Below are 144179 nucleotides of genomic sequence, written 5' to 3' on the forward strand. Positions count from 1 at the left end.
ATTTCTCAGTGTATCGTACACGTCGCCTTGGAAGAAAACTTCATTACCAGCAATATTTTCCTCTGATACTATACCAAAATAAACGTTTGGTGATTCTTTGGTGGACTGTGTATATGTGACGACTATTCTACTATTGACAAATGCCTCAATAGGTTGTATTTTCAAAAACTCATATACTTCTTTTATATCCGTTGCATTGCTACCCATTTGTCGCGCGAGTTGAATACCTCTTTCCCTTGCTCTGTATGTATTTGGCCACCAACAGTTAGCAGTACCACTTTGTGTTATTGCTCGTTTAAAAAGACCTTTTGTCATCGGTGAGATCAGGTGGTATGAAACACTTGCACCACCGGCACTTTCTCCAAATATAGTGATGTTGTCCGGATCTCCCCCGAATTTTCTGATATTTTTCTTAACCCAACGCATAGCTAAAACCTGGTCTTTCATTCCTGCGTTTCCAGGGGCGTCTTCTGTTCCAAGGCTTAGAAAGCCTAAAACTTCTAGTCGGTAATTAAAAGTGACTAAAATCACTCCCTTTCTTATTAAAAAATCGGGCTTATATTCATCACCGCTACCACTGATAAACCCTCCTCCATGTATCCAAACCATAACTGGATATAGTTCTTGTGATGTAACATTTGGCGAGTGAACATTAATAAAGAGACAATCTTCACTGCCTACAGGTGGAGGATATGGTACGATGAACAAATTGTAGTGAAAGCAAACAGATCCATATTCCTTAGCTTGTCTCACACCAGTCCATGGTTTGAAAGGTTGAGGGGCCTAAAAATTTAAAAGTCGACTTTATCATCATATTAATGAAAGACTGAAGAAAGCAATTGATATCGTAAATGCGATTGATCGGTATAAATTGTTCACAAGGATCACTCATTTAAATTTATTTACACTTCGTTGCAGTAATATAGAAATACAGTACAATTTAAAAAAAAGGAGGTCAACTGGCGGTTCTATCGCCTTCAAGTAATCTCTTCCACATTGACAGACAAAAAAAATGATGTGCAAAACTACATAAAATCACACTAAACTAATGTAACAAATCAAAGCAAGTAAAACATATGTAATAAGCAGTGACAGGGACAGTAACAAAAAAGGAAATCACAAATCACGATGATTTTATTCATAATAATTTAAGATCAGTAATAAGTTAGGCATACGATGTGGGCAGGAAGAGTAGAGTGGAGGATTAAAGAAAGATAACGAAGGAGCTAAGCGGATTATTTTTATAAAATACCTTGAATCGTAAGTCTGCTAGAGGGGGTTCAGCGTAAGGTATCCCTCTGAAGCTGTGATATGGACTTCCATAATCATTGTTAACCTCAACACCTTCTACAATACCTTCTTCAATTGTCACTTGAACTGAATTAACACAGCCGATAAATAAAGCTATAGAAATCACTGACGTTATCATTTTGAAACAGAAGCACACTGAAATAAAGGCCAATCTTTAAATATATTTAAAGGTGAATTATCATGGTATCTTCAGAATAAATCTAGATAGATGATAAAAACGTCGATTGTATCTTTATTCCTATTATACAATGATACTATAATAATAGATACCAAAGTTTTAACACACATTTTGTTGTAAAAAATGTACTTGTAAAAACATGAGAACGGCAAACCGAGTAAAAACTCTATCAATTGTAGTGCCGGATCTTGTTAAATAAATACCACAATCACAACTAAGTATTACAAAACGAGGTATAATAATTTACATTTTTTAGAAACTCACGGGAATTAGGTACAATTATTTTATATAACAAGTACAATTATATACACGTCACTATAATTATTAACAACTTAATAAGTGTAATTGTACTGTTTTAACTAAAGTGCTCTCGAAGTCTGTCACAACATTAACACAATGTGTCAAAAAGAGAAATTCACACTGTTTTTTATGAATATGGGTATATGTTAATAATACCTGTCTCTATAATAATGGATCTTATAAAAATTGTGAAAATTCTAAATCTAAATACCTATTTAGATTTAGAATTTTCACAATTTATGAAGTCATGAATTACATTTTTCTTCTAAAAAAATACAAGTTATTTGTATACCTTAGACATTTAGGATAAGTTTTGTGAACTTGTGTTATGAGAAGATAAGAAGACAATAATTCTGTCTCATATCATATTCTTAAGGTTTATCCAATTCCACATTTCGAAGTGACTAGCATGGCTATTGTTCATCAACTTTGAATGTTGAATAGTGGCAGGTCCCTTAATAATAATATCTTTCATTGCCGATGTTGAAGGTGCTTGAGATGTTGGTAATCCTTCATTTTTATTTATAACGTGTACAGAATACAACTTACCGAATGAACAAGTATGTATGGCTTATTTGAGTCCTTTAAAAAGTGTAAGTAATCATAGGCATACCATTTTGTTACGTATCTATCATTTGGGTCTTGAGAACGGGCTAGTTCAAAAGCCAAGTTCAAGTTAAAAAAAGCCAAAGCCTCTCAACCTAATTCTCTGTTATATTGAGTCCTCAAATGCTGTATTTTATTTGTTATGCCGAAAACTTACATTCTAAATACATTTGCAATCGAACGAAGATCTTGTTTGCGTTTTTGTTTATCGCGCCCAGTTTCACAATTGCAAGGATTCCAAAGCGTTGCATTTACTTAAAGTAATCCTACTAATTTCAAGGTTTTCTTGCGAGAGGTTTTCTTCATACCATTTCAAAACTTTAAATAAATTTAAAAAAGTGTAGTTGGTGTGAAATAATTTTAGTTCATACACAACACAGTTTGACAACTTGATTCTGCGTCCTGCTATTTCTCATCCAGTTTAAACTTTGTTGATAAGTTGCAAGATTTGCTGTTTGTGATGTTTAACGCGTAACCGAAAACTGTGTTGGTAATTTTTTTTCTAACGCCGACAAAGAAGTTTTACTTCAAAAATGGTTTTGATACCATAAGTGTTTTGTAAAAATTATTTCAATACAGTTTAATTCACATTTAAGGCGATGCTACTTATCTCTGTATATAAAATTCTCCTGTCACAATATTCGTCCCCGTACTCAGCCAAAACGGCTCGACAGGTTTTTATGAAATTTTTATATTCAGTAAGTCTAAGACCTCAAACATTTGTTTTTTTTTATTTTAAGACAATTTTTTGTTTTTATCATTTATAATACAGAAATACATAGAACCCTTAATTTTCACCCCTCTACGATCAAACGCTTTTTTTATTATATTATTTATATTGAACTAAAAAAATGTATCCTAAAAATAATATTGATGGCGAAACGACGTTTGTCAGGTCAGCTAGTTTAGTATATAGAACACACATGAAGTGTATTTCCTTAACTGATTGGACTTGCAGCATTGCCCTACTAAACCTTGCAACACGCCAATAGCATAGTATGAAAGTTGTATAAGCCTCGAGGTACTCTAGTCAACTGTAAGTTTTAACAAAAGGATTAAAATTTAATTACAGCCAAGCTATCTGCGCTGCATATTCATAGAACTTTGATTACAAATTGAAACTATCTAATTAATTATTCAAAAACCAGACAGGATCGCTTAGTGGGTTGTTTTCGTAATTTAAAATATAAATAGGTTAGATTATCCTTCAAAGAGACGTTCTAATATTGTTATTAAAAATGTTAGCATGTATATTTAAACATAATTTTGTTACAAAATCCATCGAATTTGTTTATTGCCAGTTCTTCTGTTCCGTTCATAAGTGTACACCATTATGTCACCTATATGAATAAGTGATATAAATATATAATGATTTATATAATAAATAATTTACAATAAATAATAAATGGTTTTTTATTTGATTTGATATTCGTTCTAAATATATTGAAATTTTGTTTTTGTTTTAGGTGAACCAAGGGCGGAACAAATAAGAGTGACAATTGGGTAAGTTGATATAGTTTTTATTACATTTTAGATTCCATTTCACATATTTTAAACGTGTTAAAGTTTGAAGCCCAACCAACAAAACCCAATATTTTCCTGACCATTTAGGAATGGTCTCTTAAAATTCCATGCAATCAAGATTATAAAAATAATAGAATCATTTATGGTGTCAAACGAGGAAGATATTCACTAAATATTCTTTCCCAAAACGTTATCTCTTCCTTGTCAACATCCAATTTCAGCTGAAGTCTTTCACCAATATCCATATAACACTGTTTCTCAATTGTGAATGGCTCCCATATTGCCTTTAAGTTATTGTCAGGCGTCGGGTTTCTGAAAAGCAAACGTTGAGTTAATTATAATAAAAAATAAACAACGTATAGAGGGTATTCCAAACCTTCTTAAAATTCAAATAAGGGATAACTAACTTATACACTTACCCATACTTTGCAAAGTTAGACCACAATTTTGCTACTGTGTCTATCATTTTATAAGTTTTGGAGTTTAGTCCTACTTTTGGCAGCAAAGATTTACAAGGGAATATGTAAGCCAGATCATCGCAGTGTGACACTGAGGTTTTGGGTAAATATTCTCCAACCTTAAATTTATTTGAAAATATATTCCTTTGGGAATGACACGTGAACTTGTAATAGTATATTTTATTTTTGTTATTCTTTGCACATATCTTTTGCCATAAGGATGCATAATATTTAAAATAATCCATCCCTACAAATCTTACGACATTTTGCATAACCTCTTCCAGCGTTTTTGCGTCCTTTAAGTAAAGTTCTTTTACTTTCTTGCCTATTTCCAAGTGTTGCAATGTTGAACAATGATATGATAGTGGTTGAGGAATTAATAGTTCGTTAAATTTGCGGGCCTGTTCATATACGGTCTCAGCTTTAAGTCCTGAAACGAACACAACTGTTCCCTCGTCTGCTGTGCATCCATTTATAACATCAACACCTTCGTGAATTCCTTGACGTAGTACCTCGATGACGTCACCGGTAAAAAAGGCTTCGATGTTAGGAAATTCTTTTTCCGAAACAATAGGATACATAATGTTCACCCAATCTTTAGCGTTTTGAGCGTAAGTTAAAGGAAATTGTTTCATTATTAGATTTTCGATTGGTTGAGTTTTAAAGAAGTCATGAATTACTTTGTCGTCATTACTTTCACATCCCATTTGTTTGGCAAGTAGGAAGGCTATTTCTCGTGCGCTGACAGAACTGTTCGCCCAAGGAGACAATAATGTCCCACTTTGCATAATTGCTCTTTGGAATAGGCCCTTACTCATTGGTGAAACTAAATGATAAGATACGCTTGCAGCTCCAGCACTTTCACCAAAAATGGTTATATTATTAGGATCACCACCAAAACTTTTAATGTTATTCTTCACCCATCGTAATGCAGCTACCTGATCTTTCATTCCAGCGTTTCCTGGTATTTCTTCAGTATCAAAGCAGAGAAAGCCGATTACTTCGAGCCTATAGTTTATTGTTACGAGAATTACATCATTTTTTACTAAGAATTCTGGTCCATAAATATCATCATTTCCACTGCCGCTCATGAGACCACCTCCATGAATAAAAACCATAACTGGAAGTGGTTTCGACGGTGCAATTTCAGGGCTATAAACATTAAGATATAAGCAATCTTCGCTTCCAAACGGTTCCATGTTAAATTCGGGTTGAAAAAATAAATCTATTTGGTAACAGCAAGGTCCATGCTCCTTGGCTAGCCGCACACCTGTCCATGGCTGTTTTGGTATTGGAGCCTAAAAAGCTTTCTTAATTAAATCTATTTCTCTGATGATATTTTTGTTTTGTTATTATTAAAGTTAAACATATTATATTTAAAATAATTAGTTTTGCTTTTACTAGTTTGAATTACTAAATATATTTACTTAACAGGACACATTATATATATGTAATAACAAAGCAAGTGTTTCTATGCGTTACCTTGAATCTTAGCTCCCTCAAAGGAGGCTCTGCGTAGGGTATTCCCTTAAAACTATAAAATGATCCCCCGTAATCATTATGTAACTTTTCTCCTTCCAGAATTCCTTCAGCGACCCTCACTCGTGCCATTTCTCAATAAAACCTGGCAAAAAACATAATTTTCAGAAGATCGTGGAAACAATTTGAAATAATTATACTGTATGTGATACATGAAAAATTCATTGCATTCTATATGTATTAGCTACTTTGTGTAAACCTATATAATAAGAATTCTATCTTGAATACACGTAGTATTATTGGAACACTCTTTGGTTTTTACTTTTAATAAATCGGTCCGACACGAAACCTCATATGTTCCAAACCTCACATTTTCGATTTAGATTTACGCGTGAAAATAATAGTTTTGAGAGAGCCTCATCGTGCAAAACGCGGCTATATGTTACTGGATGTTATTCTGCTCGTAATCCTGATCGGTCTTTCTTATTTTGTCTACAAACTGTACAGGAAGTGCCCCATAAAATGTATATGGTTTTATTGAAAAGGTAGAGGGTAAACACCAGGAGGCTCATCTGATGTTAAGTGATAATTTTGAGGAAGCACATGATAAAGGTTCAGACATACTACTGCAGATGAACTGTCAAGTATTACCATAGATGAAAATGTTTATCTTGAATAAACGAAATATTTACTATTTTATCTGAAAAAAAATAAAAATGTATGTATAAAAATCAAAGATGTTATAACCGTAGTCTTAAAGAATGAGGAAGAAGAAAAAAGAAAAAAGAAAGAGAAGAATCTTACAGCATCCACTCAATTTCCCAATTGTTAAGATATATTAAACAAATCTATTTTGAGTGCTGTTTTGACAACTAGCGTTTTTTAAAAAAATTGTATTGCCGCATTTAAGATAATTGTGTACTTCATAATTATTTTTTGTACCTAATAATATTGTTATATTAATAGAACGATTAATTAAATCTACTATTTATTTAATAACTGCCTACCGAAAAAATTATAAACATATGAATTTGGCATTCTGTTTGGGAGGAATAAAAATAAATTAAAAATATAGAATATATTTTATTAATTAAAGTAAGTACCAATGCTACCTTATAAGTAGTTGATCGAGCCTTCTACTATTAAAATTATTCAGATGGGAATAAATAAAAATTTTGAAGGCGGTATAAACTGCCTGATCATATTTGACTTTTTTAAGACTCTAACATACGCCGATGACTTTGAGGATTTGACCTCTACTACAAACAATAATTTCCTAACGCCATCTAGTCTAACAAAATAGTAAATAGTCTAACAAAACTACGTGAATACGAAACCAATTATTAGCTAAATATAAAAATTTATAAATAAATATTGGGCTAGAAAAAATGGTGGCTGCCAATTGTTTAACTAGTACATACATGATTTTTTTTACATGTTTAATTCGTTCTGAGGTTAAAACTTTTTAATGTCAGTATTGCTAAAATACCGAAACCGAGTCATCATCATCAGCTGACGATGGACTCCGAAGGTGGGTACTGGGGTCTCGAGGATGGTAAGCAGTAGACATACCGTCATTGAGCTCGTTGTAATCAGCTCAGCTAAATGACGGTATGTCTACTGCTTACCATCCTCGAGATCCAGTACTCACTTTCGAAGTCCATCATCAGGTTCATATAGTCACATTTCTAGTATCGTTTCGCTGAGCTGATTACAACGAGCTCAATGACGGTATGTCTACTGCTTACCATCCTCGAGACCCCAGTACCCACCTTCGGAGTCCATCATCAGGTTCATATAGTCACATTTCTTGTATCGTCTCGCTGAGCTGATTACAACGAGCTCAATGACGGTATGTCTACTGCTTACCATCCTCGAGATCCAGTACTCACCTTCGGAGTCCATCATCAGGTTCATATAGTCACATTTCACGTATCGTCTCGCTGAGCTGATTACAACGAGCTCAATGACGGTATGTCTACTGCTAACCATGCTCGAGATCCAGTACCCACCTTTGGAGTCCATCATCAGGTTCATATAGTCAGTTTTCTAGTATCGTCTCGCTGAGCTAATTACAACGAGCTCAATGACGGTATGTCTACTGCTAACCATCCTCGAGATCCAGTACTCACTTTCGAAGTCCATCATCAGGTTCATATAGTCACATTTCTAGTATCGTTTCGCTGAGCTGATTACAACGAGCTCAATGACGGTATGTCTACTGCTTACCATCCTCGAGATCCGGTCCCCACCTTCGGAGTTCATCATCAGGTTCATATAGTCACGTTTCTAGTATCGTCTCGCTGAGCTGATTACAACGAGCTCAATGACGGTATGTCTACTGCTAACCATCCTCGAGATCCAGTACCCACCTTCGGAGTCCATCATCAGGTTCATATAGTCACATTTCTAGTATCGCCTCGCTGAGCTGATTACAACGAGCTCAATGACGGTATGTTTACTGCTTGCCATCCTCGAGACCCAGTACCCACCTTCGGAGTCCATCATCAGGTTTATTTAGTCACATTTCTAGTATCGTCTCGCTGAGCTGATTACAACGAGCTCAATGACGGCATGTCTACTGCTTACCATCCTCGAGATCCGGTCCCCACCTTTGGAGTCCATTATCAGGTTCATATAGTCACATTTCTAGTATCGTCTCGCTGAGCTGATTACAACGAGCTCAATGACGGTATGTTTACTGCTTGCCATCCTCGAGACCCAGTACCCACCTTCGGAGTCCATCATCAGGTTCATATAGTCACATTTCTAGTATCGCCTCGCTGAGCTGATTACAACGAGCTCAATGACGGTATGTCTACTGCTTACCATCCTCGAGAACCAGTACCCACTTTCAGATTCCATCAGGTATCAGGTTCAGCAACTTATTTTACTTTGTTGTACAAGTTGCACTTGAAACTTGACAACTCTAAATTTGAGTTATGTTTGGTTAGGTACTTATATACATATACTTATAACATACAATAATTTCCGAAGTTCATGTCCTAGCCTCACTTGATATTTCTTTTTATATTTTGGCATTTCTAAAAAAATCCGCGGGTAAAAACTAAAATACGCAAATATTTAATTATTATTGGCTCCGAAACACAAGCGTAGTCCTCCCGTCGCAAAGCGTTGAGGTGGACTGAAGACAGGCCGCATGCAGGGCTCGCGGGTGTGAAATTTCGGGGGGAAGCCCATTGCGCTTGAGTTTATTTACCTTTTATTACTTTCCCAGGAAACGAATTAATACAATTTTTTTTATTAAAATAATAATATATGCTATATCTTATTATTTTGATAAAAAAAATTGTAATACGTGTAAGATTAAAATAAATCGCATTAACCGTTTTGGAGCGAATTTGTAATTTATGTCTAATCTACGGTTCAATGGTAATTTTTTTTTTTGGGAAATTGTTATAGCTTTTATCTTTTTTGGTTTTATCAATCGATACAGTAGGCTTCAACCCACAATATATATTTTTTTCAAATGCATATGAGCGACAGTTCTTCCAACAATTTAATTTAAACTAGGGCTAGTTGACCGATTTGAACACTGTTCAAGCCTTAACTTGAATGTTTGGTCTAGCGTTATCGTGAAGTTCAGTTCAGTCGGTTGTTTTGCAGCTAGCTATTCCACCATGGTTTGCAGTTTACAAGTAAATTTTTCGGACTAAATTTTCGCTTGGGCCACGGTTTGGCTGGTTCGGCTGAGCCATGGCTGAATCATTTTCATCGCCGGTAATGATTCAATTGAAAATCCCCTCATTATTGTGCCTATTGAGTAATCCAGTCGATGCGCGTTTGTCGATTTGCTTCACACAAATCGCGAGGTACCCACCTTCCTAATTGGCTTTAAGTGGATGAATACTGTTTTATCACTAACACCACAACTCAGACGTAGTTTGCGGTGGATCCGCTTCCACAACAGCCTTCAATTCTTCGTTATTAACTTTGGTCACAGGCAGTTCACAGGGCTTGTTCTGCAGCTCAAAATATTCAGAACAAAATGTTGGAACCAAAAATGCACTGTGTTTTCGTTTGCGAAACCGCTGCCATTCACATAATTAAAACGGGAAAATGAAATCAAGCATGGTTTTCGAAAAAATAAATGCACGAGTAATAGCTGTAAAAATGAAATTTGGTATTCCTGACGATAAAAGAGAGATGTCAAAGCGGCCAGAACCACAGAACGCCAATTTCATATACCTAGTAGATGGCCTAGGTACTATATGTACTGTATGTATGGAACTGATGCAGAAATATTTATGTCCCATGATTAATACCATTTACTTCGTATACAGTAGATTTTATGAACAACACTATATACATATTTAGTTTAAACTGTGGCATAAATGCACAATAATTATCGCAATTATTTTAAATTACTTCTATTTATTTAATTCATAGATATAATTAATAGTGATCGTTAAATAATAAAAAATATTAACATTAATGTTCTTAGCTTTTCCTCGCAATATATTATGTATGTATAAGAAAATAGCGATAAGTTGACTAGAATAGAACAAACGCATGCTGCGATTTCCGCGTACTAGACTATCTAAAGATAGTATTACTTTTTTGTGAAGTGTTTTTTTGTTCTTCTTATGTTAATAGGTTAATTAAACATTCCTAACAGAATTGATATCCTTCCTAAGATAGAACCTTATAGGACCTTCCTACAGGAAAAAATACCTATTAAAAATCAGAAAAGTATCTAATTCATCAGATGGTAGTATTCAAGAAAATTTAATCGTTAACATGTCATTTACAACCATGCTGTAGTTTCCTGTTATTGTGAGTACAATCAGTTTTATTGTGTGTTCCTAGATGTAAGCTTTTTGTTATGCCCGTTGGCAAGCTTTTTTTAAATATGTTTAAGATATTTATTTCACATTATAATTATTACAACATTCACTTAATGAGAAAATATATTATATATATAAAATATATTAATTAATTAATTATATATTACGATATTAACATAATTGGAATGATACAAAAATGATAAAAAATACTAAGAATAAAAATAGAAGTTTATTTATTATTGTATAATACACTAGCGGATCCGACAGACGTTGTCCTGTCTACACGTCTTTAATTTCAAAATTTCAATTTTTAATAAGCCATTTTGATGAAAATTATTATTCAAATGTTATGACAATATCTAACGATCCAGCACATGGTCACACACGATATAACACAATGATAACAAAACTTTTTTTAAATTTCGGGACAGACTAAAATTAAAATTCGAATATTATTTAAAATTTGACACTGCGATGGTAGCGCCGTCTGTCGGATCCAATGTAAAACATTCCAAAATCAACAACAACTAATAAATTGAAAATTAATTAAAAAAACATTGTCCAGCAGACAAAATTGTGAATCTAAACCATTCCCAGATCCCCTTGAACACACACAAAAAATTTCGTCTAAATCGGTCCAGTCGTTTAGGAGGAGTTCAGTCACATACTACACACGCACACAAGAAATATATATATTAAGATATGTTGTTTTATCAATTAACAACTAACACACAAATCTATAATCTTTGTCAGTCATAAAGCTCACCTCACTTCTCTTAAAGGCGCCGTGCTTAAATTAATTATATCTTGATAAAACAAGACATATTATTCTATTTATATCAATAAGGTCCCGTGAACTGACAATGGGACATGGGACACAATTATGAGTATTGGAATTTTCTTTCACACATTCAATGATATAAAATTTGCCAGTTACGGACAGATTTTGATTCCGTAAAATAAATGAAATTAATTCAAATGCATGACATGAAAGGTTACGAGTTATTTTAAAACCCTGTCATTGAAATGTGTTTGGAAATAATACTAAAATTCTCATTTAGAAATAGATTAGTTATTGAAATTCAAATTTTTTTATTGATAAAAAACTTCATCTCAAATCAACTCAAACATTTCAATTTCAAAAAAAGAAAATAGCTAAATAAAGTATTAATAAACATGTTAAGTTAAAATATTATAAAACTAAAGAATTTAAACTTTTTCAAAATCAGATCGGTAAGCTAATTGATATTAACGGATAATGGGTCACAAGCAAAACAGATATGATTTAAGAAAATATGAAAAGTACCTTATAGTATCACTTGCACACGTCTGTTTCTAAGAAATTATTATAATCGACTAATATTTACTATTGTATGTGGAATGATTCTGCAATAATAAAGACAAGGTAATCGAGGTCGTAATTCTCTTATATTATAAGTTAATTTATATATATTAAGTATATTGTACCTAAAAAAATGAATTATGGAGTTGTTTAAATGGTAAACCGGCCTTACTTTTATGCTTCGCTAAATCCCTCGTTAACTAATCGGGTCATTAAGTTTATTAGCAATGCAGTGGTCTTTAGATTTATTTATTGATAATTAGACATAATTTAATAATACATGTACAGACCACTGTGTTTATTCTCATTAAAATTAATTGACTTATGCAAAATTTTGGTTCGTCGAATTCTATACACAGTCTTGCCATAAATACTGAAACAAAGAAAAAAAAAATGTTTCTATGTCCAATAACATTTTTTACTTTGAAGGAGTGTTAATAAATAAATACATTAATATAAAATAATTTAAAATGAAAAATCTTATTTAAGGTGGTCTCCAATGGCTGAAAGACAGTCCTTTAAACGTTGAGGCCAGTTATCAATAGAAGCACGCAATTTTTCCATGGGAAAAGTCTTCACTGCCAATCGTACGGGTTGTATTACCCCTATCATGCCGTTTAGAGCAAGCCGTATTCTCTTAACTCTCAGAAATAGCTCAGTCACTCCTTCATAGCTAATACCCCACCAAGCATCACTAAAGTCGGATACCTAGTGCCCATGTTGCACTCTGTCGACTAGTTTGAAAGCTTCCTTAGGGCTGTGGGCATAAATATGTTCATTTTGTTTGTAAAATGTTGCTCAGTTGTAAGGAAATTATCACCTGTAAAAAAAAATTCATCTAATGAAATGAGAAAGAAACCCGATGAACTATATAAAAATGACAGATTCCAAATTCAAATAAAATATTTTGTTCATTTTTAATTGTAACAGTATTAATGACCACACTAAGTACAATAGTTAAAAATAAATGATACAATGCGCTTTAACCTTGTATCTGTTCCGTGGTTATTTTAGTAGGCAATTAAGTTATATCTTCTGTGACTTTTTGTGTCTAAGGCCGGTTTCCTAACGATGTTTTCCTGCATCGTACGAGCGAGTGTTAAATGCGCACATAGACGGAAAGTCGAATGGTGCAGGATCGCAGCGATGAGAGTCGCACATTAAAACCACTAGGCCAACACTGCTTTAATCTGTTATTTACCTATATCATGGTATCATATTTACATGTCACATCCAGAAGTGCGTGGTGTGAAGGATTTCCTTCTGAACGATGATCTGGGAAACCCGGGCTACAGTAGATAGGTATATAATAATTTATATATAAATTGAGATGTAAGCTATCAATCATATCTTTTAAGTTAGATCAAACTGCACACGGTGTGCAAATTTGATTAATATCGGTTCGGTAGTTTAAGAGTCCATCGCGGACAAACATCGTGACAGGAGATTTATATAATATATTAAGATAACTAAGGTTGTTATATAAACTGATTCTAACGCATTCCGTTGGCAGAGATTTATTTTATATTAGTCATTATTATTATTCTACATAAAATATTGCAGATATCTCTCGGATATGTTCTGCTTAATTAATTAGAAATCTATTGGATTATTATGCTGATAATTGTGATTTAAATTTATTATTTTATTATAATACATCTGGGTAAAATACCTGTTTTATGTATATTATTTATTTATTTCCCTTTGCTTTGAATGTTTTAGAGAGATATTAATTAGATTATAAATTTTTATCGTATTTTTTAATGTACCAGGGGCAAACCAAGTTGGCTCGCAAGTGCGTTGCCGGCGTTTCATAAATTAGCACGCTTTTTTCTAAAGTCAAAATCAAATCATTTATTCCAATTAAACCACCTAAAATGGCTCTTTTGAACGTTAAATAAAATATAAAAATGATTCTACATACATTAGATAAATAATTATATGTGAAGTCAATGTACTGCCACAATAAAACTATTATACAGGTCTATTATTGTATTGTTAGTATACATGTTACTCACATATTTACAAACATCGAAAGCGTAGAATATCTTCTTGCACCCTAAGTCGAATTGGTTCGGAAATTATGCAGTGGGCAGTTTATTGCCAGTTTTTCTCTTTCGTTCTACGCCCTTGATTTGAGAACTAAAATTAAAATGTAAAATTAGAAGTAAATGTAAAATTAGAACCATTGATTGTATGTTTCTTTTTTTGACGGTCATAAGTGAAAATGAATAAATAATTATTGACCTCGACTTTAACATTTATTTTAAGATGAAGAAATGCAGTTTGCAGTGTATTTGCTTTAGTGCATTTTTGTACGTGACAATTATGGGGAACTTGGAAACTGATTGAACTGATTATTGTTTTCTTGGTAGGTGATAGTAAGATAAACATTAAAATGAGACCTCCTGGAGCAATGCATTAAGCAAGACTAGAGCTATTCACTCTTTGAAAATATGTTGCAATCTCAATTAAATATTGCCGCCAAACATAACCAACATACGAGCACCTTAAGACGTTTATTCATAGCAGTTATATACAGTGGCTAACAGTGTTGGCTTTGTGGCTCTAGCGTGCGACTTTCATCCCTGAGGTCGTAGGATCGATCTCCGGGTGTGCACCAATATACTTCCTTTATATGTGCGCATTTAAAATTCGCCCGAACGGTGAAGGAAAACATCGTGGGGAAACCCGCTTGCCTTAGAGCCAAAAAGTTGAAGGCGCGCGTCAGGCACAGAAGGCTGATCCCCTACTTGCCTATTAGATTAAAAAATGATCATGAAACAGATACAGGCATCTGAAGCTACCACAAGCTACAACCTTAAAAGGTTGTTGCGCCATTGATTTTATTTTATTTTTTATATCGTTTTATATACAGTGGTGGTCGTATCGTTGAACCACTACCAACGGTCCTTGACGTTATGTAAGATACTTCATCGCAAACGTTTTTATTTGTGAAATTAAATACGACAATAATATGCTCTATGCATTTATCATTTATTAGAAAAATAATATAAATCTTATGACACAAGTGCAGTTTCAATATTACATTATTTATAATTAGAAACAACAAAAAAGTAATTATTAAAAACAATATTTTTTAAGTATTAGTAATTAGTATTGTTACGAAATAACAATTATCCACAGCCTACCACTATAGTAAATACATATTTAGTAGCATATCCCTTTTTTCAATATCAGAACTTCAACGACGTTGCTTTGATTCAAGAGACTTTGTTTGTATATTTGAGACTTTCTTTTTAATAACGTATCAGAGATTTTTCATTGGGTTTAAATCCTGACTATTTGCTAAAGAAATATTATTCTGTAATTTAAAAAAAGGATGAGCTATGGATCTTTTTTTTCAGGTTTCGTGACTGCTTGGAAGCAGGCGTCCAAGTCAGTAACAGAAAATAAATTGCACCTGTAAGGACTCATTTTGTAATTAAAAGTAATTAATGAAGTTTATTTATTTTAGTGTTATTGCATAATTATTAATTATTGAATATGTATATTTTTACGAACAAATGTACATTAAAGTTATACTTTATTCATAAAAAGTTTTTCTAATAATATCACCCCACTGCGAAATCATGGCTCGGATGTAGTCTGGTTGTGAAGGCATTATATTAAGAGTTGTGTTTCTTTAAAGTATAAGGAATTTAAAACTATTAACAACGAGATCTCTAAGGCAGCCCTAACATAGTTAAGTCGAGATCTTACTTGTCAGAAGAAAATACTATTTTATCACTGTTTGATGAAGAAACCACTCTTGGTTTACGGTGAACATAAAATTTACTTCTAAAACAATAAATAAAAACATTTAAGAACCCGGCAATGCTTTATTTTAAAGAAGTCGATATAATCCTTTGTTTTTCTATGTTATTAATAACGAATACAATATTTTATTTGCCCACTTAATTCTTAATTGACATTTTACAGGAATATCCTTTATGATATAGTTTTAAAACTAACTTTAATATTTCTTTGTTAAAATATGCCGTAAGTATAAATTTAGCATATGGATAACAACAAAAAAAATATTATAATATACAAGACTGATTACACTAATTAAATAAATGCTAATGATTTACAGGTGCACTTAAAGTTTTTGTCCTGTCAAAAATAAAATAGGTTTATAAACTAAGTAGTATTATAATTATAATGATCTGATATCACTTATCAGTTTTAAACATTATGTAGTTTCATTCCGTGTTTGTTGTGAGGCAATTTATATCTGGAAACGAATCAACCTTATTTTACATGATTGTATCTAAATTTCATTAGTTTGTGATTAAATCACACGTTTGTGATTAAAGCATTCTAATATTACATTTTAATTTTTTTAAGTTATACGTCATTTGGGCGTTTGGGAAACAAAAGCCGACACCCTAAAGTAAGATATATTCAGCATTTTATTTTTAAAGTGAAAACTTCTTTAGCGGCGTTGTACACTTTTTTGGAAGGGGTAAAAATATTAAACTTGTATCAGGACACGTGACCTGATGGAAAATTCGTAAGACGGATGGAGAGTAGATAGTCATGTTTGTGTACGATAGCGCAATAAATAAATATTGTATTCTACCACACAAAATATTTTAATATTTTCACTTCTGCCGGCACCAGTCGTTTTTATGTTTCTATTGTCAGTGTAGTTTTTTTTACAGACGTAGAATAAGGCGAAAGATAAAAAAAACATGTTACGCCAAATGAGTATTAATTCTAACGCACGTCTAATAAGGAACGCCAGCAAAGTTATATATTTCTTGCCAAAATTGTATGACATCTTCGTGGAGAGCTGTTCCACTTGTCAGTTTCTCATCGATATCCAAATAACCCTTATTTTTCGTGTCATATTCGGGCCATTTAACACCCATTGAGCCGTCAGGAGTGGGATTTCTGAAATTTGAAAGAATAACTCTAAATTTCAATTACTTATTATGTTATTACAAAATGTAATAAATTTATATTATTTATAGAAAAGGTAGGAAACTGGCAGGAGGATACCACCGCCGTCCGCGGAGACTATATACTTATATATATAGTCTTAGACTATATATAGATACTAACACTGTAAGAAGCTTCGCAAGCTTGCAAAGTTATATAGCATATACACAGTAAATATACCTAATAACGCCCAGAACTTCCTACACGTTTAGCATTTACCAAATCAAACATTTTTATTAGATAGGCGGCAAAATATCTCTGTATATATATATATATATATATATTTATAATATTAAAATTTATTATTATTATAATAAAATTGTTGTTTTTCTTTTTTTATGCTACAGCATACAAAGATTCATAGAAGCCTTAATTTGCATCTACCCTATTAAAAATAATGGTGTTGATCGTAGGATCTCGTAGGACACCATTTTTTTATTTGTTAGTTAAGAACAAGTTATAACGTGAACTTTGAGGTTTATATAGAAAATCACAGAAAACCTCAACTGTTTTCATTCCAGAAAAGCGAATAGTTTCTGGGAAAGGATAACAAAATGTTCCATGTTGGTATGTACAAAAAAGGTAGGCGAGGCATTGAGGAGAAACGATGTTCGCGGAGCAGCTAGTTTCAAAATATAGCTTCCGAACAAAATGATAACATTTTTTCAAGCAAAGAACGTGTAACAGGCGAAAATTTTAAAATATTTTTCAATTTGAATTTTTTTTACTTAAAAATTAAATTATGCTCACCCATACTTAGCGAAGTTCGTAAATAAGGCACAGAACTGATGAGCCATTTTGTAGCTTTTAGTTCCTTTGATTAATGGATTGTAGTGTGTATTTGCGTTAAACAAGTACATCAGATCGTCAATATGAGCTGCACCAGTAATTCCAAATTTTTCTCCCAGTTTTCCAATAACGTTTCTCTCGGATTGCGACGAAAATTGATAAAAATATGTTTTAATTTTTCCTGAATTAGCGAGGAGTGTTAGTAATTTCTGAATATGATGTGTCATTATGAAATCCGACAAAAATTTAACAGTCCTCTGAACTAAAACGTTTCCTTCAGCGTTTGGTATACCGTAGTGTTTTTTAATTTTATCAGCGATCTGTAAGATTTTCGAAGGCGTAGAATTGTATATAATTTTTCGGGGTACATACAGTTCATCATACAATTGATATCTCGGTATAATATTTGAGTCTAATAAGGTAATAATCATCTCGTTGCTAGTGTATCCTATTATAACGTCTACATTATTGATTTTCCCACTTTTAACAATTTCTTCTGGGTCTTTAGAAATAAAAGCCGATTGGCCTAATTCCTTTTCCACAACTGCAGTAAAGGGATAGAATTTTGTATAATCGCTTTGTTGTTCAGATATTAAGATGCATGGCGTTGTGTTTTCCAATCTTTCAACTGGGATACTTTGAAGGAACTCTAACAGTTTATCTGGATCCTCGGTCTCCAAACCCAATTGTTTGCCGAGCACAAATGCTCTTTTTCTTGGTTCAAATGATAGGGCCCACTCACAAAAAGGGGAACCACTCATTACGATAGCTCTTTGAAAGAGACCTTTAGATAGTGGAGACAATACATGTAAAGAAGTGGAAAGTCCACCAGCACTCTCACCGAAGACTGTGATATTATTGGGATCTCCTCCAAATGTCCGAATATTCTGTTTAACCCATTTTAATGCTAAGACTTGATCTTTAAATCCAGCGTTTCCAGGAACCTCTTTTGTATCTAGGCAAAGAAAACCAAAGACATCCAATCTATAGTTTATGGTTACTAAGATAACACCGTGACTGACTAGAAAGTCGGGTCCATAGTGGTCGTCGTTTCCCGAACCACATTTTAATCCCCCTCCGTGTATAAATACCATCACGGGAAGAAGAGTCTTTGGTGAAATATCTGGAGAGTAAACGTTGAGATAGAGACAGTCTTCGCTCCCAGTTTTCTTCTCATTAGCGAAAACGTCAAATTGTGGACAGATCGGTCCGTGCTCTGTGGCTTTTCTGGTTCCAGTCCATGGTTTTACAGGTTGGGTTTCCTGAAAATTTACAAAAAATTTCTATAACTCGTTTTTTATCTATGAAACGATTTTTACTTTAACTTACAATTTCTGATATAAAGAAGATATATGCAGATTATAGATTTATTTTGATGTAATAGGAGGCAAACGGGTAGGTTTTCTGTTTTTGGTGTTATACCGCCGCCCATGGACACTCACATTGCCACAAGGATCGCAAGTGCTCTTTCCTTGAAGGACCATAAGTCGAATTCGTTCGGAAATACTTCAGTGGGCAGCTGGTTCCGCGTAGTGGTGGTACGAGGCAAAAACTGCCTTAGAAAACGCTCAGTCGTGGAAAGACGAACGTCGAGGCGATACAGATTGGTACAGGTATTTTGTACTTTGCCGCCACGTTGGATAATAAAACTCAGTATCATCAAATTCGTGTATTATTTCTAAGTCGTTACCAAAATATTTTGTCAAAGCTTGCCCATACCTTGCCACAAATTATTCAAATTTTAATCCAATTATTTCTTTGACTTTATTTTCCAACTAAGTTAGATTTTATAAAACTTACCAAAAACCTTAATTTTCCAATTGGAGGCTCTGCATATGGAACACCCTTAAAACTGTAATATTCGCAGTCATCTGTGACAGTTTTAACTTTGACTCCCTCCAATTTTCCCTGCTCTATTGTAACCTCGACCATTTTTCACGTCTAAATGACAAAATAATTTTAGTTATTGCTTATATAGCCATCAAAAACTAATTATTATTAAATCGCCTTAGTGTAATAAAATTAATGACCTTAAAACCAGTTTTAATTATAATACCTATTGAATAGATACTTTAAAATTCTTAACATAATATCATATTGCGTACGTCGTAAAAACTGGCATCACGGTCTTTAAGTTATTTTATTAATAATTAATTAACTCAAAGAATTATGTATGTTTAATTCGTCACTCTTTAAGTCCGATTAATATAAATTACAATTTGTTTTAGTTAAGGTTATATACTAATAGCCAATAATAAAGCCACTTAACTATGTATAATATAGTGATTATGTATTAAATATCTATTTATGTTCATAAGTAACATACAATTAGATATTGGACATAGACCGTTGCCAATTACACATTATTTTACCCGTGTAATGCTAGAATACATACATAATATTAAAAAAGTACATGAGGGTAAAATTTTGGGAAAAATGAAACGTTACAAAGATGTGCAGCGTTTTTGTTGAAAGCAGAGAGGGATTGAGGCGGTTTAAGAGAGAGAGAGAGAGAAAGGGCAATCGAGAAAAAATACACGCTATTGGTTGATGTATTTGTTTAATGGTTACATATTAGAACTCTAGTCTTGTGTAGTAAATGCAGATTTTTTATTAATTTATTTAGCACCTTTACATATATACATACAGTGTGTAAACAGTGTGAATATATATATAAAAAATACATGCAATAATCATGATCATCTATTGGAGCTTTTACCTCAGTAATAAATTATTTTTTTTACTATTAATTTTCTAAGAAATTTTACTTCTGACATGAGTACCTACTTTGTGCGCACGGACTTTTTTTTCATTTTGTCATTAAAAATGTAATGGTTGTATAGATTATCTGTTTTTATTTACATTTCTCTTAAAAGAGAAAATTCAATTTATCGTCCCGTTAAATAAATTCCCAAGTGCGGCGGCGTTGGAGGATATTGTACACAATCTTATTTCTTTTCGCTCATTTGTATTCGTGATACGTAAAATTCCAGCTGAGAATGACAGAAGTTCTTCCTACTAACATCCTTGACTTCTGAATAGAACTAAGACCTATCTTATGTTGTATTGGTTCCATAGATCAAGGCAAAACACAAGTTAAATTAAGTTCAATATTTACGAAGGAAAAAATAAATAACAAACATTGATTACATTTAACTAAGTAATAATTCGAATGTGTTTGTGTTGTCTTGAAAGTGAGGGTACCTGAGGTTGTATTCATGATGTGTTAATACGATTTTAATACACCTTTTAACCATATTCCTCGATAGCTTAAACAAGTCAAGGCTTAATTATTGGTCGTTGTATGGCTGTGCGATACAACACTGAATTTTGAATAATTGGTGTTTAGGTGAGGAATTAGATTATATATAAGAAAGGTCCCCCACATACTTAACATACAAATATGAAATTCAGCAGGGAAGTTGTGTATAGTAGACATTTGTGTATTGTTTTTGCCAAGGTTTAAAGTTCTCACAAATTAGTATTAACCTCAATATTTGCTAATAACTTAAAATTTACCAGAAAGGTTCAAATAACGGGTGTGAAGAAGTGTAGACCGAAAATGGGTAAAGTATAAAACTAAACTACGATCAACTAAACTATTTAAACAGTTAAAGATTTTTGATGCATTTTACCTAATTTATTGTCTCAGTAATAAACTATCGCAAATAATTATAAAAAAATATTTTCTTATTCGGATTGACTTGATTCCTAATATTACTGTTAGTTTCGTTTAATCTGAACTTTTTTTATAGTTATTATTAAAGTAGCTAAAATTCGTATTTTTTTTTCGTTTCTTTCACTTCATTATTTGAAACATAGCAATGTCATGTTAGTATATGTGACTTGCCAGCCAAATTTCACTGATGCATTCACCTGTCCTAATTAAAATTGGTTTTAACATAGTGGTGAGTATAACATAGTGTGTAACGCAGTCGTACCTAAATAAGCTTAAATAATACATAGGATATTGTATGCTTGTTGTGTGAAACTCACTAGGCAACACGACCTGCGCAGGCGCACGTTCACTCTTCACCAATAGTTTCACGCAACTGAGAATTGAGATAACTGTTGTACCAGACCGTATGACCTAAATTTTGACCAATAAACACTTCACCTTCCCTCGTCAATGAATGTATTGATAATTGGAACACGTCTTATCTAACGTTTTTATTGTCGTATATCACCAAATCCTTATTAAAAATTTTAAATCCGTAATTATGCACTTCACGAACTATATTAAATAATACATATAATACAAATATGTACATATAACGCGTACCTAATGATTGACAATTGGGTTTTTGCAAAAACAAATTGATTTTTTATGTATTTTAAAACTTTATTATTAATAATATCGATATTTAATGCAAAAAACAAAAAAAAAATTTTTTCAATTACTTATAAACAATTAAAAATTGATGAAATTTAAATAAAAATCACGTGACTATAAACGCACCATGATTGGTCAGCATAGTTGTGACGTCATAATGTTATAGCTATTTAATAACAGTACAAACCGTGTAATAGCGTTTACGGCTATTACACGGGACTAGACAATAATATATTTATTGCTAAAATACGAGTTGTTAGTTGGTTCCGATTAGCTATACTAGCCGATTATATATATTTCCATGTCATCTTTCAGTTGGAAAAGAAACAGAAATCATAAGAATGATTTAAATGTTATTATAACAACAGAAAAACCACCATAACATAAAATTAATACTATAGTCATAACCTCGAACGTTATAAAATTATAAATATGTATATCAAATTGAATCCCAAACATTAGATTAAGATACATAAATATATTATTTAAACACTTTTAATTATCAATAAAACAAATTGATGCTATTATTTTAAACGTTATGATTTGGAGTCCAGTTAAAAAAATATATATACTGAAGTTTACTTAAATATATGATAATTATTTGATTTGTATACTTAGATAAATAATAATAATTAATAACAATGGTATTAAGATATACTTACATCGAAATGATCTTCACAACAAAAAAAATCGATTTTGTTTGGGGATTATCACAGTGCACTGCTTGTAACCACATTTGACATCTTGGGGAACATTTAAAAACATAATGGTACCAAACAAGAACGTTAACTTTTGAGGTTCGACATATTAATATAAATTTAAATATTTAATAATGAAAACAAAGTTAAATAGATCAAAATACTGTATTTATTATTTTTCTATCAACTGCAATGAGTGAAAACTAACATTATGACGTCACACGCGCTCGGTGACGCGTTTGGCAGTTGTCGCCGTGTCTTCGGTCCTGGATTCAAAAATTAATTTTTATTTTGAAATTAACTTTTGAATTATTGCGAAAAAAACAAAACATAGTTTTGGTATAAAACTAATATATAAAAATAAAAAAAAGTAATTTATTTATAATAATAAATAACCGTAACTGTAACTGAAAGATAAAAAATAAAATGTTACGTCGAATGAGTATTAATTCTAACGAATGTCTTGTACACAAGGTTTTTTTATCTTACTGAGGCGTCTAATAAGGAACGCCAGCAAAGTTATATATTTCTTGCCAAAATTGTATAACATCTTCGTGGAGAGCTGTTCCACTTGTCAGTTTCTCATCGATATCTAAGTAACTCTTATATTTCGTGTCGTATTCGAGCCATTTAACACCCATTGAGCCGTCAGGAGTGGGATTTCTGAAATTTGAAAAAATAACTCTAAATTTCAATTATATATCTTATACTTATATCAATCACTAGCAGACTCGGCCAAGCGTTGCTGTGGCTAAGGTTTTTGTTATATTACATAGTAGTAAATTAATCAAGGGAAACCGTAGGAGAACTTATGTGAAACGTTGGTACCACGACACGGACCTAAACTAAACTACCTTTAACTCAGCGCCATCTGTTAGAATTGTATCAAATAATAAACAAATGTTAATGTTATCGTAATTTTAGTAAGGATGCCTATTTTATTTGAAAATGAAATATAGCCTATGTCACTCAGGAATGATGTAGCTTTCCAACAGTGAAAGAATTTTTCAAATCTGCCAAGTAGTTTCGGAGCCTATTCAATTCATACAAACAAACAAACAAACAAAAAATCAAACCTTTCCTCTTTATAATATTAACTAGCTGACCTGGCAAACGTCGTCTTGCCAAACTACTACCTTTAACTCAGCGCCATCTGTTAGAATTGTATCAAATAATAAACAAATGTTAATGTTATCGTAATTTTAGTAAGGATGCCTATTTTTTTGAAAATGAAATATAGCCTATGTCACTCAGGAATGATGTAGCTTTCCAACAGTGAAAGAATTTTTCAAATCTGCCAAGTAGTTTCGGAGCCTATTCAATTCATACAAACAAACAAACAAAAAATCAAACCTTTCCTCTTTATAATATTAGTATAGACAAATAAAACCCAATAGGTACATAAAATATTTCATGAACCCATATAAATCATATAAATGTATTTACCTAAAATATCTAAATAGAACAATAAACTAAAAATAAAATAGTCTTATTAAATATATATATATAATATAATATAGTATAGCATAATATAATACATATAATATAATGTATAAATATAAAAAGTAATTAATATAAAAATGTTATAGCAGGCTATGCCATCAATGCCACATCTAGTAATAAGTCCAATCCTAAACCTATGTTTTTGTTTCGAGTCTGTTGTGTCTACCTGCATTTTTGTTACTGTATTTGTTTTTGAATTTTTGTATAGGTACCTTCTGTGCGTTCTAGTAATAATTATTTAGTCTCTTGTAATATTTTTTTCTCAGTAAGCGAATTTTTTCTTAATTCCTATGAGAAATAAAGTTATTCTAACCGTAACCGTATATTAGTATAGATAGATATATCACATACGTGTAACTGGCAAAAAATTTAAAATATTTTTCAATTTGAAATACCCTACGTAAGATTAAACTCGGTGGAATATATTTTTACTTAAAAATTAAATTATGCTCACCCATACTTAGCGAAGTTCGTAAATAAAGTACAGAACTGATGAGCCATATTGTAGCTTTTAGTTCCTTTGATTAATGGAATTTTGTATTTATTTGCGTAGAATAAATACATCAGATCGTCAATATGAGATGTACCAGTAATTTCAAATTTCTCCCCCAGTTTTCCAATAACGTTTCTCTCGGATTCAGACGAAAATTGATAAAAATATGTTTTAATTTTCCCCGAATTAGCCAGCAGTGTTAATAATTTCTGTATGTCATATGTCATTATGAAATCCGACAAAAATTTAACAGTCCTCTGAACTAAAACATTTCCTTCAGCATTCGGTATACCGTAGTGCTTTTTAATTTTATCAGCGATCTGTAAGATTTTCGAAGTCGTGGAATTGTATAAAATTTTTCGGGGTACATACAGTTCATCATACAATTGATATCTCGGTATAATATTTGGGTCTAATAAGGTAAGTACCATCTCGTTGCTAGTGTATCCTATTATAACATCTACGTTATTGATTTTCCCACTTTTCACAATTTCTTCTGGGTCTTTAGAAATAAAAGCCGCTTGGCCTAATTCCTTTTCCACAACTGCAGTAAAAGGATAGAATTTTGTAAAATCGCCTTGTTGTTCAGATATTAAGATATATGGCTTTGTGTTTTCCAATCTTTCAACTGGAACACTTTGAAGGAACTCTAACAGTTTGTCTGGATCCTCGGTCTCTAAACCCAATTGTTTGCCGAGCACAAATGCTCTTTTTCTTGGTTCAAAAGATTGGGCCCAGAAACAAAATGGAGAACCACTCATTACGATAGCTCTTTGAAAGAGACCTTTAGATAGTGGAGACAATACATGAAAAGAAGTGGAAAGTCCACCAGCACTCTCACCGAAGACTGTGATATTATTGGGATCTCCTCCAAACGTCCGAATATTTTGTTGAACCCATTTTAATGCTAAGACTTGATCTTTAAATCCAGCGTTTCCAGGAACCTCTTTTGTATCTAGGCAAAGAAAACCAAAGACATCCAATCTATAGTTTATGGTTACTAAGATAACACCGTGACTTACTAGAAAGTCGGGTCCATAGTTGTCGTCGTTTCCCGAACCACATTTTAATCCCCCTCCGTGTATAAATACCATCACGGGAAGAAGAGTCTTTGGTGAAATATCTGGAGAGTAAACGTTGAGATAGAGACAGTCTTCGCTCCCAGTTTTCTTCTCATTAGCGAAAACGTCAAATTGTGGACAGATCGGTCCGTGCTCTGTGGCTTTTCTGATTCCAGTCCATGGTTTTACAGGTTGGGCTTCCTGAAAATTTTCAGAAAATTTCTTTAATTCGTTTGTTATCTATGAAACGATTTTTACTATCTCAAATTTTAAGATATATAAGTATATATGCAGATTAATAATAATTTATTTGCTGTAAATAGTTTTATTTTTTATTTTCTGTAACAGGAGGCAAACGGGCAGGACGCTCATCTGATGTTAAGTTATACCGCCGCCCATGGAGTGTCTATGCAACATGCACATTGCCAGAAGGCTCACAAGTGCGTTGCCGGCCTTTTAAGTAATGGTACGCTCTTTTCTTGAAGGACCCTAAGTCGAATTGGTTCGGAAAGAAAATATTTGGAATTTGAATTTTGTTGAAATGTATTCTTTGTTGAATGGTTTCGTGTCACTTGTTCAATTTAAGGCACATCTTTGCCAATCACCGGCCCGTTGTAAGATACATTTTGATTTCGAAAATAATTTCATTTTTTCAATGCAACAAAATATTTCTACGATAAATACCTAAAAAAGACAATTATCCGCAGCTTAGAAAATTCGCTAGAAGATTGATCTGTGCATTTGGTAGTACTTATAAATGCGAACAGTTATTTTCAATAATTATAAATCAACACACCGTAAAAGACTGACTGACGATAATTTAGAAAATTCTTTTGGTCTTTGTATCAGTGGAATGAATATAATTATTGATGGATTAGTTTCCCAAATTCAAGCATATTTCGTAGTTTGCAACAATTGCAAATTTAACGATATAATTATAATGTACCATATTTTTTAATTTAATTTTGATATTTTCGTAAATTGTACTATTATAACATTGTCATGATTATTTCACGTCTAATATCTATCGCAAAAAATATTTTTAAACGCGGTCCGCGAAAGTATTTGCACGCTAAAGTTTGGCCCTCAACATGTCAAAGGTTGCCCTGCCCATTCCTGATTTATGGCATAGTGCTTTCATCAAATTATTTCTTTGACTTTATTTTCCAACTAAGTTAGATTTTATAAAACTTACCAAAAACCTTAATTTTCCAATTGGAGGCTCTGCATATGGAATACCCTTAAAACTGTAATATTCGCAGTCGTCTGTGACAGTTTTAACTTTGACTCCCTCCAATTTTCCATCCTCTATTGTAATTTCGACCATTTTTCACGTCTAAATGACAAAATAATTTTAGTTATTGCTTATATAGCCATCAAAAACTAATTATTAAATAGCCTAAGTGAATGACCTTTGTAAGGACTGTATATAATATATTAATTAGAGTTTTTCCATACAGAATTGTCATCCTAGTCACTGCCTACCTACTAATAAAATAATTTTCTTCTTGATGCTACAACAAGCTAATTTGCAATAAAATCCTAGAATACACTGTGGCACTTAATTTTTAATAAGATCTTATAAATATTACATATTATATACTAATTCACTGAAAACAAGTTTGACATAATTTAATAAATAAATAGTGTTTATTAAAATTTTACAGTAAAAAATATAAATATAAAATTTGCTCACCTCTTCTTGGACAGTATTACTACTACGAGTAGATGTAGTAATATATTAAGTAATATATTATTATGTAACGCGATATTTATATGTATCTGCTTATCATTGATAAAATTAATTACTTGTCACTATTACTAAACTGTATAATTCCCTCTGTCTATGATGATACTATATATATTTATCATATCATCATTTATATCATTACATCATAATATATTAATTGCATAACGTATTTATTTATTTTTATTATTTTCGGAATGTGCTAATTATTTTCCTGTGTATAAAATCATAATCCATTTAGCGGGTAATTCAACAAAAAATATAGCCTTTATATTCCGAAAATTTGTGATTTTACATATATTTTCACTACAGTATATTTCGGAGTTAGGTGTACCTTTGCGTCTCTTCTAAGTTGCACCCTACTTTTAATTTGAGTTCGTACTCCCGTCTTTTGCGTTGTCGGCCTATTTTTCGTTTTCTGTCTTAGGGAACCTACTATTCCATCAATTTTTTTGTAGCATATGATCCGTCCAGTAAGATTAATTAGAAAACATAAAAACGTGAACTCTCAAAAACTAACCTAATTAAATGATTCTCCTAGGATTCATTTAATTAATTGAATTTCCTAAGATTGTATATTGCGAACGTCGTAAAAACTGGACTCCAGGTCTTTAAGTTAATATAAAAAATTAATTAAAACAGAAAATTATTTATGTTTAATTCGTAACTCTTTTAGCCCTATTAATATACGACTTAAACGTGTTGAATATCTATTTATGTTCATAAGTGAAGTGTAGTAAACGCAGATTTTTTATTTCGTCGCTGTCGTCGAGTTGCGTCGCTTTTACGCTCCGTTCGCGCCCCGTCCCGCCGTGCTTGACTCCTACCACCGTCGGGCGCGACGCTGGCGCGACGCGACCGTTGGCGTGACGGCTCTGTGTGAAATGTCCTATATCAATAATTAGTACATTAGTACTAATTAATATAGGAGTTGTAATCAACTGCTCAATCTGCCAGCGTCGCGTCACCGTCCCGCCCCGTCCCGCCCCGTCCGCTGTGTGGCCAAACCATTAAAGTTCAGTAATATTTCATTTATAAAGAAGTTTCACTTCTGTCATGTGTACTCTGTACGCACGCACTTTTTTTCATTTCGTCATCAAAAATGTAATGTTTGTATAGATTATCTGTTCTTATTTACATTTCTTTAAAAAAAATAAAATTCGATTGATCGTCCCGTTAAATAAATTCCCAAAGTGCAACGGTGTTTGTGGATATTGTACAGAATCTTATTTCTTTTTGAAATATAACAATGTTATATTAGCCTATAGCTAAACGCAAATTACGCTTGCCTGCCAAATTTCATTGATGGATTCAGCTGTCACACTTAAAATTTGTTTTAACATAGTAGTGATTATAACATAGTGTTTAACGCAGTTGTTCCTGATGAAGCTTAAATAATACATTGGATATTGTATGCTTGTTGTATGGAACTCACTAGGCAACACGACTTGCGCAGGATCATGTTCACTCTTCACCAATAGTTTTACGCAACTGAGAATTGAGATAACTGTTCTACCAGACAGTATGACCTAAATTGTTACCAATAAACACTTCATCTTCACTCGTCAATGAATGCATTGATAATAGGAACACGTTTTATTTAATGTTTTTATTGTCTTACACCAAATCCTTATAAAAAAATTTAAATCCATAATTACGCACTTTACTTACAACGCGTAATAATTGACAATTATTTATTTATAACAAAAATAACGGTACTTACGTATTGACGCCACCGCGGCAAAAATTTAATGGTTAGCAAGTGTAGACAACAGAAACCTAACCTAAACCTTTTTGGCTTCTAAAGTGTTTTGATTGAAAATCAAAACCCTTGTTTATGTATGAAGTTTTTGTGAGAAAAAATAAATAAGAATAATTAAATAATTTTCTTTCTAATCACATTTTTCAGAGATTTATAAACAGATTCAGACCTTTACAAGAATCGGTTTTTTGGAAAAAGTTGGAGGGAGCCTTTACCCGATCGAAGGTAGCTAAGATATAGAATAACAGGAAAAACATTGTAATTTTTCTTTTATCGTTTGTGTGTGTCATTTCATATCACTTTTTTCGTAGGTGTAAGACCCTATTTTCATTATTTTCGTATTTGTAATATTACAAGTATGAACACCTTGTTATCTTTGATTACACGTCGAAACGTCGAACGTTATATTTAAAGAAAGACAAAAAAAAACATTTTTGTTCGAGACAAAATTATTTTAGAGAGAAATTTGCTTTGTAGGTACTAATATTATATTGAAACTATAAAGAGCATCTCGTTCTATATGTCTCATAACGATAAGCAAGATATATTATCTAAGTTTAATTTGAGACGAACGCGAAATTGAAGCGCCGGGTGGTTTATTTGAGCAATGTAGTTATCATTTGGCTCAGGTAATAAATCTGGGCTTATTGAATTCCTAGGAACTTAATTGTTTTCTTTGACGGTGCTGTGCATTTGTTTTATTGCGGAATCGAGAGATTATAAGTGTTCAGTCAAAACTATATTTGGACAAATAGCAACAATTTTTTTTTAGAACAAACAGCTGTTATAATATACTTTCGTAATAGGTAGGAATACAATGAGTAGTTTTTGCGTGAATTAATAATGTATTTATAAAAAGTTATTATAACAATAGTTATTATAATAAATTTTTACTGTTATCACTTATAGGTAAGGATCAATTATATTATTAATAATATATTATATTAGACAAAATAAAGTGTCTACTAGCTGAATTTGGAGTGACCAGTTTTCTAGTTTTTAGTTTATCGATTCAAAAATGAAGCATGTAACTTATATTAATATTCATTAATTCATGTAACCAGGTTTTATTTAAGTATTATTTACACTCAATATATGTGTCGTATGATGAAAAAAACACACTTTGGAACATTATTCCGTACATTTGTAAAACAGATTTCAAGGTATTATAATCGTAAAGTTAATAGTTGGTTTTAATAATAGCAATTTAACTATACATGACCTACTGTCGCATAAAAGAAAAAAACATTAACTCATTATAAATCCAGGTAAACAGAACAAGAAGGTAACCAGAACTGTTAATACTTGACCCGACCAAGACTAATTTTGTACAATTTTCTTTTCAGATAAAGCTGCTTTTGTTCACGGTAAGTACATAGGCCTAATACAGAAAGTTTTTTAATTTCGTTGCCCCCAATTCACTGTATCGTTCTGGTGATTCGTGAATTTTTAATCAAAATGAAGCGCGTTCTGTCACTTTAATTTTCTGAATATTGCTCTCTCAATATTCAAACATCCGATGCGTATGATAACTTTTTGGTTGACTGCTTCAATATTAATAATACACAATATGACAACTGCTATTATTTATAACACCCAGTATATTTTAAAACACCCAGTGGACTTTTTTTCTTTATTTGGTATTGATTTATTTCAGTTTTAAGAATTGGTACACTCTTTTTTTGAAGGTCCCTAAAAATTGGTTAGTAATATTTTATTGGGCAGCTGGTTCCACATAGTGCGTGGCAAAAACTGCCGTAAAAAATAATTGTGAAACCTATGATGAAACTCTGGTGCAGGTATAAGACTGATATTATATTATATAAGTATATATTGCTGTTTCAACAACCCTAAAATACTGTTCAAATGAATTGCTAGCTGTTAGTTACTTCAAATATTTGTTTTTACTACTCAAAATCTAGTGAAATAAAACAATAGATTTACTCAACAATTATATGTATATTGGTATTTCTGTTAAATTAAGGGCCAAAGATGTAAAGCGGTGCACGTTCACGCAGTTCCAACTTTGCCGTGTATTTCATATTCTGAATGTCATTCTCTGTCAGAAATTCCACTCGCTGCAGTTGGCCGTTCGGAAGCAATACGTAGTACGTACCGATGCTTCTTTGTACTTCTACTGGTCCGTCCAATTTTTCAGTATTGGCTTCAGGAGGGCCATAAGTATTATCCGGTGGGCCGTACGTGTTGTCAGGTGTGGTCTGTTGAGGCAATGCGAAGGGTTCTCCTGACGGTTTCCACCCTGATGGTGGATAGGGTGCATCCGGGGTGCCGTAAGAGCTGTCAGGTGTGCTTGTAGTCTGCTCTTGAGGTAGTGTGAAAGCCTGTCCCGCTGGTTTCCATCCTGAAGGTGGATATGGAGCAGGAGGGCCGTATGTATCAGTGGGAGTGGCATCGGTCTGATCTGGAAGCGTGAAAGGTTCACCCGATGGTCTCCAACCAGACGGTGGGTAGGGTGCAGTCACGTCTGTAGTGGATTCTGTGGGTGTATCCGTTGTCGTCGGAGCTAATTCTTGGCGCTGGAACCTGAACCTCGCTGGCGTAAAACGAGGCAGCTCAGCTAAAGAGCTCCCAATCAAACACAACACGATCACGCACTTCATATTGATTGATATGATGCTGGTTATCGAATGTACTAACATTTATACTGGGATCGACCACTTTATTGATCTTTGTGTATCATAAATGGTATCGTGAGGTCGTCGGAAGGATGTATATGCGAAGCACGAAGCTATGACATTGAACCTATGACGTCAAGTAATAATGGTTATCCCATGGTGCGTTCAATATCTGGAGGTTGATATTAGTTTTATGATTATTGCATCAAGCATACGCGATTTAATTATTTTAAACCATCTGAATTAAATCCAATTAGACAACAGTGTTGTCCTAGTGGCTTCAGCGTGCGAATCTCATCCCCGGGGTCGTAGGTTCGATCCCGGTTGTGCGCCTGGACTTTCTTGGTATGCACGAATTTAAGTGAAGGAAAATATCGTAAGGAAAGCGGCTTGCTTTAGACCCAAAAAGTCGACGGCGTGAGTCAGGCACTGGAAACTGAGCACCTACTTGCGCCACTGATTTATTTATTTAAATACAATACACTGCTCTTTGTGTTTGAAGATTCATAATATTATTATATTAATACATTTGATTAATTTAATTTATTGAATTTTAGACAAGTGTTAATGAAAAATAGAATAATTTAACAGATACGCACGCCCGATATTTGGATATTTATAATTTCATACTAAGGCTATAATTTCACAACATTACACATTACACTACTCATTGTAATAACTAACATAACTTGACACAATACTCTAGTATATATTATTCACATTCCAGGTTATAGGATATCAATATCAATATAGATTCCAGTATCAGTAATAAATACAAATCTAAGTATTATTCGTAGACAAATAATACAAGATAATATGGAGCTCCATCAGTAAACACTCGGCTTCTGTTAATAACACGTCTTGATTTGCTAAGGGTTTGTTCATAGTTGACAGCGGATTAATATATATTTACAGAAATAATCATGCAGCTGTATATATATAATTCACAAATATTCTATTCTAAGTTCTATTTCAAATGTTGTTAGTAGTGTTTTTAAGTTTCTTTTTTCGGCATTTATCTTTAATCGATAGCTCATGTTGAGCGTCGTGGTCACCAATGAAGCTGTTTCCAGCAGTTTATATCCAGCGCTTCTCTTATGACAGTTTTGAGGATGATAAGTCCTTCCCCAGATCGGTCCATCTGGTAGGTGAACGGCCCCTTGATCTTTTACCTTCTGTGTTACAAAGCACAATCAGCTTCTCCAAGTTCTCATTGCCTCTGTGCATATGGAAGAACAGCGAGACCAGACCATACGCGGAGTTGGTTCAGGATCGATGTATGCCTGCTCCAACGATTTCCAGATGTCGCCATCTTTGCCAATAGTCTTAAGAGAAATAGATAGAAACGACCCTAACATAAACTAAAGTGAAATAAAACTTATCAGTCTGCCGAAAAATCGCTTTTCAAATCGAGTTCAATTGTCTCAAGATAAATCATATGAAACCATTCTTACCAATCTAGAAACTTCGTTTTTATTTGTCGTAGAAAAGCTGTTAACGTCAAGCAGTTTTTTTTATATAAACGATGCTATAGATAAAAATATAGTAAATAAGGGTACTAATATACCTGGGAATTGACATAAAGGAAACTAGTCTTAAAAACAAATTACTAGAAGCATAAACAACATCACCAATTTCTGTCAAAGTAGCTGAAACTCAATCGTTTTATAGTATATCATAACCACACATTTATGACAGGGATAAGTGAAACATCAACTTTTTTCTTATGAATATAGCCCAATCTAGATATGAATAATCCTTATAGGGATATTAATTTTAATTGCTATCAACGCTACACTGATACTTCCTGTTTACTCACAATGAAAATGGTTTATAATGAGAATGTAATCCTGAATACACAAGGGAAAACTGCTACATCATTATATACACAAAGGTTTTTAAGTATGCCATCAAAACATTTACTGGGATATATTTTTGTATTTTATTTATATTTTTGTATTTGATTTTAATTATAGCAAATCGCAAAGAGATAAGATTCTGCAAATGTAGTTTGAATTAAAGTTTATCATGTAAATAAAATATATTTTTGTAATGAGAAATAAAGAACATTAACAATATTTAATAATAAAACGTAATGCATTATCTATATCCGTTCGTCCAATACCAGCATAACGTTTCGTCTTTTGTTTCACATTACCATCGGAAAGTTGAAATCATTGTTTTTATTATTTTTTTTAACAATTGAGTCTTACAGGATTTAATCTAGACCTGAGGAATTTATTTTTTTAAAACACGAGCATGTCGCACGCTTATTTCTTTTTGTAATTTACCTGTAAAGAAAGATAAGATAAGATAAGAAATGTGTAACAAGCACGGCTAGTTATTAATTTGATATTGATTAAATCAAAACATCACAAAAATTTATGTAATGGCTCCATTGGTTTTGTGCATTCCAAATTGATTCGATTTATTTGTTGAGTATTTTTATGTTATCTAACTTTTATATTTCTTTGAACTATTTTGTATCTATTAATCCATTAAGTATAGGTGTCTTACGGTGATAATCTAGCCCAGCAAAATAGTTATCCTTCACGAGCCAGAAGTTCAGTATCCATTGCACAATTCCTCTGCAGCTGCCGAAAGCAAAAATTAGTGCTATCCAAGATGTATCATCTAAAGGAGATTGACCAAGCTCCTGCATCGTCTTCCATGGATATTTCTTCACAATCCATCTGAGGTTTTTACCGCCACCGTTCATAAACTCCAAAATGCCAACTGAAAATATAAAAAAGAGAGTTGTTGATAAAAAAATGACTTTTCAAGGTGTGGCTCTATTATAGAACTACAAGAAGAAACTTTAGAAGTGATACTTCTTTGGCGTCACAAAATAAAAATCTTTTAAACGCTCCAAATGACGTTTAACTTCAAAACTCAAATGTTGATTATAGCTAACTTAAGGGTGCCGGTTTTTTTGTGACGGTGTGCGCGCGTAACGTAAAAATTTACTCTCATCATTTTTCTGTAACGCGCCAAATAAAGTATAACTTCAAGAAAAATCATAAAGGCTTTCCATGAATTTATCGCTGTCTATGAAGGCATCTTAAAAAAGGTGATTATAAAATGAAGTAAAAATATCCCCTATACAGCCCTAATACGATTTTAATAAGCTTCCACCACATGTAATAATAGCTCCATTCTGTACCTGAAGCCTTTTACGTGAAGCCACGGAACGAGCGGTTAGCTACGATTATGAGACTGTCAAAAGCACAGAATGATGATAAATTATTTGAACGAACGCTTTAAAAACATTTATTATACGTCTTGGCTTTTATGATGGTACAAGTATTTAAGAAGTGTATCGAATTGGTCGATCTTGTCTTTTGACTTTTAAAAATAAAAATAAATCTGTGTGTGTGTGTGTAATAATAAACAATTTCATATTTGTTTCATGATCAATCTAATATGCAAGTGTCTTCACTGTTCGAGCGAATTTTAAATGCGCACATAGAAATAAATTCGCGGATGCACAGCCCGGGATAGAACCTTCGTCGTCAGGCCGCATGCTAAAGCCTCTAGGCCAACCCGGCTCTTTTAATGTTTAATATTCGGTTTAAATTCGTGAGTTCGAGTTCGCGATCGAAATTATTCTATTGATAAAATACATAAAAAACGGATTCCTTTGATTCAGAACGATATGCCATTCGCCTGTAAACGGATTCAATTTCCAGTGCTGCTAGCATTTGCAATGTCGATAAATAAATCTCAGGGGTAGTCTAATTGTTTGTGCATTAATCTTGAAAATGCATGTTTTTCACATGGCCAGGTGACATATCTGTTCCAGTTCCCGTCGGAATATCACCAGAGAATGTTGTATAACATAAAGTATAAGAGCAATAAACACTTTCTTTACCTTTTTTTAGTTTTAAACAGTTTTTTCGAGATGACATGAAAAAAACGAGTGGAGTTCGACGTACAGACTCGAGTGCTAACTTCGGCTCTGTACATCGAGATCTAACAACGTATATTGTAGTATTTTGCTAATAGCATAGCATAATGCTACAAAAATTCAAAATAAAAAAAAACTACTTTTATATGCGACAACCTGAACAATACTACTATGGTTACATTAATACAAACCTCAGCGGTTTTCTAATGTGACACGCTGTGATATAATATATTATTTTGTAAAATTAGGAAAAAAAATTTAATTATACCAATTCGAAATCAATATTCATAGGATAACGTCTGTCGGGTCTGCTAGTATTCAAATATTTAACGTCGTAATACTTACAACTATAGAGCGAATTTCGATGCATTAAAAAAATATATCATAAAAATATCACGCGTTTCATAGCCCGTTTGTTATTACCAACCCAGGTAGCCTATTAGAAGCATTTGATTGGAAGTGTGTTACACTCGCCAAGCTAATCCCAACTACATTGAAACTGTAATTTGTCCCAACGTGTATCAGAGTGTTAATGTGTTTGATCTCTCTTCAACTAATATTGAGTGCAGTGGCTCTTTGATAGTGATAGTTGGTTTACTTAGAGTATATTACAGTGGCCTATATGGTTCAGTTGGGTTATCGATTCGAAATTCTAGACTGGACATCTAAGAACATTTACACTGGTCACCGGTACACTAAGAGAACCCAATAGATTGCTGAATATTGTGAATATGTTTTGTAAAACATTTTGAATATAAATAAAAACTACAATTTTAATATTCGGCCGACGGGCTGTGATTCTGTCATCAATCTCTAACACATTGTTCTCAACTAATGTGTGAATACTACTTATTTGGCCAATACTTACGAGATGTTTGTCAGTATAAATTATAATATAATTTTGATAGTTTACGCCTAGTAGTAGTAAAGAAAAGTTTTTGTACTACGTAACGCTTAGTTAACATAAAAACGCGTGAATGTTTTTTAGTACCGTTAGAGCCATGGCACTACATTTACATTTCACTCAGGCTTTCTTAGTTTTATAAGCCTGACGATTTTGTAAATCATGGGAGTTACTATTATTAGTAGTAGTATTTTTTTTTATAGAACAGGGGGCAAACGGGCAGGAGGCTCACCTGATGTTAAGTGATACCGCCGCCCATGGACACTCAATGCCAGAGGGCTCGCGAGTGCGTTGCATTTACCTTGATTATTGAAATATTTATGGAATTTAAATAGAACGGGGCTGAGACTGTTTAAAGAAGACAGAGGGTGTATACCGAGAGAAAAAGCCGTCGTAAAAAACTCTTGGTACTCTTTAAAAATTAAAGCAAATAAATCACATAGCTGTTCCCAGAGGGGTACACCACAAACCGTGCAGTAGTTCCTTATATATTAATTCACGTGTGATTTATTGATGTACGATAAAAATCTTACTTTCGGTGTCGGTTTTTGCAATATCCTCTATGAACATGGCCATAAAGACCACGTCTGTCACCAACATAGCCAGGCCGGTTAATGTGAAGGGTACCACCACAGCGTAGAATCCACAAGGTCTTCTTGCGTGTGTGAGGTTCACAATACTTAAAGCAAGCCAGATGATGTGAAGCGACAACCAGATTCGCATTGCACTGAGTAAATTAAAAAATAAAAATTTGAATTACAATAAAAACAAATAACATAAATTATTAGGGCTGAACACTGAACTGAGGAAGCAGTGCACAAATAAAATATTGATGGCTGGAAATATGCCACAGGCCGTTTCACAGGGCATTTTCTTTTGCGGACTAGCGAACTGTGGAATCGACTACCGGTGGGGGTCTTCCCTGAGAGATACGACTTCCAACTATTCAAAATTCGACCGTACTCCTCCCTTAAAGGCCGGCAACGCACCCACTAAAAATGGGTGTCTATGGGCTGCGATGACCTTTTTGGGCGTCCCGCATGCTCGTTTGCTCCCCCTACTTTACTATTTTACTAGAGTTAAAACAAAACATAGTATATATAGAAAGGGAATCTACACCTTAGTTATGTGAAGAAATTACAAGAAAAATATTAACTATTCAGTTGGCAAAATCTTTAAACATATTTAAATTTGCATTACGTGGTAGTGACAATTTTTTTTTATAGAACAGGGGGCAAATGGGCAGACAGCTCACCTGATACCGCCGCTCGAGGGCACTCTCAATAACACAGGACTCGCGAGTGCGTTGCCGCCCTTTTAACAATTGGTAAAATTTCCATGTGTCATTTACCTTCTAAATCTAGATGCTATAGGATTTCTAACTGGCCACATGACAGTTGAAAAGATTGTATTTTCTTGTTTAGCCATTGTGAAGTTATAGAAGTGGATCCTTCCACAGGCTTCTGGATCGTAAAGGTATAAAAGCTTCATCAGAATTACCTCGTGCAGTTCACTGCTATCGGGAACAAAACGACAGCTTAGAGTTAACCAGGATATTAGCATGCAAATTGCACCTAGAAAATAAATTGGAGATAAGGTGATTATTATAATACTTCTTTTTATTAATAGACTATAGTGAGAACTCGGATAGGATAATTATTTTCCTAAATATTATCATCGGATAATGTCCAACATTGAAATATATAGTCATAGTATGAATCACTGCGAAACAATGTTAGAGGAAGGCGTGAATAAATTGTTTAAGAATTTCTAACACTTGTCTATTTGTTATACATTGCCTAGATTGGTCACGGTACTGCATAGGCAAGAGGTTTTTCAATTGATATTCAAGTGTATTCAAGAAGATATGCAACTGATAGATATTGAATGCTTATTCAATATCATCTATTTTCGCAAAACCTTTGAAATTATAGTTTGGTCGTGGACTTTTCAATAAACCTCTAAATTACTGCGTAAACACATTAAGGCTTCTAGCTATTTGCCTGTCCATTAAGCCACTCTTACAATAAATGTTATTCCAGTTCCTATCCATAGCTTTCGATGAACTTTCATAACTAAGCGAACTCACTTTGATAAATTATCATTACAATGCTCCAAATTCCCAGTGAGTTCATCTTGTTTACGCTTCACAATATTACTATTCAATTAAAAGTTAATTTAGGACATTTTAACTCAGTTATCAACGGGAGTTTAGGGACAAACGTTTTCAAGTAGGCCATGAACAAATTTAGCGGAATTGTTCGGACCGGATTTTGATTCAAATTCCAAAATTAATGGCTGTCCTTTGCCGTCGTGGTAATGAAAAATTTAATGCGTCCCCAGATTGAATTTCTTTTGGGTCGTTGAGGAATTTCGCATTTGCTAAACGATAATTTCAGTGTAAATTACTTTTATTGATTTCCCCGGATTTTAATGGATCCGACTGATCGGCCCAAATGCTGTCAGATTCGGTTACACAAACTATTTTATACAAATTCTGTCAGAACTATATTAGCTTTGGGTCTCTTAACTTCTAGTTCTTGCATTCTGGCTTTGCCGAGATCAATTTTTATTGAATTCAATTAATACGACTCGTACTGTAAAAGCATTGTAAAGCAATCTATCTGAGACTCAAAAATTAACGTTGTGTTTTAGGCAGGGGTTAAACTTAGGCCTCAAAGGTTTGTTACGTTACGTTGAATGAATGTGTTGTTATACCAGACACGTGTGTAATAAATTTTATTGTCGTTTAAGTGGTTTTTATTATATAAATACACTCTCCAAACCCATTTCAAATTCCCGGACAGCTAGACAAGTTAAGGAGATTCCTTCTTTAATCCAGTTTAAAAAGAATTTTATTTACTTACCTGCACCGAAATTAACATACACATATTCGCTTCGTACAGTTTGCTTTATATACTAGGAATATTATTATGTGTTTCAATTAAATAATGAAGATTTATATAGGACAATAGTGATTCATCTTGATTCCCCTCGCTCTCTGAGTTAATAAAACCCAGGTGTTACGATATCGGTCAAGAACTTACAATCAAGTTTTTTTTAACGCACCTCACACCAAACAATCATTTTAACATAGCAAGTTTAAGATTAGCATACTGTCAGGTTAAATTACTTATTGCTTTCAAAATAGATAACATCTACAATACTATTGACAGGTTTCTTTAGGTAAAAGATTTAGTATCGTTTAGAAGTAGTGTAATAAATTATAATATTTTCTTAGAAAAAGAAAGACCACTGGTTTTTCTTTTCGACTGGTCTAAATTCTCCATTTCTGTAATAAAGCACATTATCGTCCAACGGATCTTCAAAGACCGGTTCAGGTATCGGCATATTCTCTTCCAACATCAATTTTTTATTGACCTCTCTCTTCCTTATGCTGTTCTTAATCAGACTGATTTTTCTACAGATGTAAATGTTTAGGGCAAATATAATTACGCCTCTCAGCCAGCACGCGGATGCCGCCATTGGAAGCCAGCCACCGAAACTATTGTAATGATCGAGTTTCATCTCAATACTCCAGCCACTGTATCGTAGTATCATTCCAGTAGTGAGGCTTCTTTGGATGTGGGCGATATATACGATAGCCATTGACACGTCAAAACATATTATCAAAATACAGGAGAAATAACTCAAACTGAGGATAATCTTCAAAATATGAACCTTCGTAGCGAACCTGAAGACTCTTAAACAAATTGCGATGACCAACCAGAAACTGTGAATTATTACGCTGAATTTCACGTATCTGAAAAGAAATTATTTAAAATATTAAAATTAAATTTATCCTAAAAAACGATATTTGCTTGGATTGCTAGGCATAGTTTGGAGGTTTCTACTAATCAGTAGTAAGTTTCAGTCAAGAAATTTAAAAAATAATCAATTCCAAACAACATTACCTTCTGGTTTTTGCTGGTACCATTGAAGTGACTGTAACAACGGCTGGCATGTGTTTGATCGGTCGTATATTCAAACCATGAGTATCATTGCTCAGTTTTAGAGATATTATAGACTTCGAAGTACGTAGATTGTAGCCGCAAGCATGAGGATCGTATAAATACATAACACGCGCGAGTTTGTCGTAGTCATATTTGGCATGCTCTGGTGACCACACACAATAGATAATCGTCGATGCTCCTATGAAGACTAGAATACCTGAAATGTCAAGATAAAGTTATGTTTGTATTGTCATTTTAATATAAGACCTAACTCAAACAACAGATCAAGTGTATAACAAATCTACGCTTAATCATGAATTATCATTTGATTCATAAATCATCAATATATGTCGGATATTTAAAAATATCTGTATAGGTAATAATATTCATATATTATTACCTATACTGATATTTATATTTATTTATATTTATAGGTAATAATAATCAATATAGTCAATAGGCATGTGTCAGAACGCAGATAGTTGATCAAATCTCTTGCCTCTTAAATTTGTTAATGATAGCTGATGATAGTGACCCTTGGACAATCTCAATGCCAGAGGGCTCGCGAGTGCATTGCCCGCCTTTTAAGAATTAGTACGCTCTCTTCTCGAACAGTGGTGCGCGGTACAAACTGTGTTAAAAACGCTCAGTTGTGGAACGATGGACGTTGAGGTGATATGGGTAAAATTTCGTATTCTGCCTGACCGTCCGAAGATGAAACTAAGCTGCAAGTTTTTTTCGAACAACTCCTCTGAACACTGGATGGAAGATACAGAGTGAGCCCACATCTCTAGGCAACGCCAGAGGTTTAGTTGTCGACGATTCGAACAGCTCTTCGTTGAATACGGTCAAGTGGAAGGAGCCGGTGAGAACAATACTCCATGGGGGCCGAATTTGCGCTTTATAGAGTTGCAAGCGGTGGCCCGGGGTTGAAATACCGTCGCACCTAGCTGAAAAACTGGTGGCGCCACTGGTAGTATGTTTTTAAAGCCATTCTACTGCTATTTACTTTGTTTTGTCTTTAGTATGACTTACATTGAAAAATTATAACGTCTGAAATCCACAAACAAGACCTTTTATCGCTTGGAAGAAGGGACACAAGTTTCTTAGTCGGTTCGAATTCGTGCCTTAACATATTTTCCACACAATAATATTTCTTATATCGAAATAATTTACCAAGCTTGAACCGCCTTTGACGTTCAAGCTGTCAAACAGTCCTGACATATTGACATGTTATTAATTTTATTTATTACATGTCATGTTAACGTTGTCTGTGGTTTTATAAAGGTTTTATGGTAGTGTAATATGAAACATTCATTAAGCTAGTAATGGAAATCCTTGTTTAAGGTTTGTGGTGCTGGCTTACTAAACCAGGCTAGCTACAGCTAATCACGCCGACATCTATCAATGGCGCGCCTTAGAAAAGCCAATTTATTTATTTTATAGTATAGGAAGAGAAACGGTACGCCCAAAAAGGGTAATCATCGCCCATGGACACCCATTTTAGAGTAATGCCTTGTTGATCTTTGAGGAAGGTATACTATTTCCTTAAACAATTGGAGATCTTATCTACCAGGGAAGCCCACCACCGGGAGTCGATTCCACAGTTCCCTAGTTCGTTATAGAAAATTTTCTATTTGAAAGTTACACAGTATAAATATACCAAAGTATAAAGTATAAAGCAACCTGTATACAGTAGCAATAGTTCTAAACCTACCCACTTCAACCAACACACTAAAACTGTCATCAAAGCACGTCAACTTTATTTGCACGGATTCGGTCGGGCGTTCACAAAACGATTTGTTCCTTTGCCCTATTTCCTTTTCACTTTACGTTTCATTGCTTTTGGGGAACATACTGACTTTGTTCGTTTACGATTATCCAACGAAAAATAGTTACTGTTACATTGAGATATAACTGTTTTTTGTACTTTATTTAATTTATGGAACAATACAAATACAATATAATAATTAAAATTCAAATCGAACTGCTCTCATTTATACCTGAACACAAAAAATTTATTTTAACAATACAAATCAAAGTATTATATCAGTAAAATATTGGTAAAAAAGTACACAAGGCAAAAAATGCTTTGGTGTTTCCGTTTAACTTTAAAGAAACAGAGACATGCGCATTCTACAAACTTACCTAAGTTTCATGTCTCTCTATAGAGGGTGTTCTGAAGAGTTGTTTGGGTAGATTCTTACAGCCTCGTTTGATTCCCGTACGAGCCGTATTCAGTTTAGGTTTCATCCGCATCACTGGGATGGCTGAAAGTTTTCCAGTGCCCGCTTCATAAGACATTTTCTTTTACGAACTAGCGAACTATGGAAATCGACTCCCGGAGAGATACAACCAGGTTGATCAATTGAAAAAAAAAAGAGGAAACCCTTCCCACAGAGGCCAACAAGGCTGTAAGCTCGTTCGAAGGCAAATCCTATAAAAATACTGAATAAGATAAAAAAATATGTAAGAAATAAATAAATATTTTTGAAAATAAATTTTATTTGTGCATGATTTAAAAAATTACAACTGTGGTGGATCTTTTATAGCAGCCTCAGAATTTATCTAATCTTACTAAAACGTTTATATACTTTAAATTTAATAAAATACAATGTTATCGAAGCATATCTGCAGTCCTTTCTTTCTTCGGAATTCAATCCATAAAAAAAAATATGTTCATTAAAATTTACGATAATGCATCGTTAATGCATTGCCGGTACATTTTCATTAAATCAAACAATATTATGGACGTAGAAAATATTGATAGACAAACTGTTAATTAATGGCGGGCTAATTAATTGTTGTTTTCGTTGAGTTTGTTGTTAATGAAAATCGGGTAACGTTTATGTCATATTGATTGTTTGGTTTCATGCGTAATTTGACGCCTATAGTGTTTAAAATATCCTCCATATCGACTCGGTTGTGTTTGTATAACAAGGATTTGGTTCCCTTGCATAATTAAAACTTGCTCATACGGAAAAAATACATCGTAAGATAACCGTGTTTTTATACTTTATAATGACTTAGGGTCCTTCAAGAAAAGAACATACCCTTTAAAAGACCGGCAACGCACCTGCGAACCTTCTGACAACGTGTCCATGGATGGTATATTACTGCAGTTTATACTAATACTACAGTATCTGATTGTTTTTTTTATAAATGATACTGCATCCATCAATCATTACTGCTTACCAATAGACGTTTATTTTACTATGTTGGTCATAGTAAAATATACGTCTATTGGTTAAAAGAAATCTTTTATTTATATCTGAAAATGCATTGTATAAAATGTCACACGAAAATTCATTTTATTTCTGCCATGTCCAACCCCTTTGTTGTACGTAACATATTGCACGCTACAATGGAAGGGAAATAAATATCGCAGTTAATTTGCGTTTGGAATATTTAAAAAGTCTTATTAAAATGTCATTATAAATTAGCATTTCCACATTGGTTTCTGGTTACTACAACATAGATACGATATACCGAATTATAGTATAACTAACTATACATCAAATATTGTTATCAGTTCTCATGTACAAACTTATCTGTTCAGTTCATTCATTTACAATTAGAGGACGTCTACGTCTCTAGAAAAGAAATTAACGAAGCTTTTCGTCTTTAGTTACTAACACTTAACTAAAACATTAAAGAGAATAATCTTAGAATCTCGTTGGTTACTGAAAACAGATGAGAACGTTCTTTCTCACATCAAGTAAGATTTTAATTTAAATGTATAAATATTTCTTTATAATTAGAACAAATATTATGCAATCATTAGGTATTTACTTATAATTAATAACCCAACCAAACCTAACCAACTTGCTTTTGTACCTGTTTTAGTACTCAATAAAGCAATATTAGCACCTAGCTCACGTACTGGGATTAATTAGGCGCGCTTTTATGGCATCCCGACTGATCCTTGGAAGATTTTATAGTTCCACTGTTTCTTGTAACTGAGAACTTTAATAATTGGATTCAAAGGTCTTTAAACGAGTTATCTGTTAATTATAATTAACACAATTATATGTCTGTGTTGCTAGTAATCTCAAGGGAATTTCTAAGCATATTTTTACAAACATATAGGGCTCTTACTCTTACTCCTTTAGCTGTAAATCGGGTTTCAATAATTTAATGTGAATTTTTAGATCTGGACCTCAGGATTGTTTCATGATAATTTGTTAATCTTTTATGGGACCGGTTGAAGCCTGTTTCCTCACGATGTTTTCCCTCACCGTTCGAGCGAAAGTTCAATCCGCACAGCGCAAGTCCATTGGTGTAGAGCTGGGGATCGAACCTACGAACTTGAGAGAGGCACACTGAAACCACGAGGCCAGCAATGCTCTTGTTCACGAAAACTAGAATGTTAAATTCTAAATCGGTATTGATGTATCCTGTGCCTAGTTTGGTTTTACAAGACAGTAATTAAAAGTTTTTTGTAATATGACACTGCCTTTTCCCAATAATTAAAAAAAAATCTGAAAAAAATACTTCTACTAATATTTATCTATTGGTTTGTTTGGTATTATATCGATCTTTTTAAATAATGAATTTTAAATGTTTTCCGTAATAAATTTATTACAAGCCCTTTGCCGCTTTTATTTCTTCTTGCTGTCCTACAGAAGTTACGGTGTCACGTTACGTATCAAAAACAACCTTAGTTTAAAGTTCCAACCTGTTTACCTGGTAATCAATAGAAATTCCAAAATATTACATAATCCTAAGAAATTTTGTCATTCTTTGTTCATATTTCGTATGTAACTCAGTTGTCTAAAAATTGTTTGTTCTACGTTGAAACTAGTACTAAAAGTATTTTTATGCAAATTATTGCAAATTTGTGAACGTTGGCCTATTTTTGAAAATATATTGGTTCCATTTATCTTTCTTATAATACTTTTATTAATGACAGCAAATATAGATTATGGTCTCTAGATGGCAAATTTACTATGGCTTGCGGATTTGCTGATAGAACGGTAATTAGTAATTGCGTGAATTTTCTATTATAATGGGGTTGGCTCAAAAGTTTGTAGAATAGATAATATATAGATTATTGCCTTCGAGAGCGATACAACAATTATAGCGATATATAATATACTATTTTTATACTACGATATGTCTAAAGACAGGTAGGCCTAAGAATAGGTTTCAGTTTCGGTGATTACCTCTTCATTAGCGCAAAATTTCTATCAAGTGAGCGTTCTTGAGGTCTGAGATCAAGAAAAGGTCGCTGGAGGCCAAATCTGATGAACAATGTGGACCTGTTATATTCTGTAACTTAATCGGATATTTAAACTAAAAGTCTGTGATTATAGTATAGTACTGCCTACGATTAAAAACTTTAATTTGTACTCTTATTCTATTGCAAAGGTAATAAAAATACGAGATGGAGAGCGTTCGTATATTCGAAATAATTTAAATAAATAATTATTCGGTACAAATTGATGCAACTCGTACGACAATCCCATGAGATTTTAAATTTTAGGTTAATTTTATCCTTGTGCTATCCGATATTGCCATCGAAATGCAATCAAACGAACGACGGAGCATCGATTTGTAACAAAACGGAATCGCTAAAGGGAAATCATATTAACTGAACATATGCTGCTTTTTGATACTCCGGCACAGTGTACACGAAAATTGGGGCGCGGTCTTCATTCTTGTACTGAAGTCTCGCCGTATACGCCATGTTGCGGATGTCATTCTCTGTCTGGAACTGAACTCGCTGGAGCTGCGAACCCGGCAACAGTACATAATATGCTCCTTGATTGCTGATCACTTCAGCATCCCTTTTGGGCTCTTCCTCCAGCCTGGCACTTTCTTTTTCTACCTTTTCAGTGTCTTCTTCCTTTTCATCTTTAGACTCTTGTGGTGGGCCATATTCTTGAGGTGGTGCGTAAGTGTTGAATGGTGCGCCATAGCTATCCGCCGGAACTCCATATGACGTCGCAGGTGGTGTCTGCTGTCGAGTTGGTAAATTAAATTCCTTGGCTGGTCTCCAGCCGGCGGCAGGGTAGGGTGCTTCGGCTCCACTACCCTCCACTTCTTGCCTTTGTGATCTGAACCTTGCGTCTCTGTATCGAGGTGGTTCAGCGGTCACCGCCGCTGCGAGAAGAAGTACACAAGCGAAGTGTTTCATTGTTGTTTGTTCGACAGTTGGCTACCGAATGATGCACAAACAAATGCCATGTGAGCTTATATAGGTATGAAAAGAAGTGATTTTTAATAAGTTTCCGTAAACTCAGGATGTGTCATCTTGATCGATATTCGGGCCGAGTGGTCGGTGACATTGGCCCCCTAAGCGAAGATCATAGGTTGTGTAACGACGACCGATTAGGCGCTGGCATTGTTCATCAAGTACGTGCGGCAATTCCCATCGGTGATCTGCTTACAAAATGCCCAACGCGGACTTTAATATTCATGAGTCGTGAAATCTTTCCCTGGCACTAATTAGGTCTGTCTACTGCTATTGTTTTGGGTAGATTTTGTTGGCTTTTTGTTATTTGTTAATTTTTCTTAGAAAATATTTTTTTCAAGTCTTAACCTCATTCCATCGAAGGACCTACTGCAATTGACCTGCATTGTTTTAATATAACTGTTGTATTTCTAACTAATATTTTGTAAAAATTATACTTATAACATTGTATCAGAAATCTCTTTTAGTATTAAATAGTTATTTACTTAACTTTGTGTAAATTCCTTTGGTTGTAATGAAATCGCATATATTATAACAATTGTATATTTATTAGTCAAGTCGCCCATCTTAAAGGGATACGTAATTTTGTTTTATTTTTTTATAGTATACGTGGACAGATCCTACTAGACGCCCACCGTCACCGCGGCCCATAGATATCCATTTTAGTGGGTTTTTGCTGACCTTTGAAGGAAGAAGAATAAGTCTTTCTTTAAATGATTGGAGGTCGTATCTCCCACGCATGACTCCTCGTCAATATCATATGGGAATATTTCAATAATTGTGATATTTCTTACGTAGCTAACGTGTTAATAATCAATTAATGCTAGACGTGTTGTGGGTATTACCTTGCTCTTTGATTATGGCATGAATTGATTATGTGATAATACTCCTGACGTTATGTGCAATAGGCCTGCATTGTTTTGATGCAATTAATTTTATAACTGTCCGTCTTATATTTGAAAAGGCTTCTATACGATAATGTAAGACAAATAGTTATTAAGTGTAATTAAATCAAACAGTATTATTATGAGTCTTCAGAGAGAGAGAGAGAACAAATCATCGTAAATCTATCGCATGAAATATAATATATTTTCTTTGTATTAATAAAAATACATTAAACGCCAACCTCCCAAATTCCTAGAACACCTTAGTTTAAGACCCAAATCTAAATTTTCTAAACGTCAAACTAGATTTTATCCTGTTTTTTTTAGTTTAAATAAACCCCACATTAACTTTAATACATTATAACTTCTTTAAGGTCTTTAACAACTCATATGTTTTTTATTATAATAATACTCTACTGCCCTGTCATGGATCCCAGGAGTTTCTCTTTAAATTTTACTAAAAAGGCACAATATATTAATTATAATAAACTAGTTCTAGTAGTATTTTTGTAGGTCCTAGCTTATTTTTATTTTCAAGAGAGATTTATTTATTTATTTATTTCTTCCACTACAATCCAATTGAGATGCATTCTTAGCGCGATAATTCTCATACTTAATGTCGGCAACGCATTGGTTGTAGTCTTGAGCGGCAATACCATTACGTGTTTTATAAATAAAAGACAATTTACCAAAATATTTAAATGAAACAAATTGAAAATGGCATCACGTCCGAAGCACGCGTCACTTTCACGACTAGCACTTTTGTTGTCCCATTAGCGCACGTTTGGCGTTTAATTACGCGCCAAAGGTTTTTTAAATTTAAAGCAAATTTGACTTTATTTACTGTTTTAGTTTGTATTAAATCTCAAAACTATTTTTAATTAATTTTGCATATTTTTGGATATAAAATTAATTATATATTTTATAAATATGGTTTAGCCTTTAATTAATAATTAAATAAATAATCGTGCTATATTTTAATGAAAGGCTAAACCATATTTATAAAATTATTCGCCGTTCAAGAAAATATACTTAGCACCAATCAATTAGCGAGCAGTCAGGATTCGAACATACGATGTCAAGCTTCAAAATCGCATACAAGTGAAAGAGGAAACAAAATTACTGTTTGTAAAATAAATTCAATAGTATTTTATCGATAGCATAGTTTCTAGAAAGGTTATCAGGAAAACTTCGATTGATATCAGTTTGCACTCAAAGCACGAGCGCGGCTCCATCTAGAAGGTTGCAGTTTATACAAGAGCCTTCCTGTTGACTCGAGAGCTGGTATTAAGGTTAAAGATACTGCAATTTTAACCTTCCTATGTTGTTTAAGGTTATTTTTTTATCATACTAAATAGTATGGAACATTACAATCCAGCCTAACATAAGAGTAATTAGTAATTTTAGTCTAACTTAGTTCACTAATAAGGATTTTAACATAAGAAAGTGGCCAATAACACTACTTACAGTCTCTATTAAGACACTCTGTTCTTCCGTTTTATTTTTTTCAGGGTTATTAAATTTTTAAAATAACACAAAATCTGAGAACAGAGATTTTTAACAGAGGAAAATATATTCAGTCCAATTATTAGGATTGCGTAGAGACTGCATACTTTGCAGTAAAGAATGGTTGTCAATCTCATAAGTGTATTAGATATTCTTTGGATATTAAAATAAATTAAAATATTTGCCCACACCTATATACAAAAGATACACACAGATTATAATTAATATACATTATCTCAAAATTGTATTAATTTTACAACTTATCCTTGATTATCTTATTCATAGAATTTACAATTCCGCAAATATAATTAGTTGCATACAGTACAGTCGACATAATAACATCTCGGTTTCCGCGCAAAACTTAATTCCGTTCGCTTCCTCTTAATCCGATTTCGTTGCTAACTTTACCGGGGACAAACAAGGTTCGTTATCATAAGTGTTTATATTATACATATGTAACTTTAATTGGATTTACTTAAACAATTTTAATTTAGTTTTTGTGTAATATGAACGAATTTTTTCTGAAAGATATAATAACCATACATATCAAATATTTTGTTTATACGAGTCAAAGGTTTTGAACTAAAAGCATCTTTAGTTTTTGTATTGTTTAAAAATTTTCGCTAAATTATCAAGTCTGAAACAAAAAATAACAAAAATAGCCGCGAGGAGTTTTAAGTAATTTATCAATCGCTAGAAAATCCTAGTAATCTACTTATCCTATCCGAAAATTAAAAGAAAAACATTATTTAGGACAAGATCCGACAAGACCAGTGCTTATTTACGGTTCAAGAACCTAGGCCCTAAGCAAGAAGGACGAGGATGCTCTCTCTATTATCAAGCGGAAGATTCTTTGAATTTTTTTGTTGCTTTTTGTTCACGACGATGGCATTTGGCGTAATCGCTTTAATGAAGAACTTTTTGAAGACATCGTTGAGCAAAATGCAACTCAAGTTATTTGGACGTGCCATGTGCACCGGATGGTGGACTAATATGGGATATATTCCCAAGGTCTTATTGAACTTATAACCTGGTGGCAAGAGAAAACCTAGAAACTTAAACTTGCGAAAGATACTCGCATATGCCAGGCCCACAAGAGACTGTATTTCCGATCATGATGTTTCAATGTTATCAGTGGTTCGATTCCTGGTAAAAAAAGTGAATCAGTAAATTTACAAGAGCACCAGAGAAGTATACTCTAGGCCCTAGAGTATAGCAACCTTCTCGTCCACACGAATATTAATCATTATCATTGTTAATAAATCAGGTGGATAAATAACAAATACAGTAGAAAAAATCAATTACGGAGCGGAACGTAAATTCCAGAATTTTCCACACGAATAGACATTTTCCATTCGTTTTAAAGGTTTAGCGTTTGACTCGTGCGAGGAAATGAGATCATAAATTCTAGGACGTTTGTGGTGAAAAGGTTAATTTTATTGTTAACTGAAGCGTTTTTAAACATGTTTTTCAATCTATAATCAATACGTCGGTGACGATTCTTTGGTTATTAGAGCGAATATCGATTCAAATTAAATAAATATTTGTCGAATGGATTTTTTGATTAGCTTTTTAGTTTACAAATAAACTAATACAAAACTTTATCACACTGTGACCAAATTAACATAAGTTGATCAATTTAATGATGATGAAATGAATGAATTTTAATTGATTTGATATAAATTGAATATTATAATGTTAGACTAATATCTTTTATCTTTATTTTATTTCTTCCTTTCCTACAGCCCGCCACCACCAGAAAACGATCCATATTATCTTCCATTTTATCATTTGAGTATTATGCGTAGAGAATATTCTCAAAATTATTTTATTCAAGAATTCCGTGTTCGGTAATTCATTTAAAAGTCAGAAGGGTGAAATATTCTCGCAGGCCAATATGTGTGCAAATGGGTTAAAATGTTTGGGCTCGATGCGAGAATTGTTCGGTTAATATCAGTTTTCCGTTCATATTTATAGAGAAGAAGTTATTAGAAAAGTGATAGATGTGATACTTTTAAATTACGATATAGTAACGTGTTATTTGATAAGATTTAAAAAAAAATCTGATCTGGTTTATTTCTGACTGATACAAATTGTTATGTTCAATATTATACATAATATATACAAGTATGCTATGTCATAGTCGATTCGACTAATCTGTAACTGTTCTGTGATTGACGTATAAAATCACTGTTTTTAAGTATATATGTATAGAATTATTTTTTTTTATTTTAAAAATATTATACTCTTAATATTTATTTATTACTGTGAATAGAATTTTAAGAAACGTAAATAAAAAGATGCATGATGAAGCAGTGTTGGTTTAGTGGTTTCAACGTGCGACTCTCATCCTGGGATCGTAGGTTCGATCCCCGGATGCCCCAATGGACTAATTGTCTATACGTTTTGAAGGGAAACCAGAGTGACTAACTGTCTATATGCGCATTTAATAACCGCTTGTACGGTGAAGCAAAACATCGTTAGGAAACTGGCATACCTTAACTATTAGAAATGATCACGGAACATATACAGAAATCTGAGGCCCAGACCTAAGCTGCATGAACGAATAGGAATGTTATAATAATTTATAATAAATAATTTAAATTGTTGCAGTCTCGAGGATGTTATATGTACTGTCATAAAGTATATCATTCTGTTGTTGTGTGACCTCACCATAACGTATATTAATAATACGCTGTCTGTCGTTTATTTCTTTGAGAGGATTAAATATTTATCCAAAATTCAGGAAGAATAGCCCTCTCATACTGAAAAGGCTCGCTTTTCACGCAAATTGTGATTCGGTTGTGAATAGTATTTGTAAGGATTTGATTTCAAAGGATGGTGTATTTAAGGCGTATTCGATGGAAATTGTCGTAATCCGTTTTAATTCAACTGAAGTGTACCAGGATTCGCTTAAGGAAGATTTTCATTAATTGGTTTGTTGGCATCGCCTCAAAAGCGTACGCCTTTAGTGTTTATTATACTGTACTGTGATTCTCGTATTGGCTAGAAATTTTTCTAACAGTACATCCTACGATCTTTTATCGAATCTGTTTGATGTCGCATATTCTATGAGTAAACACTTTAAAAAAAGTGCATGCGTACAAAATACACGTGTCAGAAGTGAAACTTCTTCGTAAATTAATTATTACTAATTTAAAAGCCTCAATAGAATATTATGTATCTATTTGTATATCTATCTATATTCCCACTGTTTATACACTGTATACGTGCTAATTATAATATAATAAATAAAAAAATCTGCTTGTATTTTTTCTCGATCTTCCTTTCTCACTCTTTCTTAATCGGTCTCTATCGCTCTCTCCCTTTTCTTCGACAAAATCGCTGCACATCTTCGTGACGTTTCATCTGTAAAAAAAGTTACCCTCAATGGCCTAAAAAAGTTTCACTTCAAAAAGTCTGGATAACACGATCAGATATATTAAACCAACTATTAATATAAAATTTTCTTGTACATTGTATTAACTCATTTTTTTTTCAATCTACGACATTATACAATGAAACTGCATGTCATCGGCCAAGCCTGGGTCCATTACTAAGCAGATTGGTGACAAATTTAAAATACGTGTTCTATAGACTTTTTTCTTAGAAAAGAGAAGACTTAGAAAAGAGCGAACCAATTCTTAAAAGGCAACGCACTAGCAGTCATCTAGCATTGAGAGTGTCCATGGGCGGCGGTTTCACTTAACATCAGGTGAGCCTTCATCCTATGTGCCCCGTACTATAAAAAAAGAATGACTGTTTATTTAGAAACAAAATAAAACTGTTAAAGTGACAGCTGATGTATGGCGTGAAGTTGTGCGTGATTTATACACATGTAATACGATGTATGTAAGCTTAATCTTTATGTAATTAAAAAAAAAAGGGTAAGGACAAGGGTGATCTGAGAAGTGGCTATTGAGCCTTTGTACCTGTATGCGGGATCAAGGGGTCTGGATTGCACCCTCGGCTACCCGAAGCCTCCTCGAAGATACCATTAGGTACTTATATCTTGCTTTATTAACTGACACTAGGCATCGTTGCCTGTTAAAGGTGGAGTGATATCTGTTTATTTCTCTTGTTTTATGAAGATTTTTCTATACATTTTTATATTAACTACAGTGTAATAAACATTTTCTTTGTGTCTCTTCATTCGCAACGTATAACCCGTGTTCCTCATTATATATAATGAGCGCATATACTACCAAATTATGAAAGTACATTATGTTTATTATTTAACGATCTATATACATGGCATACAAATATTTAACAAAGGAATCATTTAACCAAAAAAAAAATTAAACTAAACCGATTTTAAAGTGTGAGGGAAGCAACTATGGATATCAGCTCGTTTATCGGAATGCTGTTTATATCGCTAAACTTTGACCAAAACGCGTTCATCGGAAAGGAGAGACAAATGGAATGATGGTCTTGTGTATCTGATGGTACATGAAATTTATATTTAGTTAAAAGGTTGGTGCAATCAACCTGAAAATATGTAATATGTTAAATATCGTAAATGCAAGCGATATATCAATTAATTTTCTACGATTATCCAATTACAACACCTAAAATTGCACTAGCCTGGTTTCGTATGTTGATTGCTTATTTTTCTGCCACTCTTCTGAAGTAAATTTTATAACTATTTAATTCCTAAAATAGAGTGTCCTTGGGTGGCACTTAACATCAGGTGAACCTGCTACCCGTTTGCCCCCTAGTCTATAAAAATAACTTGTTATAGAAAAGGGGGCAAACGGAGAAGAGAAGCGTCTTAGGCCATTAAGAAAAAGTTAATGAGTCAATAAAAATGAGAATCCTGTTTTTACCGAATGTTTAAACAGTCTTGTTAAGCTGTTGCATAGATTTTATCTCGGGCTTTGAGCACGGCGATCGAATTAAGATATTCCGTAACGAAAATAAAAACCTAACATACGATTACGTAATAAAGATGCGGCCAATACGCGTTAAGCGAGGTCGGTGACGTAGCGTACGCGTTAGAGTGAGACAGACTATATAGGTGTGTTAGTTAGTCTTTGTCTGGTAGATTGAATTAATATCATAGAATACTGCATAAATAAATAATTATACATAATTGCATAAGTTGATAAAAAATGTTATGCAATAGCTTTACCGCGGCAGTCCCCGAGTGTCACAGGTTTTTTTTTAATAATAAGGAACTATTGGAATACAAACGGCACGAATATTTTAAAATTATTACCGAATAACAAGTACAAGGGCGAATGAAAAATGTTTTTTGTTAAAGATTTAAGAAACCTTGCGTGTGCGATTTAATCTATATTTGAACTCTATTTTGTTCCTAATATTTTTGACCTTGCTGAACATTTCTATTACTCAAATAGATTAAATCAGTGATTCCCAAAGTGGTCTATATCGACCCCTAGGGGTCTATGACAGCCTGCAACGAGTCTACGTCAAAAATTTGGGGGTCGATGAAATGAAAATAGGGTCTTATTAAAAATGGGTCCACGATAGTGGATCTCAACACATACATTGGTAGTACCTATTTATTTACATCATACTATCTTATAATATGAAAACATTTACATTATTTATAAAAGTATCTATGAAGTAAAAAAAATATTATATATGTTTATAAAGTTGTAGGATTTTGGTATTCGCTTTGTGGTCGCAATAGATTTTGAACTTAAAAACAAAAAATAAATACATTCAATTCATAAATGTATGTGTATATATGTGTATACATGTGTTTTTACTTTAAGTTTTTAACACTAAAGTTCACTACAGTTAGAAATTTACAGGAAACCAATATCAGGTAAGTAGGGGGTCTACCCAACACGGAAAAACATTGCAAGGGGTCTACGACACAAAAAAGTTTGGGGAACTCTGGATGAAATGAAACCACCGTAATGTGCCTACCTTAATTGAAGAAAATAAACCTTCGTTTCGTCGAAGAACGAAGCGTCTTACGTGCCTTTCAGAGGAAAACATGTGAAAATGTTGTCCTAAATTCGATTTTAATTATTTAAAATCTTTCCAGCGCTCTCATACTGAGCGCATGAATTTTAAATGACGCCCTGGGTTATGAGCTGTGCGCTAAGTAATAGATTGTGTTTTAGATTTTATTTATGTTTTTACAACTTCTAATAACCGAAGTGATTTCTTTTACGTAAGTCTTTTATAAGATATCATGAAATATTACTATCTAGCCTAAGTTATAAGTAATTTAAGTCTAACCGAATTAAAAGGATATTTACATAAGAACTCTTTACACTCTGTTGTTGTGTTCTATTAAATTTTAATGTGTCAAATTGTAAATTAGAGAAAAATGAATATTATATATTTTTATTAGAAATAAGCGTGACGTATTTTCAAAAATCAAAGAAACAACACATTCAAAACTTTAATACATTTTTGAGAGCGAAAATTCAGTTTAAACTCTTGTAAAGGAATTCAGAGCACCAAGATTTGGACTGCTACATATATTTCAGGCACAACATGAATTATGGAGCACTGCAAGTGACGTCAATAGCTCTGTCGTCGGTTGGCGCCAAAGTCCGCATTTAGTTTAGAGAATTACTAGAAACTACAAAAAAAAATATGTAAATCTTTATTACGATGTATCAAAGTTACATGAAGTTTGTATCACCGAGCAATTTCCTTTCCTATATTCTATTGCGAGACTCACATTCTCTGAGGTCTATTGAAAACGATTGACTTATTTGTGAATGCACCTGCTTTCCGGGTGTTTACGCTACCTTTTATTTATTCAAATAAATTTATAGTATCACATTAAATAACGATCTGTATTGAAAACCTTGTGTAGTAAAATAATGTCACTGTCTTTGTTGTTTTATTAAACTGTTTTGATTTCCTTTATAATGAGTTTCTTCAAAACATATCGCATCTGTTTTCCTAAAACTGCGCCGCGTAGTTATTGATATAAAAAGTTTATAAAATTTTAGGGTTATTTTTGGATACGAAGCAATCATAATTTATAAATATACATATTAGTGATAGGTAAAATTAAGAATTATTTTCGTAGTTATTAAAAATTATTACTTGTACATGCAACATGCTAAGAAATAATATCTTAAACTCCTCGTAAGCCTAAGCCATCCATCACGTGACACATCACCCCACTTAATCGAGCGAATACCTTTCCGTTTGTCCGTGAAAATCCCTCTTATATGTTGCGACCCTCTCATACGTATGGAATTTGGAAATCAACCCGTGAGATCATCGGCGCCCATCTTTAATAATTTAAAATTCAAAGATAAACACGTACATACATTAATAGACAGTACGCAGTGTTAAGTTTTTTTTTAATATAAGATACAGTTATTACTTTTTTTATTACATTAAATTTGAATGGGCATCCCTACTTATCGGCAAAGAAGTCAAAGGTTGTAGTCCGAGAGAAAAGGCCAGCGTAAAAACTCTAGGTACTCTTTTAAAATACAAATCCTCAAAGGACCCTTATTTTAAAATAAATATCGCAAATTAATTTGAAGTAGCCTTCCTAGTACTAGTCCCAGGCCCTTTTATCAAAAAGATAATGGTTAACTTTATAGTAAGCTTTTTTACACAGCTTTTATTTAATACATTTCTTAAATTTATTAAAAGGCAGAGATGTAAGAGCCTATGGAATTTTTGTTAAAGAAAATATCCCTTTTCCCAAAAACAGAATTAGGTTCATATGTGTTCTTTTTTATTATTTTTCAGTCGATAAACCACAATGAAAATATATAAGAAATGAGCAGATAGTTTTTTGGTATTTCAAATTAAGTCTTCGTGACGGCTTTTTCTGATTAAAAGAGGTGGTATGACATAACAGAAATGACATCTTCCCTTTGAGTCTCATGTTAATATCATTAACACGAGCGGGTTTTTCCGTCATATAGCTGTTCGGGTGATATCTTTGAGAAAAGCTTTGATGAAACTGTGGGAAAATTATTTTCATGTAAGATTTTTAATTAAAATGTCAAACAAACCAAAATTTCGCTCAAAATTAATTGATTCAGACGTATTAGGACAAAGGTAACACCAACACAAATCTAATACCACTTTCTGCATCTTGAAAATGAATACGAAATATTTTATAATTTTTTTATTCGTACAGCATTTTCTTAAATCTCTGTAAACAGTTGCAACTCAGTTTCGCAGTCAGAATTAACTTCTTTTATATCTGTCTACTTTTTCTTTACATTAGATTACTAAGCGCTTCCAGTGGGAACAAACGAGACTACGACTCGCCTATAAATGGACTCATGGACACCTATTTTAGTAGGTGCGTTGCCGGCATCTGGCAGGCACGGCAGGGGTAAAAACTCTTAAAACAATTGGAGGTTGTATCTGCCAGGGACGACCTATACCGGAAGTAGTTTCCACAGTTCACTAGTTCGGTAACGCTAAATGAAATGACCAATGAAGCAGACCTTGTAAAACCTCCAGCCATCAAAGCTTTGGCTATTACTTTCGGCCTACTTATGAGTCAGATAGACCTCATCGAAAGTCATACTGACTACTGAATTAGCTAGTTCTCCTCCAGAATTTGCAGAAACTGTTAATACTGCCCCCGCTCGTTTCTTTGAGCAGTCTTCGATGAGCTTGGAACTGTGCCCGAGGAGTGAGTCATCTCAGTAGCACATGTTTTAAGTATGAACGACTGAAAGCCGTCAAGGTTACTCAAATTGGCGTTAAGTGGGAATAATGGTGTATCGAACGTCTAGCGTTGAAATCCCGCAATGCGGAATAGCACACGGTAAGGTCTTTGAGTATTCAAACGTAGAGTGAGACGCAAAGTTCTTCTTCGCTGTGTGGGCAGTAAGAAGGCTGGCTCCCATGAGTTTCTTTCGTTAATGCCAGTCGGCATTTTTGCAAACCACTCATTACTTCTGCCAATATGTTTCGTTCGATAAGTAACAATGACAAAATCATGGCCGAAATTTACCACCCATGGAAATCATAGAGTATGGGATATAGAGCTCAATATTTTGCTGCAACACATTGGCAATAGACGCAGCACTGACATCAGGATTACTATCCTTGTGCCAGACTTGTGGCAGTGAGTATACTGGAAAGAAATGATGCAAATCATTCCAATTAGCCGATTTGTAATGCCGACGGCATACTAATAATTGGCACTCAAGTGGCCTCAACAGTAACCTCGTAACCATCTAGCTGATGGCCAGCTCAGTCTGGTATTGGCGTAGGCGTTGTAAACAGTTGAGTTAAATCATAATATGTAAGAGCGACATCATGAAAGCCTTATCCCAAATGGTCAGTTGTTTGAGAGTTAAACCACTCAGAATGTTGGGCATAGAAATCACCGAGTATTAGCACTAGATAGAGACAAAAGGGAATCGATTGTATTGGACATGATCTATAATGCAGTCAATCTCGGTATAGGTATTGTCACAGTGAGAACAAATATAACTAATATATCAACAAACTCTAAACATATATTAATAAAAACATTGTTTTGCTTGCTTGGTAACACAGACAGTCACTTTAATTAAAGTTTAACGAAGGTGCAGGGTAACTCTAAGAAAATTTCAATTAGAACCCAACCCCGGAGTGGCACGAAAATAGTGAAAATAAAACGTAATATTTCTCCCGGTGACGTAGTGTTCTTGAGTGAGTCAAGTTCTCAAATTCATTTAGCGGCGCCGTGAGTTGTGACCCGGTCTCTACTGAATTACTCGGCACTTATTGGGTTCACAGTGGATTAAGAAAATACTTGCTAAATATTTCTCTATTCAGTGCGATTCTTATATTTTTAAGATGAAATTGGGCATCTTACGTAATTTTGTCGGTGATTGATATGTATTCATTATTTTCTGCCGTGTTCGCGTGTTGTTTCCACAGTAATGTAAGCGTTAGCTCCTATTTCACTGCACCTAGCTGATAGAGGTAAAATGTTAGATTTTCTTCTTATCCATTATTTTTATGCAAAATAAAAATAATGGATAAGATAATGTAAATTTACCGACGTTCATAAGTGTAATCTAAAAAATCTATAGAATAATATGTAATTGTATCTAGATTAGTGATAAACTCTTTAGTTAAATTAGATACTGCAAACGGAATAATCGTATAATTGTTAGTATAAAAAGATGTTTCTAAACGGGATACTGCAAAAAAAGGGATTTTATCGTCGTTAATTCGTTCGGTCTTTCAAAGCATTTCAGTTTTTATGTTCCGAAAAAGCGTTTCAATCTGGGGACCTGAACTGACCGGAATCTCACAATATGCCCTATCTGTTAGGTGAAAATTAACACTACATCTCACTTCCTCTGTTAATGAATGAAAATGTCAGTGAATGAAGACAGAATATGAAATTATACCTAACAAGAGACAAGATTTAAATATTTAATCATTTTAATAAAAATACTTACCAATTAAAACAAGTAGTTCCTACAACTTCAATTTTGATACCTTTGGAGATGAGACTTTTGGGTCGTCAAATTCAAAGTCAATAATAAAAACAAAAAAGAGATCGTTAAAAAATCAAATATACATTCAATGCTGCTAATTTTACATTTACTGCCAGTTCTCACATCGTGGGGTTCAAGAGCCTATGCGCTTATGAAAGGTTTAAGTTGGAGCCTGGTAGATAGTACCGGTGACTCCAGAGATGATGCTTTCCTCGCTCAAGCAGTAAGCATCGCAATACAGCGAAGAAATTCTGCCACAGGGATCAAACCAGGACCAGGGTTTAAAAATTTGCTTTAATTTTAAATGTATTAACTTTTAATTATTATTATCACCATGTATGTTAAGAAAATTGAAAATACAGTATGTCTGTATTTCAAAATATGATTTAATGTTATTTATCAATCAATTTTTATTATATTACAATGACATTTTCATTTCTTATTATTCTCTTCATATATGTAAATAACACATTTAAAATATACCTACTGAAATAATGTATGTAATTAGGTACATTTATGGTATTATACTTTTTGAAAATGGATTTAAATTCCTTCAAATTTTTTAGGTTACATATTTTCCCGATGGATAAGGGAAAATTGTTAATTCGTATGTTTTAGTATAAATTTGATCAGAGAAAAAGCTCACTTAGTCGTTTTTCTCCAGCTGAACAAACAGTGTGAGAGCTTTTGTAATTTCCACATGTATTTGAGGGAATTGGTCTTGATATATTTGGTTTTGACGAGCAAATCGCAAAGAAAATGTTTTCGAACCGAGGTTTTTAAATGCAACCTCGAAAATAATATTAGTTTCATAAAAACAAATGACAAACGGATGACAATATACTGCATTACGTTATCAAAGAGTTCTAAATTTAAATTCAAAAAAGTTTTCATTAGCAATGTACCTGGCCAGTTCTAACTCTCAAACAGTTTTCAGTGTTATCCACGTAGTTAACGATAAAGATGTGATCGCCCTAATACCCATCATATTAATAGCCTACAATGTCGTGTGGTGCGAGCGACATGCTTGGAATGGATCCAGAGACTTGTTCAACAAAATTATGCGTCTGTCAGGGGCAGGATCATTAGTGGGCCATGTTGGCCGTTTAGTCGTGTTGTGTTTTGTCATTAACTTAACTAGATGTGTTGTTATCATATGTATCAAGTCTTAATAGTGTAGTGCATTATTTATTACAAAACTGCACTAAATGTGTCTAAAACGAATTTATGAAACCGACTGACTGTTTCTTTTGTGCTAAATAATCTTAATTTAAAAATTTTGTAGCAATTCTTTTTTATTTACGAACGATCCTAAGTCAACTTACGTATATAAATAATATTTTTTTAAAATAAATATTTGAACACTGTCCTGTCACTATAAAAATATGTGCAGTTAGTATAAAGATAGTCACGTATACATCAAAATCGTAAAAAGTATAAGGTCTAATAATAATTGTAGGAGATGCAAGAAATTGGAATTATTACATTACATACATTTTTAAATATTAAAATGAATCTAGATTTATGCACATTTAAGAATGAGTATATTTAACTAACTTAATACAATGCTTAGTGAATCAGGTCCACTGCAATACAGTATGGATGACGTAAGGCATGGTCTACAAGTTTGGGCAGTGTCCAATAATAATGATATGTGAGAGAATTATGCTCATGCCATCGACCATAATTATAGCAATGATTAATTGATTCAGTTAAGGCTATGGATACTAAGTACTTCATTAAGTTGAAGGTTTGTGGTAAATTAAATGTATTGGTGGATTGAATCTACTAATTATGTTTTATCATTTTGATAATTGAAACTTAGGAAGCCGCACATTAAAATAGCAAATATATTCAAGACTCCATTGTTGTTTTAATTGATTTCAAAGAGAAAGACGGAAGTTGTCATAACGACGTTGATTACGTACATAAATTGTCAATTTAATGAGATTTGTATATAATACAGTTCTCGTGGTTTTGTCATGCTAAGGCAAAACCATATATATTGTTGTATTACTATGTATTTTTTTAATTGGGCATAAAAGTTAATAACGCAATGTATAAGTCGAAGATTCGAAGCGATTAAAAATAGTCCGATAGCTATGACTATCGTCGTCGACATTTGGATTTTATTGAAAAAGGTCTGAGTGATTGGATCAAAAAGCAAATTAACTCAACGATCGATGCACGAACGAATGCAGTACTTACAAATTTTACACATTGACAATTTACAACCTGTAAGATGACTATGTCATTGCGTGGTTTTTCAATTCGAATAAAACAAATGATAATGTGTTCTCTTATTGAAATTTTGTGAACTGCCTAACTCAATAAAATGTAGACCATCCTTATAAAAACAGAGGTTATAAACTGTAGGTCAGCATTTGCATAGAACCAATTTAAATAAATTATTAAGGACGAACGCTCCTAACAAGCCTTCATTCAAGGCTTCAGAGGGTATTGCTGTTTTTATTTCTTACTCCAATAATGTTTACTTGACTTTTTCTTACATTTTTATAAAAGTATGAATTTAAATATCGATTTACGGTTCTAATTATGGTTTAATCGTATTTGTGTTTCAGAACAAAATTAATCAAAATATATTACTCCTACTACCTAATAGCACTCAAATTTACGAATACGTGTTAGGCTGGGAGTCGTCTATTTTGACCAGTATTTTTCGCGCGCCAAGCGATCCTGAGAACTCACTTTGACCATTAAAAAGAAGTAGATGCGTTTCGACACGAACGGTACCGGCTTCTTCAAGTCATAATGATGGGCAAGGTCGAGGGGAAAAGACGCGCTGTCAGAAGAAGGAAGTCGTGGCTCTGCAATATCACAGAATGGACGGGAGTGGCCAGCGTAGAACAGCTGATCCGCTTGGCGAATGATAAGAAGGAGCATGACGAGCTGACCAACCTTCAGTAGTGAAGAAAAAAAAGAATATGATGTATTTTCACTTTGGGATAAGTTTAATTGAAGTTTTATGGGAACCGGTACAATTAACAATAAATAGTGCAGTTTGAGGTTGTGTGTACGAAGTTGTACTTGATACTGAGCCAAACAAAAGCTGCTTAAAAGTGTAGTAAATTGTCGCTTGTGGTTTTGTAATCTGTGCTGCAGCAATAAGAGCGATGTTTTTCCCTGTAACAATCAAACCGCAGACTTGATGGAAGATTTCCACTATTCAAAAGTTTGTGTACCATTTTATATTTCACAGCGTAGACGTGACTTTAGAATGTCAACAACGGTTATAATAAAAGCTTGGTTTATATTCAGGATCTAATAAATACTATTTTTTATTAACTGTAGAAATACATGGGATACTGCATATGCATATTGTATAATTATACATATTAAAAATAGTTTCTGAATAAAATAACTACTTACTGATGTAGTATGTGTACTACATATAATATTAAAAATCATATCAAAATATATTTTAATCAAAAATGTAACACAATGACCATAATAAAATTCCACACAAATCAATTGTATGTTTGTCTTGTTTTCGATAATAAATAGGTCATTATCGGAAACAAGAATGTTATAATACAATTGATTTGTGTGTCTTCTACACTTATATTTTTTATAGGTAACAAGCGTAAGAGTGAGACAGACTATATAGGCGCGTATAGTTGATACAAGATCCCCGACTGCCACACGTTCTTTTTTTATATTACAAAATGTTTGCATAACATCTCTGTAAGTCTTAAGAATAATAAAACCCATTGAAAGAAAATAGCATTAAAGTTATCTACCTGCTACTAACAACGCCATTATTTCCACCGATACATAAATCCCCACTCAGCGGATTGCTAAGTTTATGTGAAAACTCTTGAGTAATACAGTCCGTATTACCTGATTTGAAAAATACGTAAATGGATACTAAAATACGATGCTGGCTGAAACCTTTGTGTTCATGTGAATACATTCTAAGAAAATATTGATAAAAGTTGTTAAAGTTTCCTAATAGTCGTGTACCATGTATTTAAATATAACTTGAGAAGAAAGAAAACATCGTCATACATACGTATACATAAAATAGCAAAATATTTTGTTAAAAAGAAAGTGCACCCACGCTAGGATTCTTTGTGTTATGGGCAGCAGCTCTTCACATGACATGTGAACAGTATTTGACATAATAATTTCTACATAACATTTACATTTTATGATTAAACTATTGTTTCACAATATGAATATGAATACAAGAATTGCTTGTGAAATTTTATTTTTAAGAAAGTGCTTAAAGATATGGAAAAAAGAGCCTCTGATGTTATCTTATTTATTTATTTATTTTTATTTTATTTATTTAAGTATTCCTACAGCTAATACATTAAACAATAACCAAACAATTACATTACACACAAAAGCCAAAACGGAATACACATATAAACAGAAACATAACATAACAGTTTTACAAAGCACAGAATCGAGATGGTAAATCAAAACATATATTCAACATGAAACAACAAACAAAGCCATTATTGGTAAAAGTTACCTGAATTTTTTAAAATATTTTTTTAAGAATTTTTTAGTCACATTAAATATATCGATTTGCTGGTAATTTATGTTGTAATCTGTAGGTATGCGATACATAACCGAGTTTCGTAAATAGTCTTCTTATGAACAATTTTTATTAATTGATATAATCTATTGGCTCATTAAAATACAGTTATATAGATGATTATATGTTAGTTAATAGTGTTCATAGCGTTATTTTTGTGGAAGTTGAAAAAAATATGATGTATTAATAAATTATAACTTTTTTGTTGCAGGTATGTACACAGGTGAATCCTCAATACTTCAACGCATGTAAGAGATTATAAGTTACGCTATAGACTTCAGGCAGTTTATAGCGTAACTTATAAATCAAATTTATTTTACTAAGTATGTAATAAATTTTACGGAGAAAGTGGGATATATTAATGGGTAAAGAGTACTATCTACGAAATATGACAACATTATGCGATACCATTAGATTAGAAATATTATCTCTCAACCTATATTTTGTACTTGGAACATTTATAAGAAGATCATCGTCGAGACGAGGATGCCCACACGTCTGGTTCATAATTGTATTGAAAATTGATTCCAGCCCTTTAAATGCTGTAAACCAAACAAAAGCGTATTTTATTTCTGTTGTTTGAGCTATGCTGACATACATTGTCTGGGAAACTTTAAATAAGATAAAAAAGTTCCCGTGAAACACCAAAGACAATAATTGATGCAAAAGTATGAGAAAAGTTATAATGGATACTCTAAAAGCTCTTAAACTCGAAAAGTTATTTATCACATTGGGGCAATTTTGTTTCATTTTTTGTGAAGATAAGGCAAGTTGATATTATTTGACTTTTACTATAATTATTAGGTATCTCAAAAATGTATTCAATTTTAGAGTGTAATTGTTAAATTGCATAACTGTTGGTGATTGCATATCCATAGATAGAGTTGACAGCTAATTCTCGTCTATGACATAGCTTATTTCCGCGCATTGGATTTTTACATATTTTGAAATAAAGTCTTCATCTCTGTAATAAACGCAATAAACTTAAAAAATATGAAACGGATTTTGGCGCATATTTCAACAAAATAGTTCTGTTGGTTTCTTAAAAGCGATAAGTGCATAATTTATTATAGTTCGACAAATTATTATTGAAGATTTAAAAAAAAAAAGTTACTTCAAAATACACAGAATCTTTATATCATACCTTTAAAAATAAATAACCCCTTTCTACTTCAATATAAGAGTACTTTACCAGCTCAATGTAAAAATAATTCGTTGAGAGAATTATTATTATACGTGTTATACATTATTACATTACCTACAATATAATAATCTTCTTTTTATTCTTTACTATCTTTTGTAACTCATGACTATACACAGTGAGTGGAAAGTGACTATTCATATTGATCGATGCATGTCGTCGGTTAGCCCTTCGAGTCTCCACCGGGCATTAAATTAAAAAATCAATATTTATAACCACCTGTTTTTCCCACAAGTTCAGTGACACGTTCGTGCTTTGTTAACATTTCATGCTAGGCATTTCCAATTCACCATAATTTGTAGTTTTTGAACACTCTGTTGCATAAATTTATATTGCAAATGTTATACTTAATACAAGATCGAAAAGTGAAAAATAAAATCAAAATACCCTTAATTCGAGTATTACAAAAGATTACAATAAGCCCATGTCCATGTTTAACGAGTTAGTTCTCGACCTCTGAAGGAGTGAAGATCTCCCCCAAATTCTTCCTCTAGTCTCACATCATTCCCTCAATTTTTTCTTCCCTGATACACATATATTATATAAGACTAGCGGACTATTAGGATATTAAACAAAGTACAAAAGAACGACTGCAGCGCCAACTGCCGGCTGATTTTTGAATCTAAACCATCCAGGTCTCCACCCAAACGCATACAAAGAGAAGAAACGCATAGTTCAGTGTCATACTCACGTAAGTTAGATCAAACTGCACAAGGTGTGCAAAATTGGTGGTTGAATTCGCTCAAGTAGTTTAGGAGTCCATAGCGGACAAACAACGTGACACGTAGTTTATATTGGCATATATAAGATCTAACAGTAATACAGGTTAATAATAGTTCACATTTTTATCTGGGTATAATAAAGAGCATTAAAACGGACAACCTTTTTAGATTATCAATATTTTCAGGCCACGATTTATATTAAACAAATCAGATCTAAAGGAAACGGCCGCTCTCTAGTTATTAACAATAAATCGAAAATGTTCAATACAGACCGTTCTAGAATGATCATTCACATATCTACGGATATGTGTCTGCCCTATTTACTAGACTTTATATAAAATAACATAGATAGGTCTACGAATATTATCAAAACAAGTGTATTTGTCGCCGGCAATTTTCTTTGCCGCTCCATTACAGCTAATTGTGTCTGGAAAACGAAAGTTGTTATGATGAATTACATCGCGCACGCGAGGTGGCTTATATTTGATGAATGCGAGCTTCACCCAATGAATTTTCTTCTACACGCTATTTTCTTTAACGAAAAACTGTATAAAATAATATTATCTGTGAGGTGTAAGAAATCATGACACAGTACTCGGAATGTATGTCACTGGAATATAACAAAATTTATTAATTTGCGCGTTTAGGTTAGTTGGGCCCGTGATAAGAATCAGTTATGTGAAACATAGATTAATGTAATTTTACCAAATTTTAATGGTAAGTTCATTCAAATTCAAAAATCATTTATTAATGTAGGTAACATAATGTACACTTATAAACGTCAAAAAATAAATATACATTGAATGCTTCTAATTTAACATTTACTGCCAGTTCTCAAATCAAGGTAGAATGTAAGAGGAGAACTGGCAATAAACTCTCCGCCATTCTTTTTAATCGCCCAGTTTCTTTTTTTTACACAACGTTTGTAAGGAGCTGCAACCATTACACCATGTTCCATATGACATCTGGAATAATAAAGAATATTAAAATAAATTAAAAACAAAGATTTGTCCTCTATTAGCAGGAGGCTTATAGTATTATATTCTTTGTGACTGCAATTTTGTAAGCTAAAATGTAACAATTATTTTACCTACTTAAATGTTACAGGTTTTTAATTGCGTATATTCAACATCTGTAGTTTTGAAGCAAAAATATGAGTTTAGTTATTTAACTCATAGTTATGACAAATCAATATATTTGATTTTATTTCATAAAATTTTGCGACAAATATTGATCCATACTTTGCGGTCACGAGCTAGTGCACTTGTAATTTTTATACAAAATGATATATACTCGCTTGCTTTTATTATATGTATTTCATATTTTTCTTAAAAAAAGATTAATGAGATTTCTCAAAGCATCAGAGATTTCGCAAATCCAATTGTACTAATTTGGCTGGAGACTCAACAGGGTGCCACTTTACGCCAAATATTGTTGCAAAAACTTTTTTATTTACATCATATTTTCCCTGAAAACCCGGCAAAGTGCCGTTCTTAGGGGAATTGAATTTCTTTTGTGGGGCGCGGCGGGCCATTTCATTTGTTTTATTGACCAAAAATTTGGAGGTGAGGAAAATTGGAAATAGTTTCCTTGAAACATGAGGGGAATGGCGAGACAATTTTGTTGTAGGTTCTCGCCGTCTAAACTTTATAAGTTATGTAGGCTGAATAGAGCATTCCACTCGCAATTTTTATCGTTGTTAAAACATCAATACTTCAGTGACTTGCAATATGTTCTTATGATTTTGAAACAAAGTATAATTTAAAGTGATTTTGATTTTTTGAAAATAGATAATAAAACCTTATTTTGTATTCTAGACTGTGAACGATTTCTTTTGTAAAACGAATTAAAACGAAAAAGTTCCCTTAATTAGTTTACTTCCTTCTTAAACTTTTATCTTTAAGATTCAAATACGGAGAGATTTATTTCTTTAATTACTTGATTAATTAAAAATACCTACACATTTTGAGTGGGCATGTTGTTTTAAATACAGTACAGTATCATATTTAAAACAATCCGTTTAGAAAACAATCTAGTATGACGTGGAACTAGGGTTGCCAGATTTTACTAAGCCTAAAGAGGCAAATAGGCAAAAAATAATATAGCATACTTAACATCAGATGAGTCTTCTGGCCCCTGTTATATAAAAAAAACAGTCAAGTTTGATTAATATTTGAAATTCCAGTTATACTGTTTAACCCACTTACAGCTTATTATATATGTTAATTATTATAGACACATGGAATTAACTAACAGACACTAATTAGATTGATAATACGTAACTGTGGTTATTGACCAGAAGTTTATCTTTTAACCAAAAGTTAAATGGCGTTTTAATTGAACTTTTACTCGACAGTATTAAATTATTAGATATAAAAGGTGAAAGTGAAATTATATGTGTATCATTGATCTGTCAACTGGCAGGCAAGGTAAGACATATTTTTTTTAGTTCATGGATTTTAATTATTGAATAATATTTAATATTAACACTTAAATAAACAAACAGTTTTCTTTTGCATTTAAAGGTTTCAATTATTATTATATATGTTAATTTATTCAGCTATTACCATAAAATATATAATTATGATATATATGTACAGTGGCAATGATATTTTACCATCGCGATGTGCGCTAGAAAGTAAGTGGTGTAAGTAAACAATGCTTAACTTTTCTACTAGCAGTAGTCACAAAATCAACTCCTATCCTTCGTCCTCAGCTCTTAATATATTTGTTGAATCAATAAGGTGAACCTCAACAAATGTTGGTTTAGCCAATTCAAATATTAACGTCAGTCACTGAAACTACTTGTTTATTCAAAGTGTCAGCCATTGTTTTGTGTTTCACATATTCTATTTAGTTTATTATGAAAACAACTTTTGGGTTGGATTTTGATTTCAGATATTCAACTCAAAAATGTGGTTTAAATTAATTTAACTGATATTGTTTACTGTTTTTCTTACAGATGAAACTCTTGCTTATCGGCCTAGCTGTATGCTTAAGAGCTACCTATGCTCAATGGGGAATTCAAAGAAATGATGTAGCCAACTTTGATAGATCAATTTGGCAGCCCACTTGGGTGGATCAAAACCGCTACAGATCTTATGTTACTCCAAACTGGGCGAACGGTTGGAACTCATATACTCTCAACCCTTTCCAATTTTGGTCTCAACCATACTCAACGTTACCGTATCCCACGGGTCTCGGCTCCCGCTACTTGTATCAGAATAGATGGAATCAGCAGTACCCAATCAGACAGTACCAAGATAATTGGTCTTCTAGAAACAACTACAATGTTTACGCAAACCAACCGTGGAATGGACTTGGTTGGTCTCAACGCCAGCACCAGGAATATCGTCCATTCCGGACCGAAGAATATCAAGGGCCAATCGCGCAATATTATTACCCAAGACAACGATACAATGTTTACCCAGAAAGAGTGCAGCCTAGCTACAATTGGAACCCCAGAAATTGGAACTTAAATAGACAGTATCACCCCATTAACGCATATCACCCATATCCAATACGGTCTTATCAGCCAACATCAGTGAATACACACAAATCTTACCCAATTGAATCTTACCATCCCTACCCAATCAGATCGCACCATTCTTATCCATCGGAAACCGTGCAGTTCAATAGGCCTTCTTGGAGACAGCCTCACCAACCCAATCTCGTCAGTGAAAACCGGCGACACCAAAATGAACATAGTTACAAAAAAGCTTACAACCCTTTTTCTGTTCAATCAGACAGGCCATCTCCAATAAGTATCCACCGACCAAGCGTCAATTCACATGGAACTGAACGTAACTGGTACTTAAACAGTCATTACGATCCACTCTTAACATCACACCAGCCTTCAGTTACTTCAGATCATTTACATGATTTGCAATCAATTCGGTCCCATCCATCTTCAGTTCAATCACATCTGATCCGTCCACAACGGTTCTATCCGCTAAATTATTATTTGAATCAGCAAGCCATTAACCACCAACACCCAAAAGGGGTTCATTACCATAATGATAACAAAAATAATTTTTACCACTTGTACCACTCTCGACCATCCCAATCCCAGCACGTAGCAGTAAAAAAACATGTAGTTCCTTTTAAAAAAGAACAGATTGACCTGTCCACTCTGTGGTTCCTCAACCAATTATTAAAACCTGTCTCAACTAAACCGAACAACCGGTCCTCCAGGAACCATCCTGGCTTTAAACCTTTCGATGTTGTAATCGTGAAAAAAATTGTATCCCCTGTCAAGTCGAAGACACTGGAAGATCCACATCGCCGTATTCATCTTAGACCTGACGTAAATTCCTATCCGATAAAGGAAAATCTATCGACAGTAAAGCCTGTCTTCAACGGCAATAAACCGGTATCCATAAAACCTTTTCGGCCACTCCATGAGAAGGTGTCGAAAAATCCACAGCAGGTTTTAGTGAACTGGAACCAACCACCATCTGTCCATCCGTGGTACCCCAAGGTGAACCCCTGGCATCCAGCGAAGGATATTGGTGCAAAGCCGACAACTGCTGCAGTAGCGTAGATATGATATGTTATGTAAATAAATTATTTTGATTGTATTGTGCTTGTTTTTTTTAGTTATATTAATTCCATAAGCCCCTTCCTAGGTAGAGTAGCTAGAAGTGCATCACCGGCCGTTTGAGAATTGGTACGCTTTTTTCTTGGGTCTCCTAAGTCTAAGTGGTTCGGAAATACTTCAGTTGGCAGCCGGTTTCACATAGTGGTGATGGTACCCTTCACTCTGCCAGTCACGATGAGTTTTTCTAGATTCTGGATCCCTGCGTGATCTTTTTTATACACATCAATAATAACAATAATATTTTTATATTGTAAATAGAAATACATAGTTGAATAACAAAACCTTACACTTGGTTGATCCAACACTAGACATAAATGTATTGTGGGTGACTTTATGGTCTGTACTATCTGGTCTGTACTTAGTGACTTTGACACACACTAGTAAACCACTTTCTAGATAATAAGCACTATGGATACTAATCGGGGTAGCTCTTGATATAATTTCAACTTTAATACAAAAAAGAGCTTGCTGTACCACGATAAATTATTCAATAATTCTTGAAAAAATGAGGTAATGTTGACAAGGCACGACTACCTCTAGCATCCATAATATTCAAACATACCAAACGATTTATAAACAGAGCTTCGAAGTTACAACATTGATTATGATCTATACAAACAAGGCAACACGAAATTATTGATTAACAACGAGTTTTCTACGAAATAGCGCCACAAACATTTGTTTACGCATGCTTCCGTTCCAGACAGCTTTTTATATTTCTCTCTCATTCTTTTAGGTTATGTGCCTATTCCTGTCTGCACTGTTCCACTCTTTGCAACTGCCTTAGTACTTAGGTGACACGGCAAGAGGAAACGTAATTTTCCTATTACAGAATGACAATTTTTTAAGTTCATAGTATACAACAACAATACTTTCTAAAATCACTATACCAAGTGCACAAATAATTACAATATTAGAAGATCCCTGCTTTGTTCTTGTATCTTCTTAGTTAACTAATGCATACATATGTTATCGTAGCAGTGTGTTACTCTTAGAAAAGAAATTGATAAGATAAATATATCAAATCTTTCCTAACACTATTATTTAAGTTAATTAAAGTACTGTACACAATTTAACTATATAAAACAACATTTCGATATTAAAATGATTTCATTTAATTTGCATCACTAACTGTGCAATTAATTAGTGAATTATTATGTTTACACCAATTATAATGAGATGGGCAAATTAGTGAAATTATTAGTTTTAAATCATAAAACGCTTTAGTGGTTATTAGTTTATAAATTGTTTAAAAACTGCTTTGAAAAATAAGTTTGATATTATCATTAAATAAAACGAACTTTTTGTAACATTACATTTATTACATTACAAGATCCGTATTTTTGAAGTTATACTTCTTTTAGCGCGTTAGGAAAAAATGATGAGAATATCCCACAGCTCTTCCTTCTTAGGCAATTCATTTAGGATTTCCGCTATTAGGCTGTGGAATAAGCTGCCTGAGTCTATACGAGGCTTCCTCCCTATCGTCTTTTAAAACTCTTCTATACAAATATTTCCTAACCTTATCCTATCCTGATCAATCGTGACCTATGTAATTCTTGTATCTCCTGTTCGTTTTGTAAATTCTCTATTTTCTTGAATTTGTAAGATTAGTTTTAGTTAGTTATTATAATATATATAGTTACTAATAGATTAAGGATCTATATTTTAATATAAATTTATTTTGTTTTTTATATAACTTCTGCACTTCTTGCACCCATCATTTTTCTTTATTTATTTCTATTCTTACTAGGGTTGCCTGGAAGAGATCGCTTGTTAGCGATAAGGCCGCCCGTTGCATCCCTTGTAATTTATATATACTGTGTTATTTGTATTTCTTTAGCAACGAAGTGTAAATAAATAAATAAATAAATAATATTTTTTTACGATGCGCGCGCACATCGTCACAAAAAACCGACACTCTGAAGTTAGCTATTGTCAACATTTTAGTATATTTAATACATTTATATATATATTTTTCTAAAAAAATTGTAATAGTAGATAATTTTAATCGATAAACAATAAATTATAGGTGTACGGTTTCTGTTTGGGGTAATAAATAACAGAGAATTTTCACCCTATTTTAACCACGCGTATAACAGATTAAGTGTCAATTAATTTAACGGTATTAAATGCTCTGCTTGTTAAAAGCTTAGGAGGCCTTTGGGTGGCTATACTCAGAGACGTAACTCTGTTAGAAAATCTGAAACATGAACAGCGTTGGCTCGTACAATACGTATTAAATACATACTCAACCTATTCCGGTTATTCTATCTATTACCACTCTTAATAAGCGAAAGAACTAATATACACATATCATTATGTTGTCGGAAACAAACGGACAGACATATATCTGTGCTGATAATCTTAATTCACAGAATTATCAACTTTCAAGTTCTCAACAAAATCCATCATATTCCAGGGAATACAGCTTAGAAGGCACACAACATTATTGTTCTTTCAAATTAATAATGTCACTAGAATTATTATTGATCTTCATTATTGTATCTTAATTTCACTTATGATGTGATTTTTACGACATGTTAATGATTAGTTTAGATGAGATTTTAATATCCAGATTTCATTATAAATAAATGCCGCCGATTTATTTTCGTGTTTTTTTCGAAGAGGTTTTTCATCAAGGTAACAATATTATGATATTTTAACTGAAAATAAACTTATCAGTTTGACGTGTGAATGTGAAATTTTTGGTTTTCGTTGTATATGTTAGGCTTTCAAGCGAAATACCGTTGATTTATTGGTTCCCAAATTTCTGAGAAAGTACAGTATTGTGATGTTTATTTTTATTTTAAATACATGATATATAAGTATTAATTAAACATGTAGTTGACAGCTATTCAAAGGCGATTTAATTATTATTTATTACTTTTAATAAATTTTTATTTTAATATACGATATAATTGAAATTGACAATTTTTAATTTCCTGTTTAAATGAAATCTATTTTCAGATGAAACTTCAGTTACTCTTTCTTACATTCACTCTCGGAGCGATACTGGCCAAAAGTCTTGGCGATAAACTCAAGAAAAATACTGTCGTCGACTGGGAGACATCTTATGGATACCCACAGTACGACCCGGGTTTCTATATTGGTTTTCCAAATTTGTGGAACCAGCCATTGTATTCTCGAAGCCTCATTTACGATCCATACCAAACCTTTGGTTTCCCTGAAACATGGAGTTCGTGGTATGACTTTTAATAAATAAATACGCATTCAGGCTGTGTTTTTTTTTTCATTTGTAAATTTAAAATATACAAATCTGGCAAAGATGTGCGGGCCTTAATATCAAATAATATTCTATGGAATGTCAGTTTTCTCATGGTGTTTTCCTTGGCAGTACAAGCAAGTATCGCTTGCTCATAGGAACTCCATTGATGCATAGCTGAGAATCGAATGACCACACAGTCCTGGATTTAAATGAATTAATTAGTGGGTACACATGCATACATTTTGTAACAAATTTAATCTTTGAAAACGATTTTTACTTCAATTTGTCAAGTAAAAGATCTGTTATCGATAAATTAAGTTTATAAGAATATGTCTAGCAAACAATCAAAATTAATAAAATTGAAGAGCTGTTCATCGATTTTGATCTTGAATCATCGATGATGATTTTGATTGCCATTATTATAGGCATTACGCATATACAGGCATTCAGGGTGTCGGTGGGCTACAGTAAAACAGCAAAATATTCGATGATAAATTTAATTTTGTTGAATTTCCCGCATCTACTTAGCCAATCATTGGACACATATAGAAACGGTTAAGTTAAAAAAGTAACACTCGGAAGTCATAGTTCTAGATTATTTATTATTCATTCATCATTCCTTTCCAAACCATTTGGTACGAGACATATTTTTTCCTCGATAAAAAAGCTGCGTAAACAATACAGACCACTGGTATATTATTCCTTAGTTTAACTATAATAAATAAATAAATAAATAACTAAATATATGCACATTAGCCTACATGTACTTCTGAATACTCATACATAACACCTAACACTCATTAAAAGAATAACTAGCCGTAGAAAAATAAGTTATTCAAATAATATATAAAACACAGTGTAGAAATAGCCTAAGCTAGATTTAAAGGAATAACCAACATCATAAATAAATTTATTATACTTTAAAATATAAGTTTGCAGCCATTCTCGCTTGCAACAGTAACGTGGAGGAAATGAGCCTCCCAACTGAATGGGAACTGCGCTTACAGTAAAAGATTAAACCCAGCTGGGGCTAGATCTTATATGAATAAAAAGATTTTCTAGATGCAATTTAGCTGGATTTTGTACTGAAGTTTTATAGTATGGTGTACAAGTCCTAATTTATTATACTATCATATCTGTATAGTGTGACCGCTTTAAAACGAAATTCATGAATAAAACGCTTCCAACATAAAGGCACATTCATAAGAATTGTTTGTTTATACTTATTTGATGAGCAGTGTTAGCCTCGTGGCATCAGCATGTGACTCTCATCCCGCAGGTCATAGGTTCGATCCCCGGCTGTGCACCATACTATGTGCGCATTTAAAATTTGTTCGTACGGCTAATGAGAACATAGTGAAACTATGCCTTAGCCACCAAAAAGGTCGACAGCGTGTGTCAGCAGGCTCATAACACAGATACCGAAATCTGAGGCCCAGACCTAAAAAAGGTTATAGCGTTTATTTATTGTACTTGTTGTTGGTTTGATGGTTATAGTGAACATGCATTTACAAAGATTTTTGGTCATACAACAGTTAAGATAATATTTAATTCGTTTTGCGTGTTAAGCCTGTTTGCCTCGATGGAATAAGTATTAACAACAATATTTATATTATATTTAACAAGCATAGCGGATTATAGACGCAAAAAGGTGAAAAAAAAACAATAAATATTTATATACCTTTGCAGAATATTTTCAAAAAGCATATTGATATTTTTCATAAAATATAGAAATGTGGTTCTAGACTTATAGTATTTTTCTGCTATTAAAGTGGCACTGCATTATGTGAATACTTCGATCCAGTGCTCGCGTCACTTGGTATTCACTTGAACGATTTCATTTCCGCCATTCGCGAATAAACTTGCTCGCGAGATTAAATAGTTTTCAATAGATATTATTTTGATGATGTAAACTGATGAAAGTGTCTTGGAAATAGAATTGTTGTTTTTATACAAATTGTGACCTACATCTTCAACTACTCACTTATCTTCTGATATTATTAATATTCATTACTAGTGAAAAGCAATGTAAGGTATTCTTTAATTTATTTAAAATACAGCTTTTAGAACATTCTTATATTATTTAAAAATAAATAAATCAGATTTCTGTATCTGTTTCATGAGCGTCTTGCTGGTGACACACGCCGTCATCTCTTTGGGTCTAAAGCAAGCCATTTGAGGGAATGTTAAACGGGAACATAGAAACAAATACATAGATTTTATACTTATACATAGAAGCTCTGTTGTTCCAGTTACTCCAGCTTGCTACTCATCCCTGAGCTCCTTCCCTGGTTCGATCCCTGGAACCTATGTAGTTATATTATTAAGTAATAAAAATAATTAAAAATTAATAAATATATAAATAATTTAGTGTTGTAACCACCTACGTCGAAAACTTATCCGAGATTCGGGGATATAAATATCATTACCTTAAAAAATAAAGAAATCATACTACATTTGAGGCTATGTGAGACAAATGTTTTAGACATTTGTTAGTTGAAATGAAAATCGAATATACTGTCAATAAACAAATTGAAGACCGATTAACAAAATACCGTTTATGTTAAGGAATATTTTATATTTACTAATGACGCTAAATTGAATAAGTCATTTATTTAGATACGTTTTTGTATATATAAGAATTTATATATTATTTTTTTATTCAATAGCTCTGTGTTTTTTGAGCAACGCTTGTGTATTCTGATAATTGTAAGCATTTTTTTTTAATTTTTGATATCCTACTGGATTAAAAACAATAACATATAAGACGGTTATTAAATTTGTTTTGCTTTATATATTTATTCGTAAATTTGTATTTCAGATCAGACTACTTATCGTGCAATTAAACACTGAAACATATACTTACAGAAATTTGTCTCTTGTGCCCTATAAAATCTTTTATTTTTCTAATCATTTATGATCATTAGAAAACCACCGTGGTTTAGCCATAGCAGTACCACTTTTTTAGGAACTCCATGTCCATTTATTAGCCGCGTTAATAATTACCTCAACGTTCTCTCGCTTTTAACGATTGATCTAATAAAAGCATTAAACTTTGTAAACTTGCCGTCGTGCCTGTCTTGAAAAGCCTATATATAGGTTGACCTTCTGCGTCCACACTACTCTTTAGTCTGACCAATAAGTGTCTTTATTTTCGTCAGTCAACGAGTGGGCACTCCCAGACTTCTCCATTACAAAGATTGTCGAGACTATTTGGTATTCTTTAATTATTGTTATTAAAAAATCTTATTTAATTTTTTTAGATGAAGTTCGCACTATTGCTTCTTCTTGTAGTCGTAGCAATTGGCTGCGCATACGCATCCCACTATCATCGGGGATATGGATACCATCCCTACGGCGGTTACCATGGCGGTTACCATGGCGGGTATCATGGCAGATACCATGGTTACCCTGGAATGTACAATCACGGCTACTACGGCCATGGGTACCCTGGATATGGACGTAGTGTGGTGTTATAAAGCGTTTGAAATAAAATATTGAATCTTTTATTTTTAGTTTTTTTTAGCCAAATTATTAAATTAGTGACATATTTTAAGAGTAACATAAGTGTTAATTAACAATCGATTAGGAGATTCATGTCACAATTCCAGTGAACCGACTACTGTACAGTTTAATGCTAGACGTTCGAGTAGCAATTTATTCATGAGTCAGTGTTTGACAGGCATCAAACAAAATGCTTGAATATCTAACAGAAACGAAATATCCAAATCTGAAAATGGAAATAAAAGTTTTATCAAAGTCAAAATGTTCTTGGCAGCGGGTGTATAGTGTTCGTGTGCCAATTCTGCTCCATTGGCTCGATATATCGTGTTTGAGAAGTGCAAAACATGCTTTTTATTGTTTTTCAGACCTGAATTGGCCTCTGAATAATGGCTTAACTGTATTTCGTCAAGGAAATGAAAATTCTTTCGACTGATTGCTGAGGAGTACATATTATAATACTTTTTACGATTATAATTAGCAAATGTTGTATGTACCTACAAAATAAAAGTTATTTATATCTGCAATAGATACTTTAATATAATTATTTTTTGTTAATAACACATGGCAGATGAAAAAAGTACGTGAAATCACATAACGTCCATTACATAATTATTATGAGTAGTTTGTCACATTTTTATTAGTTTAGTTTGGAGATATTTGTCCTTGCTAATTTGCAAAATAATAATCTTCCATTGTTTAGATAATTTGGAACTTTGTAGAAACAGTAAGCGTATTATATAAGCGAATAGACGACCGGAAATTATTTTCATAATAAAAAATGAATACTTTTGCTTAGTTAAATACATGTACGAGATTGTAAATAAATAAAGCAATACTTTATTCAGTATATTTCGTATTCTTGAAGACGTCACATTCAAGCATATTTCCAATTGTTATCTTTTCAACCACTCAAAGGGAGCTTGCAGGCAATCACTTAGTACTATTCATGTGTGAAATTTACATAGGAGTGTAATATTGTTTCTTACGCTTGATGTGTTTGAAAATATAAAAAATATTGGTGACGAATATCAGTAATAATAATTTTACAAATGTGTTCCAATCAACATTGTATACATCACGTTTCGAATTTTATTTTGAACGGTGTTATGGAACAGGTTTTTATGATTAAAAGGGTTAGAAGGTAAGCCTATGGCTTAGTTCGACATTACCCGGATAAGTTTATGTTATCGACAGGACTTGAATATTAATTAATGCGTTACACGGATATACAACCGCATACAGATTTAGCAGTGGGTAAAATCTCTTAAAAGCGTTTCAAATATCACAAACAAAAACCGAGCTTGTTCTGTGAAAGCGTAATACGCAAAAAAATTGTATTTTTTTGTAAAAGCGGGCAAACAGCTTTCTGCCTCTAACTCACCTAATGTTAAGTCACTCACATTGCCAAGTTACTCGCAATGCGTTGCTGGCATTTGAAGAATTGGTACGCTCTTTTCTTGACCCAGAGTCGAATTCTGGTCAAAATTAAACTGCCTTTAGAAACATAAAAAAATAACAAAAAATGAAAATATGTAAGGTGTTATTTTTGTATTTTATTTATGAAACAAATTAACTAGTTCTTGCTACGGTTAATTTACTTAAATTTCCACATTATTCTCAGTTATTTGTCTTCTTCTTTTAGTGCCTCTCCGTTACTGGTGATTGACCATCAGTTTCTTGAAGCGTGACATGTCCTGTACCAGATACAGCAACTCTTCCGCAGTAGCAATACCACTTTCTAATGTTACGTAGCCATGATTTCTGTCTTCTACCAACACTCCGTTTTACCCCCGATTTTACCCATTATAATTAATTTAGGAAAGTGTTAGCGGTCATAGCGCAACACGTGGCCCAGCTACGCAACATCACTTTACGAGTTATTTATATGCACATACATTATTCGTACATGAACAGCATACAACATACTTAATAGCTGTAATATCAAATAAACTTCTTATCTTTAACAATTCAGTGAGAAGTTGCATGTACTGTGGTTCGGTCGAATAGACCCCGTATAAAATTTTAACGAAGCACTTAAGTACAGGTGCGTTTTCGGGTTATGTACCTCATAATAAAATAAAGTAAAATACTCGTTTTATTCACAATTTGGTTGAAGGAAACCCATAACGTTGTAGGTTTCCTTAAATCACAATTTGTGATATAGCATACCCAAAACTCGTAAGTTATATTTTTATCAAAAATATAGAAACTGATGTACCTTATAAATGGAGCATGATAGATGTTTTTTCGACTATTTTTTTTTAAAGAACAGGGGGAAATGGGCAGGAGGCTCACCTGATGTTAAGTGATACCGCCGCCCATGGACACTCGTCTATTTAATAAATAATTTTATTATAATTGTAGTAATTAAGGTGTAATTTTTTTTTATATTACCAAAAATAAAATATAGGACCTCTAATGAAGGACTTATTTCCTAACTACTCAGCATTAGTTCTTTTCTACATAAATTACATCAATAATGTATTAAAAATTATTTATAAAAAAATTGAGTACAATACACTATTTTAATAACAAAAACCTAATATAAATATCCAAGTAATCTCCATCTTAATCTACCCATTGACATCGAAGTTAGAGAGCCCTAAACACATTTATAGGGTCATTTTGACCTCAACACCGTAAAGGTTCTTTAGACCCTCAAGTTGTAAGGGTTAATCTTAGTAATGTCGCTATGAATGTGAGTTATCAATGGATCTCTGGATTAAACGTAATCCAGGTATAGTGTGCGAGAGGTAAGAATTCAGTCGTTCCTAACATATGTCCGAGATAAATAAAAAAGAACTAGACGTTTTTTAGTTTTATTGGAATGGCAACACCAAGCAATATCATAGACATCTTACCGGTTGTAATGTCATTGTGTCAAAATTGACATTGACATGTTCTCCACGAGTGTGGTGACAGCAAGGAGAGCTCTGACACAAAATTATATCGATTATGGTGAATGTATTTGGTAACCTTGTATTGATAACTACAATTAATTCTGTTTTTCTTTGTTATACAATCATGTATGTTTCCCTTCTTCTTCGGTCTTCTCTCAGCGCGGAAGCATGATAGGACGGGACAGAAAATGCAAACTATAGGTACTTAGATGGCGTAAACATCATCTATTTGAAACTATAATTTATATGAGCATATTAAATAATGAAATATAAGCAAAATCCGAAATATAGTGAGGCTTCATAATTACTAAATCAATATTCAATTGAAACTCAATCTTGTCTCTACACGACTACAGTTTCACTAATTATGCTTTTGTCATATGAACTGCCATTTCAAATATTAATTGGAATCTAAGTTATATTACAAAATGGTTTATTGAAATGTGTCATTAATTGTACACATTCCTAATAATTCAGGCACGAATTTGCTTTCCAATTCCTTGTCAAGTACTAATTGTTCAAGGAGATCTATGTAGCAATCTGTAAATACCCCATTCCCAACATGCTTTCAAATGGATTTTTTTTAAGATCAGAATGATGGGTGGATACTCTCAATGCTATAAGCACGCGAGTATGTTGCCGGTTTTTTAAATAATTGCTACGCTCCTTTCATGATGGACCTAAGTTGAATTGATTCAAAAATACTTTTGTGGGTAGCTGGTTCACCCAATGGTTATACATGGCAAAAGCTGACTTAGCAACGCTAATATACATTCGCATTGTTTATTTAATTCTCAAGTAACCAATAAATATTGATATTTGATGTCCAGAGTCTGTCAAGAGTGGTTCTCTTACATACTCTTACATTTTACATTACCCCTGAAGTACTGAACTGTTTATTTTATTATGTGGACAATAATACGTCATTATAGTTTTATGAAAAAAACGTAGATTTACTTTCTATACATATCTAAATTTAAACCCAGTAGCCCATGATTTAATAAAGGTCTTGAAATAATTACTTGAAAGAGCTTTGGTTTCAGTAAATAATGAGGCCGAGCCGGGTGCGTTGATTTGTAGCCACGATATTTCAATCTTCCAGACTAATGCCCATTTTCAATTTACGTATAACGAAACGCCTTACTTAAATTTTGATTTCGATTCGCAGCGAAAAGTCAATTCTTTCTTATTTATTACTTTCACAGCTGCGGTATTTGTGTATCATAATTTTGTGTCATTCGGGGAAGATTAGATCTCTATCTCATATCTAAAGTAAAGTAATTCTCAAAATCAGGTAAATCTGATAAACCTTGTAAACTTACAAGGTTTATAAGATTCCAGTTTCCTCGACCGTGTGTATTTACACTGGAGTAATTCATAATGTTATATATTGTATCTACATTGAGATAGCATGAGAGTAGAGATGACGCAAAATAGCCTGCATCATGAGCATACCCCACATACACACCATCACGAACATACCCTCACTTTTACACTACAACACAACCAAATTAAGTACCACTTAGTTAAATGTATTAGATGTCGGGCTATATTTTCAGTGTATTTCTTTGTTATTATATACATTTTGTGTTAGCTGTAGGATTATGAAATAAATAAATAATGTGCTATATACAAAAATAATTGAGTAATGTTAACTAACATTTGCTCTGTTCAAATCTCTCTAAAAATTATACATTTTTAAATATTTATAATATAATAAGAAATACCAGATGGTGAATATACATTCATTACTTATACATATATAACATAGTATTTCTTATACAATAGAACTCTAGAGACAAATTAGAACATGTCAGGCTCTAGTTGGTATTGTGAGTGTACGGTGATGATTAATGAAACTATTATGTCCATTCTAAGTGGGTGGGGTGGGATATAACTATCACGTTAAATATATAATTCGCTAACCATAATAGTATTAGGATAAAACTTAGAAGAAAGTGCTAACCTCAGATGTGCAGCGATAAACTTTCTTCCTATGTTGTAATTAACACTTAGTCGGGAGAGAAAAACATTTTGAGGAAGGATCCAAGAGCCAAGCATCATTGTTTCATCACATCACATCACATTTCACAGGTTCATCATGAAATTTACCCCAATGTTTATTTAGTAACAAAAACTTACAATGCTAACGAGTGCCCGTAAATCGATAAGAATGCATACCATGAAAAAACAAGATTATTAATAATTATAAACATTGTAATTTATTATAAACATTATGAACTATTATTTGTGCCTAACTACTTTAGGCACAAATAATAGTTCATCATTACTGCGATCAGGCCTCACATCCTTCTAGCACTTTTTTAGCTGTCAACAGCCTTTTAAATGTACTTAGTTTGCAAATCTTTTAATCTCGAAATACTATAAAAACATTCGCAACGAAGTAACGCGGCTGTTGACATCTTAATAATGAGGAAACTTGGGGCAAACTTTCAGAAGCTTTACCTGAAGTTTCACACAATGCGGTCTCGGATTGACTTCTAAAGATAATTATTCTACCTGTTGCCTGCTACAGTTTATGAATGGTTGGTGATAATTTATTACCTGAAGGTAAAGTGTAGCATGGATGTTAAATTATGTCCACCCATACTATATATTTATTTGAAGAATTGTGTAATTATTTAATAAATTACCGTCTAAAATTCGCGATATTAGCGTAACAAATTCAAATAGGCATTAAAGATGCATGTTAGAGTAAACATCGTAGACAAATTGGGACGGCTAATGGCGACGTGTATCTCGCTCGTAGATACTTACATTCTTTATTTACTTCGATTTTGACTTTGACACACGAACCGCAGATACCGCAGAGTAAAATTTAAACCGATGTCCCGTGCGCACTACGTATAGGCCGCATTCCGTACCGAATTTTATTTACCATAATTATTTAAGGATCCAGTGCTTTGAGTGGGACACACCACCGTTGATGATAAGTGCTAGTCTTAGTCTGATCGATTATTGGATTCCTGGTTTTATTATACTGACCTGTGACTGCCGTACCAGCGCATAGTATTTTACCGAGGGAAGGGAGCATTCGGGATACCCAGGCCCACACAGTTATGTAATTTTTTTAAACGTGTATAAACAATTTTGTTTACGTAAAACGGTTATTTAAATACATTCTAAAATTAATCAAATTACCAGAACTGTTTCTGTATCCTCCCTTATACTTAAATGAACCAAAAAATTTACCAATGCCGAAGAAAGTGGAGTTGGCTTAGGAGACTTTAAATAGGAGGTAAAATTAATGTCGGTAAATGTCTATACAATTATAACTAAATGAGTTTGGATGAAGCTTAAGTAGAAGCTTAGTATTTACTTACTGTAGAGTATTAATCATGTGTCTAAATAGAAACGTCAGAGTACGACCCGGTTGAATTTATGAAACTCGTTATCCGGGCCCGGGCCATATCCGGTTATTACAGGACCGGGCACCAGGCTCAATATTACGCTGAATAAACTTTTCACTATTCTCTTTTCAACAATATGCCTCATTCAACTATGACCTCTATTGATATGAAGATGTATGTATACTGTGTGTATATTGTATCACCTTTACCAAGAATATGATTTAGCCTTGATAAGATTATTATAATATACTATAGTCATAGTTATAACATTTAAAAATAAGTAGTTATATGTATACATGCATAGTATTTTATTTATTTATTTTATTTATTTATTTATTTACACTTCGTTGCTAAAGAAATACAAATAACACAGTATATATAAATTACAAGGGATGCAACGGGCGGCCTTATCGCTAACAAGCGATCTCTTCCAGGCAACCCTAGTAAGAATAGAAATAAATAAAGAAAAATGATGGGTGCAAGTTTTATATCAACTTTTGCAATTATATTATTTTTTTATGCAGTATTTTTTTTCTTTGATATTAATTCAATCTATACCAGACCCAGACTAACACGCTAATAATATAGTCTACCTCACTTTAACGCGTACCACGCTTACGCTACGTCACCGATCTCGTCAGAGAGAAGTGAATACGCAGTATGTGTTCTGTCCCACTTTAACGCGTATTGGCCGCACCTTTATTACGTCATCGTGTGTTATGTTTATTTTCGTTACCGAATTTCTAGATTCGCTCACCGCGCTCAAAGCCCGTGATTAAATCTATGTAATAGCTTAAAATAGTCAACCTGCATTACCAAGGCTGTTCTTGAAATGATATTAAAAAGGTTCTTTTCTTTTCAGATGCCATGTGACGGATAGCGAGAAACTTGATGGCGCGGTGACACAGCATGTGCCGTGCGCACCTCGCCGCTCTCTTGCGGCTGCTCATATTGGCTGGTAAGAGAAATCATATTATCCTTATGTGTCATATTGTATTTCCGCAAACGAAAACATTTTGTATAACACACATATATGTAATAGTCCACGACAACCTTGTTTCTCAGTACATAATGTAAGTAATTTAAATTGACATCATTATTTTATTCAAGATAAACGTGTTCTGTGTAATCTGCATAACATAGATATCCACCGTTACTTTACGTGCCCACAGCTAGGATTAACCTTCTGAAAAGGGCACATATGATTCGGTATATTACTTAAGTTAACGAATTACATAGGTTAAAGGACCTTTTTTATTGTCTATTGGGTGAATTTACAAAATTTATATTATTCGTTAGTGTATATAATCAATAGTTTATTTTTTAATAAATAAGTAGTTTTGCAGTCACCTGTTAGGACAGAATTGTGTATTTTATACTCAATTTCAAACTCTGACATTATTTATATATACGTAGGTAAACAAGTACACTTATACACGCCAACTTAAAAGATGTTAACTGGATTCTAAATTTACATTTACTACCAGTTTGCAATTCAAGTGTATAGAGGAGGCAAGAAGAACTGGCAAGAAGCTCTCGCTAAGTTTTCCGTCATACAATTGTTTAAATTGGAGCAAATCAATTCCAATGATTATTTAAATATTCGTTGAATTAAAAAAAAGCTTTATTATTATTATTTATATAATTCTTGGTTAAGTTAAGTTTAACCAGAGCTTTGAATTTAATCAGTGATAATTCTTTTATGTCGCTTGGGAGATTTTTTTAGAAACGGATATAAATAAATAAAATAAGAAAATAGTCTTATGTGGCCGTGATAAACAGCGCGATACTTCATCAACCAATCAAGAATGTGGCTTTGAAACGTCTGTTATCTTGATAGACATTGCAGTTAGTGGTCAGATGGCACGGCAAGGCGAGCCCCCTTCGTGACCTTTCTTGGTTATTTTTACCACTGCGCTAGTCGCAAATTAAATGCCAGAGTTCAAGTAGATACCTTAAATTAGGTTAGGTATTACCTTTATGAAACAATCAACGTGTAGAAAAACTCTTAGTTTTTTATCCACTCTTTTGTACGTGGGTACTACAGTAACCAAAAAACAGTATGGCCTCATTCGTACGTGGTAACTACAGTACCCAAAACGAAGAGTTTAAGAAAATGCCATCTAGTTCAAACTGACCTAAGAAATAAACGTTTTTATCGACGTAGAACGATAGCTTACGAAATAGTGTACCCAATTAACAACAGATGGCAATGAAATACGAAGAGTTCTTTGTACAAAAAAAATTCCAAAGTCGGTTAAGTGGTACTTGTCAATTTTGTCAACAAGCGTATCGAGTGTCGGCAATTATTTTGTTAGTTTTATATCATATTTCTTTAATTATCATACATCAAAATAAACTTGAATATTTGTACTTTATGATTATGATAATATTTTATAGTTTTAAATGCGAAATTGAGTTTGATTCCAACTTTAAAATATTGACGTCACGGGCTATTAAATTGAGTTTGATTTCAACTTTAAGATATTGTAGTCACGGGCATCTAATTATTATTAAATGTATTTTAATCTATATCCTTTAAGCTATTTTCTAGTATTTTTTTCATAGTTGTAGTTATTATATTCCAACAGATATAATGGTTTTTGTTGCGATGTATCGGGCGCGGTGCGCGAGGGTCTAGGCCGCGTGAGTAGATGTACAGATGAGATATAAACAGTCGTGCGGCCCGTGCAAAAGAGAGGATAAATACTGGTTTTGTTAATACAGGATTCAAACATAAATCCTTGAAATAAATACAATTGCAGGTCGAGTATACCTATACTAATATTATCAAGAGGGAAAGTTTGGGACTACCTTTATATGTTTGTAAGGATTTCACACAAAATCTCTTTCACTATTAGAAAGCTAAATCGTCACTGACATAATATCACAGTTTCTCAAAAAAGAATCCCCAGTAAAAATGCAATAATATATTATTCAATTAATCCAAACTGTGAAAGAATTATCCATACAAAATCAGTCATCGCGTGCGCTGCGGATACTATATAAAGTATATATAATTACCCATAGGCAATTGTATGTTCGCCATACCGAAAGTTAAAAACTAAGCAAAATAAAAAAAACTTACTTAACACTACCACGAGATGTGTCTCCGCGAGTGAAGCGGGCATTGCTAGTGTTATATATACATTTATTGGCTTTATACACAACAAAATTATACTTTGTATTATCAGCTACAACGGGCACTACAGAGTGATCTGAAAGAACTCCTGCCTACAGGGATGGAGCTTATCAATAAAAGATAAATAAGGTACAAATTAGGGTAAAACAAAGTCGTGAAGTATTGGACACTACACTACCCTAAAGTTTATCAGTTTTTTAACTTACAAATATAGAAATATAAGACCTATATATTTTTGTAGTTTTTCTCCGCCTTTATCTCAATAACGGGTATACTGAAATCCTTAGAGTTTCTGAAATATATGCATTCTATATTTTTCTATTCACATCCAATTTTTCTGTACCAGCAATAAAAAGGTTCTCATAAAGTGTTCGTCTGGTCAAGTTAACTCATAAATCTTACAAACAAAAGCATAACGCAGCACAGAATATTCACCGCATTTTCACCCTCAGAATAAATTATCGAAATGTAAACAAAGGGTATGAAAACTGAGTTTTTTTAATCATATTTAGGATAACGTGTTTTTGTGTATGAATAAATGCTGTTCAGCAAACATTGTAAAAAATATATTTCTGAACATATAAAATGTAAAATGAAAGATCAAGTTCCTATAATTTTGTGTGAATACATCGTGAAGACGGGGTGTAGGGGGGACAGACAGATATAGCAGAAAACCTACTTGCCCAAGAAAAGAAAAACAAAAGACTGTACTGCCACTAGTTTTTTTTTTATTTAATTTAGAAAACAGCTTCATCGGAGCTACGATACTTCTAAATATATGTTAATTACCTCAGATAGCCATATATTTTAACACATATACAAATTTATATAGTTACAAATATATTAAGTACTTGTATAATAAATATAATAATAGCATTCATTATTTTTAGTATTTTTTTAAAGTTATTAAATACTCTAATAAAACATAAGTTTAATAAACTAAACTTGTACCATTTAAAGTAGCGGCATAGTTCATTCATGTGTTGTATTATCATTAATTAAGAAATTTCAATTGTATGTTCTTTGACATAATTGATAGTAAGAATGAGTGTATTTTGAATAAATTCTTAAAAATATTGAAATTTAACCAAAAATTCTAATTATGTACAAATTTCTATGGAGAATACTTTTTTTACCAGCAAATACAATAAAAGTGTTTGTGATTTTTATGTGGGGGACATTACATAAAGAAGCCTTTATCGCGTCTGTTAAAAGCCGTCATTGCTTACAAACGTATTTATGGTTTAGATCATTAACCCAGAATGCCTCAAATAAAACAAGCCATTGCCGTTTAATACATGCAAATAATATTAAGAACGTTTCTGCATGCAAATAGAGTGGTAATACTATTAATAAATCTACACTGACGTCACTGTATCTGTATTGAATCCGTATGTTTGACAGAATATGTCTTTATGTGCATACAATGTGAAGGAACGAGAAATCTATATATATTATTCTAAGCATATTTAAAAACGAAAATTTGTAGACATAGTAGCACTTCATGCAATAGTACATGTTTTGAGAAATTATTTAAAACATGTGTTAGTCACATCCTATTATATCCTCCTGCCTATTATACTACTAAAATATAATAATAACTAAAATTTAAATCCCTTAGAGCATAAAATTTATTTCGCAAACAAAACCGAATTTATCTCAGCGCGTATTATGTTGGAACATCTTAATTTATGTAAACCACTTAACGCTGACACGCCCCTTGTGCATCGATTGTATAAGGATACAAAACTTGAGGGACCAGCATAAAATGGTTGGTGGACGTAGACGCATCAATTTCTATGGTCGTGCCATGTTAAGACTCGCTTACGTAAATTACATTTTGTTCTGTTATCTTTGGGTGCTAGCGAATAAGCATAATTAAAAGTTTGATTTTATTCACAACCTAATTAACTATTATTTAAGGATACATAATTAATTCCGTAAATACTTTGATAGGTCAATCGCAGGTTTTCATTAAATTTCAAAGCTCAGTCTTTTGATACAGTATCAAATTTTGTCAATATAATATTGAAAATTAATCGACTTTCGCAGAATCTGTGACGAAGAACTATTTTTATTGAGTTCAAACAATAAATTCAAATTTCTGTCTATCAATATGAAAACTGCATATGAAAAGAAAGTGGTTCATTAATAGTTCACAAAAACAATATCTAATAAAAGCAATGAATAATCATTTTAGCTTTCGATGAAATATATTAATTCCGAATAATACCATCCATTAATCTCTGTCCTATAATACTGTTTTACACTCCATTAGGTGCAGGTTTCATTTTTCAAAAATTTACCTTCACTTCAAAGTTTGTGAAATAATGCCTTATTACAGAGTTTTATAGGTGAAAAATGTGATAAGTTACGTGCAGAAAACATACCACAGATGTCCCATATGATGTTTGAAAAATTAAGCCTAGCCTTAATTAAAAAGGCTTCATAAAGCGAAATTTGAGTCTTGATTGTTACTACAATGATAAAATTCATTTTGACAAAATAAAATATAGAATTGCCATAATATCTACTTCTTTGTAAAACTTCGATATCGTCTGAATTTTGTTTACATCACCTTTTGACCCCACTAAATGAAATTACAAATAAAGGTTATAAATATATATTTATTGTTTGCCCTTCGAAATTTTATTTTCTTTCATTGAGATGTTTCTACATTTTTTGTAAATAAATTGTTCAATTCTCAATTTTCAATAAGTTTTGCCACTTATTTAATAGAAATATTTGTTTCAATAAGTCTCTTAGATTACATTGTTGTATAGTAAATTAGGTGTATATAGAATTATATTATTTTATTATCTACAGGTGGTGCCTTCTACGTGAATCCATATACTAGCGAAGATCGGGTCGACCTTAACCAAGTATGGGTGGAGATCCCCAAGAGCCTAGTCGCTTTGGGTGGCGATGTCCACATCCTCGTCCAAGGAGCAACCGGCGCTGGCAACTTAAGAGTTCGCCTCGCGCGAGAAGACGACGACGGCCGCACTCTTCTAGCCACCATGCCTCTCGCTTTAGACGCCGAGAGCCGAATGACTCTGCCGTGCGGATATTTCTCCCGAGGGGGAATTTACTATTTAGAAATTGTTGCTGATAAAGAGAGTTTCTTAGACTACGGCAACGCTACAATTAACACAATCAAAGTTAAAAGAGATGTATCAGAAGGGGGTCTGATGGAGACAGGAGATAGTGTGGTTAAATCTTGGAAATTTGACGTTCTGTGGCCAAGTGCTACTTTGGACGTGACTCCAGAGCAAATCCAGACGTATCCTGAAAGACAAGTGACGGCGATACTGGAGTTCCCGAAGGTTGTATGTACTCCAGTACAGACAAGTGCTGATTTTTGGTTGGAACTTTTGTATTGTGGACATTCGAGTGGCGGGGCCGTGTTGTGTGACGGAAAAAATACGAGTTCACATGCTCATGTCCTATATTCAGAGCAGGTTTGTAAAAATTCATTTTAAACATTATATGTATTAAAAAGCTGTTAAGTTTATATTCGAAACATTAACAATTTAATAAGTAAATGCCTTCGTGATTCATATACTAATTTAATGAATGTAAAAATAATGAATTTGCAAATCATACAAAAAATTTACAGCACGGTTTGAGTTAGATGAAGGAGATTAAGCATAATACAAATACATTCAGGTACAATTCCGCTCTGATCCTACAAAGCCTTTGCTACATTTATTAGGAAAGTTGTTCACTTGCCGTACTAATAATATTAGAACCCATATATTGTGTCACATTTTAGCAAACGTAGCAATACCAAGAATTATTCCACAACAATTTAAAGGTGTGTTTTCTATACCATAATAATAATTGCCTTTTCTTTCAGATACTTCTATACTTACACACATTTTTATTTCTATCTTATTATTTTTATGTTTCTGTGTGCGCTTTTTTAGCAAAGGCCTCATCTAAATCCTATTCCTGTCTGCACTGTGCCACTCTCTGTCATGTACCTTCTAATTTGTATTTCTTTTTAACGTTTATTGTACCTTGGGCACCTGTCTAGTACTCTTTTGCCCCACTTTTCTTTACACATAAGTTTATTTATTTTTATTGTAACATCTGCTACCTTAGTTCTTATATTATAATAAACCTATAATAATCTTATCTTTATTTTATCTATTTTTTCCTATCATACATACTACATGTTTGCTATATTTATTAAGATAAAATATACTATTCTTGGTTGGTTGGCGCCAGGACTGGACTATAGATCATTTCAACCTTTGTCTATGATAAGATTACAGATAGCTGACACCTATTTTCTTATTTCCATGGCATAATTATCTATTCACCTGTTAGGAGCTGTATAAGTGATTGATGAGTATGTTATAGATGTATGGGTTCCCTGGTCGACGCACCATGACGCTTCGCTGTGAACTGTTCGGCCAGGCTGGAGACTATGCGCTCACTTTGCGACCTGCCGCTGCTGCTGGTCCCCAAGACTTAGCTCTAGCTTTTGTAAAGGTAAAGTATATAAACTTGTAATGTTAAAAACTTTGTCTAAAAAATTTACACATAATCTGGTACTTCGTCTTCATAAGAGAAGACCTGTACTATTTCGCCTTGTACATGGTTTTTGAATAAATTTAATGAATTTTGTTACCATTGTGATCTACCAAATTGTTAAGAAAAATAATTAAATGTAGTATTCTTCATACGCCCATGTTCCTCCTTGTTTACTAACATTACTATGTTGAGATTGTAAAGTTTACCAATTAAAGTCATTAAATTCTATTATAGCATTTATTTAATGCACATTTTAAAGCCCAATTTGCAAAAATGCGAAGTGCTCAATAAAACTGCTCAATCGACACCTGTTTATGCCTCTGCTCACCTTTTCGTCATAAAAAAGCCATAAACCTGTGGCTATTTATTTGAAGTACCCTTTCAATATTCTAAAGGCAAACCCGCTATTTATTTACAACTGTTTGATGAGTTTTGTTTATTTACGTTGCCGTTCGACTACACTAAATGGTTGATACAATTGAACAGCACATCCTCTATTTAGATTATTAGATTAGACTATTTCATGTAATCTCATTAATTGGGATTGAAACTACTAAACAAAATTTTAACGAAGATTGAAATTGATTTGAATTCTAGTTTCTGGCAAAGAATAATACATAATACATGTAAAACTTATTTGACCAAAGCTCTGTCTTGTATTATATTTTGTCTAAACAATATCGATACTAATAAATAAATATTTCACTATATAAACTATATTTGACCTATTTAAAAAATGTTCTACAGTTTTTATAGGTTGAACCTCTTAATAATTAATAAGTAATTTCTCGTCTTATCTTGAAGATAGCTTTCAAGTACCCTCATAATTTTAATGGATTCCCGTACCATATAACTAACTCATTTTAACTTCGTCACTTCATTGAACTTGTTAAATCGAACTTTGAAAGGGGTTTTGGTACACTTTGACATATCTCCAGACCCATGTCTAGTACACGTTATTTCCTTGTTTCCAATAAAGAATTTGATAAATTATTGCCTTACTTTTATCTTAATAATTTGAGTCTTTAGTGCTCCAGGCTCTGTGGTTGATATAGACTAAACGGCTACAATGTTTTTTTGTATATTTGTACGAAAACGTAACAAATTCTGTATTTATGAGAAATAGCGCCCAACCTCTTTAACTGTGTTTGCTAAAGTTGATACTAATGATATTTATATTTAACATTAGATGTAGTTAATAATTACAGCTTTCAATTGCAATTGATTAAATTAAACACTAGATATTATAAATGAAAGGACACATATAAAATTCTGCAATGTCTGTACTTGTTTCAGGCGGACTGGTCTGACCAATTCGTACTTAACGTTCACGGCGGGTCCGTGTTCCCCTGCGGAGATGGAGTGAGAGTCTTGTTCCAGTATCCCGAGTGTGTGCTGGATGGATCTGATAGGGTGCGAGTTTTCGGGAGAGACAGTTCGGACAGACTGCGATATGTTGCAGAACGGAGAGTTCGGAGGTGCTTATTTAAACTTAGTTGACTATTCTTACTACTTATAATTCATACGTTACGATACGATATCGTAAAGCTATCGTAGATAAGATATCGTAGATCGTTTATATTATCAGGAGAAAGTAGCAAAATCTCAACAATTATTATTTATCTTTTCAATGTTCTGTGATCAATTCAGTTAAGTTAATTATTTTGGCAGGGGGCAGCACACAGCTTCATTCGACTGTCGTCTGTTCAGTGAGAAATACCCGGAATATTGCTTCGTGTATGTGTCGCAAGCTGTTACCGGGGCCGTCGCCGATGTGCGCATGGACTGCTTACCAACTTTACCTCTATCAGGTATATTCGATTAGTAGGCAATATAAACTGATTCATAATATCCGATATTAGCAGTATTGCTTATCTTGCTAAAATGGTCGAAAAGAATCCCTATTTAAGTTGGCTAATATACTTATGCATTTTTTGAATGACTAAAAATTAAAGAAACGATACTTAAAAAAACAACTTGGTTACGTAGCTTAGTTGATAATCTCCACAACACTTGTTAAAGAGGGAGGAGCTGGTGGTTGGGGAGAATGGTCTCCGTGGTCTGCGTGTCCTGCGCCTGAACATTGCTCTACTCGAACGCGTAGCAGACACCGCTTCTGCGATTCTCCCCCACCCGCCTATGGGGCCAAGTATTGTGAGGTATAAATTAACACATACTTTGGGTGTGGTACAGACAAAAAGTGGTTAGAACGGGTTTAAACAGAAATAAAGTATTTTGTAATTAATATTCGAAAGTCAAAACCAGTCTCTTTTTCACCCAGGATTTCAGGAATGTGTTTATTTTTACAATCGTACAATCAAAGTTAAATAAAACCTTTAAACGCGCACCAAGTGTGTTGACACGACAGTGACATAGAAGCGCTGTAACCATAGCAACATTGCTTAGTTACCTGCTTGTGTTTAATCAATATTTTACTGTCAACGTTCTCTTAATACATACACATTTAATATTTATTTCATAATATATTTTACAAAGTAATGGCTCCAAAAAATAAATAAATAAAACCTTAAACGCGCACCAAGTGTGTTGACACGACAGTGACATAGAAGCGCTGTAACCATAGCAACATTGGTTAGTTACCTGCTTGTGTTTAATCAATATTTTACTGTCAACGTTCTCTTAATACATACACATTTAATATTTATTTCATAATATATTTTACAAAGTAATGGCTCCAAAAAAGGATAAAGGCAAAGAGGATGGAAAACCATCAGGAGGTGGTGGAGGTGGATTTACTGAAGTGGAGCGAACATTCCTAGAACTTCAGGTTACAGACTGTAATCGTAAGATTGCAAGGCTTAGAACTGCTGTAGATGAATATGAACAGCGTAATGAGGAGCTTCAAAAAGCCTACGACAAACTGGACGAAGACAGAGCTGATATTATCGCTTACCTGAAAAAAACTCTTAACAACAAAAACGAGGAAAATAACGAATTAAAAGAAAAAGTAAAGGGATTAGAAGAGACGAGAGAAATAGAGACAGCTCAATTTAAAGAAACTGTTAATGAGTTGGAGCGAAATTTCACCATTATGAAAGACCAATTAACATCGGAAAATAAGCTTTTAGCTGGTAAACTTAATACTTTGGAGGAATTTCGTGCAATACGGGATGATTTGATGAGGAAGTTTGATAAACAAGAACAAGACTTTAAAGACCAGGAAATGAAATACAAACGAGTTATCTATGATGCAGAAAAAAAGTTTGTTATTGGTAAAGACAAGCTGAAAAAAGAAATGGAAGGTCGCCTCCTGCAGCTTGCTCAAGATTTCCAAGATGCTACGGAACTGAGAATAGCTGCATCAACTCACAGAGTAATAAGAGAGAATATAGCAATTAATAATGAGTTAGACAACATTCTATCAACTCAAGCAAAGATAGCAGAACAAAATGAAAAGTATAAAGAAAATGAAAGAGCAGCTCGTGTTGCAAAGGAACTAGCTGAAGAAGAAAGAGATAAAGCTATTAATAAAAATGTTATTCAAGTCAAAGTAATTGATCAACTGACGTTAGCTTTTCAAGATTTGCAAAAAGAAAAGGGTCTTTATGAAAAGAAAAGCTTTGATTTTGAACTATTACAAGAAAAAATACAAAAATTAACAAAAGACAACGACAACTTATCACTACAAGTAAGAATTTTAGAGCAAAACCTTCACTCTAGGATGTCTGCTCAAAATAAAGCTACAGCAGAAGCTTCAAAAGTATATAAAGAATGTGAAAAATTAAAGAAAATATTATCTGAAGCTGCCGTTGCTGTTCAAGCTGCTCTCAAATTGGACGATTGGGCGACAAAAGATCCCTCGAGAGAAATTATGGATCGACAAATGTTGCTTGCAAGATTACTAGATATTATATCTCAATATCACGATATGCAACGAGCGGAGTCAATGGACACTTTAGCCTCTTTTGGTAAAGTTTACGAAGAGGGTGACCTCGGATTTATGCCAAAACCAGCGGCCAAGAAGGCGACTATCCCAACGGTATTCTCTGCTGCTTCAGGAGAATCGATTAAAGCTGAGAAACGCTCGTCGGAAGCCATGTCTGTCACTTCAGCTTCATTAAGCAGCATTAAGACTATCCCAAGTATGAAACTGATTCCACCGTCTACGGAACCGGTCCCACTCGTGCCAAAAGATAGTCTGCCGTCATTTGTCACGTCGTCGCAGTCATCCGTAAGTGGAAGTGTTGAAGCTGAGGAGGTACCAGAAAGTGAGATGAGTATTGGCCAGAAACTCGAGCAGAGCAAGATTGAGATTCAAAAGTCGATATTAAAAGATCTACAGTACTCACAGGCTGCTTTTATATCACAAGCAAGATTGTCAGCAGAAAAGAAATCAGTAGTGTTCGAAGGAGAAGAAGCTGAAGGCGAGCATAGGGAAGGTGATGAGATGGAAGGAGAACATAGGGAAGGAGATGACATGCATGGGGAACATGTTGAAGGAGAACACGTAGAAGGTGAAGAAACCGGTGAGGGGGATAAACCCGACCAAGAAGGTGCTCAAGATGAACAGGCAGCTGACGAACAGACCGAAAAAACTGAATAGTTATAGTGTAATATCTATTTATTGTAATTAGTGCTATAATATCATTGGAAAACGTTTTGAATCAATAAATAACAAGTTTTTTCTTATATTATTTTTATTAAATTATCTTTCAAATAAAAGTGATCTGTGTAATTCTGAAAGCATATGAGGTTTTAATAACCGAATTTTTCACGTAATTTTAGGAAATTCTTAGGAGAAAAAAACATTGCACATTCTATAAGAATTTATGTTTATTACAAAATATCCTCTGAAATCCGGTAGGTTTTAAGAGTCTTCTATATTCGTGAAAGTATCCTAGATTTTATTCCAGGGCCAAGCAGTCGAACTAGCGGCTTGCGAATGCTCTGCACGCCCATGGGCAGGTGATTCCTCAATGGTGGTAGCTGAGATCGGTGCACGGTGTCGGTGTGGCTGTGTACTCCACCTGGCACCAATTGCCAGACTACTGGCGGGGTCTGCCAGGGCCTGCCCGGCGAGATCTTTCTGGCTACTACAGGTGATGTAAATAATTGATATATATGTTTTCAGATGATTACAGAGGTATCTTACTAACTTACTTCGAACTTCAGTTAGACTTTGTAGTAGATTTAAACGGTTGACCATTCGTAGCAATAATCATAAACATATAATCACTAATAACTCAGCGCTATCAATGCATTTATTATATCGTCTAAAGACCTTGATAAAAAAAGTAAAATTTTCATCAAAACATTCCTTACACTCCCTCTTTAAAATGAATTCAAATTCTGAGGTCCTTACATGTATATTATGCTCTCCTAGATGCTTCTTTGAAATACCATCTCATAGCTAATCATTCTTAGGAAATTCGTTTAGGATCGCTTTGCCATTAACTTGTTAAACACGCTGCCCTACTCCATTAATATTTATTTGTCCTTACTAAGGTTGCCTGTAAGAGATCGCTTGTTAGTGATAAGGCTGTATTTTGCATCCCTTATAATTTTTGTGTTATTCATTTTTCTTTTAATATAACGATGTAAATAAAATGAAAATAAAAAAATCAATAGTAATAATTTTTCTTTAAAAAATATTTAAAGTACCCCGCGCCAGTAAGGCTTTTTTAACTACAAATATTATAATCTATTTCACATAGATAAGGTAGCAGTGAAATTGTAATTTATTGAAGTAATTATTAAAGCTTTCATTAAAACTGAAATGTAACTTTTAAAACCATCTGTAAACTTGTAATGAGTATGCTTCAACTTTTTAGATTTAAATTTTCAACCAAAGTCAGAAGTTGAGAAATCGTAGAGGAGCACATATATATGACCATTTATCATTTTTAATTTTTAACGTTCTACTCTCTAGTTCTACTAATAGAACTATGACTTTTATACAGATAAAATATCAATAAAAATGTATTTTATTTTTTAACGAATTATTATACAAATATCTTTAACAAATTCGTATTGCATTTTAAATCAAACCAAATTTTAATTCGGTGGCTTGGATTCGAGTCCCACATTATGTGTGAAGAAATCTAAGGTCAACCAGAAAGGGTTTTCTATATTGTAGAGTAACTAGTTTTATTTACTTCGCTTTAAGCCATATCTAAAACTCAAAACTAGATTGTTGTTAACGTTTCAAACTCTATTGTTGTGTGGAGGCCATATAAAGCTTATAAGTCAATAAACCCATCCCACAATGTGAACTATACCTTGCAGACGTAAGTTAGTTACAAGCAATAACTTAGTTTGGTCATGTAAGCGGACAACGCCGCAATACTGACTCCGATATTAAACCATTGTGTTAATTTCGTATACGTCTGATTGAAGGCAACAAACAAATATTTCTTTAGTTTAGTTCAAGTTCCAGTTATTCATCGAAGTATGCTATATTATATGTTTTAAGTTTTTTATCCTGTTTATAAACTTGGGAAACCTCGACTACCTGTCGTATGCATTTTTGATAAGTGCGGTGAAATATATCAGAACTTTCGGCGACATTTCACGTTAAATTTCCCATTTTTCGCCTTAAAAATATGTTAGCCTTTATATTTTAATAAATTATACATTACATGTACTATTGATATGTCTGCAATTGAATAAAAGAACTGCTTATCACATGCCTAAAACAGTAACCGAGCACCCAAAACATATAGGTTAGAGAAAATTGAGCATAAAATAATTGCATATTCAAGCACAATATATTTTAAAACCGATAAACTTTAAAATTTCATTTAGTAAACAGGCAACTCTGAAACGGTGCAATGAAAGTTATATTGAATGTTGCTAAAAGCCATCAAAACTTGCCGATTTTCCATCGCCGAGTAATAACTCCGATACAGGCTCGTTTAGTTTACCCGGTTTTCAATAATTTTCCCGGGAAACGGGGAAATCGTAAATTGCACTAGTTGACATCCTTTTAGATATAAATGTTCGAATAGAATATCCACTGTTAGCACAAATTTCCGTATAAATTCGTGAGCGTATTCAAAAGTTTAAACAATGAAATATTTATGTATTTTACATGAAAAGAACCTATTCTAGTAAAACGTATATTAACGCTGGAATATGGCAAGATTGACAATATATAGACAACTAGCTGCCCTCGCGAACCACGTTTCTTCTTCGTTTCACAAAATAAATTTAATTTATACTTTAGCTTCAATAACACGAGGTAAAGATGATATTGAATTGTAGCTTATATGACACGTTTGTCGGTTTTCCATAGCAGTGCCATCTATTGATTACTTACTCAAACCAGTCGAAAAGTATCTAATCTTTTGGAGTGAACAGATAATTGTGACTGCCAATTAATTATAGACAAATAAGTTGCAATAAAATAAAATTGCGACTATAATTAAAGATCTGAGCTATCCTATCTCTTAAGTTGGACCAGACTGCTCACGGTGTGCCAATTTAATTTAAAATCGGTTAAGTAGTTTAGGAGTCCATCGCGGACAAATATCCTGTATATTTATATATATTAAGTTAATTATTATTTCTATCCTTATATATAGATGTCAAAAGATGTCATTCAAATTTGTATATTCAAAAGATACCTCAGTGTCAAAGACATTAGTAATTCTGTAAGCTAAACAAGCTATTTTCTGAGTACAGACTGCAAGGTATTTAAGCTACGACCTACAAATGTTTTGTCAAGTGAAGTCACGTCCGAGCCGAGTTTGCTCGACTTGACAAACATCCTCTTGGCTATTTAAAGCAGATCAACCGAAATTCCGGTTCAGATTGGAAACGTAAGCTTTGAAAGATGAGATTCAAGATAAAGACTTAAGATTAATGAATTAGTATTAGTTGGATATTCTGCTCTCGATGAAAATTACTTAAAATTTATTTTAACTATCAAATGTATGTATATGGACGGGGCGTTGTACGGTTTACGTAGCAATTTGAGATGAACTCTCTTAGAAAATACAACAATACCTACTATTAAAGAAATTATATACAATAATCTAACGAGTTCTATATATATATATATATATACTAACGTATACCGGAAGAGTTAGTCTATTTTCAACAATAAAGTCGTGCGTTCAAACCCTGCTGTGGATTTCTTTCTCAATGTAATTAGTATTTGCTTCTTCAATTAAGGAACACATCGTGAGGCATCTAGCATTTATTATATTTAAAGGAGCCTGTTTAAACCAATTAATTGATGTATTTTTAATAATGAAAATGTAAAAAAATATGATTCAATATTTACCGTTTTATTAAAAGAACAAATAATTTAAAATTATCAACCACAGTTGAACTGAATTCAACAAAAACCATTATCAAGAACAATTATCATTAAAATAACGATGAAAATGATTTTTGGATTACAATATAAAGTAAAACTGGGAATTTCGTTAATTCAGTCAGATAAAAAAGTGCAATTGCAAAAGCGAACTTTTTATACTTTCATTTTAAGCTCATCATTATGTCAAATGATCATGTCATGTCACGCTGACTTTGAAAAAGTATAAACTACTCAAATATTTGTATTAAAAATATTTTTACAGTACAGTATACAGTATTCTACAACCTTTTTAGGTCTTCGCCTCAGACTTCTATTTCTATCGTATCTGTTTCATGACCACTATTCAATCTAATAGGGAAGGAGGAGATCAGCCTCCTGTGCCTGTTAAATGCACACATAGAATGAAAGTCCATTAGTGCACCGGGGATCGAACCTACGACTTAAAAGTTGTATATTCGCAGCCATTAATGATTTAAATTTTCTTAAGCTTATGTCAATTTGACGAAAGCAATGTTTATGTTTGCGTGCCTGTAAAATTACTCTTTTATTAGAAGCAGTAGTTCGTCTAACCAACTCCAGATTTATGTTAAAAATATCAAATTCACGATCAAAATACCTTTTACTGACTTTACTTAACAGCACGTATACATCGTCGTAAACTCCAGGGACATCTGATTATTGATCGCTATTAGGATGTGATACATTTGGCAATATTACAGGCGGAAGAAGGGTTAACAGTGCGGGTGCGATTCGAGGCTGTCCGCTTACCTTGTGCGGGTCAGTCCCTCAGGGCTCGTGACGGGGACTCGTTGGGCTCACCCCTTTTAGCCTCATGGGACGGTCCCGATACTAGTGCTGTGGTAAGTTTACCTGAAACTTAGGGCTATAAAGTGACACATTCCATATGTGCTTCATCTAAACCGAAATATATTAGAAGAAAATCAAAGTGATTTTTGTCAATTAAAACTAAATATAGCATAAAAACAAATGTCAACAAAATTTACTAATAACTCTGACTTTTACCAGTCCAGTGAAGTAGAAATGACAACAGACAGCAGCGGCATGGTGGAGATCACAGGTGGGAGACACATCCTCGTCGAACTACGGTCCAACGATGTGAGCGAACGATGCGCGGGCGGCTTTTTGGCGCATGCTACACAGAGTGGTAATTGGATGATATATTCTCTCAATCCTATATACATGTAATATTAATAAATATAAACTCTTTAATACTATAAACAAATATGTTTACTAAATTCTTTTACAATAATATATATTATAATAATTAATAAAATTAAAACTACTAAAAAAAAAACTACTAATGGTCCTTCAGGAATATCAGTAATTTCAGGTTAAAAAGACAGACGAAGCGTGAATTTATACATAATAAATGTTCATCAGAGCCAATCCGCAACGCGTCAGCAGCGTGGGCATCAGTGGCTACGGTAGCGTGGTGGCGCGGAGGCGGCGGAGCGCGAGCGGCGGCTGCGGCGTTAGCGGCGCTCGCTGCCTTGGCCGCCATTTTGTTAGCTTTGCATTCCGCCCATCGCACGAGAGCCTACCAACGCGCCGCTGATAAGGAATCGCTGACTGATAGCGATGGTAAATATTCTTTGTACACGCCTTAATTCAACGGCGAATAAAAAAAAACGTAATTAAATTAATAAAAAATGTAATCAAAACTCCGATCGGTTGAATGTTTGGTATTAATGCATATTCGTTATCTAGATTACCAATGAATTAAACCACAGATAATTGATAAAACCACAGACTAAAATATCTACAAAATTGAATTATTGATGTTTCGAATAAGCGGGTCAAATCAACGATATTATTTGTAAGTTTTAACTTTGTCAATAACAAAATCCAGAACAAAGTATGACCGTACTAAGGAAGTATTACTAAAAATAATAAAATACGTTTATTTTGGAACATTAGATCTTCTAGGTATCACTTATTCCACGTCAATCAATTCAAACTTGTAGGCATCCCTACTCATCGGCAAAGACAGAGGGTGTAGGCCGAGAGAAAAAGCCGGCGTTAAAAACTCTCGGTACTCTTTTAAAAAAGCAAATCATACTCACTTTAATATGTATATTTACCTGCTGCATTTTTTGGTTCTTGTTCGTAATTATACTAAAAAATAATGTAAATTCGACTCAAAATCATTTATTCATATAGGTAACACAAAGTACTCTATGAACGCCAAAAAATATATATGAAATGCGTCTAATTTTACATTTACTGGCAGTTCTCAAATCAAGGGCGTATAACAGAATAGAAGAACTGGCAACAAAACTCTCCGCCACTCTTTTTAGTCACCAAGTTTATTGTTTTACACAACGTTTGTAAGGAGCTGCAACCAATACACCATGTTCCATAATATGACATCTTAAGTAATTAATAATAATAAACTAAATTAAAAACAAAGATTTGTAAGCACTAAATGAATAATGGAAATTTATGATCATGTAGGTCAAAGTAAAGTATTATTTTATGCAATTTAATAATAGACGATAACTTTTGAACTTCTGTCTTCTGCATGTATCGTATTCGCAAGAACAATTAAAGACGAGAAGAAATTTTAGCCTTCGATTTTCAACACATGGCCCCTTGTGGCATTTTATTCTATTAATAGCGCTTCTTGTTATATTATTTTATTCTTACTTGATGGGTTGTTTCCAGCATGTTCAGCATCCCTGGAGATGGGGGCCTCTGGGTCCCGAAGCACCCTGCTGAGTGAGGTGGTCGGTGGCGGAGTATCTTTGCGACGGTTGCTGCCCCGGAGGGGGCACACAAGGCTTAGAGACTGCGATAGGGGTTCGGGACACGCGGGAAACAGGTTTGTTATAAGTGCCAAATTGATGCACTCTTCCTTCGCAAAGATTTACAGTTATTTAATTTAATTCATTTAGTTAACAGTAACGAGATTACAGATAATCAAAGAAACACAATTCCGCATTCATAAGGTTCTTTGTCTTACCCCAAGTGATAATTAACTGGCAAATAAAAAGTCATCAAAATATAACACTTATTGCACTCAAGTGAAGTGTAATTAGTGACGGTTGGTCCCATTGTTTGTGCACGTTCAACTTGTTTCTCACTTAATGAGGGTTTAAAATACGTCAGAAATCGAGGGGAGTGAAATTTTCTCTATACAATAATTAATAAACTTTATTTGGCTAACGTTATTTGTTGGTACTAATTTTTACGTGTTTTTGGTCTGTTTGATGCGCAAGGTATGTTTGAAGAAGGATACAAAATTGAAAGAATATATTATAATGGAAGACAATTTTCAATACTTTTGTTTCTTATTTTATAGTATAGGGGGCATTCGGGCAGGAAGCTCACCTGATGATAAGTGATACCGCCGCCCATAGACACTCTGCCCGAAGCCTCGCGAGAGCGTTGCCGCAGGCCTTTTAAGAATCAATTCGCTCTTTTCTTGAAGAACCCTAAGTATTGAATTGGAATTGGAAATACTTCTTCAGTGGGCTGGTTCCACATAATATGGAATAAATAAATGGTGACGCGTGGCAAAAAGTGCCTTGATAAACGCTCAGTTGTGGAATGATGGACGTCGAGGTTATACGAGAGGAATTTCATATTCCACCTCACGCCACACTGATGAACCTTAGGTGCATGTATGCGGTAGAAGATGCAGAGAAAATCTACATCTCTACGCAACGCCAAGCGATCAAGACGCTCGACAAAGGGATTCTTCGACGACATTCTTACATTACATGTTCAATAAATTTTAATATTACAATACTTTCTCTTAAATCTTTGCAAAAAAAGTGTAGATCAAGTTATTCCTTTGAATATGCAATTAATACTGGAAAAATAATCAAAGAACCAAGAAGTGCGTTTTCACATAATTCCAAAAAAAATATTATAGCAAGCATTCCTTTTTTATCTACGTTACAGGGACGAAGACGACGCTACATCTGACATGGAGGCAGACGCGGTCAGCGTAACGAGCGCTTGCAGCGGGGCGAGCCAGGCTTCTCAAGCCACGGTAACACCGGAGAAGGTGTCTGCGAGCAGCGCCCCTGTCGCTGGAAGCGTTAGACAGTCGCCGCTACGACGCTCACACACCGTGTCGCATGCTTCTGTACAAGTAATTAATTATAACGTCCCATAATATCTGACCTATACTGTTGACTTAATCAACTAAAGATTGTACTATGCAACGGCACAAAAGGATATTTTTGGACAATTATTGGCAATATATTAATAAAATTCATATTCAAAAACAAAATAGGCCCTAAGTTATTGTAAATATATTTTAATTTTCACAATGGTCACGTAAAAGCAATGTTGGGCTATAGCGTGCGACTCCCATCCATGAGGTTGTAGGTTCGATGTCTGGCTGTGCACGTGAAGGTGAAAAGAAACCTCGTGAGGAAACCGAGTCAACGTCGTGTGTCAGGCACAGGATTATCTACTTGTTTAGGATTATCAACTATTATATTGATAAATAATTATGAAACAGATACATTAATGTGAAGTCCTGACCTAAAAAGGTTGTAGCCCCACAGATTTTTTATAGTCACTTCGTACCTAATGACAATTGACAACTTGACAGATGACGTCACCCCCGCAAGCGTCAACGAGCGAAGCGATTACAGCCGAAGTGAACACGAGCGTGACGAGCGTGAGTGAGCGAGATAGCTACAGCGAGAAAGACCACGACAGTTTGTGGGACAAGGACGTACAGAGCGTTGCCTCTTCCACGTCAGCCGCTACGCTGACTAACGTTAGTGGTCTTGTGTCGTTTTTGTAATTGTGATCATTTTGACAGCTTTATTAGAAATTATTAAAAATATGATAATAATGTCAGATCGGGGCCTTAATTTTCAATTGTGTAAAAAGCATATTGCTAAAGGACTAGGCATAACATTTTTATGCAATTATCTAGACTTGAGTATATTAAACTTAATTTTTAACCAACCTAAAACCGAAGGAGAAGAAGAAAGGTGGATGTGTTTTTTATTAGTGTATTGTATGTTATGTACGTTGTATGAAAATATGGCTGGAAGAGATCGCTTGTTAGCGATAAGGCCGCCCATCGCATCACTTAAAATTTATGCCATTTGTTATTATTTTAATGTAACGGAGTTTATATATCGTCCATTTAGATGTGTTCAATGTCTGTTTATTCCAGGGCTGGTACTCCCCAGCACTGAGCGGAGTCTCGTCCGCCCGTATCCGCGACAACCCTAAGCACACGAAAGAGAACTGCAACCGACGGCTCTTGAGATCGGACTTGAGTCTGACCTCACATCCCGAGATGGAGATTGACTATTACGACTATGAAGTCAATAATGCGGGTAAATGTAAATGGGAATGTTTTCTATGAATTCTCGTGCAATTAATATTTCAATAAGTGTACATAAAAAAAGTGTCTTAACAGTTTTCAGTAAAATATTTTAAGAAGAAACAGAAAAAGGTATACCCTTATCGGGTATACATCAATGTTTTGATTGATATTGTGAAACCACAAGTATAATTGTGTTGGTTAAAACTGAAAAACACAAATAATTATTTGTCGGTCCCGTAGGTATTGAACTTAAGTAAATATTGTGTAGTATTGTGTGTTCCACAATCCCTCTAGGGTAACACACAATTTGGGTCTATCATGTTGATTATTTTGTCGAACTACGTTGTCTGTCTGCGGCTTTGTATTCCATTTCCATTATAAAATAGTTTTTTCAACTGCAAGACTGTTGACATATAAGACTCATTTCCCATTTCTGTAACTGATTATGTCCCAGTTCTATTATAAATACTATTTCTATTGTGTGCCAGGTTCTGTTCCCGGTTCGTACTTAGGAATGGATCCGGCGTTTCTCGTCTGGATTCCGCCACTGGACGAGGGAGACATCATCAGAGAGATGGATGAAAGCAAGGCTCCTATTTACGAAGTAAGTTTTATACTCGGAAGAAGTACTATGTTAGCTTGTACAGTTAACTAATGTACGAAAATAATTAATTAATTTATATTGATAGCATTAAGGAAGATCTTTTAGCTGCACTGACATTTGCCAAATCAAGAAATTGTGTGTCGGAAATATTTAAACAATTAGTAATCACATGATTAATGGGTTTTAGTAACGATTAATATAATAGTTGGAATTGAACATATTCATAAAAAACAGTATTGCTGAGTTCATTTTAATTTTGTTTTGTTCAGGAAGTGATCCCGAAAGAACTGAGACCGAATCCGGGCAGCAACACCGAGTCACCCGAAGACCCGTCCACGCTGAAAAGAATCCCAACGAATCGCTCGAACGAGTCCATCAAAATCCACAAAGCGCTCGACAGGAGCGTCATTCACCCTCTGAACTTCAGCATCAGTGATTTGCAGAACTCCCCCAAACTGCCCAAAAGGAATAAGAGGAAAAAATCCGAGATTCCCGTCAACATTCCGATGAAGGAACTCACCTTGATGTCCCCGGCCAAGGTTCACAGGAAGTCCGATGACTCGACGCTAAAAAGGGTGACGGAGACCAGAGAAAAAGACAGCACACTGAAGAGGAGTGATTTTAATGACATTAGATTTGCGGATGATTCGTCCAACGAAATCAAATTCGCTGACGATTCGCCTGACAGCAATCGTTTAATGGATCAATTTGACCTTGAAGTGTAAACTGGCTGGTTCTTAGCCAGTTTACACAGATCTAGAAGATCGAGTTCAAAGCGAGGCATTTCACCTATTGGAATACGGACCCAAGTTCTCTGTTTTGAAAAAAGTATCTCTTTATTTGTTTTCTTATGTTTTAAGCTTAGATTGATGCACTCATGTTTCAATTTAATAAAAGTAAATAAATAGATTTTATTAATTTTTTATACTTATAGAAAGACAAGTCGAGATTATTTCGTCAGATATGCCTGACAAACATCACTTAAATTATTTAATGTACATGTCACTTTTGATCGACGTGCAGTTAAAATAGTTGCACTTTTCTTTAATAAATCTTACAACTTGGGGTACGAACTTGTAGAGAGCTATTAGATAAAATATTTAACTAATGTTTAAACGTCACTATAATCCTGTTTGATCGGATGCAATATTTTGAAATAGTGTTAGTATTGTATATAGAATGAGTTTGCGTACACAAATAGAGTAAACCCGGCGAGCTCAAAGCTAATCCAATAATATTTAGAATAGACCACAATACAAATAAGCTTTTGCATTCCCATAATCACATTCTGATGGACATATTTTTCTTGTAGCTACCGAATATAGTTTAATTTTAGTACTATTTAAAGCAATAGAAAACTCGTAAATAGAACTTTCTGATGTAATTTCTCTTGCACACCCACAGTTCTTAAACGTGCAATTTCTGCTTTACGCTCTTAAGACTTATGCAATATATTCGGTAACTGGTAAAGTATTCTTTAGACCCATTAGTTGTACTAAGGACCAACTTGTGAATAGAACCTCTCATATCATCACTCATACAAATCATTAACATAGCTATCTGATTATACATACGTAAATATGTGTCTAATGTGTCTAATACGGTTAAACATATTTTTTTCCGCTTAATCATAAACCTATATAAAATAACCGTTCAACGATAAAATTATTTTATATGAAAATTTCTTTTGAAAGACTGACTTTTCGGGTAGTGCAATACGTCTAAATTAATTTATTCGGCTACTTAACAAAAATTGGATCACTTAATAACGCATGGAATATTTCCGAAATCCGTGGGAAAAACATTTTTTACCATCTGTCAAATGTTTCAATTGTTATAGGTTAAATTCTAAATAACGGCATACACTAAACGGTAAAGCCGATTTGTTTTCATAATTCCCTTACGCTCGAATTGACAATTCCGATTGTCCGTTCTATCAAAATTTAATGACTTTGCAAATACAACAAAACGTCATTGTTCGTATTAAATAGCTAAGTTAATATTGTTCATTTAGATATAATTATTTTTGTTTAAATACTTTTAATGGGAAGTAGAGGCTTTTGTATTAAATATTAAACTTCAGTTTCTGCATCATATATGAAATCTAATGAAGCATTGTTATATGCTACCGGTATGTACAATATTTTTTATAAGATTACCCATAAATGTATGCAATAATTGTATTTGTCGTTTAAGTAACGGACGTTGGTAGCATATCCGTAGAACCATCGTAGGTACACGCGTTACGAATTGGTAAATATAATTATCAATAATGTTGTTACTTTGAATTTTTTTCATCATTATAAAATTATGTTTCATAAATCTCGTATAATGGGATTTTATCTTTAAATATTGTTACATATTATACTTAAGTTTCTTAAGATTATTCAAATATAGAAAGATTTGTACAATTAGCTGATTTGATCTCAGAATGTCTAGTCATTTAATTTAATTACAGCTTAATAGCACACTAGTCGTAAGATATGTAAACATTAATATTCTTTATTTAAATGTAAAATGCACTAAAGCAATATCTCAATGTCCGAATGTAAGTTATGTATTGTTTCTTTTACATACGAAATAAAGTGTTTTTATTTTATACTTTAAACTCGTCGTTTTATTTTCTATGGTCTCTGGCTTTCGTTCCAAGTGGCTCGTCCATCTTTAAAATTCTTTACTGAATTCTGACTATATCCTTATGTCCATCTAAGTCATGGTAAATCAAGTATCGGCCTTTCTTATCGTTTTACTTAGCGCCTAGATATGATTATCTTTGCTCATCCTTCGGCATGAGTTTCCAAGTGTCACATGAGCAACTGTAAGCCTAATGATACTGCGGTAAATAGTAATTAGGTGAAAATACATAACTCTTAATAGTACCAAGTGTAGAGTAGCTATTAATTTTCACACTTAGACGCACATTTGGTCCGTAGTGGCTTAAGTCAGGATAATAAAGCCAGCCTAACTCCTTCCAGAAGCTTTAAAGTTTTATTCGCTCTTCGCAAGCTTCATAGAACTACCATGCATGCACGAGGGTTTCCGATAGTAAGCCACAGCGATGCATTTCAGGACTACTGTGGATGACAGACAGACCAAGTCGCGCCATGGACAAAGATATATTTATTTAGGAGTGCCGTGATTATCCTTATCATTATTTTGACATGCATTCTGTAGTTCGAGTTTTGTGACCAAGGGTGGTTTAGTGGTTTTGGAGTTCTGTGGATTTTGAACCCAGGTTTGCACTTGCGAGAAGGGCATGAGAACGAACAAGTTTGTTGATTGTATTTATCAGTATATTATCCTTAGGTTTAAAAATTCATTGGTAATATATAAAACTACTAACTGAAACTAATACTTTGACGCAGTACATTTTTAGAATAGGACTTATAAATTTAAAACGAATACTTAAAAATTGGTCTGTTTCAATATGAATTCTTTTCAATAACACATTGGCAGTAACGAAGCCTGGTTATGATCCACGTAGCTTTGAAATAAGCCTGGCGCAGATTAGCGCTTATTCACGCCCGAAGCAGCCATATTTGAATGCAGGGTATTAGTTATTGTCATGAGCACCATTTCAAATGTAATAATCAATGATGCATTTAGCTAGATTTCGAATTAGTATTTGATTTGCTCTACGGATCAAATAGTATTTCGTATTTTTATTATTTTAATTGATTAATAAAAAAAATGTTTCATTGTGATGATCTTCTACGTGTACACATTGAGAGTTTTTATCTTTTAATTTCTATACTATTAAGTGTATGGAGCATTTTTTAATACAAGGAAAATTATTAATCTTTTGTAAATGTTAATTCTGCTTTAAACTTCATATAATCCTACGTCCTTGACAAGTGAGGCTAGCCTCAGATACAGTTCTGCTTCTAGAAGCTTCTAGAACTGTATCTGTTCCATGCCCTACGAGGTCACGAGACTTTAAAAGAGTTTAACATGGAATTGAGACTGGTTTATTGAGAGATAAATAATAATAATATATTCTGGGCCATCAGTAAGGTTGATCTATCTCACGTCTGTCGTGGCCAAGTACCTGAATGCAAAAAAGAAGGTAAGATAATCAGCACGCTGGATCCCTTCGCGACAAAGTTACATCGCCTGACGTATCAACATCAGGTGATGTAGTTACCACCCAAAAGTAGTATGATAAAACATAATAATAGTAGGTAATAATATTTCGTGGACCAGGCTCGATTAATTGGCACCGTGATATTAAATTCTTTGATAATAACGTGACACGGAACTTAATAAACGATGGTATTCCTTGTTCCGACCAGGTTTAGTACGAGATCAATACCGATTTGTAAAAGTTACACTTTTACTTTAAATTTAAACTTTTTAAAGGTACTTTTTTCTTCTGCTGCCTAATTGACCTTATTAATAATAAAAAAGTACTTATCGAGTTATATTACCTATGATAAGGTAAATTACATTTTTATTATAGTTCATATTTAGTAACGCAAACTATTTAGTAACCAAATGTTAACAATCATATCACACTTATAGTCAAAATTAGTCCTTTACTTTTAAACTCATGAATTGTGATATAACATTCTCTACACTTATATTATTCTTTACTAGCGACCCGCCCCGGCTTCGCACGGGTGCAATGCTGATCCTAAATACATTACAGAAAATCTGTAAACGTTGTATATAAAAATGTGGGTTATCCATACGAGATAGACATAATATACCATCACGGACTTTTCTGTAGACCTTTTCAATGTGTACAATACTTAGTACATTATTTTGATAAAACTCGTAGGGTTCAGCTTTGCAATGTAAGCGGGAAAAATGTAATTATTTACGACATCACATTAGAAACCTCAAAAATAACAGTACTTTTCTACTATTTAATGGATGTTATTATACATATAAAACCTTCCTCTTGAATCACTCTATCTATTGAAAAATCCATTGCGTAGTTTCAAAGATTTAAGCATACAAAAGTACATAGGGACAGAGAAAGCGACTTTGCTTTATAATATGTAGTGAAGACTCTCTGTTGATGACTCAGTTCTCTTTATTGATGAGAGTCATAAACTTGGAAAATTATTTACGATTTTTATGAGTGGAAAGGATATAAATACCGATGGATTAGTTTCCCAAATTACAGCTCAAATGTCTCATTGATTACGGTGTATTTAAATTTCGTAGTTTGTAACATTTTCAAATTTAACGATTTAACCATAGTGTACCATGTTTTTTTTCGAGTATCTTCGTTTATAGTCGTGTATTTTCGGGTATCTTCGTTTATCTTCGTTTATTTTCGTTTACCTTCGTTTATTTTCGTGTATTTCGTTTATCTTCGTTTATTTTCGAGTATCTTCGTTTATCTTCGTTTATTTTCGAGTATCTTTATTTTCGACTATTTTCGTTTATCGTCGTTTCTTTTCGTGTATTTTCGTTTATCTTCGTTTATTTTCGAGTATCTTCGTTTATCTTCGTGTATTTTCGTTTATCTTCGTTTATTTTCGAGTATCTTCGTGTATTTTCGTTTATCTTCGTTTATTTTCGTTTATTTTCGTTTACCTTCGTTTACCTTCGTGTATTTTCGTTTATCTTTATTTTTCGATTACTTTCGAGTATCTTCGTTTACCTTCGTTTATTTTCGTGTATTTTCATTTATATTTGTTTTCGTGTATTTTCGTTTACCTTCGTTTATTTTCGTGTATTTTCGTTTATCTTTGTTTATTTTCGTTTATTTTCGAGTATCTTCGTTTAATTTCTTGGTTAAGGATAAATGCTGTATTGGTTAAAATCGCTTCAAAAATTAGCCATTATTTGTCGTAAAAAGTAAATGACAAAAAAAAGTTATTGTGGGTTATCGATAAGAGATGACATCATGGACTTTTCTGTAGACCTTTTCAATGTGTACAATACTTAGTACATTATTTTGATAAAACTCGTAGGGTTCAGCCTGCGTTTGCAATGTAAGCGGAAAAAATGTAATTATTTACGACATCACATTAGAAACCTCAAAAATAACAGTACTTCTCCACTATTTAATGGATGTTATTATACATATAAACCTTCCACTTGAATCACTCTATCTATTTAAAAAAACCGCAACAAAATCCGTTGCGCAGTTTCAAAGATTTAATAATACAAAGGGACATAGGGACAGAGAAAGCGACTTTGTTTTACAATACATACAATATGTAGTGATATACAACTAGTGTCTTAGATTTAAGAACATCTCAATGAGTCAAGTTAGAGCCGAAATTTTATGTTGCCAGTTGACACCCAGCTACTAACAAAGAGTTTCATTTCACATATATTTGAACATCCAACAACAACCGACACTGAAATTAAGTGGCGCAACCTTTTTTATTTAGGTCTGGGCTTCAGCTATCATGATCTGATAGACAAATAAGTGATCAGCCTGTTGTGCCTAACCCACGCCGTTTACTTTTATGGTCTAAGAAAACCAGGTTTCCTCATGATGTTTTCATTCACTGTACAAGCGAATGTTAAATGCGGACATAGAAAGGAGAGGCATTGGTGCACAACCGGGTATCGAACTCACGCCACTAGGCTATCGCTGCAATTATATTAAAAACAAGATTGTATTAAAATAAATATGTAATATAACAACCTCAGCTAATTATTGATTGATTTTTTTAATTTGCTAACATGTTTGTGAGGTGGTACTGTAGTAACACCGTGGATAATGGATTATTAAAACTAAAACTCGGTTATAAAAGATATATGTAATTTATAGTTTTATCATAAAAGTAAATATCATATCAATATTATATCATAGTAATACACAATTTTAAAATGCGACAAAGTAAACTTGTGTGACTGCCGTTCACTGACACACACATTTATTTGCACAAAACATTAGAAAGCCGCGCTTGAGTGATCTCGGCTGACCTAATTTTCTGGAAAGCAAAAACTTAACAAACGTCTCTATGTAGCTAGAAGCTACCATGGGATTAAATTTAACTAGATGACCATTTTTTAAACCACACATAACCAAAAATAGTCCTCACGGTTATCTGAATAAATATACAAATTAATTCATTATTTCAAGAATTATTTGTGTAGTTCCATAAGGTTTTCTATATAATAATAATAGCCTTTTATTTCATTGTCTTTACACTCAATTATTTATATCTTATTATTTTTAGGTATCTGTGCGCCCTTTATTGGCAAAAGAACTCCTCCAAATCCCGCCATTTCTGTCTGCACTGTACCACTATCTGCCTTGTACCACCTCTTGTTTCCTTAATTTAGTCTATTCACCTTGTATGCTGTCTTTCTTTTTAATTTATTGTAACTTGGGCATCACTTTAGTGTTTTCTTGCTTCACTTTTCTATGACTTTTGCAATTGCCCCACCCATTTTCACCGCACATTTAAGTTATTTATTTTTATTGTAACATCTGATAATTTCGTTATTATTCTTAATTATCGATTCTTTATTTTATTATTTTCTTTCCTGTTCGTTCACATAAAGATTTCTTACCGATTACCAATTTCGACAACAATCTCGGTTAAATCCTACCTGCCTAATACATAGCGTAACAAAAACATATGTGCAATTCACACGTGGTATTAGTGAAACCTTCAAAAACAAAGTTTTTATAATTAATCATATATAAATTAAACATTTTTCACTATCTAAATGTATTAAACTTTTCTTTAAAAACAGTATATTTGAATGATAAATTTTAATTTATAAGTTTAATAAAAAAAAATTAATTTGGCAAAAACTACAAGGAAAGTTTTAAATTCGATTAAATTAAAAAGCGGCAGTAAAAAGAGGCTATTTAATGCCTCCTATCTCATTTACTCCCACGTTAAATCTTATGAATTTATGATTCTATCTCTTTTTACTGACGGTTTTTCCGTTGCATCTGGTTTGAAATTACGATTCTAAAGAAGATTCTCTATCTATCTCATTTTCTCACACGTTAAATCTTATGATTATAATTATGTTTCTGTCTCTTTTTACTGTCGCTTTTTCCATTACATCCGGTTTGAAATTACGACTCTAAAGAAGTTTCTCTATCTATCTCATTTACTCCCAGGTTAAATCTTATGTTTCTGTCTCTTTTTACTGTCGCTTTTTCTGTTGCATCCGGTTTGAAATCACAACGATTCTAAAGAAGTTTCACTTCAAAAAACTGGTAATAGTAAATAATACTGATATCGGGTTCGGAATTGATTTCTAAATTTACGTCACATCTAGATGCCAGTACATAGAGTTAGCGGCCATTAATTCGAGGCAATTCAGTTGGGACCAACTAAATGACCAGACCCAAACTATCTCCGCACATTAACTTATATCATAGAGGTATAGTGGACACTAAGCCGCCTGTGAATTTGTACGAGGTGATTAAAATATACAGAACCTTCCGAGAGATTGAACTTAGTTGTGTTTACTATTAATTTATCTTAATACCTATAATGTATAATATAATGTAGAAAAGAAATAATTATATTTCTTAAATTAGATTATTAATTATCTATTTTGCTTTTACTTTGTTCGTTTAATTTTGTTTGTTTTCAGTTGGCTAGTAAGCAGGAGCCACGCGTTTTGTATATTTTTGTCACCGCGACGTGTTTTTGAGATTTTAAGATGCCCAAACTAAGTATGGATATTAATTTAAAGTTTGTACAACTGTACCGTGACCATGATTGTCTGTTGAACGCCACCCTTCCAAGTCATAATTACAAATCATAAAGTGATTCAGCAGTTCAAAAAATTGTGGCGAATTAAAGACAAGGCCAGACAGACAGTTAATGTAACTCTTCTTCTCGTTCGTATAATGCAAACTGGTGCTGTTTTTGAACTTATTCACTTGAATAGTGTTTTTTTCAAATGCAGCAATTTTTAGACGTGTGGTCATCTCAGTCACTGCAATAGTACTAACTTAAAATAATCCTAGTCTCATGTAAACGGAACTAGCATGTTCCAAGTCAGGTCAGCAAGCCAGGACAGTACTAGCTTGAAAAACTAGCCTCGGGTAATTCGGCATCAGTCTTATTTCTGGTCGTAGTTCATTAGTGGACTTTCTGTAGCGGTAATGTGAGGCCCAGACGTAAAAGTGTATTAAAATTCAGTAATAATTCAAAATAAGTGCTCAATTTTGAAACATAATGATTGTCAAGGAAAGGCAATATAAATTCTCAGTATAAAATATAATGTATTTCAGAGAAAGTAAATCCATTAAAGCGGTAAAAGGATTTGATTGACAGCCCTCATGTGTTTTCTCATAATGAAGTAGGTACTTAAATACATTTAAACCTTTTCCTTTATAATATTACAAATGACGCTGGTCTGGATAAGTGAGATATAATTTTAATCCTCATCCTCATAATGCCAGCAACTATGGGGTCATGACCCCCTCCAACCCTCTGAGGCCTTGACAGGATGGAGTAAATCGTGGAGAGATGTTTAAGGTTAGGTTCTAAATGTTTCTCATGAAACACTATACTACTAACTTCGACCATATAAACTACTGAACGGGAACGCTAAATCTTGTATAATACATAATAAGTACTTCATAATGAAGATAGGCTTTCCTCAATCAAAGACAATTTGTTAATACTTTTTATATATAATTCTACAGTACGCGTAGGATGCTATAGCTAGTATATTGACAGTCACATCGCATTTGTATTTAATTATTTTGCAAATGTTTAATACAAACTTTCAAAAATGAATTTTAGAAAGAACTGAATCGAATGTTTCCATCATATTTTTTAGTTCATAAAGAAAATTCATCGTGCTTATACGTTAATGGAATATGTTTTAACACACTTGCTTGTACTTAGTTTGAAGTGGAATATTCAATGTTAACACGTATCTGAGAGCTTGGAAGCCTTCCTTAGCGATGCATTAACCACTTATCTCAAGTACATCATAACTATTACCGACTTACTTGACCTATAGCTCGCTTACGTTGGGTAAGTTAGTTACTTTTATATGTATATAAATCATATAACGTATGGTTTTATAAGACTGTAGAGATATATCTATGTGGCAGTGTTAAAGAAATATATTTCGTTTAGAATAATTAAATGTATGTTTTTATCAACAAATAGACGTACACACAATAATAGTTATACATTAATTATCAAGAACCTATACTATTTAAAGAAATGATATTACGTAGTGCAATATCATTCATAGCAAGTACAAAGAATTTGTACTGTTTATTTGGCCTTGTACACAAACACTAAATTATTCAAGTACCAGAATAAGTATCGCAACACAGCGTGGAAATGCTAGCTTTACACACTGCCGCAAGGACCAAACTTATAAGATTTGTTTTAAATTTTTATTTATGAATGTTTTATTATTATTATTACTATTTAGGCTTAGAAGTATATTGTAAATACTGTATATGTATTTGTATGTTCGAATAAAGTTATACTGTAGAAATAAAAGGCACACTGTATGTACTAGCCTGGTTTAACATTGTATCTCGAATACATGCCTTTTATCGATTACCTATAGTGCATAAGACATAACACTTTGCCGTTTGCCTGCCGAGGGATTCTTGACTAACTCATAGCGTGTCTAGACTGAAGTGTTTACAGAACGTAGTGATACATATTTGACAACTTTGGAGCCCTATGTTAATATTTGGTTAAATGGCAATGCACATTCTTGGTTCTTTCAGTTTCTATTGTAGATTTGAATCATTTCATTAATGAGAATAAAAGAGTATGATAATTAAAATTGTAGCCAAAGCAGTAGATGTAAGTTCCGAAATCCTTAATAAGGATGAAAATATATTAGACAACAATTATTTAAAAATAACCCATCGGCTTTCACAGCATCAGGCATATTACAGCTGCTGACTAAAGTATTTCTGCACCAATTCGTTTTAGCGTCATTCAACGTACTAATTCATAAAAGCCCAGCAACTCACTTGCAAGCCTTCTGTTAATTTGAGTGTCCATGGGCAGTATAAATTAATATTAGTTATATATGTAACTATTCTATTTGAGTATACTCTTGAACCAACTATGTCTTAGCACGGGGCCTAAAACAGTTATTACTATGCTAAGTTAGACCAACAGAGTCTGCTATCACGCATAAATTACTCGCTGTGACGAGATGCAATTCCATTGTGACGTCTTCTGATCCACTTCCTAGACACATCTGTTACAAGCCAAGTTATTGTCTAGTCTTAGGATGTATAGCTCCATCCAATTCTCGAATAGCCAATATTTATTGGCACAGACTGAATGTACTAAATTGACTCGTAGCTGAATAGAAAACCTCTGTCAAAGCTATATTGGATTAAATAATATGTCAATAATTCATTATGTCATTACGTAGGTAGTTAATAATTTTATACAAGGGAATCGAACTTAATACCTTATAGTCTGCAATGGAAGATGCTAACCGGCCGACAAATGAGGTTAATTCCACTTAATATCATTTTAATGAATTTTTATTATTTTATCGAAGTTTACAAATATGCTCTAGAACACAAAATAAAAGCCAAGAAATTCAGCAGGCTTATATTTTTTCGACTAAGTTAAGTAATTTGGCATTTAATCTAACACCCCATTTTCGAGCCTGAGGTCGCTCGTAGCTTCGTCTGTGTATATTTCGAATATTTAACCAATATTTTTGCTATGGCCTCAATCGTAACATATAAGAAGGAACTTACATAAAACCATACTATCTCTTGGTAGAAGTTAGTCGGTAGTTTTAGTTTATCACATTCATACACACAAAGGGACATAACTTTCTAATACGGAAGGATGCACGAAGACATTTTAATATCTGGTTTGTCTGTCTCATTTTGGAAACTCATTAGAGTTATTACCAAAACATCTCATTTCCACATCTGGCAACATCAAAATCCATTACACTCAATTCTCAAATGGCAAAGCTAGCTTTAACTGGTATTAGTTGAAAGCTGGTAATTACTAGAGGTGGGTCGCAATTAGCAGCCCCCGCCCCTCACCCCACTTCCGTGCTCATTGTGCGACCAGACAAAACCTGAATAGATAGCGACTCATTCGAGACATTTCATTGTTACTTTATGACTGGATAATATTTTAAAAGCACCACCAAAGTTGTACTTAGTTGGTGCGTAAAATATGGTTCGACGTACCTTAGATGAAAATATTTTTTGTTCACTTAAAGTTATTTTATATTTGAGATTTTTAAAAAAGATAGTCAAGGATATATTTCTCATTGTAGTTTTTTTTTGCCGATGACAACCATAACTATGTAAATAGTTTTCAATCGGCACTTTTAGGGTAAATACCAAAGTCTGATCAATATATATAAGGTTTTAATATATATTCATTGTTTTAGTGTTTACTTAAAAAAATTGCCATTTCCTAAGCTATAATTAAAGTTTCATACAAAAATAACTTAATACAAAGTGAAACGCTTGCATAATCACCTGCTCAACCGTGCTAAGCTTACTTTCTTCGTAGCCTACCAGAGAAATTGCATGTTATGGGAAGGCTACTATAAAATTTGTGGAGAACATGTCGCCTCATTCCCAACAACAGTAAATTTAAATATTTCTTATTTCATGAACATTAACACGAATGTATGGCATTATTTACATTACTCGACGTTCTGAGTTCTTTTGTATTCACGGCCTTATTACGGCCTTAAAAATGTTCCAAAAATGCGATTTGATTTGTTAAAATGGTCGCTACGGGTCTGTGCTTTTTATTACAATACTAATAACGCGTTGATACAATATATTCCATCATATTCATAGAATGCAGGGAACAAAATAAGGTTTGTTGGAAATATAATTTGTATTAATTAGCGATCAACGTTAAACAAGAAGTTAAATTGAGTTATTTTGCATTGGGGCCAATAAAACAGCAGGGATTTAAATTATATTTATAGAGCATTGGTAAAAAGCACAATTTCTGGATTTTTTTCTGAACCACAAAATTACGACAAACACGTGTCAAAATTAACATACATACAAAAATATAAAAAACGTTGTCGTCCCTAAAACATGTAGACGCGACCCGCGAAATCAGGTAGATACAATAAACAGTGTTAATACAAAAACAACCATAAAATAAAAAATAAAAATTATAAAGAATTAATTAATCTATTTGAACTAAAAAGAAATTATCGATATTGTGTCCCAATTCTACCTTTAGCTGAGGCCAGCGAACCATGAAAAATGTCAAAACTCTGTGCAATATCATTATGGTGGCGACATAACCTGTTAATTGGAGAGTTTCTGCTAACGTTTGTTCGACAATGTGGGATGTGATAACATTTTGATTGTATTAACGACTCCCGACCCGAGGAACTTCTAAGGATACACGTTCTAAAATTTTAACATACATACAATACGCAATTTTTGTGTAACACATACGGCATATGGCAAATAGCCGCTTAGCGGTATTAGATGCCATTAATATTAAACAATTTCAATTGACTCTAATGATAGTATGAAATAGCTGTCGACTATGCTGCAAAAGCTCAAGTTATGCAAATAATTGTGATAATCTTTCGCATTAAATACATGTTTTGACCTGACAACGTAACGAAAAAACATGACGCATGCGGCGTTACCTCTGTTCAAATTAAGGCTTGAAGTGCAAGCGAGAGCGCGGAACGAGAGACAAAGAGGCACAATCGGCTGGGTTCGGCAGCATTCGTTCGTTAAAAATTGACATAATTGTATTTATGTGTACACATGAATGTAACTTGATCAATTCAATTGTGATTTCTATTTATTCCATCTCTATATATATCCGTACAAAACATCAGTCCTTTCTTATGACGTTGTTACGTTCAACTACCGTCAGTAAACCGACTTTACAGACAACCATTTTTTTTTAACTCTAGTTATAGTTAAGGACTAATGTCTAAAACTTGCCTGTCAAAGTCGCTTTACTAGGGGCCAAAAGAAAATTGCATGAATTCATCAAGGCGGAAGGATAATTGTCGACTCTGATCGTGAACAAACAGTTGTTATTTTGCTGTTCAATTTTGTTTCATTACCTACGTCTCACTTCGTTATGTTTCATGTATAATTCGAAATTAACGGAATTTTAGATTTGTATAAAGTATTTGTCATATTTAGCGTAACACTCGAAATACACACTTATTTTTTTTAGAAATAAAACCCGTGATTGCTTAATAAAAAAATAAAAATTGTCTTTAGCTTCCTAAACAGTTAAGGTACATTTATTTATTTCATTTAATGTTTACTAGTAGTCGATTAGTGAGGTCTTAATGACGAGGTATTAAAAAGAAACAAACAGAAATCAATTTCGGTGAGAGATTAGCTGTTTGAACTGAAAATATTACCAATGTTTAAAAAAAAATAAAAGCAACTTCCCCAGTTTTTATTCTTATTTTACGCTGTATTTACAAATTCAATTTGACCATGAGTTATTAGTGAAAATTCAAGGCATCTGGAAAGCATCTAAAATCCTTTGAGGCAACTCCACAATAACCAACGCAAAATTACTTTTCACCAACTATGCGGCTACAACGTTATTAACTAAGAGAAGTTAGACAAACCGCTTTACAACAAGATTAATGAAATTCAATTATTATTTTGTTTGAGCTCAACTATTTCATAAGCATACGAAAACGTTCACATAAAAAATACCTCTCATACCAATATATCGTATGAAAATGTCGTTAAAAACCTACTGACATTGTATAGGCTTTATATACATTTATCTTAGAACCACCGGTTAGACTGCTTTCTCACTATATTTATTTGGTTATAATTTGTATAGGATATGGTTAAGAAATATTTATATAGAAGAATTTTAAAAGAGTAGGAAATCGTATCTAAAGAGGATTCGCTGGAGATGGAATTTCCAAAAAGCACAACAATTTGTTTGCCACGCAACACTACCGTGTGAAACCAGCTATACTTTATTTCCCAATTCGACTTCTTTGGCAACGCACTCTGGCATTGTTTGTCTATGGGCAGCGATATCATTTTACATCAGGTGAGCTTCCGGCCAGTTTGCCCCCTGTTCTATAAAAAAAATTAAGAATAGTTATTTAATCATTTTATGCGAATTGCGGCATCCATGTGTGCGCTATGTTACCCTGTTGTATGTTCTAGAGAAAAATTAATTTGTATAATTTCTTTCAGGTATCTGTAACTATATGTAAAACAATATCAGATTGCAGAGACAGTAAACATTGTCCGATGTACTTGCACCCGCTGTACTTGCGAACAATACTAGGTGCAGCCTCAACAACTAAAGTAGCCATGATCAAGAAATTTCTAGAATTCAATTTAAACTAAAAATTAATATGTCACATTTCATACTTCAAATACAACCAACTTTTGGCAGTATAAGCCTAAACTTATCCAGTTTTAAAATGATTTCGAAATTGCAGGACTATAATTGTTGTATCGCTTTCGAAGAGAACTTGTCCATCGTCCATCTTGTACATCGTAGCAAAACCAAGGTGATGATTGTTGACCGTGCCGGAAATAATTCGCCTAAAGTGGCTCAAGTCGCGAAATGCAACGTGGTCCAATCGTACATTTATCTTGGGGTCAGATTTCGAGCAATGGCGGCTGCATCGACGAGATCAAACGTCGGATGGGCATCACGAGAACGGCGATGGACAAGATGCAGAAAATATGGGGAAACAGAAATATAACAAAAGCCACGAAGACCAGGCTCGTGAAGGCACTCATATTCCCCATATTTCTGTACGCAGCCGAAACGTGGACCTTGCGAGATGTGGAAAGGCAGAAAATAGACGCTCTCGAAATGTGGTGCTGGAGAAGAATGCTTGGGGTATCGTGGACCGAGTTTCATAGCATATAGGACATAGCGATCACGACCGCTCTGCCAAGAGCGAAACGAATGAGAAGAAGAAGATTGTTAGCCTACGAAGTTTTCACAATTCACAAAATCTTATGACTTTTATATACTTAATCTCTAAACACTTTCGTAGAGTTTTAATACTGTATACAGTAATAAAAGTATTTATCTACATTGGAATAAAAATGTTTGAAGTGGTTTATTTAATTATAATTAAAGCCTAGCAACGCACTTGTTGCACTCTGGCATTGAGGGTGTGCACTGGCATTGTGGCAGTGTCACTAAACATCCTATCCTCCTGTTCTATAAAAAAAACTTGTCCTTGATAAATAAAAGACATGTACACTGCTACAAATCTGTTTTATTGACCGGCAATCTAGTTTGCCTTCCACTCTATCACTTCCCATCTATTGCAACGCAAATGTTATAACTTCAAAGTCAATAGTAATCTTCGGTTAAATTACGTCCTAGAATAAAGATTTAAAGATTTTATTCTCAAGGGACATATTATCCTTATACTAAAATTTATATAAACCTAATAATAAAGATAAAACATGTGTTGTAATATGTAATAATTAGTCACTTTAGAACATATTATAACATAGCACCTTCACAAAGTCTAGAATAATTTATTTAAACTTTTACATCTTGCATTAATTAAGTAGTTTTATTTCAATCTGTATTTAAAGACGAAATAGTAAAAAGTAAAGTTAAAATTTAACGGCCATGAATCTTTGCTTATATTTAGAATGTCCAATATATAGGACATTTCTCTGACCAATTCAGTTGACACTTCAACCCTCAATATCGGCTCATCGACGGAAGAGTGGGCAAAAACGGGCAGACTAAGAAAAAGGATCTTTTTCCGTAAGTCAAATATTATAAGTATAAGCAAGTATTCCGTCCATAACGGTACATTAAAGAGTAATTCAACATCAAAGGTATTATAATTTGGAAATATTTCACATAATACAATATTCAGTCCGCTCAATCGCGATGGACCCTTACTTTGATGTCTTCTTAATATTTATAAGTACCAGAGGTCAAGAGATTACGTATAAACATATTATTTTGACAGTACCACCATCCTGTATTTATTTATCCATAATATTTAGATATATCTATATACATTAAATTATGTAGCTCCACTAGAATGCATCATAAGTGGAAACTAACTCTTCACTTGAACATTAGCCAACTCCCGACACAACTCACGGTCGTTCATAATTTGAAGTTTGTGTGAATAGGTGTAAGTGGAATTAAATGAAATGAAATCGTTTCGTTGATAAGATAGTGGGTCATCCGTCATATATAAATAGGCATGCAAATCTCATATTAATTTTATAATGTCATATAATAGAAATATTAACATAATGTCATAATAATAGGTCAGTTAAGTTATTTAGAATTGTTGTCAAACTTATCATACAGATACTCGCACACGCTATAGAAGCAACTCGCCTTTAAAAATTTAAAAACCATGGCGAACAATTTCTTGCATACATCGTGATGTAGCATGCAGGTACCCACAGCGGTGATGGACCCCTTGGTATATACAGGTTAGTTCTTTGAATGTTTATGAATAATAAATCAGATTTGAATATTGCTTTTTGTTTATTGCCATTTCTTCTATTTCGTTTTACGCCCTTGATTTGAGAACGGGCAGTAAATGTAAAAATAGAAGTACATATATTCATAAGTGTACATTGTTTTTAATTTAATTTATTATTATTTATAGCTTAAAATATCATGTGGAACAGGGTGTTATGGTTGCAGCTCTCAATATATGACACTGATTGTGAAGAGATCACTTTTCCTAGTCTTTTCTTTTTATGCAGGTGATAAGTTTGATACCAACTTCATTACTGAGCCACTAATTTAATTAAATAGTAAATTAGCTTTTCGTTCTATTTTTAATCAAGCACGTTAATTGTTTTGTACGAAGTGAGTCAGTAACCGAAACAATTCCCTTGATTTATAGATCGTAACAGTGTTCCTTAATTAATCGCTATTTTTACAAATCTTCTCCATAATAGCAGACTGGCTTAGGTTTTGTTTACATAGTTAGCGGATAGCGTTTTACTAACGGAATAGCGTCTATTTAACTGAAATTTATTACTGTGTAATGTGTGTTTGACTAATGTTAGTTTTTAACTTGTATTTATTTATTGAAATCCTTTATCCATTTTACATATATATATAATCCGTTTTTAAAAATCCACATGCGCATAAGAATTATTCGTTAAGTTTGAAGTGATACAGTCTGTATAAAAACTATAAAGGGAGAGAAGTGAATTATAGTAAATCAAGTAATTAATGGTACAGTAGAGGTGATTACTTCACATATTACCAAGACCCGAGCAACATTCGCACAACTTCAGCCTGTATGTTGACAAGCCGAATCGAGGAATAGTCGGATCCAACGTCAAATATCTGCAGATATATAGGTGTGAAGCGTGGAAGGTTATCAAAGACATATCGCACCAACACCAAGTCTTCATCAAGCGCTGTCTTTGCCGTATTCTGGGCATTTACTGGCCCGCGAAAACCTCTAACGAGAAACTTTGAGAGCGCAGTTGAGTGACCTCGATTAGCCAGAAGATCAAGCGACGCAAATGGAAATCGATAAGCCAAACATTCTGAAAAGATCCCAATCATATTACCAAGTAGGGATTTGACGGGAACCTGCAGGTAATTCTGGCATCGTACAGTTACAGATGCGGCAAAGTGAGCCGGAAAGACTTGGAGCAAGGTGAAATACGAGGCTCAAGACCGAAGGCGATGGCTACTAACTGTGAACGCCCACTGCGCTCACTAGAGGTTATAGGACATTAAGTCTAGTAAGCATTAATGCAGTATTTAATTTTCAACCCTAGACTTTATTGCCAGTGATCGTCAATATTGTTTAGAGTTATTCCTATTATCTTAACACTGTCGTCGCCAACTGAAGATCACGTGGTATCAGTATTAATCATTCAATATTAGTGATAATGATCATTCTCGCTAATTGCAGGTTTTAAAAACCCACATATTTGAAAATAACGCGTAGCGTATACTCGCCCGGTTACCGGCGTGGCTTGAACCGGCCCGTTCCGGTTTTATCCGGATAAATGCGGCTAGAACTCGACTTTCGCCCTCATTACGGGTTTTATCAAATTAAGTAGCGCTTTTTACTTTTTCATTTGGCGCTCTTTCTTGCTTCCATTTAAATAAATGTTACGTGTATAATGATAATGTGATATGGGTATCTCTTTAATGTAATCATTATAAACTTTATTTAGAAGCCGAAAAAGTGTTAAATTCGTAATAATCTGTTAAACTTTTTAGATAATATCTAATTAATTAGTGAATCGTTATTATAAAGATCGTTGATAGACTTTAGAATTACGTGTTTCTTATAAGTTATATAAGTATACGGAAGTAAAATAATTCGGATTATACGAATAAATGTGTACCTACTGCCTTTCCTGCCGTCCATAGTTGGACATTGTATGATACTCGTAAGTAACGACCAAAGATTAGAAATGCTAAATCTATGCGAATACAATAAAGATGTATGCATAAAGTATTTATATCTTGTATGTTAATCATTAATATAAAATTTCATAAAAAAAGACAATCTCTCAAGCACGGTATGAAATATCGCTAGTATAAAAGTGAATGTCTGCATAAAATCTCGTTTTTCATTTCGTTGTAAAAAATATGGCTTCATCGTTCCATCTTCAAGTTTAGAGCACATCATTATCCATACACATTCTAAGGTTTTTGATAAACACTAAACATATTGGAATTTTTGTTTTTTTTTACGCCACTCTGATTTTAGTAATAGCATCCATGTGGAAGAAGATCAGTGTTGGCCAAGTGGCTTCAGGACGTAGGTTCAATCCATGAATGAGCGAGCACCAATGAACTTTCCATCTGTTTGTGCATTTAATATTCGCTAAAATAGTGAAGGAAATCATCGTGAGGAAACCGGTTTGCCTTAGATCCAAAAAGATTAAAGCGCCAAAGGTTTTCTTAATTTAATCAATAGGTGTAAATTAATATTAAAAACTCTAATTTCACCCAAACAATGATAAGTATGTTGATAATATTTTTACAGAGTTACAAATTATCAAAGAACATAAACAAAACAACTTTAAATAAAATTAAAGAATAAGTAAAAACATTGGCTAAATTAGTTAAAAGTTTCTTGAGTTTTAAGAAAATCTGACAGACTTATTTAACGGCACAAAATTATAGTCATTTTTATTATATATTTTTTGTTTTTGTGCTTGCATTAAGTCATGGCAATGATTACTGGAACGAAAAATAATGGGACGAGGAAAATGTTTCGTTAAACAGACACATATTATATTTTATTGAAGTTAAAAAGTAGCAGAGTGGTACATGTTAGCAAAAATCGAATATTAAAAACCAATTTTTCAGATATCGCCGTATCGTTAATTTTATCGTTAACCGGGGTGCAGTTAATTTGCATTAAACGGGCATGCAACGTCTAGACACGCGAGTTTATAATTAATACCTAAAGTGAACAATGCACTGTCGGACAAAGGGCATTAAATAGTGGGTACTTTAGTTAGCTTGGAGATAATAATGACTGTGTTTAAAAACTATCTAAAAGTCAATATGTCCTGGAAGTTTACTAGGAAGTTTTTATCGAATAAAACCTCTTTGTGTTTTCTGCGACCTAAAAATCGATTTATTACCTTAATTATTAGATGTTAAGTTGCAGTCTGCAGTAAGGCTATAGAATAGAATGCACTTTCTATCTCCGTAGCTTATTTTTTACTCTCTACTGTTCCATCATAACCTGTCCACATCGTGTCTCTGACTTACGTACTAATAGATGTAAAACTGATCTAGAATTATCGTGATTCATGTGCACTTTTTTTTTTAATTTTCCTAATCACTGTTGTGAAATGCTTTAATTGCTTTGTTTTTTTTTCGATTATTAGTATCTAAATAACTATATGTCATATATTTTTGCACTATTTGCGAATAAATTGTTTTATATTTCTGTATGCAACGTAGTACTCATAAATAAATATAGTAACGCTAAGTTATATTGTTTGCGCTAAATCGGTGTCAAAGTCAAAGAAGAATGACAATTGTCTGTTTTGACTTGGTTTTTCGACGTAGGGGCGTAAAGTTAGTCTAGTCTTAGTCTAATCAATTTTTGGATTCCTTTATGACCATACTGACACGCATTCCAGCGAATGAAGCGAAAATCCAGGATAATATAGCTTTTTCCAACTCAAACTCAATCTTTATTGCATTCCTTATGTTAATATTTTACACGTGACACGTTATAATTTATTACAATAAGGATCTTGGTTAGGCAGAGCAATGTTGTGAGAGGGCATGCTCCACCATACTTAATTCTTTTCCTTTCTATTCTTATACATTTCTACTCTTAAAAGATATTGCGAAAGGGAGATTTTTTCCGGATATCCAGGCACACACATAAACGCGTGAGTTATGCCTTATTTCTCAAAAAGTCATCTTATTTAAATAATATAGATGATAAAATCGAAGTCTATGGAAAAATTTAAGACAAAATATACAAATGTTAAAAAATTGTTGTAATTTCTGATTATATTTCAAATACATTAGGCTTTCAAATGCCATCACGTTGGTCCCATCAGTAAGTAGGCGACGCGCGGGGCCATAACACATTTTTACAGCCTTTAAAATTTACGACCCACCAAATTGGAATAGCTTTGAAAGGCTTGAATAGCCTTTTTATTAGCGCTATTCATGCTTCTGGCTTGTATTTTAAAAACATTATTTCGTTATAAAATATATTTACGCGCGAAATCTTTCCAAAATATTTTTAACACAAAACTAAATTGTTGAAACTGTCAACCTTTTTACAGATTACTACCCATTAACAGAATGGATTATTATAATGATACCACTATGAACACTTATTATCATTTATTTAAAATTATATTAAAACTTTTGAAATCGTTTTATGTATCAATATATTCCTTGATAGAAACTTTCCACCGCAGAGAGGCATGAAACTGACAAAACCTGTGAATGTTTTATATAATCTGTATGTTTATTTAGCCAAACCAGAAATTGGAACTAGAATCCGGCTTTATGAAAATCTTACCCAATAAAGGAGCTAAAAATTTAGTGAAAAATTTATTTTAGTCAATAAGAAAATAATTATTTATAGTTCAAAAACTGCTGATAAGAGGTAATAAATAATAACACTGGAACTAAATTGTTCTAAAACTTGCTTAGACAATTTTCCTTATAAACTCAGTGAGAATTGTCTAGTAAATTTGACTTCAGTAACAAAAGTTACACCCTGATATCCCTAGGGAGAGATGAAGACGTGTAATTCTAGTTAATATCATTGCTTCGGACCCGGGTGATAATGTTATTGAAATTGGTTTTCGATACCATTCAGAGTCTATATCTTCAAAATACGTTTTACACATTCACATATTTGTAATGTTGATAAAGAAAATAAGCATGCAATTCAAATAATCATGAACTTGAGGGTGTGTTTGGTGTCTTCGTTGGTGGTTTGTGTGGGATTTTTCTTGAAGTCTCTTCCCGGAATCACTGGTTTATCTTATTCCTACTTGACCAAAACCTACAAAACCCCCACAAGTATTTTTAAAACCTTGAAGTTTTGTTTAAAGATGCAACATTTACGCGTATTTTGCGAATCCTAAATATTGCTTGTGAGACGGATATATTTAATTGCACACTGGCTAAATTCACAAGGATTGCATAATTTAATTCATATAGTTATATAAGGTTTTGCTTTAAAGTTTTTGCTTTTCTGTATATATTGTGTTTAGTTTAATTTTTGTATTAATAAAAAACTTTGTAAAATAATAAAACCGTCATCGGGCAAAGCTAACTGCAGAAGATTATTTAAATTATTATTTTGATTATATAAATTGTTATTTCCACAAACAAATGCTCTTAAATTAGCTGACTGGGTCAAACCCCGCTTTTAATTGAGTATCGACGTTTTCCTGCCCAAATTAGGTCCCCTCTCCTCGCTTTTCTCTGCCCAATTAGGCTTAAAGATAATTCTTTTGTCACAAGCCAAAAAACTTCATCAGACTCTGAGGATTGACTAGTCAAGCCTAAGAGCGACGGAGCTTTAACTATAACAAATGCCGCACTTGTTCGTTTGGTTGCAAACAACGTGAGAAAACCTGTCTATTTTCGACATTATTTTACCGTTAATCAAGAAAATGAATGCATAAATGTGATTACCCCATACCTTATTGAGAAGCTACAGGACTTCTTACATATATTAAAGATGAGATTAGGAAATAAACTATGTTGATACAGCGTCACCATTGATCCTACTCAATAGTTATACCACGAAATAGATATATGTATTAATTTAATATTTTTTTTTTATAGTCAATTTAGTGAAGTATTGTTTAATACGCTTAACCCCCATACTTACGATACCTGCCACGTTCATGCTTAATCCGTGTTCTTTTCTTACACATTTGTTGTGTGAAGTATAGTTTTAATTAAACTTGCCTCACGAATGCTGACTTTTCCATAAAAATAAATTACATAAGCTCACTGGTAAAACACGTACTCGCACGCCAAACGTCAAACGGCCTACACTTTACGATAACGTGCGGGAAGGCAATTCGTAGTGAGTTATTTGTGGCCTACTAGGTGCTACGACACCTACGTTACTTCATGACTACGAGTTCGCAGCGTGTAGAATACTTAGATATGTAGGTTTCTTAAAATCCGATATCAAAGATATATTTTTTAAATTATTTATGACCTGTTGTGCTAAGTCTAATACATTTAAATTCTCTCTTAGCAAGTATTATTTATGTTCAAATATAAACAATGTGGCAACAAAGGCACAACGGACCTATTGAGAGTCCACTATAATTGCGGAAGTCCACAAACCAATGGGGCTGACTAACTTATTTTGATCAGTTTGTCGGTTTTCTCAGCAAGTCTAGGAAACCACTAAACTGATATAAGTTTATCAGTCATAAATAAAAAAAATGTTTGAATTTGATGGTTCCAGATAACCTAAGAACCTATTGCTTTGAATCAAAAATTTATTTTGTCATAATATTTATAGATTAAAGCCTTATATACAAACTATACTATATCATGTATCAGCAAAGCAGTTAATGAGGTCATAAGTCATAACCGATTTAATATTGAATTACAGAATGGAAATAAAGAATTTTTTGGTAACAAAGCGTACCTAAATCAATCCAACAACGTAATATTTCTTATTAGTAGACATAATATTTGGGTGTTTTCTTTCATAAAATCACTGACTGATTTTGCCTTCATGTTTATGAATGCCTTATGATAAATCAGAGACGAATTCATTGTTATTTGTATCGTTATCCTATTTTTCATACTGCAATTTTTATTGTATTTTCAGTCATAATATATTATAATGCAAAACAAGGATCAGATAAAAGTAAGAATATACAATTAATGCAATTTACCATTACTTAAGAGAAAAGTAGCAATTTTTTAAATAAAAGATCATTCAACAATATGGATGTAACAGTATTTTAGCGATCATCTCGGCCTTTTCGGGTCCATATTCGATCACCTAAAGTGTCAAGGTCCTGAGCAGCTCCATCTATGCAGTCTTCTGCTGGAGAAGTTTCTCTTGACAACAGGTTGCTTGTTCAGTAAGGACCACATGAGTTCTTCAAATTAATATATAATCGTCATTGCAGTAGAAACAAAAAATACGTACGTATTTTTATTCAAAAAAATTTATTAAGTAATTCTATTTTAAAATCAAGTTTTCATTGATTATTATTAAACATTTCCACTATTTAAGATATGTAATAAATATAATTATTCTCCACAATAATAATCAATCAATCACATTACAATCATTCCAAGAAAATCATTGTCCATAATACTGATATAGTTCCACTTATTGAGAATATCAATCTCTGATCCGATTACCAAATACACCTCTGTCTTTTATCCATGTAATCATAAAGCCACCACGGGTAAAATTTTCTCAATTTAAGAAAATGAATTCGGTAGGTATAAAATATTAAGCAAATATCTCTCTCTCTCTCTCTTTTATTATTTAAATAATAAATAGACAATTCGGATAAAATAACTTAGTTGCTCTTAGACACATTTCTGTGCTTGTTCTGTTTATTAATATTTCAACGGCTTTGAAACTCAGTAGCGCTGAATTCTACCGCGTGGCTAACCACTGTATAAATATTAAATCTTTTGTTATCACAATCGTTGATAATGATTATAAAGCGAATATACGTAATAAAAAAATAACGTAGTTATACATGTTAATTACATAATAGAAGAAAATGATTGTTTAAGACAACAGTTGTAATAACTACTGATTAGACAGGTCTAGATCTAACCAGTTGATTTATAATAGTAATCATAACTTAATTCAATAATAATAAATAATATAAGTTTAAGTATAGTTTTTTCACTTTAGTTAAAAAGGTTTTTGTATAGAATAATTTATTAAATAAAAACCGTTAATACCTTATAAACAATTAGGGTCTAGGGACAGTAGACAGACAGTAGTATAATAAATCATCAGTAAATATTTTTAGAACTGGAATATTACGCAATGCGTTAAAATTCAAGTATAAGAGCGCGGCCACTTCATCACACCATCGTGTGGCCGCGCTCTGACATGGTATAGTAATTTGTATGTAGTATGACGTTGCGGCACCGCTCCGGCGCCGCACCGCACCATTACCGCATGGTTGGTTGGCACTCTAAAATTAATACTATGAAGGAAAACTGATAAAAAAATGTGGAACGCTTCACGATTTTGCGTGTCATCCTTGCGCAGGGGCCATGCTAATCTTCTCTGTATCGTTCCAATTTTAGTTTATGTACTGCCGAAGCGAGTACACTAAGTGTAGCAATCAAACTGTATATAACCTTACGAAGCTGCAAAACTCTGTTAACGCGATTTAGAACACAAAATCCTAATAATAAATATCACATGTATTTCTCATAACGCAACTTTATATGTGTTTTTTTATTTTTGTTTATCAATAATTACTGTTTGTAATGTGTTTTTAAGCAAAAATCTGTATTTTCTTTAAAAACTGCTTATAAAAATTAGTTAAAGCGCCATCTATATCAGTACATGATAAACAGACACATCCATCCTCATGCAACCAACCAACAAACAAAATGCTTTCGCAAAAGTGTTGCTAGGTGGCGAAATTATTAATTTTAAAATTTAATCATTTAATTAATTTATGCGTTATGTCAGGGCCTGTTTCACAATGCCCGGATAAGTTCCAAATAAGCTATTTCATATTTGTTACTTATTGGTATGATAAATAGTATTTTTGCGTTTCACGACTGACAAGCTGATAGCGCTATACGTCATGAAATTCGAAGTATCTTATTTGGAACTTTTATATTTCGAATAATTTATGTTGCATAGCTATTTGGTACTTTATCCATACATTGTGAAACAGGCCCTTAATGTATTTAATGTTATATGTATATATTTTTGTGAATGTATAACAAATTATTTTATTTCAGCCAAATTAAATTAAGACAAGTAAAGCCAAGGGACAATCTACACTAAATTTATAGGCAGTGTCTTGATATCTGGGCATCCAGCCTGGCAGTGCTAAAAGTGCAATTTTTATTATTTCTTAAACACACATTAGCCAGACTTTAGGCATGTGCCTAACCTAGTGCTGTGACCCACTTTTGTATTTAGGTATCACTAGCACTACCAACATAGGTAAATAAAAAAAATCAAGGGTGCCATAACCTTTTTAGGTCTCGGCCTCAGATTTCTGTATCTGTTTCATGATCATTTGTCAATCAAATTGGCAAGCAGGTTCTTGTGCCAGACACAATTCTAGTCGATTTTTATAGGTTTAGGATAACCCGGTTTCCTCACGATGGTCAAGCTAATGTTAAATGGGCACATAGAAAGAAAGTCTATTTTTGCATAACCGGGGATCGAACTTATGACCTCTGGAATGACAGTGCACGCTGAAGGCACTAGGCCAACAATGCACACTCACCTACATAGGTACAAAAAAAATTCAGTGTCTATTTTGTTTAATTCAATTATTTCTTTGAAATTAAAGTGTAACAATATCAATGCATAATATGATATGAATAGGATACTTATATGACTATTGATTGGCACTTGCCGATAAAGAGAATTCGCTTCATACCAAGAAAGTGTAATAACTATAAGTTTTTTGGTGCCTTAATATCAAGTTCCAACTCTAAGAGAGAAATTCAGAAACAAGATTTACCCGATCTATAACTCCCGGATATCAAAATCCATAGTTAGACCAGATCTATTTTTCTAGATCTTGTCTAACATAGGATAGGTTGGCCAAAGAGCGTCCACTTTACTTAAGGTTACGTCAATCCAATGTCTGGAGCCCCATCTACAATTGAGCATCACCAGAATCGTTCAGGGCGGCCTTTCTTTTTGCCTTGGGAGTTCAATCTAGTAATAAGCCTAAAGATAAGATAAATATCTGCGCTCACTTATTCGACTTATAAGCCGAATGTCACATTTTTTATTCCTTCCTTTAGACCGCAATTTTATCAAATTTATAGTAACAGTACAGAGATGTGTAAGCTGAATAAATGTTCAAGAACAAAATTAATTTGGACAAAAAATGTGGAACGCTTCACGATTTTGCGTGTCATCCTTGCGCAGGGGCCATGCTAATCTTCTCTGTATCGTTCCAATTTTAGTTTATGTACTGCCGAAGCGAGTACACTGACTTAATCAATCAAATTGTATATGACGTTACGAAGCTACAAACCGATGTTAGCGCGTTTCAAGGTTAATAAATATTTATGTCCAAAACTTATATAATTTACATAAAACCTAATAGAAAACTACTTTTTATTTTTTTCTACCAACATGTTTACACTCTTAATTATATTATTAATCCAAATCGCTTAGGGTTTTTGTATAACAAGAGATAGAAATTTATGTTATATACAAATATATCAAAGCGCCATCTATCCTAATTAAGTAAAACTACTAGACGCCGCAAGTGCTGACAAGAATTATATTTTGTCAAAATATCGTTAGATGGCGCTTCTGAGCTTATTATTTCTTGAACTGCAAATAAAATAAAATAATTATATTCTGATTATAACTGGAATTGAAAATATTCTAGTATAGGAAAACTAAAGGAAATCATACTATTTATGGACAGATAATTGTACAGAAGGGAGAAGGTAAGCTCGAGATACAACGTTAGGGAAGGCACTACGTAAGGCCTTTTTATTTCAAACAAAATAATACCACTTCAGTAACATAAGTTTTGTAAATTATAAATTAAAATTGCCTGGTAAATTGTCAGCAAATTGAGGCTCACCTTATCCATAATCAAAGATAAGATATGCACTGGACTTGGTCATATTTTTCATAATGTGAAATTAATTTTATTTTCATAAACTTATGTATTTTTTATAGTGATAGCCCTAGAAGAACAACAACTAATTTAAAATACACCGCAATCATTGAATTTCAAATTGGTTTGGGATGAATATTTAAAAACTAGAAACGGATTTACTGCTATTGGGAATAGTGGACTTTCAGTTTGCAATTTGAATGTTTATTTCATTTAAATTCCTGGCTTTCGCTTGCCCTTACAAAGAGCACAAAGTCGTAAAGCACTATTACAACTGTCTTAATGTTTTTACATCTTTGGATCTATAACAGCTGTAATTTATATCATCATTTTTGGAAACATTTTATCATTTAAAAAAAACATGTAAAAGCCTTTCTTTTGTCGAAAATATTTTGTATACAATGTTATATAGTTATACTCCTACTACTATTACGAAATTTACTTTCCTGAAATAGATAGCAACTACCATAAATATAACCAATTTTAGTTCTACCAAATAATCATAAAAGTTAATGGACAGTTCAATAACAAATAAATAATAAATCTCTGCTTTACTAACGCTAATATTACTGGGAAAAGATTGTAAATAATTACTTTCTTGACATTCATCAAAATGTGCCGTCGTAATGAGTACTGTGTTCGTAATTATGTTACCTAATACCAAGATACAATAATAAAAGATTTTTGCTGTTTAGTCTGATTAGATAAATTATATTAATATACATTTAGTTAATTTCATTACTATTTGCAATAAATACATAACAAGAAGGTTTAAATCGTCAGAAAGTAAAAAATAGCTTTTGTTATAATAGCATTAGATTTGTACTTATTTTCCTTGTAAAAAAAGCATTACCGTTTTTTAATTTTTCTTGAAAAAAAAATTGTATTTGTTTTTACGACTTTGTTCCCCGAGGCAAACGATTTGTCCTTTACGTATTAAATATAAACGTTTTTTTTTAATTGTACAAATTGTACAATTTAAAAAAAACTTTAAATAAAAACACAAGGACCATAGACTTCAGAGGATCGACGCTTAAAATATAATATTCTAGAATAAAATCGCTACTTGAGTCCAAATTCAAATTCAAATGTTGTCTCAGGTGATCTTTGCTCTGACTTTGATGTCTCTGACTACGGACCTAAGGTCAAATTTCGTTATCAATTTATCATTCCGAACCCTTTCTAGTAATTTAATTATGTAGATTCGCTTTCCAAAGAGTAGGATTTAGGATAACACTTAAATTGCAATATTACATTGTATTTTGTATATAAACTGCTATCTTTACATTTTTTGTTTTAGTTGATAGTGATTATGTGTGGGTTACAAAACAAATTTTAACTATTTATTAGAAAGCAAAAGTAACATAGGCTATATTTGTTTTTAAAACATAATTGTCAATCGGAGCAAAAGGTGTTTAAACTTTAAGTTTAATGTGGGCCGCGAAATATCTTTAGAATATCAACAAAAAATAATTTAAACTGAAGTAAGCTATGTTACATGAATATTTTTTATTTATTTTTCCATTAGATTAACCAACACACCACAGATATCACAATATTCTGACAAAACAGGAGAGAGCTACGTTTAGCTTTTGTAAGTTATGTAAAACGTTTCTTAAAGAAATTGCTTCGTTTATCGTCGCAGGATTTACATACCATTCTCGCTAAATTGAATGAATTTCAAGTTACAACATCTGATTATAAAATTATTTGAAAAGCCGAAATATAAACTTTCAAACGACCAGACGCACTGCCTCCAACTAATGAGAAGTAAATTTAAGCTACACCTTGTTGGAAAATAATTCGTTATACATTGCGTTATTGTTAAAGTGATCCTTTTGTTTCAACATCACAAAATAGTTTTTTTATCTAATCTTTAAATAAAAAAACTAATCAAAATGATTGGTAATTTAACCTTGTTCTAAAATGTACTTTTTTTCAATTGAACTTCGTACAGAATAACAAACTGAACGCAAAAGTCTTTTCAAACGCGCCGAATAAGTTTAATTGAAATTCACTCTTTGTTTTATTATTTCAATATATACCTAACATTTATATAGAGCACTCAATCATTTTTGGCCCCCTAAGGCCGTACGTGACGTATATATCTCACTGTTATTTATTGAAAAACTTCGCAACCCTTGGAGAGTATTTATGAGAAATTCTTATATTATGAACGGTTAACTCGCAGAATTTAAATTGAAAATAATTTTATCACGTATGCTCTGATTCTTAGCTTGGAGTTTTATTGAACTTATTAAAATCTGTCATGTTCATAATATTTTGCAATTTATTTCAGTGATACTATACATTTCGGAGGCGAAGGCACTTTTTTGATCGCAGAGTTAGCGCAGTATGAGTATGATTAGTAGTGGAAAGCAAGATAATAATATTAAAAATGTTATATATTTGTTTAGATACATATCTTTAGTAGACACTGAAAGTCAAAAAAAAAATATAAAGTTACTATATTAGAGCTATCTTAAAACAGTTTCACAGAAACATACAAAATTATTATACAAAATAAACCAGCAGAACAATTACTGGTAAGGCAAGAAGAGAAGAGAACAATGCAGTAGACATTCAGGAGATCGCATATAATATAAAATAGATATAAGATTAAGGAAAAGGTAACAATTATTTAATGTTATAACATTGCTAGTACATATTATGTCATCATTTAACTGTAACTAAGCCAAAACAGATTACATAGATAAACAAAATAATGCGTATGTAATAAATACAAAAAAGAACAATAAAGACAATAACTATTTTTTTAAATTAGTGAATTATAATATTAAAAGGAGTCCCTTTCTTTTTGTATATTGTCTAAGACGTGTTTTGTCTTATAATATTTTTAATATAAAAAAATTGATGTGTACACTTAAGAAACTTATTTTTTTTTAGTCTAACATATGCCTTGCAATATATTTCTTAGCGTACGACAAAGTTATAGTTGCTCATTAAATCAATGATCGTTCGTCAGAATTCGCACCAATCGGCTTTGCAAGGACAAAACATACATGCCTCGTTAATTAATTATATCAAATAACAACGTTATAATATTATTTATAACCGAATATTTTCCTCTCATTCAAGATAGGATGATTTCGATACACGAGATAACAATAGAAATACATGGAACGCTAAATAGGACAATAAATAACGTGTACTATAGAATAAAGGGCGATCGCTCAGTGACAAATAAGTATCGATGGGCTGAAAATAGAGCCCACATAATATATCGCATTCGTCATACTTTGACATAAATCGTATGATATTCGCGACTTTGGGGTGACAATCATTTACACACGTATTTATATTATTAAGTAGGGGTTCTGATTTATTAGTATCACGGGTTACATAAAACTTAGGTTTCATACAAGGTATTAAAAACACTTTTATAAAGAAGTGCAGTTGGTTGCGTCAGCGTGCAACTCACATCCCTTAGATCGTAGGTTTGATCCCCATGTAAATGAAAACAAAGATTGCCAGGAAATTGGCTTTCATTAGACCCAAAAAGTCAACGGCGTGTGTCAGGTATGGCAAGTTGCCTATAAGATTGACAAATGATCATGCAACAGATACAGAAATCTGAGGCCTTTTTGCCTGACGCATTTTTTATATGAGGAGTTATTTATGAGAATATCGGGTCAATGTGCTCAAATCTGATCAATCAATAATAATATGTGAGTGTTACGTTGACCTACTTACCATCAAAAACAATTAACTTATTTGGGTGTGGCAATAAGGCTTAGTACTTATTTCCATATTAGCTGATGACTCAAAACTTGTACACTTCGAAAACTAAATACAATATTGCAACAACGCACTGGTGATTGTTTTAATAAATAAATTATTTGTAAAACTAAAAGATTGAGACATAAACTTGGAACTATAACTTCCGTTTGTCAAATCCAATGCGTTTTGCAACGTTACTCAGCGTTAAGTCGCAATTAAATATCATTGATTCATAAGTATGAATCAATTCAATTAACTTAATATTCAATTAACTATAATTCCTTTTTACTTAAGTATTATAATATTATAATGTCCACGCTTCGATGGACGTCGGGAATTATTTAAAATGCATAAACACTTTCATTATTATTTATTTATTATTTGTGACTACCGTCAAAAAAATAATTTTATTGTTTTTTGTAAAATGACTAATAGTTTTGGATATCAGAAGTTATCTTGTGACTTCACAATCATATTTTTTTTGCGAATTAGCTAAATAATCAGAAACAATAACTTGTGTTTTTTTAATAGTTATAATAATAATAAAAGTATGTTTACCCTACTTTACACTCAGTATAAGTACATCGATTTACTTCGACACTTGAAAAATCTAAGACTCGTAGTTTTGTATTGTGTAGAACAATTTCTTTGTTCAATAGAAATTTTTCATTCATCGACCCAAAGATGAATGGGCTTTGTTTTACCCGAATGTGTAGGAAGGGATATAGGTTTATAATAAATTGTATTTTGCGTGAATTTATATTATTTTTAATAAGGTACTTACTTGCTTAATCAATTTAAAAATATATTATAGAAACTATTACTAAGTAGGTATCGAAAGCGATAAGGCCGCCAGCTATTTTTCATTAAATTATGTTTAATATTTTTTTTCTTTTTATGTAATGCAACGAAGTGTTAATAAATAAATAGTACGCAGTGGAAACATAATTTGAGTATATAAAAGGTACCGACAGTTCACCTATTCTACATATTACATATTATTATTAAAACTTTCCTCTTCTAATAAAAGCCCGTCTGTATATTAATTTTTTTTTTAAATCCAAGCATATTAATATCAGGAAGCACAACGAAGATCGCTCCGTACATTCTCATTATACTTATGTAACTTTCATTTATCGAAGAGAGTCTATATAAAAAAGCTACAATATTATAATAATAATAATATCCTTTATTTCCAAAAAACTTTACAATTTAGGGATGATAAAACGTCATTCAGTTAAGTTTTGGTTTGTCCACCGTTGGACATAGGCCTCCTCCTTCCGGTTCCACTCGCATCTGTCGCGGGCCAGGCGCGGCATATTCATTTATCATATCTCCTATTTTTTTCAGTTATAATTTAGTTATTTCTCTTTACCCCTGGTATTGTTGGTAACTTTTCGACACTGGTTTTAATTCGATGTATAATATTATTCTATTGTTCTTGGATATTCTTAGATTTTTCAGTGTGTTGAACCGAAAAAATTTTCTTAAGTGTTTCTTGTTCTAGTGGGTTCAGTCCTGATTGTCTGCCTTTAAATTGTTTTCTACTTTTAATTTTTGCTGAAATTTTCACGGTTCCCCGAACCATACGGTGGTCTGTTGGGTGGGTGGTATTAATTATGTCTATATTTTTGACGGTATGATGATAGGGTCTTTTAATAATAAAAAAGTCTATTTCATTAGCGGTTCGAGTATCTGGTGATAACTATGTCCATTTATTTTTGGTGTTTTTCTTGAAATAAGAGTTCACAATAAACAGTTATTTTTCTAAACAAAAGTCAGTAAGTCGTTTGCCTCGCTCGCTTCTCTTACCGTCTCCCCATAAACCCATAACCAACTTTTCATCTGGAGTGGCTCGGCCTATTTGTGCGTTAAAATCTCCAAGCACAATTGTGTATGGCAGAGAATTTACTAGTGCATTATTTAAGCTATCATAAAAAATATCTGTGTTTTCTTGGCTGTGGGGGCATAGACTTGAATTATGTTAATCTTATAATCATTAAAGGACATTTAAAGTTTTGCTACTCTGTCTGATAGAACCTCTAAATCTACAATATTTGATTTCAACTCCTTTTTAACCACAAATCCTACACCATTTCTTCCACTTTTCTTTCCGGTGTATAATAAGATGTAGTCTTCGTATTCAATAATGTGTGTTCCCTCTTTTCTAATATTAGAGAGGCCAAGAATATCCCACTTTATGTTTTGCAGAGCATGTTCTAATTCCTCTTGACGGCCGTTGCCTACGAGCGACCTTACATTCATTGTACAAATTCGTGTGCCTTGAATATGGCGAGAGTGTTTTTTTATTTTTCGGTGGAGGGTGGTGGTCTACTGCCCCCACGGGGACCAGCCGTATTGGGGGAGATTGTGCTTATTATGTTATTTGTTTTCTGGGTACCAACACATGGTTGCTATGATCTTTTATCAGAGGAAGTAGGTTTAGAAAGAGAGTTCGATCTGGCCCTCATCATGTCAAAAGCACTTATTCGATTAGTTTTTGACGAAAGAAGTGCCTGTTGTTTTTTTGGTTGAGCCATATGTTCAGTTTGTGGAGAAGCTGATAATTCTCTCTTCCATTTGTCTGTGTTAGAAACATTTTCCTTGACTATAAGTTGGTCGTATTTTAAATATGCAATCTTACCATTCTTTAGTTCTTCTATTAATTTTAGTTTCAATAATTTTCTTTTTTCAAACACTATACACAATATTATAGTATGAAATATATCCGCTAAAGAACAATAAGCAAATTTCATCAGTTTCCTAAGTGGTGCTGATACTTTGCCAACTACTAAATTGGCTTCAATCTAGGTTTTGGCAGGCTATTAACTCGGCAAACTAATTTGCCTAGTAGCTCGATTGTATACAGAACATAAATTATTAGGTTTGAAAATTAAAGTGTTATGTGAATGTTTCATAAATATAATGTTTCATATATTTAAGAACAAAAACACTAAAATAAAAATTGTTCATGTCTGTGGATATATATATATATATATATATATGTGGATAATTACCTCTCAGTGCGGTTCAGCGTCAGTGTCTTGACCTCCTGGTATGCCACGACCTCAGCTTTTTCCTCTCCTGCCTTCTATCTTCCCCTCTAAGATGGTCTTAAAGAAGTTATCGTGTCGCTCCAGGTGTCCTCTTACCTCTCCGGTTTTCTATGTAATTCAGCAGATTTCTTTTTTTCCAACCAAACCCAGCATCTCTTCATTGGTCTTCTTCTTCAGTAAAGCAGTCACAAGCCGAGTATGAGACATGTTTCTGTATGTTTTATATTAATATGATAATTATACAATAAATAAGATAAATACAGTCATAATATGTTTTATAAGCTCGGGACATACTTTTCCTAAAAAAGATGAGGATCGTTCTGAAAGTACTCCTAGTTGTTCAGACAATTTAAGAAAGCTTTCGATTATAGAAGAACAACCCGCGTGATAATTTAGCAAGCTAATTGTTGTGGTCACAAAGTTTAGTAGCGTTATCGAAATTAATTTATAATCAATAGCTATAAAGTCGGGGGCTTGGGGCAGCAGGTGTGTACCGAAATTGATCGACCAATGTCCCGTAAAATGTAATGGATTCACCATTAGGGCTGTCGAGGCTTTATATGATTTATTTTTGTTTAACGACCATTAATTAGAAGTCTTGCTTTAAATGTTCTAAATATAATTAAACTTATTTCGGTTCTAATTACGCCTCTATATATGCTATATAGAATTGAAATTCTCTCCTGAAAATAGAAGAGTATATTGAATTTATTTTTGCCCGGCTCGGCTGTATCGGCACCAATAAATGAATTACTTCGCGCATTGCTTTTCAAATATATATGTTTCATGCCCACAAATACATGGAATGGTATTTAAATAAAAACACATCGTTTAATTCAAACAATATTAAAAGATCGTACAGTTTAATTTACTCGTAAGTGGTGACCCTAATGTCTTCCCTTAAAATTTCCCATTTACAAAATATACGTTATAGGTAACGCGTCGATTTGCTTCGGTAAACAATAGATTTTTAACACTAAATAAAAACATTTACAAAAACCAAGTTTATTCAAACCGTATCAATGCCCCTAAATAATCCTACTTAGTTCTTATTGATTCTGGAATTAGATTAATTTATTATTAAGAAAAATAAATGAAAGACAATAGTATCAAAGTATTGTACTTTGTCCTTCCTCAGCTGAAGTAACTGTAAATTTTGTGATTCTAACCTACTTCAAACGTTAAATATTTAACAACAAGGAAACCTGTCATGATATCTCTTCGAAAATGTGTATCTCACACATATATCTGATGACTTACTTGCCTATCATACAGAAATATCAAGCCTAGAACGAGAGCTCGTACTGAAACGCCAAAATTTTATAGATTAACCGAGTAATGAACATTTTCAAGTAAAGAAGTCATAATTTACCAACGTCCCTTTCCTCATTAAGTAGCCACTTCTCAAATTCGTACTCCCTCGTAAACTTTAATATCCATACCAGAAATTCGACCTTATTCTTTATTGCGGTTAGCGATAAGAAGGGACATTTTTGCGTGACCGTTTCACGCATCATCGATAGCCTGTTTTATAGCAAATGGAAGATATCGAATGGGTTTTTCATAGGTCCTAAAGTCACGAATGGCTCGAGTGACCGGATAATAAAATTATATAGGACAAAAACCTTAAGGGTATTAATATTTTGTGAATAGAAATAATTTTCTAAATGGCGATTGTGTACAATTTTCTTTGAATGAAGCCTAATACGGACCAATCGATAGGACCCATAAAATGTACTGAAAATGATGAAATTAAATTGTTCTTTGAATAAGAAAGGGTGAATCAGAAACAGTATACGCTTTCTAAAGGTTAATACTATACAAGTCGTTGTCAAAATTTTTTGGCAGAATTTGGAATAACCCTTCAATAAAGGTTCAGGCAGGAGTACCTTTTCTGAATATGTGTATAAATAAGCAATGATGAATCTCGTGGACAATGTTTTTTCCATGGTATAAAACAAGGAAATTAGAGCAAGTTCTATTACAAGTCTTGGCTAATGGCGGCGACTAAGAGATTTAAAAAATATATAGTTAAGCATCTTTTGTACTAGAATACTACAGCCGAATTTATAAAACTTTGATAATTATGAGAACTTAGCTAGTTTTTAAAATTCATTTAAACTAATACAAGTGTGTTAAATATTCAATCATAAAAATAAACAATTTTATCTAGTTATAAAAACAAAGCAACAATAATTATGAATAGATTTATATAAACAATTTGTTCTCCAACATGACAATTGTCTCTCCGTATCAAACTTTGTTTAGCAAATACATTTTGAAACAAATTTAAATTTCCATTTATCAAGGATCAAACCCGATCCATTCGTTACGCTTGCAAATGATATTGCATTGTACAATGAATCCCATCTAGACGATTACTAATTCAAAAACGACGTATCTCCCACAAACATGGTTGAATAGAAATGTACCCTTTGACTGTGCATGACGCAGTGAAATCGCGTAATGAGTAATCATACTTAGAGCCATCTAGGTTTAACAACGTCGTAAAGCCATCTTACACAATCGTCGAATAAAGAGTTATATTTCGTATTGTATATGGTTTAAAGTCCAGTGACAATATTATTACGTTGATTTCGAGAGCCCACGACCTATTAGCAATGACAAAACATACGGTTGTCAGCGTGATACGGGATTTATTGTGCTATAACGTTTTTGATGACCCTCTTCTTATAATTTCTCTTATTGCGAGAGCAATAAAGAAGGTTTTAGGGCGTTGTTTGTCTATCAAATAATTAGGAGCGGAACAAGAGTTCACAATTAATTTATTGCGAATGGTACGTTTGTGTGGACTTTATATTGTAGTTGAGTGAATGCGTTATAATTTATTTTTCATGGATATTGATTTTTTTTCGCTTGTTTATGCTTATTGTTATTTTAATTAATAAAGACTGCAAGCGTAAATACTAGTTCTATAATAATACTCGTATATGACTTGGAAGCGAATGAATCGTCGAGTCCAAGTAATTAACAATTAATTGTCTTTGGTAATTGTCATTAAACATAGATTATTATATACTAAACTAAACTATTTCATCTATAAATCCCACAAGAGTACCTCCCCACTAGGTAACAACTCAAAAGTCAAAATACAAAATACATTTGGTTGAAACCTCAATTTAAATTCATACATGTATGGTATGGTAAAATATATACATCTCTCTTTACTCATATTTAGTAAATAGCTTGTATATTATGCACTACAGTTCTTAATAAACATTTAATAACTTATTTAAATTTTATTTTTTGTGAGAAATAAATAAATATTATTATTATTATTATTATTCATAGGTACAACGTCAATTCGCGGCGTAGTGATCCGCGCTTCGTTGCGTCACGTTTTGCGCACGTAACTTAGTCCGTATTCCGCCGACATACACTTTTCTCTCCGTACTTTTTTATTTAAACGTTTTTAGTATTTTAGCTAC

General features: G+C 33.1%; 9 protein-coding genes, 1 long non-coding RNA gene and 2 other non-coding genes across 15 annotated transcripts; 4 read left to right on the forward strand and 8 right to left on the reverse strand.

The window, feature by feature from the left end:
* Positions 1–3899: 3899 nt before the first annotated feature.
* On the reverse strand, positions 3900–12045 carry LOC110998305 (juvenile hormone esterase). Its single transcript, XM_022266862.2, has 4 exons — positions 11971–12045; positions 5860–6001; positions 4339–5675; positions 3900–4231 (listed from the first exon to the last, which is right to left on the reverse strand). The coding sequence occupies exons 2-4, from the start codon at positions 5986–5988 to the stop codon at positions 4060–4062; spliced, it is 1638 nt and encodes a 545-aa protein (XP_022122554.2). The 5' UTR covers positions 5989–6001; positions 11971–12045; the 3' UTR covers positions 3900–4059.
* A 3783-nt stretch (positions 12046–15828) lies between these two features.
* Positions 15829–27615, reverse strand: LOC110998276 (juvenile hormone esterase). 4 transcript variants are annotated; one of them, XM_045634498.1, is made up of 4 exons: positions 27527–27615; positions 27026–27166; positions 24731–26031; positions 15829–16905 (listed from the first exon to the last, which is right to left on the reverse strand). In XM_045634498.1, exons 2-4 carry the CDS (start codon positions 27155–27157, stop codon positions 16740–16742), a joined length of 1599 nt encoding a protein of 532 aa, XP_045490454.1. In that variant the 5' UTR covers positions 27158–27166; positions 27527–27615; the 3' UTR covers positions 15829–16739. The 4 variants fall into 4 exon arrangements, with proteins under 4 accessions (XP_045490454.1, XP_022122536.2, XP_045490455.1 ...); XM_022266844.2 differs by lacking the exons at positions 24731–26031; positions 27026–27166; positions 27527–27615 and adding exons at positions 17704–19004; positions 19543–19683; positions 21739–21934; XM_045634499.1 differs by lacking the exons at positions 24731–26031; positions 27026–27166; positions 27527–27615 and adding exons at positions 17704–19004; positions 19543–19683; positions 21684–21934.
* A 2789-nt stretch (positions 27616–30404) lies between these two features.
* On the forward strand, positions 30405–108304 carry LOC111002106. Its single transcript, XM_045634500.1, has 17 exons — positions 30405–30706; positions 84700–84795; positions 89806–90440; positions 91348–91479; positions 92818–92999; positions 93193–93332; positions 93544–93680; positions 96396–96581; positions 100525–100665; positions 100832–100970; positions 101207–101407; positions 102491–102647; positions 103733–103925; positions 104394–104564; positions 104973–105138; positions 105617–105732; positions 106002–108304. Exons 2-17 carry the CDS (start codon positions 84747–84749, stop codon positions 106455–106457), a joined length of 3201 nt encoding a protein of 1066 aa, XP_045490456.1. The 5' UTR covers positions 30405–30706; positions 84700–84746; the 3' UTR covers positions 106458–108304.
* LOC111002109 (extensin-like) lies at positions 31279–31993 on the reverse strand. The gene has a single exon (XM_022272217.2). The coding sequence runs from the start codon at positions 31958–31960 to the stop codon at positions 31319–31321; it is 642 nt and encodes a 213-aa protein (XP_022127909.2). The 5' UTR covers positions 31961–31993; the 3' UTR covers positions 31279–31318.
* On the reverse strand, positions 34214–38456 carry LOC111002101. The gene is made up of 4 exons (XM_022272210.2): positions 38138–38456; positions 37320–37513; positions 34493–34711; positions 34214–34266 (listed from the first exon to the last, which is right to left on the reverse strand). The coding sequence occupies exons 1-4, from the start codon at positions 38347–38349 to the stop codon at positions 34214–34216; spliced, it is 678 nt and encodes a 225-aa protein (XP_022127902.2). The 5' UTR covers positions 38350–38456.
* On the reverse strand, positions 39774–41930 carry LOC111002100. Its single transcript, XM_022272208.2, has 3 exons — positions 41775–41930; positions 40701–40956; positions 39774–40549 (listed from the first exon to the last, which is right to left on the reverse strand). The coding sequence occupies exons 1-3, from the start codon at positions 41872–41874 to the stop codon at positions 40024–40026; spliced, it is 882 nt and encodes a 293-aa protein (XP_022127900.2). The 5' UTR covers positions 41875–41930; the 3' UTR covers positions 39774–40023.
* On the reverse strand, positions 46127–46924 carry LOC111002102. Its single transcript, XM_022272211.2, has one exon. It carries the CDS (start codon positions 46876–46878, stop codon positions 46324–46326), a length of 555 nt encoding a protein of 184 aa, XP_022127903.1. The 5' UTR covers positions 46879–46924; the 3' UTR covers positions 46127–46323.
* Positions 68634–70804, forward strand: LOC123690675. Its single transcript, XM_045634501.1, has 2 exons — positions 68634–68662; positions 69196–70804. Exon 2 carries the CDS (start codon positions 69196–69198, stop codon positions 70774–70776), a length of 1581 nt encoding a protein of 526 aa, XP_045490457.1. The 5' UTR covers positions 68634–68662; the 3' UTR covers positions 70777–70804.
* On the forward strand, positions 86065–86548 carry LOC123690676. The gene is made up of 2 exons (XR_006751279.1): positions 86065–86150; positions 86429–86548. It is a non-coding gene; the product is annotated as an uncharacterized LOC123690676 (long non-coding RNA).
* On the forward strand, positions 94166–96123 carry LOC111002104 (cilia- and flagella-associated protein 157). The gene has a single exon (XM_022272213.2). It carries the CDS (start codon positions 94211–94213, stop codon positions 96083–96085), a length of 1875 nt encoding a protein of 624 aa, XP_022127905.2. The 5' UTR covers positions 94166–94210; the 3' UTR covers positions 96086–96123.
* A 23012-nt stretch (positions 108305–131316) lies between the features above and the next one.
* On the reverse strand, positions 131317–131423 carry LOC123690724. The gene has a single exon (XR_006751324.1). It is a non-coding gene; the product is annotated as a U6 spliceosomal RNA (small nuclear RNA).
* Positions 131424–133179: 1756 nt separating this feature from the next.
* LOC123690720 lies at positions 133180–133286 on the reverse strand. Its single transcript, XR_006751320.1, has one exon. It is a non-coding gene; the product is annotated as a U6 spliceosomal RNA (small nuclear RNA).
* Between the last annotated feature and the right edge of the window lie 10893 nt (positions 133287–144179).

This window comes from Pieris rapae, chromosome 3 (assembly GCF_905147795.1).
Source record: "Pieris rapae chromosome 3, ilPieRapa1.1, whole genome shotgun sequence".
NCBI lineage: Eukaryota > Metazoa > Arthropoda > Insecta > Lepidoptera > Pieridae > Pieris > Pieris rapae.

What these genes read in the sequence shown, in the direction of transcription:
- LOC110998305 (XM_022266862.2), bottom strand. Translation starts at nt 5,988, where the DNA reads ATGGCACGAGTGAGGGTCGCTGAAGGAATTCTGGAAGGAGAAAAGTTA. An exon ending in TGAGGGAGCTAAGATTCAAG is followed by an intron (nt 5,676 to 5,859) that starts GTAACGCATAGA and finishes AAAGCTTTTTAG; the next exon opens with GCTCCAATACCAAAACAGCC. An exon ending in TCTAACTTTGCAAAGTATGG is followed by an intron (nt 4,232 to 4,338) that starts GTAAGTGTATAA and finishes TTTGCTTTTCAG; the next exon opens with AAACCCGACGCCTGACAATA.
- LOC110998276 (XM_045634498.1), bottom strand. Translation starts at nt 27,157, where the DNA reads ATGGTCGAAATTACAATAGAGGATGGAAAATTGGAGGGAGTCAAAGTT. An exon ending in TTGGAAAATTAAGGTTTTTG is followed by an intron (nt 26,032 to 27,025) that starts GTAAGTTTTATA and finishes GAAAATTTTCAG; the next exon opens with GAAGCCCAACCTGTAAAACC. An exon ending in ACGAACTTCGCTAAGTATGG is followed by an intron (nt 16,906 to 24,730) that starts GTGAGCATAATT and finishes TTCAAATTTCAG; the next exon opens with AAATCCCACTCCTGACGGCT.
- LOC111002109 (XM_022272217.2), bottom strand. Translation starts at nt 31,960, where the DNA reads ATGAAGTGCGTGATCGTGTTGTGTTTGATTGGGAGCTCTTTAGCTGAG.
- LOC111002101 (XM_022272210.2), bottom strand. Translation starts at nt 38,349, where the DNA reads ATGCTAATATCCTGGTTAACTCTAAGCTGTCGTTTTGTTCCCGATAGC. An exon ending in ATAGCATCTAGATTTAGAAG is followed by an intron (nt 37,514 to 38,137) that starts GTAAATGACACA and finishes TAATTTACTCAG; the next exon opens with TGCAATGCGAATCTGGTTGT. An exon ending in TGCAAAAACCGACACCGAAA is followed by an intron (nt 34,712 to 37,319) that starts GTAAGATTTTTA and finishes TTATATTTTCAG; the next exon opens with TTGGCATTTTGGAGTTTATG.
- LOC111002100 (XM_022272208.2), bottom strand. Translation starts at nt 41,874, where the DNA reads ATGTTAAGGCACGAATTCGAACCGACTAAGAAACTTGTGTCCCTTCTT. An exon ending in AGACGTTATAATTTTTCAAT is followed by an intron (nt 40,957 to 41,774) that starts GTAAGTCATACT and finishes TTGACATTTCAG; the next exon opens with GTATTCTAGTCTTCATAGGA. An exon ending in GTACCAGCAAAAACCAGAAG is followed by an intron (nt 40,550 to 40,700) that starts GTAATGTTGTTT and finishes ATTTCTTTTCAG; the next exon opens with ATACGTGAAATTCAGCGTAA.
- LOC111002102 (XM_022272211.2), bottom strand. Translation starts at nt 46,878, where the DNA reads ATGAAACACTTCGCTTGTGTACTTCTTCTCGCAGCGGCGGTGACCGCT.
- LOC123690675 (XM_045634501.1), top strand. Translation starts at nt 69,196, where the DNA reads ATGAAACTCTTGCTTATCGGCCTAGCTGTATGCTTAAGAGCTACCTAT.
- LOC111002106 (XM_045634500.1), top strand. Translation starts at nt 84,747, where the DNA reads ATGTGCCGTGCGCACCTCGCCGCTCTCTTGCGGCTGCTCATATTGGCT. An exon ending in TGTCGCATGCTTCTGTACAA is followed by an intron (nt 103,926 to 104,393) that starts GTAATTAATTAT and finishes ACAACTTGACAG; the next exon opens with ATGACGTCACCCCCGCAAGC. An exon ending in CTATGAAGTCAATAATGCGG is followed by an intron (nt 105,139 to 105,616) that starts GTAAATGTAAAT and finishes ATTGTGTGCCAG; the next exon opens with GTTCTGTTCCCGGTTCGTAC.
- LOC111002104 (XM_022272213.2), top strand. Translation starts at nt 94,211, where the DNA reads ATGGCTCCAAAAAAGGATAAAGGCAAAGAGGATGGAAAACCATCAGGA.